This window comes from Mauremys reevesii, linkage group 4, assembly GCF_016161935.1.
Source record: "Mauremys reevesii isolate NIE-2019 linkage group 4, ASM1616193v1, whole genome shotgun sequence".
Taxonomy (NCBI): Eukaryota; Metazoa; Chordata; order Testudines; family Geoemydidae; genus Mauremys; species Mauremys reevesii.
The window spans coordinates 134,471,090-134,602,844 of record NC_052626.1 but is presented as its reverse complement, the minus strand read 5'-3'; the positions used below and the strand labels follow the sequence as shown (position 1 = coordinate 134,602,844).

General features: G+C 43.4%; 6 protein-coding genes and 2 long non-coding RNA genes across 23 annotated transcripts; 5 read left to right on the top strand and 3 right to left on the bottom strand.

Annotated features, from left to right (window-relative positions):
- Positions 1 to 8,828: 8,828 nt before the first annotated feature.
- C4H1orf116 (chromosome 4 C1orf116 homolog) lies at positions 8,829 to 18,836 on the top strand. 7 transcript variants are annotated; one of them, XM_039533134.1, is made up of 6 exons: positions 8,829 to 9,019; positions 9,196 to 9,216; positions 11,175 to 11,234; positions 13,439 to 13,590; positions 15,762 to 15,939; positions 16,517 to 18,836. In XM_039533134.1, exons 4-6 carry the CDS (start codon positions 13,498 to 13,500, stop codon positions 17,905 to 17,907), a joined length of 1,662 nt encoding a protein of 553 aa, XP_039389068.1. In that variant the 5' UTR covers positions 8,829 to 9,019; positions 9,196 to 9,216; positions 11,175 to 11,234; positions 13,439 to 13,497; the 3' UTR covers positions 17,908 to 18,836. The 7 variants fall into 7 exon arrangements, with proteins under 7 accessions (XP_039389068.1, XP_039389066.1, XP_039389070.1 ...); XM_039533132.1 differs by lacking the exon at positions 9,196 to 9,216; XM_039533136.1 differs by lacking the exon at positions 11,175 to 11,234.
- Positions 18,837 to 21,927: 3,091 nt separating this feature from the next.
- On the top strand, positions 21,928 to 23,321 carry LOC120403524. Its single transcript, XR_005597568.1, has 2 exons — positions 21,928 to 22,059; positions 23,265 to 23,321. It is a non-coding gene; the product is annotated as an uncharacterized LOC120403524 (long non-coding RNA).
- Positions 23,322 to 48,221: 24,900 nt separating this feature from the next.
- Positions 48,222 to 64,038, top strand: LOC120403622 (polymeric immunoglobulin receptor-like). Of its 3 annotated transcripts, none has more exons than XM_039534947.1 (13): positions 48,222 to 48,519; positions 53,754 to 53,907; positions 55,109 to 55,489; positions 55,830 to 56,159; positions 56,323 to 56,652; positions 57,544 to 57,633; positions 57,880 to 57,985; positions 58,109 to 58,231; positions 58,357 to 58,479; positions 60,649 to 60,767; positions 61,468 to 61,602; positions 62,639 to 62,704; positions 63,723 to 64,038. In XM_039534947.1, exons 2-12 carry the CDS (start codon positions 53,871 to 53,873, stop codon positions 62,698 to 62,700), a joined length of 1,836 nt encoding a protein of 611 aa, XP_039390881.1. In that variant the 5' UTR covers positions 48,222 to 48,519; positions 53,754 to 53,870; the 3' UTR covers positions 62,701 to 62,704; positions 63,723 to 64,038. The 3 variants fall into 3 exon arrangements, with proteins under 3 accessions (XP_039390881.1, XP_039390880.1, XP_039390879.1); XM_039534945.1 differs by having other exon boundaries at positions 48,224 to 48,519; positions 57,544 to 57,739; positions 57,863 to 57,985; XM_039534946.1 differs by lacking the exon at positions 58,357 to 58,479 and having other exon boundaries at positions 48,223 to 48,519; positions 57,544 to 57,739; positions 57,863 to 57,985.
- A 5,070-nt stretch (positions 64,039 to 69,108) lies between these two features.
- PIGR (polymeric immunoglobulin receptor) lies at positions 69,109 to 97,145 on the top strand. 3 transcript variants are annotated; one of them, XM_039534949.1, is made up of 12 exons: positions 69,109 to 69,282; positions 71,865 to 71,983; positions 84,107 to 84,204; positions 85,414 to 85,752; positions 86,438 to 86,767; positions 88,521 to 88,844; positions 89,408 to 89,722; positions 91,444 to 91,558; positions 92,346 to 92,464; positions 93,128 to 93,256; positions 94,746 to 94,804; positions 96,478 to 97,145. In XM_039534949.1, the coding sequence occupies exons 3-12, from the start codon at positions 84,147 to 84,149 to the stop codon at positions 96,553 to 96,555; spliced, it is 1,866 nt and encodes a 621-aa protein (XP_039390883.1). In that variant the 5' UTR covers positions 69,109 to 69,282; positions 71,865 to 71,983; positions 84,107 to 84,146; the 3' UTR covers positions 96,556 to 97,145. The 3 variants fall into 3 exon arrangements, with proteins under 3 accessions (XP_039390883.1, XP_039390884.1, XP_039390882.1); XM_039534950.1 differs by lacking the exon at positions 71,865 to 71,983 and having other exon boundaries at positions 69,109 to 69,276; XM_039534948.1 differs by lacking the exon at positions 71,865 to 71,983 and having other exon boundaries at positions 69,110 to 69,282.
- On the bottom strand, positions 69,675 to 94,877 carry LOC120403626. Of its 2 annotated transcripts, none has more exons than XR_005597621.1 (3): positions 94,829 to 94,877; positions 77,925 to 78,049; positions 69,675 to 73,854 (listed from the first exon to the last, which is right to left on the bottom strand). It is a non-coding gene; the product is annotated as an uncharacterized LOC120403626 (long non-coding RNA). The 2 variants fall into 2 exon arrangements; XR_005597622.1 differs by lacking the exon at positions 94,829 to 94,877 and adding an exon at positions 81,513 to 81,793.
- Positions 97,146 to 100,452: 3,307 nt separating the features above from the next.
- LOC120403625 (small nuclear ribonucleoprotein F-like) lies at positions 100,453 to 100,746 on the bottom strand. Its single transcript, XM_039534954.1, has one exon. The coding sequence runs from the start codon at positions 100,705 to 100,707 to the stop codon at positions 100,453 to 100,455; it is 255 nt and encodes an 84-aa protein (XP_039390888.1). The 5' UTR covers positions 100,708 to 100,746.
- A 332-nt stretch (positions 100,747 to 101,078) lies between these two features.
- Positions 101,079 to 119,499, top strand: LOC120403624 (fas apoptotic inhibitory molecule 3-like). Of its 5 annotated transcripts, none has more exons than XR_005597618.1 (8): positions 101,079 to 101,380; positions 103,242 to 103,574; positions 103,903 to 104,007; positions 106,687 to 106,894; positions 107,065 to 107,183; positions 108,665 to 108,826; positions 116,514 to 116,750; positions 117,461 to 119,499. XR_005597618.1 is itself a non-coding variant. In XM_039534951.1 (7 exons), the coding sequence occupies exons 1-7, from the start codon at positions 101,344 to 101,346 to the stop codon at positions 116,558 to 116,560; spliced, it is 1,011 nt and encodes a 336-aa protein (XP_039390885.1). In that variant the 5' UTR covers positions 101,079 to 101,343; the 3' UTR covers positions 116,561 to 117,452. The 5 variants fall into 5 exon arrangements, 3 of the variants coding, with proteins under 3 accessions (XP_039390885.1, XP_039390887.1, XP_039390886.1); XR_005597619.1 differs by lacking the exon at positions 117,461 to 119,499 and adding an exon at positions 114,044 to 114,146 and having other exon boundaries at positions 116,514 to 117,452; XM_039534951.1 differs by lacking the exon at positions 117,461 to 119,499 and having other exon boundaries at positions 116,514 to 117,452.
- A 55-nt stretch (positions 119,500 to 119,554) lies between these two features.
- Positions 119,555 to 128,539, bottom strand: LOC120404016 (interleukin-20-like). The gene is made up of 7 exons (XM_039536029.1): positions 128,458 to 128,539; positions 127,899 to 127,923; positions 123,165 to 123,357; positions 122,672 to 122,734; positions 121,161 to 121,313; positions 120,399 to 120,473; positions 119,555 to 119,635 (listed from the first exon to the last, which is right to left on the bottom strand). Exons 1-7 carry the CDS (start codon positions 128,537 to 128,539, stop codon positions 119,555 to 119,557), a joined length of 672 nt encoding a protein of 223 aa, XP_039391963.1.
- Positions 128,540 to 131,755: the final 3,216 nt, after the last annotated feature.

Below are 131,755 nucleotides of genomic sequence, written 5' to 3'. Positions count from 1 at the left end.
AAGTGTATAAGGCATTCCACAATGTAAAATAGTCTTTTCAGTGTACAAAAAAGAAAATCGCTTCTAAAGGGCAGTGCATTTAATATGGTCTCAACCAGGGGTTTGGAAGTGTAATTAGATCAACTTTTGAAACTTGAAATACTGCATTATGTTTTTTGTAATGTAAATTTAAAATGCGTCTAATTCACTAAGGAGCAATGTCGGTTAGTTGTTAGCACACAGTTAACAGAGGTGGGTGGGGTTTTTTTAGCACTTCAGTTCAAAAAGCACTTTGTGCAAAGTCACTGCATTCAGTCACAATCTTTAGTGTTCCAGTTAAACTACTAGCTTTGATACTTCAAAAGGAGGTTGTTTTGGACAATAAGAAAAGACATGCACAATAGAAGACTCCTCTAGAAGGCTGAAAAACTGATGCTACAGTGCAAAAACCATTGGGGTAAGGTCATACCTTCAGCGAAGGCAATGCAAGCTTTGTCTTTGACTTTAATGGAGGTGTGATTTCACCTACGGTTGCTATATTGTGCCGGACAAAGTAGTGTGAGGCATACTGTACACACGAACATGAAGCACAACACTGGAGCTTCAGTAATACACAAAGGACAAAGTTGTATAATTGTTTCCCACTCTTGATTGCAAGAGTAATATACAGTAGTTTAAATTAAAAAAAAAATACATCTTACCAGCCCGATTAGACAATGTAACCTTTAGCAAATAAATTCACAATACTGTAGAAGGAGGATATTGAACTGAAAGGACCATAAGATGTAGTTAAGGTAGAAGGCCATGGGTGTCAGAAGTTGGAGAGGAAACCTGTGCAAGATGGCAAGAGACAGAAAAGGAGGCTTTTGGGGTCTCAAAATATAGTGTTAGTAACTTGAGTTTATCTTCTATGCACACAAGTTCACATCAGAATCCTGTCATTACTTGTGGCATATTTTGTCCAATCGTATTTTCCAGCATTCTCATTCAGTAGGTCATTGCTGCAAGGACTATACAGAAGGCAACTTGTATGTCTTCTGAAGCCTTTTGAATTTGCCATGTTGAACAGTGCATCATTTTACTTTTAAATCTGTATGATTAAGTGATGATGTATATTCACTTTGCTGGGGGGGGAGGCGGAGTGAACAATGTGTCGGGTAAACCATTTGTCTTCTGCATAAGATTTTCACTGGTTGCTTGGTGTACAAAAACCCATGTAATGGTTCTACCGGGGTAGGCAACCTATGGCATGTGTGCCAAAGGCGGCACGCGAGCTGATTTTCAGTGGCACTCGCACTTCCCGGGTCCTGGCCACTGGTCGGGGGGGCTCTGCATTTTAATTTAATTTTAAATGAAGCTTCCTAAACATTTTAAAAACCTTATTTACTTTACATACAACTATAGTTTAGTTATATATTATAGACTTATAGAAAGTGACCTAAAACGTTAATGTATTACTGGCACGTGAAACCTTAAATGAGTGAATAAATGAAGACTTGGCACATCACTTCTGAAAGGTTGCTGATCTCTGGGCTACACAGTAGTCTATTCAATTTGAGGTCTATTTTCTAAAGGATCAGCATACTTGGTCAATCTCATACACTTGATGTATTTCTCATTTCTTAACACCAGAGGGGGGTGTTAACACATCTTCCCATTCAATTTGGGAATTTTATACATAAGACTGAGCACAGAGACTGTTTATCATTCAATCTGAAGTAATACATTTGCAAGATGGTTTACCCCAACTGAGTACAGTAGTTTGACAAGTAAAAATCTGCACACACACACACACACACCCCAAATCAGGATCTGAATGACTAGATACTGGGCTTAATAGGATTAGTTTTCATGGCCATTTTGCAAGGCTAAACAAGTACTAGAAAATATTAAATTTTGAACTGCAGCTATACATCTACCGTGATATAATGCTGTCCTCGGGATCCAAAAAAAATCTTACTTTATAGGTGAAACTGCGGTATATAGAACTTGCTTTGATCTGCCAGAGTGTGCAGCTCCCCTCCCCCCCGAGCACTGCTTTACTGCGTTATATCCAAATTTGTGTTATAGCGGGTCGTGTTATCAGGGTAGAGGTGTATATTAGGGCACCTATTCTCCCCTTGGTGCACAGGTGGTTTAACACTAATGAGCTTCCAAAACTACGTACGTTCTTATATGGCCTTGTCTTTAGTAGGAGAAAAGGTATGTTTAACCCGTGTTAACTAGCCACATATTACAAAGCTGGTGAAGACAAGCCAATTGCAGTTTTAACTCATTTCAGCAGGCTTTGGTAAACCCTATGGGGGAATCTGTCCATTGCCAGGGGTGATTTGTAAGCAGCCCTATTTTCCTTGGAGTAGAAATCAGTTAAGTGCAGTCTTTCATTTGTTGAAAGTGTTATTTGCACTAAAACCCATAATCTAGTCAAGAGTCTGTTACTATATTTCTCTAGTTGACTGCCTACATTGTCCTGAAAACAAAGTACATAGACAAAATGGGGTGTCTGGGGGGGAGTGGTATATAGCGATAGTGAAAACATTTCCTCATGCATTACTATATTTTTGCAGCAAGGATTGTATTGCCCACCAAAATTAAGTCTCCCTTTTGAACAAACATCCTAGGCAGTTAGCTGCCCCACAAAACATTGGGAACTAGCTGCTATTTCAAGTATAATTGTCATTCCGTGACTTAAATGTTTGTTTTCAGAAACATCCTTTTATTTTTGTACAATGTATTAATAAAAGCTGCATTGCCCTTTAACAGGACATAACTTGCTTTGAAAATTGTAGCTACACCTAAAATGTAAGCAATCTTTCATACTTTCGGTTTTAAATGAGATTGGGCCTCCAATTTTCACCATTACCTTCCTGTTCTGGCTTGGACTGAGTGAAGTAAAACTACAATAGAGAGGTGGGGCAAATCACTGCTTTTCTACTCTGACTCCTAGCACCATGAAGCTATTTGTAATGAATGACTGGCAACCAAGCAATTAATAAACATATCTTCCCAGCCTGACAATGGCTGCAGTGTCCTTTGTACTATGGGAAAATAAGAGGGGGAGAGATTGTACTGTAACTGTGCTGGATGTCAACCCTTGAGTTGTAACTGTGTCTCTAATACTCACTACACTTCTGACCTTCGGCAAATCACTTAAGATCTCTGCCTTCTTTTATTCCTTCTGTAAAATGGGGAACTTAACTATCTCACAGCTGTGTTACGGTTCAATATTGTAACGTATTTTGAAAATGTGATGTGCTATATAAATGCTATGTTAATTAGCATTTTGCCTAATTAATTGGTTTGTTGGTACTGAACTGTACACAGCTGACAGGAGAAAAGTGCCTGACAGTCCTACAGAGCCAAGTGGAAATAGCACTACAGATAGGTGACTAGCCCAGCCTGGTAAGATATCTTATCGACAAGTGCATTTTAGTTCTCCCCCCACCCCCGCAACACACCCTCAGTGTCTATACTGAATTATTTGTATTTATCAATAGGGTGAGGTACATTGAACTTAACACGTCCAAAGTCCTTTTGGGTTGGGAGTGGGATGTTTGCCTATATCATTGTGTGTGCTTGCTACTGTATATATAAAATCATGCACAGTTTAGATTACCCCTTCCTATGTTGGAAGGACATGAAAAACAACTCAGGTTCTCACTAATGCATTATCTCATGGATAGGGTCTTTAGTTTCTGTGCAGTCAAACGGGGTCTTTTTATAGGCCGACTCCTTAGAAGTGCTGCACCTTTGATACTTTAATGGGAGGTAAGAGTGCTATGCCCCTTGCAGATCAGGACTTAAATTAATAGATGCTATGACATGTTTAATTCACACAGAGGGTATCAGGCTGCGAGGGGTTCTATTTTCAAGTAGTTAGAACTATTCTGAGTCCTGCTAAATCAGTAGAGGTGCTGATAGCAGAACACATGGCTTGGAATATCTACAAAACAAAATTCTATTTGCACTTGCAATGGGTAAATACACTTTTCTGATTACTTAACTTGCCTGCATAGAGAGGAAAAATAGGCAAGAACCAGCCAGAAGCTTGTCATAGAGCAAATCACCTAAACGGAATGTCCTTTAACTTGTTTAGCCACATATTTTTGACTATATTATGGGAGTGCATATCAAGTGTTAAAATAGGTCATGTTTTTATTCAAAGGTAATTCATATCAAACATATTTATAGATTTAGTACGGTCAATGTTTGTGCCTCTCCTCCAAAAGGAACCTTTTTGTTAATTATTAAGCAAAGAGAATGTGCAGCTTGTGGAAAGCTGTTGTGCAGTCTATTTTATTACCAAACCCACAGTAATGGGAAGAAAAATATCAAGTAAAAGACAGAGGAATTGTAAGCAGTTTCTTTTTCCAAATGCTATTTTGCTCACAAGGAAACTGCCAAACTACTGAAAGGTAAAATTATTTGAAAAAGTTTTCCAAAATTTAAGAGAATTTCCATAAACCACTTTATAATTAAGAGGATTAGGAAGAAACTGTACCCAGGGACAGCTTATTCCATGACCATCACTACAGAGTTTTTTGCATCTTCCTCTAAAGCATCTGGTTCTGGCCGTTCTTTGAAACTGCAAACTGCCCTAAATGAGCACTTATCCAGCCTGGCAATCCCTATTTTCCTAACTAGAAAGTGACTATAAACAAGAGGGACATAAATCTCATTCATTCATTAGTGAAATGCAAATAAAATTGTAAATATAATTTGCTATCTGATATTAGACCTAGAGTAAAGGGATTTTTTTTTAAATAAATGACTTTAAAGCAAGTATGATATTGCAGATGGAACACTTGTATATGTCAGTAGAAGTTTCATGACCCAAGGACTACAGGATTGGACCACAATTAGTGTCTTTTGGCTGTAATGGTGTATAGGGAATAGTGTGGCCTTCAAGTGCCTGTGTATGGAACAACACTGCTGCAGACAATATGAATCCTGAGTGTGCATAATGTATATTTACAGCTGTGCTGCATACCACCAAGCACGTGTCCGCCTGAATTTGTTTATGCACTAACATTAAATGTTACATGGTAATAATTGTAAGAAAAATATCAACTCTGCTACAATCTTCTACTCAAGATGAGGCAAGATACTGTTTACAGCAAAATAAAATATGCAGCTCAGGACATTTTGAACAGAGACATATTGCCCTTAGTTTTAGGACAAGAGAGAAATGGTAAAATGTATAAACATTTTCAAAAGCACTCAGTGTTGGCTTAATTCTGCTCCCAGTGAAGGCAACGGGAAGTCTTATTTATTTCAATAGAAGCAGTGTTAGGTCAATGCTGAGTATTTTTCAAAATCCCACTCCATACTTTTAAAATTATATTAATTTTCAAGACCATGTTTATGAACTGAGCAATTGGTAGGTAGATGGGTGAAATCTTAGGTTTCTTAAATACAACCAACAATACAACTCTTTCCTCTATGGATCATCTTTATAGAACATGAATGCATAAAATGCCAATTATATACCAGGGAAGGAACATAAATGTCAAATCCACTCAATTATACAGGCTAGGGGTAAAACTGAGGACCAGCAACTCTGACATCCAGCCTGATTCTCTTCCCAGGGATAACCGCATGGCTCTCTCACCTGGTTTTAATGCTGAAATGGTATTAATTCCTGCAGGTAACTCTCTGCAACTGTCCCTGGGGTCTCGGGGGTGAGGGTGTGTGTGTGTGTGTCTCTTCTCTTTGGATCCATGGCTTTAGGAGACTGCTCCCCTTCCTTGCTCTCTGACCCCCCCATACCCTCTCCCATTTGATTGGAGGATGACCTGGAAATGCTGAGAGGTGAATCTCTGTGCCTCTTTGGTTCAGCTGCCTCTTTGCCTTAGTTTTTTCTACATGGCTCCATATGGCTAAACAACATTTCCACCTAACTATTCAGGGTAGTGCTAAGGCCGGGAATACATGTTGGAATAGGAGCAGCTCCTTTATTTGATAACTGAAGCTTGTAGCCCTGAGTGAGCCTGTCAGCTAGTGGATTTGAGTGATGGGAGTTTGCTGCTGGCGTTATTCTTGGATTTTTTTGGTGGCTGGCTGTGGCAAACCTCATGGAGCAGATGTGAGCAGCAGAAATAAGCCCCACACTGCTCACCCACCAGATGGGGTGTAACTTTAATAGTAGCCTCAGATCCTAAAGTCAGGGAAGCACAAAAGGACAAGTCATTTCTTATTCTTTTAACAGCTCCTTCTGCACAGCACAGAATCAGCTGAGTGATTCAAGGGATGCTTCAATCTGAAAATAATATCTGGACTCTATCTGCCTAATGGAGACAGACTGCAGAGGTGACATGCTTGTTCGGGGAGATGAAGATGCTACCAAAGGAGATGCCTTTTCACTTCAGATGACAAGTGGCTTTGAATGATACGTGGAAGGTGTTCGGGCAGGAGAGGGAGTGAAACCCTTGGAAATAGAGAGAGTATCATGGGTGGATGGAGCCAGGAGGATTGAGCTTTGCACAGGACCTATGGCTCAACATTCAGATCTTCCTTGTTAGGAAAAATATTTCCATGCTCATCACCATCTGTGGGTGCTGCGAGAGTGCTTTAATGGCATTTGTAAATAGTTTTTTTCCCCCCTTTTGCAGTCTGGGGCAAGTGCTAATGAAAACGGCAGAATCATGATGGAAGGTGTGTGTACTCACACTTACTCTTGTTTCCTCTCCTACAAAAATAAAACACTAACTCTCGGTATGCACTATGCCAGGGCTAACACTGGGCCTCAATCCTGCATGCGCTTTGCCTGTGAATTCCCACTGGGCCAAGGTCCCCCTTGACGTAACAGTTGCAAGTTACACTCGGGAGTTTTGTTAATGAATGGCTTGCACTTAGACTTGAGTCTGCAAGCCCTTATGCATGTGAGTAGCTGTTACTCAACAGCAGTGACACCACTGAGGTTAGGGCTACTCATATGAGCAAGAGTTGGCAGAATCAGACCCTCAGACTCTAATCCTGTTCCTGCTGCAGTCACTGGGAGTTGAAGGCACATGGCAGGGTCAATACACAAGGTCAAATTAAAGTCACTGATTTCAGTGGCATTACCAGCCTGAGTTGCTTGACTCCAGCAGCAGCTGAAAGCAGCTGTTACAATAGCTTGAGAGAAAGGTGCTATTGTCTAAGAGCAATCAGTTGCTTATATGGCTGAGGGAAAAGTTTCCCCTGCTTGATTGGTGTCGAGGTTCACAAAACAGTCAGGAAGCAGGAACGCATATTGCATGAACTCATTGCTGTGGGTGCTAGGTTTGCTACAAAGACTGTTAATGGAGATGCAGATGATTGAGATATTTGTAGGGGTGGTCCAGTCTGGGAAGCCTTTCATAGAATATCTGGGTTGGAAGGGACCTCAGGAGGTCATCTAGTCCAATCCCCTGCTCAAAGCAGGACCAATCCCCAACTAAATCATCCCAGCCAGGGCTTTGTCAAGATTGACCTTAAAAACCTCTAAGGAAGGAGATTCCACCACCTCCCTAGGTAACCCATTCCAGTGCTTAACCACACTCAGAGAAAAAGTTTTCCCTAATATCCAACCTAAACCTCCCCCACTGCAACTTGAGACCATTACTCCTTGTTCTGTCATCTGTTACCACTGAGAACAGCGGAGCTCCATCCTCTTTGGATCCCCCCGCCCTTCAGGTAGTTGAAAGCAGCTATCAAATCCCCCCTCAGTCTTCTCTTTAGTGATACCCAGACACAAGCTTGTTTCACTAGCAATGCACATTTTTATAGCTGAGGGGAAAAAAATCATCCTATTAAAGCTCTTCTGCACTGAGCTGTAAAATCTAAGCTACTTAACCACGTAAGAGAATAAACTTGCTGAGAACTAATATATTCACTGCCACACACTACTAGACACCTCATAAGAGAGCTAATTATTACGTACACACACATTTTGATCAAGGCTACGAGTTTGACTCCTCCAAACGTCACTAAATATGCAGAAGAACAGGATACCAGATTAAGGTGTCTCCTGCGAGCCCTATTTAAAATGTTTAAGACAGAGGCAGGAAGTTAGAGGGATGGGGGCAAGCAGAAATGAAAGGGTTGCTCAGTGACATGTAAGAAGTGAGTTGGTTGTCTCAGTCTAGCTGAGAGAGGACAGGTGATCTTACAATAAAAAACACCCCAGCAACTGGCATGCCTCTTCAGTCTCAGCAAAGGTTGGAAAGCAATGGGTCTATTCACAAAAGCCAAGGGGCAAAAAGCCAAGGAGTCAGGACTTCAGAGTTCTTTTCCTAGCTCTACCACGGAGTCACTTTACCTCATTTTCTCCAGCTATAAAAGAGTGATGCTAGTACCTTTCTCCCAGGAATAATTAGGGAATGGTCATAAAGCACTTTCCCTCGGATGAAAGTTGCTCTAGACATGCAAAGTATCAACATTCTGAAAGGATTACATCACCCTGCAACTGACCTCCTTAGGTCCAAGGAAGAGGCATTTTGTTAGCATCAAGAGATGGGGAGCTTGCCCCCCCTGTACCTGTTCTGTGGACAGAGGACTAAAGCATCCTGAGTTAGCCAGTCTGCACACCTCAGTTGCACTAAGCCATTGACAAAGGAAAAGGGAGAGAATGGCCCCACTTAGGAACAGTGAAGAAGCTTCTCGTGACAGTTGAGAAATCAGTTTAACTTACATTTGTTCACCTGTCTGTTTAGACTTCCCTCAACTGACTATCAGAGCCCTTTTTGCTTCACTCAGCCCCTCTCCAGCTGCCACAAAGTGTACCCCACCCTCTGATCTCATTGGCTGTCATGGTGTGAGGCCAAGAGCTTTGATTGGTGAAGAAGACTTCCACCCCACCCCACATCAAGCCCCTCCCTCCCTCCTTACTTTTGAGAACAGCTGGAGTGAGAAGTTGGGAGGAGGATTTGTGATTGGGTGGCAGTCATCAGCAGGGTGGGTGAGGCATACCTGTCCAGGTAAGTCAGTGATAGGTCATAAGCAGAACAGAATAGGAGGGGTTTCCTTTCTTTGCTTAGAGAAACAGAGACTTTTGATCCTTCGCTCCCTTCTAGTTAAGGTGAGTTAATCTCTAACTGAGCTATATTTGTTTAACATAAAGTGGAGGGATTCTGGGACAGTTGGGGAGGAGTGCAGTGGAATAGAAGTTTGGGAAAGAGCTTTTGAGTCTTACTCAGATTTCCTCCCTGCCATTTCAATATCTGCTGCTGCTGCTGCAATCTGCCTGCTCTGCAGGGGCTGAGGACCATATTTCAGGTAAAGCTTTCTAGATTTCTCACTGCTTCCTTATTAGTGCTGGGGAAAGGTTCCTCTGTAACCAGCTTTGGTGACAGAAATTAAAAGCTTCTAATGAGTGACAAGTAATAGTTTACTTTGCCTGGTTTCTAGGGAGAAGGCTGGTGAGAGTGGGAGATCAAACTCACAAGGGTGGAATGTAAATCCCATGGACTCTAAATCAGGATTTTACTCTGGGTCTTTAGCTTCTAGACCCTAAAAATTAAAATGGTTTTATGATCAGTAGTTTAGGGGGTGTCTTTAATTTCTTCTGATTTAGAAGAATGTGGTGTTCTTAATACAGTTTCCCATGCTAGTTAAAAGTTAACAAGAAAAACGTATCAATTAAATCTGTTTATGTAACCAAGAGGAACTGGTGTGACAGTAGCGCCCATCTTCTTTCAGCTTGAGCCTTGATACCTCTGATCCTGTTGTAGAACTACAAGGAGTTGCAATGTTAGCTGCCAAGAATTTTAGTTAAACTTTTTTGTGCCTGTGGAAGTGGCCTGTTGAACAGGATTTTGCCTCTTTGCACCTGTGTGTAAAGTGCATGTTTTTGTGTACTTGTTCTGCCCTAGCCAAAAAAAGCTTCACAAATGTGTTGCTCAAATAGCTGTGTTACTAATCCTTGTGTTAGTAGCTGCATTAAAAGCTGCCTTGATACACAGAATTAAGTGTTGCCTAGCCCAGTGATGATTGCTGGTCAAAGCTCTGAAGAGCAGTCATAGCAATGCAGCTAACTGCATTGATTTGTTTGGGGTTTTTTGGTTAAACTTGATTCTTGTTGGAAAAATGGCTTTTTTTTTCTCAAACAAAAAAGTAGAACAGCTGAGTATTGTTGAAATTTAGTTTCTCATAGTTTTTAAAAATCAAAATGGTTACTGAAATATAGTTTGCTGGCTTTTTTTTTTTTTTTTTTTTTGGTAAATGGGAAAGGTTTTTTTAATAACTGTTTTGAACCTTGCAAAAGGGGAAAAACTTCACTCAATTTTTCTTGTCACTTTTTGACCAGCTATAGTGGGTTGAAGTTCATGATGTAAGATCAGGAGTAGAGGGGGAGAGAACCTAGAAGGTAAACTCAAATTATTGTTCTTTCCATTTTTGGCACCTTTGATCTACCCCGTAAGTGTGTGTGCGTGTGTGTCTTGGTAGTTCAGAATGCTTTTCTTCCCCAGCTTTTCCATAAAGAACAAATGAGACAGTGTGCAGTAATCATGCAACTCTGCATGGTGGTTGGTTGTATATTTTTGTAAATGCCACATTTGAGGCTGTGATACAGATCCAGGTGAACTTTTTGTTCCTAATAATTAGATGAATTTAGGTCTCTTCACAAAGAGTGACTTCTACCTCTTTATATAGAACCTAAACTCTTGTGCTCAAATTTGGAGAGCCTGTATTTTGTTGTTTGTGATGTGTAACTGGTCACAGGGCATTGTTTCTGTTGTGTGGATGACAAATAATTGTAAACAGAAAGCTGGCTTGAACTAGCCACTTCAGGTTTCAGCCATCACACAAGTAGGTGTAAGACTTTGACTTCCCACAAACACCAATTCACTCCTAAATGTTTATGGGTGGGGAACTAATGAAGAAGTTACAAGTACCACTGAAGCAAACTTGTGGGTCTCATTAAAACTAATGTTAGCATCTGGCTTCTTGCATTGTTAGCATTACTAAGTCCTAGATCTCGTAATGTCCTAGGGTCCCTTACACTCAACCTGGTCCTCCTACTGCCAAACTGTTGGACAGCTGGCTGTAAACACTACCTGCTATCCTAGACCAAAGGGTGGTATTTTATTTCAAATAATACTTACTTTATCAAACATTAAATTGAGAATTTATTTCCTGAATAAAGATAGAGAATAAATTCCAATACACACCGTAGGAGATATGATCCCTCCATGCATACAGCAGTCTCAGTCTGACTAATCCTGTATTACTAGATGTGGCTTCCTGATGCTGTTAAAAGAAGCCAGCTGCCACATTGCTGAAGGCCACACCAGGTAACACTACAAAGAATTGCTTTGCGTTTCCTTCTGATGGGTAATACCGGCAGTGTTTTTAGTGGATTAAGTATTTGTGACCCTGCCCTTCTCCTCTCTCTGAAGAATAGGCAGCATGCATCTGGAAAATAAGTATCACTTTTTTTTAAAAAAATATGCAGTATCACTGAGCTGTGTTTCAGAATGTTAATACTTCATGTCTCAGATTTTATTACTATAAATAACTACACCTTTTTTAAGCTAAACTTTTAGCCTTTGTTAACCTGAGTTAATCACATCCCCCTAAATCCTTAGCAATGCATTCTAGTGTTAAGCCTAGGAAAGGCCCTCTCAACATTTGACCTCCATTTCAAACTTCATATCTTCACTCTTGCTGAAATGCTTAGTTTTTTCTCTGCCTCCATAAAGCGTTGTCACTGGATACTGTACATACAAACTTGTCTAAAAGCAACATGTTTAAAACAACCCACTCGTCTGAACTTGCCACCAGGTGTAAGGAGCTGAAAGTCTCTTGGGAGCTAATTACTGATAACAATACACTTGAGTTTAGCCTCTATCTTAAACATATTAGCCTAGAAACATTCAAATACCTGCTGGTATCAGGGGAAGAAGTGACCTCTAGAAAAGCAGCCATTGCATATGGGCTGTGCATCCATCAGTTACAATTTCCTAGCTATTTCTATTACCTGTGACAATGTCTCTGCAGCGGTCATTTTGGCATGTTGGACTTTGAGGGCTTGTCATACAATTATTCACAAAATAGGCAATATTTGTACCACATTGACTGTCATGGTCCTAACAAATGTGGGTTTGAGATCTGATTTTAGTCTCAAGACCAGTTGCCCATGACGGGCGGGAACGATATTGATCAGTGGCTGGATGACTTAGAATGTGTAGAGGGTGGGGTTGGCAATAAGCTTTATGATGCGGGGCTGGTCACAGATTTAATTATGGAGTTTGTGACAGTGTGGTCACAAGGCAGCATGGTCTAGTTGCTAGAGTAGGGAGAGAAACTAGTGTTCCATTCTCAGCTCTGCTACTGCCTTGCTGTGGGACTTGGGCAAGTTGCTTAGCCTCTGATCCTTTATGTGGGAAAATGGGGATAATTTATTCCCACTCTGCACAGTGCTTTAAATCCTAGGATGAAAGAGGAGTTCAATGTTTCGTACATAACTGGAATTTCACTGATTCAAGGAAAAAAGTACATCTGCATATGTCTCTGAATTTTAAAAAAAAATCAAAGCTCTCACTGCACCCACAGTCCCGTTAAATGAGTTACTACAGTTTATCTGGGCCTCCTAATCCAGTTTCACAGAGACCCTTAGCAATCTAGCACTGTCTGAAGCAAGACCCTTTCCTCTTGGCATTACAGTGAGAACAAGGAACCTCTGTGAGGTGCTCTTCTTCACACAGGCTATGCCATGAACACACCCACCTAAACTCATGACTTAGGTAAACAAGCACCTCTCCCTGTGGCAGCTGACAAACTTGCATCATTTAGAGGTGTTGGGTGGAAGAAAACAGCACCTTGCAAAGAGGAAGCTCATGGCAAAGCAATGTGCTAGCTAGTTCAGTTAGCAGGCTGGTAAGATTTAGCCTCACCTGCTAAACTCTCCAAAATACCTTGGCTATGTTTTTTTTTCCCAGTCTTGTCTATGCTACAAGTTTTACCCTCTTCTGCCAATGAATGCAGTTGAACCAGCACTGAAAAATGTTCAAACAGCAAGTGGAGACAAGGACAAAGTGGTCAGCACAATTTCAGAAATTGCTTCATCCCATCCTAGCACGTGGACTGAGCCTAGCGGAGCTGAGAACTAACCATGGCATTGCTTTCGCTCTCTGGCTTTCTTTTCCCTTGCCCGTTAATCACTACCTTACTCATGTTGCAGAGACCCCTAGACTGTCAGTGGATAGTGATAGCTTGTGATCACTACCAAAAATGGGCTTGATTTGAATTGGTGGCCTGTTGGTGGCATCTATTGAGCCCTCGAGTCTTCCAGGTGACTTCTATTTTTTGTTTTTAAGTCACTAACTTGTGAACAGTCTTTCAGAACAGAAGGATGGCCAAATCAAACAGATCTGAAGTCCTCATTGCTTCCTTAGAATTGAATGCTAATATAGCTGATGTGTCTGAATTGGTGCAACTGCAAGCGAGTTCCAGGCATAACTAATACAACACTTAACACGTCATGCTCTTTCTGCAGCTTGAGTTGGAACTACTCTACACCTGCTCCTGGAAGTTCTTGCCCCAGTGATTTGTGATATGCCGAAAGAGGATTTGTGGCTAGGGACAGCTGGTCAAGATTCTGGCAGTTGTGACAGCATGGTCAGCACTAACTCAAGCCACTCTGAATTTGTAAGTAAACATTAAGTAACCTTTATTCTCCATGGCTAGCAGCTGGGTGGCCCTGTAAGTTCTGAAGGAGGGATTCTAGGTAGGCAGAAAGTGCTCTGGTGTTGGGGTTTTTTTTTTTTTTTTTTAAATATGTATTTGTACTGGAGTAGTATGAAGAAGCCCCTGTCCTGGATCAGGACCCCATTGTATTAGTTACTGTATAAACATGGAACAAAAGGATAGTTCCTGCCCCAAAGAGTTAAGTTTTTTCACTCCATGCATCTGAAGTGGGGGTTTTTGTTGTTTTGACCCACGAAAGCTTATGCCCAAATAAATCTTAGTCTAAGGTGCCACCTGACTCCTCCGTTTTTTCATTGACTCTGCTGGATTATACCAGAGGGAATCAAACCATTGTGCAGCACAAACACAGGCGATCTCTTAGCCTAAGCAAAGGGAGTGAAGCACAGTCCTATAAAAGACTCATCGCCACAGGCATGAATCAATACAGCTGAATTGTGATGCCAAACTCCTTCTCTGGCTCCACAGCAATCTTAACACTTGGCAGTTGAGCTGTGGTGGTATTGCTTTAAGATCTGTATGTTATGGAGCTCCCAGATGGCCATACGATGGAAGTGTGTAGTGAGAGATCTATCAGTGGTAAACTTAAGTTTACAGAACAAGCTGATCACCTGCTCCCAACTGGTGTGCAGGTTGGCAAACTCAGATACAGCCAATGTGCTGAGCTTTGTGTAGCTCAGAATGGCTTGGCCAGTGGGGACTATCATTTTGCCTCTTCTGAATTGCTAGAGCCTTGAATCCAGACTGGGTTGTGTCAGGGCCCACACACTCTGTTCATTGGGTAGGAGGAGTCTAGCAGGCTAGATCTCATGAGAGGGACCAAAGTGTGACTAACTATAACAAATTGACGCCAAGTTAATCTAAAGGAGACGTGTATTAAACCACACTCCACTTTGATTTAATTCCAACTAAGTCAGTAATGAAACCAGTGATGAATTTGGCCCATTAGATGGTGAAAATCATGCATTTGCACCCATCCATTAGGGCTAGTTTGTATCAAACACATTCCAGGATTAGGGAGACTAATTACTCCTCTTGGACTTGGAGCATATTGCAATCAGGGGCGGCTCCAGGCCCCAGCACACCAAGCGCATGCTTGGGGCGGCATGCCGCGGGGGGCGCTCTGCCAGTCGCTGGGAGGGCGGCAGGTGGCTCCAGTGGACCTCCCGCAGACGTGCCTGCGGAGGGTCCGCTGGTCCCGCGGCTTCGGTGGAGCATCCGCAGGCATGCCTTCGGGACGTCCACCGGAGCCGCGGGACCGGCGACCGCCAGAGTGCCCCCCACGAAATGGCTAGAGCCGCCCCTGATTGCAATGAAGTCACTGCAGTTCTGTACTGAACAGGCCCTCCATGCTACTGCACACCAGAAATAGACCTGTTTATAACTAATAGGGATGGGCAAACTAGTTGCTCTATGATACCAGATCCACTTGATGCCTTTTTCTAAAATAAGGGAGTTTTTTCCAAGGTGGAGGTTTGTGTGTCATGCCTAATGCAGTTTTTCCCTTTCATGCCTTCAATTTTATAGGCCTCTAACAATGCATTACAGAGTCGAATAGCATCTTACATTGGCCCTGACACTAAGGCTTGATGTGACACGGAAGAAGAGTTGCTTACAGTCCAGTGATAACTGAGCCAGATCCTATAGTGCTTGTTTAAAAGGAGGTGGGGGGGGGGGTGTTACAGAGCATGGAGAGAAGCCATCACACTCCTAAGACCTGAATTTCTGGATGCTTAGCCAAGTTTCCAAAACTCAATATGGCTGATCCATACAAATGTGGCCTGTCCAGAGTACAACTAACCAGCCAAATGGCTACGGGATTAGCTTCAAAGGAAACTGAGTGGCTGCTGCCAGGGGCATGAGTCTAACTGCTTGATTGGGAATGCCAAATCCTCAGAGGCAGTTTGATTATACTGCCAAATGAGGTTGCCCTTAAGTAGTGCTTCTGGTGGTGAGTGGCTGAGTTGTCACTAGGCGGACTGGCAGTTTCTGGATATTCAACAGTTAGATCCTGCAGGAGAGAGCTGTCCTTGGCTTCATTTAAACTATAAATACTATTGTAAGTAGCATTATGCCTAATTTCCCCATTTGTGGTTTGTTTTTGTTTTTTAAAGAGCGATAACAGCTATGACTACTTATCTGTGGAGGAAAAGGAATGTTTGATGTTCCTAGAAGAAACTATTGATTCTCTGGATACGGAAGCAGACAGTGGGGTTTCTGCTGATGAGATCGATTATGCTGAACGTTCTAAGCTCCCCAGGACATGGCCGAAGAGAGACGTTGTTCCAAAAAGTAAGGTTAAAACTTGTGTTCTGAACCCCAGAGAACTCAGGGCCTGGACTGTGGCCAGGACTGAAAGCCCTGTGATGCAGGAAATCTTAGTGGGGGGACAGAACATTGTTCCAGCTTCCCTCACACAGTAAACACCTGGTAGTGCGCAATTGACTAGAAAAATCTGTGCTAGGGTAGGGAGAAGCGACTAAAGGTTTATCTCTCTCCAATGCACCCAGTGTAGGTTACCCTTGGAGAAGAGCCTGCTGGTTGTCCTGGTAAAGGTAAACAGCTAGTCTGCAAAACTGTAGGACAAAATATCTATATGCTGTTGACACTAGAAAATATTGAATGTTAATCTCTAGGACTCATCCGGCAATGTGCATGTCACTAACTGCAAACTTACTATCTTTGCAATAAGAAAATGTATTCGCCTCCCTATTGCTAACATGCCCCAGTAAGTCTTAAGTTGGGTATCTTGGCTCTGTTCCATTGGCAGCCCCATTTAAAAAGATTAGTTCTGTATGTAACTAGTGGGTGGTCTTGATGCACTGCTCTGCATATAGCTGCATACTTAGCACTTATTTTTTTTGTCTAGATTTGGACAGTGGGTCTCCCACTGAAAGTTTTGGTCAGCGACATGAAGTAGAACAAAAGGGTGATAAACATGGATCTCTTCTCTCAAGTTCTGCTCCAGTGGGGGTTACAAGCTCAGGCTACCGCAGTCTTCCAAGGAGTGTGAATGCAGGAAGTGCACAAACAACCACCAGGGTTTCTGTCAGCAAAGCAGCTGACCTCCCCGATGGTCCAAGTCGAACAGCTCAAGAACCAGGGAAGTCTTCATGGAAGATGCCCAAGAAAAGGGGGGTTGAGGACATGTCAAATCACCAGCCCAGCATGAGTACTCAGATGAAGCCATCAGACTTGGAGTCTGTAATTATCCGCCCCCCTGAACCCTTCCAGGATCCCAGAAGCAAGGGGCCTGGCAATGGCAGTGAAGATGAGCTGCTACTACCTAATAATTCGGAGACAAAGGGGAAAGCTGAGGAAGCAATGGGGAATGAAGCTGAAGTTGCATCACAGCATTCTGCTCCAGAGAATGCAAGGCTGCCACTGAAAGAGGAAAAGAAACATTATGAGAAGGGAAGAGAGAGAGCCCCTGATCTTCAAGGCAACCAAGAGAAATCACCCTCAAAAGAAGCTTCTCTGGATTCAAACATCAAGCTAGGGCCTCCCACAGCCCCAAAGCCAAGAAAACTGCCACCAAATATTATCCTGAAACCTAGCAAAATCAGCCCAGCACCACTCGTAGACCCCAATCACAATAGAAAAGTGCCTTCTCCATCTTCACCCAAGCACAAATCCAACACCAGTGACTCTTCCGTGGAAAAGCAGGAAAGGGCCAGGTGGGAGGCGTTGGAGAAGTTGGGACTCCTACATGATAAAGGAAGGGAATCTAAAGTCCATGTTGTCAGACCACCTACTGCTCCCAAACCAAACCCTGTCCTCATTCCTAGGGCTGGTAGTAGGGATAACTTAAACAGTGATGATGGAACGGATGATCCTGTGAATGGGAAACCTGACCACCAACATGCTTCAGGTTTAAATCCAGCAGAGAGCACTGCTCCTGGCTTGAGACAGACAATCAAATCCAACTCCTTGGAGCGTTCAGGCATAGGTCTGAGCAGCATGGACCAGAACATGGACAGCGGCTCACTTGGCAAAACATCAGCCCTTAAGATGGCAGCTCCCAGTGTTATCAGGAATAACCGAACACGCCCAGCTTCCCTCGGCACAAGGGAAGACTTTATCGAACTCAAAGCATCCAAAACTGATAACGAGGAGCTGGGGAAAAGTGAAAATCGCAAATCTTACCCGTTGCTGAAGTTTCCCCGGCCTACTTGTGTCAGTGTAAAAATCACCCCTAAAGGAGCTACAGATGAAAACCGGCGGGAGGCTCTGAAAAAACTTGGCCTACTGAAGGAATAAACAATCAAACACTTTGTGCAAATTCACTTATGGTTTTTATGCTATGAATACAGGAACTTCTGTCCTTCCTCTTAAGCAAAATGGGACAAACTGTGTGGGTGAATACAGCAAAGTCTTGTAACAGGGTTCTAGGCACACTTAGATTAATTCTGCACACTCTGAACTGGCAGTATGAAAAATGAGCGTCTTCACAGTTTGATTTCTACCCCTCCAGGGCTTCAGGAGGGCAGGCCTGAATCAATACGGCCATTAGAATTATTCAAAGCATCATGCTAAATAGACATCACATGTATATAGTGTATATAATTATTTATATGTAATGGGAATAAGTATATGGGTAGGAACATTCCCCTAAATGTTTTATTGCATTTGCTCCCCTAAATGTTCACTGTTTGCAAATCATGAACTCCTGGCATGTGGTGGCTGGGTGGGGTGGGGTGGGGGGAGCCAATCTGGGAAAGACAGGATGGCAGGATTTGGCTCAGGTAGGGGTGTGTTTCTTATTAATATAAAACATTTATTCAAAGCTTTCTGGGACCTGATCATCACATTGGGCACATGCACGTACCTCCTGAAGCCAAGGGGAGCGATGCATATGCAAATACCAGTGTGATCAGGACCTGGATATTTTTGCCTGGATAGCAGTGAGGAGTAAGTGTGCCTGATGCTTCTCTGCTTGAAAGATGACTGGCAAAGAACTTGTATAGGTATCCGATTCAGAACTGCTGCTCAATATGAGGAAAAATACAAGTGAGTAGAAGTTGATTTTTGTTGTTGGTTGCTTTCATGAACTCTTATCTGACATCTGGCTTATTATATCCAGCTGTATGAGCAAACTACTGATGCCTTGTCATCAGCTTTTATGTTATGCACCTTTTATCTTAGAGGTTTTTTATTTTGGTAATAAACTATTTTAAATGGCCAAATGACGACTGTATATTTGTGGATTTCCTCTTTAAAAGACAGTATGTTTCAACAGTAAAGTGTTTGGGAGAGTGGGAAGCACACGTTTTATTCTTAAATATCTTCTCAACCTGGAGCAGTGAACCAATAAGGAAACTGTTCCCTCTGCACTTGAGCGGCAGAACCTGAAAAGTTGCACTATTTTAATGTGATATTTACTTCCATTTCTATAATATGACAACAGTTACTGGTCTTGCTGTGATACTAAGTGCAACCCACTAAAGTAAGCAGGGTTGCATTGGATGGTAGCCAGAGCAAAACTTGATTCAACTTCTGAACTGACCTTGATATGGTCAGTTAGTTAGTCTAGCACATTAGACTCTAGAGAAGTGGTAGCTACCACTAAGGCTAAATCTTTCTCTGCTATGGGCTTGGCCTCCTCTCCAAGTTCATCACATACAATAGACTTTTTAAATTGTATAGGTTAATTGGATCTATTCATGAGCAATGAGCCTGAGCAATGAAGCCTTGCCCCGACTTGGCAAAACTTGCAATGATGCATGTATCCAGGAGCAACATAGTCAACTCTTTAATCATTGGGCACATTGCTGGCAGGATGCTATGTCCCATATGGTTATACATCAGTTATTATGGAAGACAATATTTTCCCTTCAGTGGATGTAGCTGCCTGAGGTTAGAGGAGTTGCTCATGCTTCTGGGTGATCACATCAGTGCTACAGAAAATCCTGAGAGGCCTGAGTTGGTGAGCATGACAACTACAGTTTAGGACTTTCAGATCTCCACTCTACAGCGCAAACCCTTTTGTACGATCAGAACCGTGTGTTTGTGTTGCACTCAGATGACCTTTGTGCTAGAGAGAGGAAACGTGTGTTACACAATGTCACAGTTGAGCCGAGAGCAATGCCTGCCTCTCCAAACTGACTCTAGGTACTGACAGGAGCACAGGTAGGGACCTGTCAGAACCCACATTCTCCTGTGAGGTGACTGGCCAGTGGCGGGATGCTATGCCACGCCTCCTTTAAGTTTCCTGCTCCTAGAAAGTGGAGGTGAAATTTCAACAAAAAGACAGCTGCAGATTCCCCCCTCCCCCAGCTCTTCTTCAGTTACTGGTCACTTTATTCTACACAACTAAACTAAATTCTCTGGTTATATAGTGCATCACCATTTTAACTCTGATTAACTTCTGTGCTCAGCGTAGGAGCCCAGAAACTTAAAAAAAAATCTGGAGCTCAGGACCTTAGACAACTTTTGAGCCATGACAGCAGTCATGCATAGCCCACATTATTAGAGTCGCAAGATCCAGGTACTGTGGCATAGAGATGAGACCCTTTAAAAAGCTGGTGGGCCCTGCCTGCTCCCCTTACCAATTCAGGATTGAACATGACTCTGTACACTTATTTTTTTTTATTTAGGAGGACCAGTCTGGACTGTCTGAGGAGGTTGCCTGCAATAGGAGGGAGCTGGACTTTAACCCAGGAGTTCCCATCCACTCCTCTAACTCATTAGTGCCAACCAATTCCTTGGAAGACTATTCCACATTTTAATGATGTCACCGGGGGAAGATTTTTCTCCCCTTGTCAGCCTTGAGTTAGTTTGTTATCTTTCCCTGAAGGGTTCGCTCTGATATCTTGCAGTATCTAGCCAGTGTCTGTATGTTCCTAGGGCTTGCCTCTATTTATTGTAAGCTCTTCCAATTGCTGTTGCTTGGCTTTTTGTACAGAACATTGCAACTCACTGTAAAAGAACTAAACAGAAATGGTTGTAGCAGCAATTAAAAAAAAATTGCTTCCGATTGTCAAGCTGATACCATCAATGGATATTTCAACTTTATTACATAAAAAGCATCCTTCTATCATGGTGTTCAAGTTATGGGAATTTGAGACTCCACCTCCCAGATGTAAAAGGGGTATTTACTCTACTTCTGGCTTTCCCTTGCTATCCTCCCCCTCCCCCAAGAAGTGTGGTACAGGGAGAGCATGGTAAACAGGTGTCAGACTACTCTTCAAGCCCCTGAGGCTAATACACATTTCCTCTCAGAGCTGAAAGTCATAAGCTGTACCTGTCACACTGATCCCCTTAGGCTTCCTGGGATCTTCCGCTGCTGTAATGTGAACACTTGTAAGCCTGAGAAGCTCTTCCCAGAGCCTTAGGCAGCCACATTCATTGGAGGGAAAATTGCATCTCCCATAGTAACTGATGAGTGACCTTACCAGTGCCAGAAATGCAATGTTAAAGAGTCCCTAGAGTAGAAGATAGCTGGAATGAGGCCTGCATGCCCCTCTATACCAGATACCACATCCTTGTCTTCAATGTGCATATCATTTCCTGTGTCCTTTCAGCCACCCACAGATGCTTTGTTGTTGTGTGCTGCAGACAGACATTTTGCCTATGTCCTCTCTCCTCCAACAAACAACGCTTTTCTCTCTCTGCTTTTTTTTTTCAGCCCCCTGCCTCCCTAAAAAAAACTTCATCTTGTTCTGTTTCACCCAGGCTCTGCTTTTTTTTTTTTTAGCCATTCTCAACCTCTGTTCTGTTCTGCCAATCATACTTTCTTGTATGAGTTTACGCCTCAGTCTAAGTGTAATTAATGAATTTATTAAAAGTATTGAACTAGAAGAACCAAAAAGGTACAGATAGCAAGAGTATCTCATCTCATTTTACCATATGCTTTGTTTGCTTTGCCCATGCTATTCTTGTTGAAAAGGAATTAAATTGTATGGCCCCTTTTCTCCTTTTTCATTTTGGTCCTTTTTTCCTTGATTTTCGGACCTGCATGTCTATTGGCTTCACCTGAAAAAAATCAGGCAAAAAGGCAGCACAGTTGGGCACTCACAATCCATGACCACTTTTGCAAAAATTTGTCCAGTAGGAGTCCTGCTGGGGGTGGTGCCCTCTCCTTCTAAAAAAAAAAAAAAACAAAAAAAAAAATGACCAGCCAAATATCATCTCATCCGGTGTTTGTGGGTGTGGTGTGCACCAGCATAGTGCAGTTCTGTTCAGTTTGCTCAAAGGGAAGTCTTGTTCTCACGTTTTTGCATTTTTAAGATTCAATTGGGTGAATAAATCAAGTGTCCTTATTCCCAGCAGGACATTTAACAGCTAAAAGTCATGCAGCCTACCACTACCTACGTCAACTGTCAACTGCGTGCAATATTTACCGAAAGTCACAGGCCAGAGATAAGACAGCTAACCTGGCAGTGAAATTAAGCAATCAACATTCCTTTTAAGGTCAGTATAATGCAAATAGGTCCAGATTTTTCAAAGGTATGTAGGCATTGATACTTAGGGCCTTAAGTCACAGACCATGCACTGCTGGTTAGAACATGCTTAAATATTGGTAAACAGCTGGGCCATGGTGTTTTAAAAACCTAGTGAAGGGTGCAGGCTACAATATTGAGAGCAAGATTTCTAATCACTCCAAAGTGTGTGTGTGTGTTGGGTGGGGGTGGGGGGGAATTAGGAGCTAGGATTTTGAATTGGGACCATCTTTCTTTTAAAAGCGGTTTTCCTGCAAACCCCACCAACGGGTCCAGCTCCCTACCCCTTTAAAAACCCTCCACAAAAAGAAAGCAAACAAAATAATATGAATAAATGAAAAGTACCACCCCTTGGAAAGAATCCAAACAATGTCAGAGAAAGATGCTTGGTAAACTTTGTTTTCATAAGCAGTAGTTTGTTTGCAGGTAAGCTATTATCTTAATTAGCTGTGGGCTGGTCAGCATTAATCCAAACCCACACACCATTGAGAGGAAATGAGGCAGGTGCGTTATACTGAACAGTGCCTAGCTGGAAACCCTTCTGGTTTGCCCACTATGAAATATCCTGCAGACATACTATATCCCACTGGAGGAGCTTGTGAATTTTCCTAAAGCTCTTTTGCCAGTGTGAAAATCCTGCTACTGAATATTGATCCTGGAGTCAGACCTACTATGGGCCCATTCCAGGCCTAGCAAGTCTAGGGGTCCACATTGCTGTTGCCTTGTGATGTGTTGGTCCACAGGGGCTGCAAAGCAGCCACTGAGCCTCCTGTTTGTAGCCCTCTGTGTCAGATGCAGATTGGAGGCAGGCACGGATTCTAAGTGGTAGGGCTGGGGCAGCTATTCTCCAGCGGTTACAAGGCTCGTAGGGGTCGTGGCACAAATTAAGACTGCTTTAACCTGCTGAACTGGCCCATCCCTTTCTCAGTCCCTGCGCCAGTACAGGGCTGAGTTTAGTCCCTGGATTCCATTTTCCTACTACAAGTGGGTCAGGTGACAAGTTATTTGTATTGGAGACCCACAATGCAACCTCCTAAACTGCCTGGTGATCTTGGCTTGGGGACATGCCTCTGGGCTCATCCTGAGCAGGGATCAAGGGAGGATGTGGTCTGTTTTTCTAAACCCTGTATTCACATCAGTCCCACCCCACCCCTGTCCTCCTCATGCCCCTCCTAGGAACAGATCGCACCCAGCCATGCTGGTCTGACGCCACGTGTTCTGTTCTGGAGGAGTCACACTGGATCAAACTAGAAGTAGAGGGGGCAGATTGGTCCTGGGGAGCCCTTCCTGGCTGTTGAAGTAACATCACCGGAGTGGCTCAGCTCTACTCTCCCTGTTAAAGAAGAATTCACTTATCAACACAGATTACATGCGAGGGCTTAACTCCAGGTGGCACCATGCAAGAATATGTGACCATTGTTCCAATGCCCCAGCTCTGGAAGCACTGGCACAGTGGGAACAGGATGACTTGTGGGGATAAATAATTTGGTTGCTAGTGACTCTATAAAATAAACTGGCCTCTGTGTTGCCCTACTTTGTTTGAAGGATAGAGGTAGCAGCTGCTGCCAGGCTGGATGTACAGAACACTCACAGCCATCCACCCATGATAAGAATCGGGATCTAATTTAGACCGTTGACGGCACAGACAGCTAGAGTTAGTGCAGAGGAGAAGCTGGGGCACCCCTTATGTTGGTGTTAAGCTGTCATGCTTTTACTTTATGCAGTTCCCTTTCAGTTTATGGGCCAGATCCACAGCTGTTGTAAATGGGCATCTCTGCACTCAAGTGTCAGCATAGTAGTGTAAACTTTGGACGTGCAATCTTTCTCTGGAAACTTAACCGATACTTCACCACACTGCATGACAGATATGATGCCATAATATCCCCCGGGAGTTAGATTAGACTGAACATTTTGCACCTAAGATCTTTCCTTTATCCAAGATCATTTTGGAACGGTGCCTCTGTTTCAAAATCATGCTGATAACCAAGCAAAGGTTTTGTTTGACACAAAAGCTCTTTGAGCAATACTGGCAGACTCCACCTTTTTGCTTAGATAAACAAGATCAGATTGCCCTTAGGTTAAAGCTGCTTACATATCCGTGTTAAAATATGTCTAATAAAACAACACTCTCTTTTTAAGATACATGACATACGAGTCATGGATGGGTACAAACTCCTTTACAGAACCCAAAACAATACTCAACTGTTTTACAGTGTTGGAGGAAGTCTGCATAAGAACTGGACTAACCAGAAAAAAGTTCAGGTCAGCCTCTTTTAGTACAAAGTGGGAGAAGCATAACGCTCAAGGCCTGAATCTCCATTGTCCTGCCCCTTGTGCGATCATTTTCACCGCTGCAGTGAGATGCTACCTTTCTGAGTGGAAGGTTTTTTTTACATCCTCTTTGCACAGGTGCAAATGGCTAGAGAAGGTGCATGGCAGGGGTGAATTAGGCCCAGAGTGATTAAAGAGGGGAGGTTGAGGTGTGTATCTTCTGAGCCCCTCTTAGAGCAGTGAGAATTCTTTTTTTCCTTTAGTAAGTTAGAGCAGGGGCCTGGGATTCCTGACGAAGTTTCTGCTCTTTCACTCATGCACTGTGTAATCTCCATCTAGCCACAGCAGCACCTCTGTGCACCTTAGTATGTCCATCGGTAAAGGGCATATCTTACTGGTTACCTGGTGTAGGGTGGAACTAATTAACATTAGTAACTGATTTGACACCCTGGGAGGAAGGATGTGGGAGAAATGCTGAGTGTTTTCACTCCATGGGGGAGGTATCAACAACGTTTCTGCTGGAGCCCATCAGCGCTGTCCCACAAATCTGCTGCTGTGTGTCACCAGAGAGCGGAGCAAAGCGCTATCGGGCCGTGTCTTATTTTAAGTGCCCTTTCTGGTTTACATCCATTGGGCCAGATCCACAGCTTGTGTAAATGGGTGCAGCTCCACTGCAGCATCAGCCCAATAGTGTAACCTTTGGATGTGAGATCTCTCAGCCCACTGGTAGCCAAGGGAACACCATGCTGATGATAAAACATTAAACCTGCCAGATTTCCCTTATTTACTGGGGTTTAAAAGGCAAACGAAAAGAACCATCCTGGTAAGTGCCCTCGTGTGATCAACCCATCAAGGTAGACAGAGCTCTGGGATAGAGAGCTGGATTCTATTCTGCCTTACATTTCCATCACCAAAGATGCCAGATAAATTCTGCCTGCTGAATCTCTATCACCGGTGATAATGTAAGAGACAGGCAGGACCAATCTTGATTTTTCAGATCCCAGGTGGGGAGGGAGCAGATAACATCTTCGAACTTGTAAAGTGAGGAAATTTGCCTGGACACATGGGGAGTCAATACAGATGGAGCCACCCTATATCATCTTGAGAGAGTCACATTTCAGAGCATAACTGTGTTTTAATACAGACTGACAAACGCACTCTGCACCGTCTTGAAATTTCTTCTCTCTCGGTTAACTCGCTGCCTTTTCAGTTAAGAAAACCATTTGCACTTCAAAGTATATGGCGTAAAGAGTTCATAACTGGGTGGAAACTTCTTTTGCTGCTATTTGTGCCCCAGACTAGTTTAAACCTGCTGGGTCAGAAGACAGTTTACACACAAAGCAACAGATATTCTTTCAATGATGTTTACTGTAGGGGCTGGGAAATTTAGCATCCGTCATGACATTCTTTCACTTACATGCATTGATGTAATTGTTCCATAAACACTGGCAGGATGAGTTGCTGGGAGCCAAAACAGTTTTTTTTTGTATATCCCTTATGCAACTCATAATCCTTAGATGTATAGAATGAATTTGCCTTTGCTCTAACCTATATATTTGCCTATCTGGGACACTCTTATTAACAAAGTTCATAAATTAATTATTTTAACTAGAATATTCTGATCAAATATTAATTCAAACCTTGTTTGATGCCACGGGGAAATAAATTGCAGGGTTATAAAGGATAAAGTGCCACTGGTATGAAAAACTACACACTATCATAGAGATATATTTATATCTATGTATTACAGATTAGATTAGATGATAATGAGCTGACATTCCTGTCTAAAAGTGTTTTGCAAACTAATGATTCTAGAAGCTACAGGAATCACCTCTATTGTCACTGAAATGCAGCCACTTCTGTGTTGAAATGCAGCAACACTGCGCCGCAGCTTAGGACAGAAAGTAAAAAGGGATACTGTTTCCTACTAATAAGAACAATACTTCACATTTCTACAGAACCTTTAGAGATCTCAAAACCCTTCCCAGATGTTCTGACAGTAGCTTCATAACCCCTCTGTGAGGTAGGTAAGTATTAGCCCCTTTTTATTGATGGGGAAACTGAGCCACAGAGAGGTTGATCGACTTGCTCAGGTACATTCATGAAATGGACAGCAGAGGCAGGAATACAAATCAGGAATGTCTCCTCATTCCTGGTTTTGTGTCTTAAGGACAAGACTGTGCTCAGAGCCAGAGTTGGAATTTGGCCAGGTTACCGGGGTAAAGGGAGAATGTAATGAAGGATCACCCAAAGGGTGATCAGAGGGAATGAACGTAACCTCAACAGCTTTAATATACTTGGACACAGTAGGGACAGCTCACGGTGGGCAGCAAGGTTCTCCCTATGAATTAGAATAAAGGCTGTTTTGATTTTAATGCCTTGCAGGGATTGTGCACTGTCCCATCAGGGCTATATTGGCTCAGACAGGTAGTTTCTGTTTCTTATGTGAACTTATCACCCAACCGAACAACCCAGCTCAAATCCAGGATAAGTGGTTTATTAAAGTTATCAAAGATGATGCCCTTGTATTGTTTAATCTGGAAGTTAAATCCTGGTTCCCTCTTGATTCCAGATTGTATTAATGGCTATTAGTCAGGATGGGCAGGGATGGTGTCCCTAGCCTCTGTTTGCCAGAAGCTGGGAATGGGAGATGGGATGGATCACTTGACGATTCCCTGTTCTGTTCATTCCCTCTGGGGCACCTGGCATTGGTCACTGTCAGAAGACAGGATACTGGCTAGATGGACCTTTGGTCTGACCCAGTATGGCCGTTCTTGTGTTCTTAAGGAATCTCATAAAGCAGCTGGCATCAATAAAAATGCATTGAAATCACCAACCTAGTTGTAACAAGGAGTCTGGTGGCACCTTAAAGACTAACAGATTTATTTCAGCACAAACTTTCGTGGGTAAAAAACCTCACTTCTTTGGATGCATCCATTGGGTTTATCCCAGCATAGCTGGCATCCTCCAGGGTAAAATGCCATCTGAAGAAGTGAGGTTTTACACCCACGAAAGCTTATGCCCAAATAAATCTGTTAGTCTTTAAGGTGCCACCAGACTCCTTGTTGTTTTTGTGGATTCAGATTAACATAGCTACCCCCTGATACTTGACAACTTGGTGTGCCACAATCTCAGTGGGAAACTGTTACAGCTTCTACTACTTTGCAGATACATAGCACCTTTTATCTGAGGACATGCTGTAGCTCAATCCCAAGATATGAGATAGATGCAGAAATCACTGGGTGGAATTCTCTGCCCTGTGCTATACATGAGGTCAGACTAGATGTTCTATTGGTCCCGTCTGGCCTGGGAATCTCTGACTCCCAAAGCTCAAGAGCAGAACAGCCCATCCTCAGGGTGAAAAGCAAACTTCAACCTTTTACATGAAATCATTTGAAAACAGACATTTCTCATTCTCGACACTAGACAACGTAATAAATCGGTCCTGTGGGAAACATGTTTTAGCTGGATTCTCTACAGCTGCTTGCTTTGAATCTGAGACATGGGATAAATGTCTGTGGCTTTTTAATGGGGCATATATTCCAGTATGTATTGAAATATTCTGGCTTAGACATGCTGTTAGTTTATCACACCATGGGGCAGTTCATCAGCTGTTGTGAATTGTTGCAGCTCCATTGACTTCACTGGAGCCATGACAATATACCAGCAGGGGTTCTGCCCCTTTATATACATGTATGTCAGAAACTGAAAACTGCAGGTCTGAGCCGAAATTATAGATAGGCTCCCCTAGCTTCACTTTCAGATCTGCCATGTCGTCTCAACCCAGACACTAAGAGCCAAGTGCCTGCTGGGTCATTCGGTTCACACAGCAGGGAAAGACGCCTACCATCCTCTTGCGTGTGTTAAAGCACTGATTATCTATTTCAAAGCTTGGCCACTTTTTAATTTCACTAAGTTCTTCTTTCTCACTGGCCAGGGACTGAGCCTGCAAATGACCTGGAGTTCAGCAAAAGACATAGTCCCTGGTAAGGAAGCCAGCCCCTGAACCCAAGTAGAAAGACACGCCCACACCCTTGCCTTAAGAGAGTGCATGTCAGCTGTGGAGTAGATCATGCTATTGGTAGTGTTAGCTAATACTTAGGAATCCAAGTCCTGATTCAGGAAGCACATGTAGAACTTTAAGCACCTGTGTAGTCTCATTTACTTCAATGGAGGTGACTTCAGTGTGACATTTTGCATGCTTTGAGCACCTTGCTGAATTACAGTCCTAAATTGCAGGACCCCCCCTGGAATCGTTTTCCCAGCACTGCTCATTATACAACCCTAGGCAAGTCACTCTTTGTGCCTTAACCTACCCCTCTGTAAAATAAGGATAATTATACCTTCCTCCTGGGATAATTGTGAGGCTTACTTAACGCCTTTAAAGAGCTTTGAGATCCTCTGCTGCAAGACGCTGTATAACTAGAGAGTATTATTATGATTAATAATCATTTCCCACTCTGATTGTAGCTCAGGATAGTCTAGGACTTCTTTGTATTTGGCCAGTATGGCAAACAGGTACCAGTCATATGCGATTCTTTGAGTGGCCACCATATAAACACAGTTTTGAACCAACATGAAATTAGACCTTTACTCCTCACTTAGCGAGCAGCAGGGTCTCATGTTTGATTCTAATAAGCCAGTTGTGCTGGATCTGAGCAAGGTAATACAAGGCCGATGTGGTATATTTTGTTGGGTGGTAAGTCCTACTAAACTCACACGGATAAAAAAGTTACACATCTACGACAGTATAGTCCTGATGGGGCAGTAGATAGTGCCTGTAAGGCACTGAGATTACATTTCCTTTCAGCCTGGCTGGTAACACAGAGGACTTTGCTGCCCAAAGTGAGATGGCCCCTCTAGCAATTTGTTCAAGTGTAACAAGGTGTTGGGGTTACATTTACCAATTCTTTGGGTGATTGACAAAAGTATGATGCTAGTTTAATGTCAGAGGGGAGGTTAAGGCACAAGCTATCATCTTTGTACAACCTCTAGCAGCACGGGAACACCATTTCAGTTGGAACATCTGCGTGGTACTGTCATACAAATGCTTAATGATTATATCCATGTTGTTGCTGTTTCAGCCTGCAACTTTCTTGTCAGCTTCCTTACACTAAGTAGGTTTTGCTGGGTCAGCCTTTGAATGAGAGAGCACCCAGGAAAACCCAGGTGGTGTAGGATGGTGATTCACAATGTCTGGGTCAGTGCTGGGCCAATGCCTTTTCAGAGTGCTAGGGCAGAGATGCCATGTTTTAGATTCAACATAAACCAAGGCCTGGGACAACTTGTGGTCATTAGGGACCCTATGGCATTTTTCAGAGGAAGGTGCAGCAAACTCTAAAGTGAGCAGGTATGGAATGACCGTCTCATAACCTAAGTTTCTTCCTATCCCTCTTCTAAATGCTCCTGCTTCAGGGGCTGACTGATTTCTTCCATCCTTTTCAAAAATGTAATGTAAACATGGATGTTCTAGCCACACATGTCTCCACACCTCTTCTAAATCCTGCTATGTTCCTGGTCCTGATAATGTCTCATGGTAGAGAGTTCCACATGCTAACTCAGCACAGGAGAGTGCATTGTGGAACTCAGCATAGGTTTGACATTTCTCTCAAACACTTTTTTTTTCTTGTTCTTTGTTCTAAGTGAGATTCAAAGGTACTAAAGAAAAACAGTCACTCTGAAGTTCCATTTCTGTTAGCACTGGGGCACTTGAAAAATGCAGCTGTCTTTAGGTGAGACTGTAAATGACAAGCTCCATGAAGGACATTGTGGATTTCAAGACAGACTGTTCCTGATCAAAGGCACTCAAGGTTACAAGTCAAGCCATGGTTTATCAGCCTGGAATCTTAATACCAAACTGGATTCCTTTGCCCTCATTTCTGGTAACAGAATCCATGTTCTGACCTGGCCCAACCCTTTAAGATTATGGCATCCAATTGGATTATGACATAAATTGTGGGTTAACCCTGGCAAGCAGAGAACCACATATATGTCAGTGTATGTTAACTAAATGCAGCTGCATTTGGCTTGTAATGCCCTATAGCTTTGCAGCTCAATAGAGACAGGAGGAGTAGCTGTGGTGCGTTATGCAGGAGACTTCGTAGAACAATAACTTATCTGGGTTGTTTTGCAAGACCATCTCTTTGGTTAGGATTTCATTTTTAACTCTTACTGATTTGCAAAACTGGTAGGAGGTTGCTTAAAAAGCTGCAGAGCACTGAAGATCGGAGGTGGGATGTGCTGATAACTTGGCCCTGACAACTACATATCGTTAGCAAGTGTTGGCTACAGTGTAATGCCCCGTGGTGATATTACGGGCCCCACATATTGTACATTGTGCCTTGTTGTTTCACTTCTGGTAAAAGAACAGATTCACTTGTCACCAGCTGCTCATTATATGAACGAAGGAAATTTCCATGATGAGGAAGGCCTGTTTGCGCAAATTGTTACTCACCTATAACATAGCTGTTCTATGATGCACACAGCAAGCTGCAACCAAGTAGTGATTACACCTCCTCACTCTCTAGGCATTGCACACCCATTAGTGTTGTTAGCCTGTCACCCCACCTAGCACTCCAACCTACTTGATTGTCTCATAGAAGGCTGGAAGAGACCATCATGATCAGGCCACAGAAACTTGCCCACCCACTTCTGTAATAGACCCATATGCTCTGGGTGAGTTACTGAAGTCCTTAAATCACAATTAAAATACTTCAAGTTACGGAGTCAACCATTGACACTCTCTTAAACCTGCAAGTGACCCAGGCCCTAGGCTGCAGAGGAAGGCAAAAAAAAACCTTATGGTCTCTACTAGTGGAAAATTCCTTCCAGCCCCCAAATATGGTGACTAGCTAGACCCTGAGTACGTGGGCAAGACCCAGCAGCCAGACACCCAGGAAAAAAATTTCGATAGAAATTCACAGCCATCTTCATCAAGAGTCCCATCACCAGCCTTTGGAGATATTTGCTACTAGCAGTCGCATGCCATTGTCTCATCTACCTGTTACATCTTATCTTGCAGATTGAACTATCTGGGCCAGGGACTGTCATTTACTATATGTCGGTGCAGTAGGGCCCCGATTTGGTTAACTTCTAGGCACTCGCGCTCTCTCTCACTGTAAATAGCTACATAGATGAATAGAGTTTAAGGCCAGAAGAAACCATTAGATCGTCTAGTCTGACCTCCTCTTGTTAATTAACAATTGCAATCTTCAGGAAAAAACAATATTTCTAAAATGTATGTTGCACCGTCCTCTGCAGGATGCTGAAGGCTCCCTAGGCAGTTCGTGGAGACTCACAGCCCATTACTGTATTAATAACCCTCATGGAAAATATTCTGTGGCACTGTGTCTGCATCATGCTTTTGTTGCCCCAACCATTCAGAATCTGACCTGACTGTTTTCACCAGCCCACTGCATGATGGAGCAGACAATAAAGGATTCATGATGTAACATTACGCCTGCCCTGTCGTACTTGACAACATAGGAACTGCCATCCTGCTAGCCTAATATTCTGTCTGCAATGGGGTAAGTCCCAGATTTTTCAGAGTGACATTTAACCCTGCCACAAGATACCTGGTTGTACTATATTATGCCATGGGGGCAGGTGTGCAGAATAGCGACTAGTATGGTTGACTACCGAATCTGTCTGCTGTTTACAGCCGTATGCTGCTGAGTGATCAAAATAAGGCAACAGAGGAAGCTGCTCTCTTTTTATTAGAGATGGGGTGAACCAAAGCCCCAGCGCTGCATGCCCACAGGGAAGCAGATCCGGATTTGAATTTTCTGCTTGGGCCCCATTTCTAACTTTTAACTTTCAAGACTAAGGAAAGAGCCCATTGAACCAATGCTAATTTTAGGGACAACTCTTGGCTACAAATAAATATGCTCAAGTCTGTTTGCGCCACATTCCTGTTAGCGCTGGAGTGGCTTTACAAACGTCACTGGGAACATGTCTCATGTTCCTCCCAGTGCTACTGCTGCTGCTGGGTTTTAAAGTATTTTAAATATTTGATCATCCTAATTTATACTCCAAAAGCAATCTGACTCCACCCTAAGGACCTGGCCATATCTACGCATTGGCACTGTGTTCTTTTTATGATCAGGCCCGACTGACTTTTGCTAGTCAAGCCAGTTTGACAGCAATCCTTAATGGCGATCTGTCAACACCTGTGGTCCTCTCCCACAGACAGAAAGAAAGTCATGTTGCAAAACACTGCTTTCAACTGATTCTGCTTCTGGGGGGTTGTACAACCAGGGGATGTGCCTGGAAGTCTGCACAGTACATACTTTGCAGTGAAATTAAACTAGATCCCAACACTCTGAACCTGTGGGAAGTTTGGCTTTAGATCCAGACCTATCCCTGTGTCGTGTTTCTTTTGTTGCTATTTCAGGGCTTTGGGTAGCACAAGCTGCTCTTCTTATCCCAGAGGCTACCATCTGTCTGGATTTCCCCCTCATTTTCCAATGAAGCTGCACTTCTCCCCCTATGTGCTCACTATAGAGGGGATGAGGGAGGGTAAGAGGTGCTGCTGAGTTTCAAGCCAACCAGCTCGGGAAGGCAGGATATTTGGCTGTGGATGTAGCACCTCAAGCTGTGCTCTCAGCAGATCTCGTATGCAAATCAGAGCTTGGCTAGGTCCCTACCTGAATGGGAAGCGTCTAGAGAAAACTCAGGAATTGGTGGGCCTGATGCTCTGTCTCCTTGCACCCAGTGTAGATCATTCACATGTGCAAAGATCAAAATGCAGTCACCCTGAGCTGGCAGTGTACAGGTGTAAACAATGATACAGCATCTGAGCCAGTAGCTAACCGGTGCTCCAGCATGGTGATCGTGCCACCTTTCGGTGGAGATGTAAATCCATATGTTGTCACTAAAGTTTCCACTGCACTATTTGCAGGACTAGGAGCATTCACCGCTGTGTCCTGGCCAATTTTCAGTAGCATTCTGCTACTCTCAATTCCCCCGTGCAGTTTGAGACAGATACATTATTCTTCACTTCTCCTAAACACGGTTGCTTACTGAGGATGGTGAAGAATCGCTGCTGGTGTCCAGGGGCAGCCGGTCCCGTGGATTCGGCGTACCGGCCGCTGAATTGCCACCGAATCTGCGGGACCGGCGGACCTCCCGCAGGCAAGCCGCCGAAGGCAGCCTGACTGCCACCCTCGCAGGGACCGGCAGGGCGCCCCCCGCGGCTTGCCACCCCAGGCACGCGCCTGGAGTGCTGGCGCCTGGAGCTGCCGCTGCTGGGAGTGGGTATATTTCAGCGGTGAAGTGTTCTGTCATAGCATGTTACTACTATTCTTTGAGATAGAAGGCTCTGCTCCGCCATCATGTGATTCAACACACACATTGCAGTGGAAACCCAGCTCTCTGTGTCTGATGCACAGGAAATGTTATTAATTTTGATTACCTTACCCAGTACCTTTACGCACTGAGAGAAGCAGTGTCGTGTCTATCGTGAGGGCAATTCAAATAAATGACGATAGCAAATTATTGACTGCATCCCTGCTAAGGCAGATGGCACTGTGCCTGCCAACTTTCCTCAAAGTGCCAGCACATAGTGGATGTACCTGGCACCACTCAATGAAGTCCACTAGGGACTTTGCTACTGTTATTGATTTTACACAGAAGGCACCCAGATATTACAGTAATGGGTGGCAGTATAAAATCCTACGTTTTTATAGATAGAACTTTCAACAGCAGGGCAGGTGGCTAATTTCTTGCGTGTTCCAGATAGGAAATATCTTGGATGTTTTATCATTCTTGCCTCCCACAAACTAAGCACTCCATTGTCAATGTGCAGGAGACACAGAGACAGAGCAAAGTCCAATGCCCCTGATCTGAACGCTCCTGAATTGGAGTGGTTTGGAATCTGGCTCTGAATTTTGCACCTCAACCTCACGTCTAAATACAAATCAATGAAACAATATTCTAGAAACAAGCACTGAATCTCAAATGCCTGATCCATGAAGAACGCAGTGTTGTTGTAGCCATGTCAGTCCCAGGACATTAGAAACACAAGGTGGGTGAGGTAATATCTTTTATTGGACCAACTTCTGTTGGTGAGAGAGGCAAGCTTTCAAACTTCAAACACAGAGCTCTGAAGAAGAAGTTGGTCCTTTAAAAATCTGCTCCCCATTATGGGTGCTGTACCCTTGGAAAAAAAATCTAGCTCCAGGTGTACTTATTCACTGCAAACAACTGCATCTTAGCCTCCTTTGTTCCGGGCCACATAGGCCAAAATTGTTTATTAACAGCTCAAGATGGAACTGAGTCAAAGCTTGGCTCCAGCCCCAGAGGTCACCAATGTGCGCGTGGGGAAGGGGTAGGCAGGACAGACTTTAGGAAGCGCGGGGCCTGATTCGAACAGTTTTGACAGGGCCCTGGCAGGGATGACTTAAAAAAAGAAAAAATGTAAAAAAAACATGTGGGGCTTGTACTCACAAAGACTCCTAGTCTTTGGCGGCGGGTCCTTCACTCGCTCTGGGTCTTCGGTGGCACTAAAGGCCAAAGTCCCGCCAAAGTGCTGCTGAAGACCTGGAGCGAGTGAAGGACCCGCCGGCGACAACCCAGAGCGCTGCCGGGTGAGTAAAAATTAAAAAGGAGCCTCTAGCCAGGGAAAGGATTCTCGACCACTTGCCCCACCCCACAGTAGCTCTGCCACTGGGCGTGGGGCCCTCTTAGGCGTAGGGCCCGATTCCGGGGAATTGGTGGAATTGGCCTAAAGCCAGACCTGGGGGTAGGGGCACCAAATCCAGTCCAGTCTACCTTTGTTAATATTTATTTCTTATTTTTACAAAGGCCCTTTCATCCTGAAGAACTCTGCAGTGCTTTACAATCTTTTATTATTCACTGAGCTCCTGCAATGTGTGGCCTCCACAGTCCATAAAAGAACATGACCTCTGCCCCCAAAGGCTTGCACCGCAGTCTAACATGCAGCACCGCAGGAACGAACCCACCTAGCCAAAGATATTCCCCTTGCAGTCAGAAGGAATTTTCAAGGGCCAGGACGCTCGTTGTTCTGAAGTTGGTCAGAGCATTGACATGGCCTCTCTGCAGTTTTTCACAGCTCTGTTCTGCCAGCTTTGGAGTGTGCCAGCAGGTGCAGATGAGCCCTCACTTCCCCAGGCAGAATTCAGTCAGGGGAAAAAATAGCAGCTTTGCTACTTAAAAGCAGCTCATTTCCATCACTGACCTAACAGGCCCCTCCTGTCAGAGTCAAGCTCTGACCCTAGAATCTCTTACTGTTCATTAGGTCTTTACCCCTGAGGGTGCGCTGAGTGTGTCACATACATCAAGAAGCATATTTATTGCACATGCCTAGGGGTAAGAGGCAGCATTAATAACCCTGTGCTTGGCTGCTGCTCCCTCCAGCTGCATTTCCAGCTCATTAGTAATGAAATGTGGCAGGGGGCATTTGCAGCAAGATTGGGTTAAGTTCAGCTTTTTCTTAGCCTAAAAAGTTTGCAAGGAAAATTGCATCTTTGCAGCTTATGGATACTTGGTGCTTAGAAACCCAGGTGATGGGCAAATCCTCCATGGGATGGAGGGACCCCACAAGAGGCCAAATACAGAGATACCATAAATGGTGATGTAAAGTACACACAGGTGGTGGAAGGGGATAGCAAGAAAAGCAGCCACAAAGGGGTGTGACAAAACAGGGAAAGACTCTGCTTTATAAGATCAGGGGCAGCTCTAGACATTTCTCCGCCCCAAGCACGGCGGCATGCCGCAGAGGGCGCTCTGCCGGTCGCCAGTCCCGCGGCTCCGGTGGACCTCCCACAGGCACGCCTGCGGGAGGTCCACCGGAGCCGCGGGACCAGCAGACCCTCCGCAGGCATGGCCTGCCTGCCGCCCTCCCAGCGACCGGCAGAGCGCCCCCTGTGGCATGCCGCCCCAAGCACGCGCTTGGTGTGCTGGGGCCTGGAGCCGCCCCTGTATAAGATACTCTCCTATGATTGTTTTCCTGCCACTTTCCTCTCTTTTGCCCCTTTGCTTGTCAGGTAAAGCAGTTTCCACCCTCGCTCTATGTTGGCCTCAGGTGTGGCTCTGATGTAGACTGTGCCCATGTGTCTTGAGTTTGCAAAACAAGGTTGGAGATTTCACCAGGCCAGGTTTGCTTGTGAAATTCCCAGTGCTACGGTCTGCTTCCTTCAAGATTAGCCTTGTGGTGAGTGGATGGCTCAGGAGAGCAGTAATGGGCTGTATAGACTATTTTCTTCTCCGTGCAGCTGTTTCACATCCAGCCCATGTTAACAGTGGCAAGTATTTGTCATCACCCGAGGTCTGTTTTGCTGGCCTGTGTGTCATGAGTTTGGTCAGTCTCAGTCCATCGCAGCAGCCAGGAGCCCACATCCCAGAAGTTACTGTTGCTCTGGGCACACTGGCTGGCAGCCTCAGCCCAGAGAGCAAGGACTGAAAGTACCAGAGAGACCAAACTGCCTTGTCACCCCATTGTGCCCAGGAGTCAGACTGGTGGAACAGCATAGGAGGAAGCTTGCCCTGCCTTTACCCAAGTTATACCTGTTCTGTAGATAAACATGGGAACTCCAGTACCCAAGCTGTCACTGCAGAACCTGTTACCTAAAATCACATGAAAGTTTAGCTCAGGGGTCAGCAACTTCTGGCACGCGGCTTGCCAGGGTAAGCACCCTGGTGGGCCGGGCCAGTTTGTTTATCTGCTGTGTCGGCAGGTTCGGCGGACTGCAGCTCCCACTGGCCATGGTTCGCCGCTCCAGGCCAATGGGGGTGGCGGGAAGCCACGGCCAGCACATTCCTCGGCCCACGGCACTTCCCGCTGCCCCCATTGGCCTGGGACGGCGAACCGCGGCCAGTGGGAGCCGCGGTCCGCTGAACCTGCCGATGCAGCAGGTAAACAAACTGTCCCAGCCCACTAGGGGGCTTACCCTGGTGAGCCGCGTGCCAGAGGTTGCTGACCCCTGGTTTAGCTGCAGCACCCTGCTTGTATGAGGAGAGATCTGGGGCACACACAGCTCTTGGTGCACCAGATTGCTATGTCAGGCACCATTTGTTGCATGACATAAATGACGGTGACTATCAATAGTAACAACATCCATCCTCCCATGCCCTTAGGCGTGCACAGATTCCCTTTGGTCTGAGGATGGTTTACTGGCACCGGCCAGGGAATATGGTGCAGTGAAGAGTTCTGGGAAGACGTGTCTCTTTCTTGGGCCAGAGGGTGGCAGTGTTGTTCCACAATTGAAACAGTGTCCAAAGGACAAGGCTATGTGCAGAGCATGGCTCAAGCAGCCACTTGCCTGCAACCCCACAGACCTGTACAGAACTAGCTTGCACTGATGGACTCCTACATGCGCCTGCAGACTGGTACACAAGTGCTGCATCTCTGGCTTGTTGTATTAGGGGTTTCTTGTGGACACAGGAAGGGAAGGCAAGTGGCCTTCAAACAGCCAATTCTGGGGTCTTGTCACTTCGTTTGAGAGACTATTCTGCACTCCACTAGATATGATTTTTTCTGCCCACAGTACAATTCAGCCTACATTTGCCTTTGTTCCCTTTATTTCTGCATTTGCTGGCTACACTGACCATGTTCCGTGTTGTGAGGACGGATCCTTAATTTCAAAGTTCCTGGTTTTGGTCTGTCTCATTCAGACCCAGGGTTACTTCTATGTATTTTTTTGGTATTGGTTACAGATAGTTGAAGCTTTGAATCACGCAGTAAATCTTAGTTAGGAATGTCCTCTAAACCGGCTGTTCGGCTTCTGACTGGATGTTTCCAGCTAAACCTTCAACTAAAGATAATCACAGCTAGAGAGAAAAGCGCAGCAAGAGCAGGTAGCCAGCAGAGGACACAAGTCTGCTTTCACCACGTCTTGCTTAGAAACTGCTACGTGATTAAACAAAATGGTGTTGTCTAATCTGAAGACTAAGACATAAAGGCTGATGAGACGGATGATATTTTTGAAGCCAGGGCCCCTGCCCTGTTTTGCATCCGTTGATCCAAGTTGCTTGTGCCGTGACCCTATTTCTTGGCTCAGGACAAATAAAGTAACCCGCTGGCTGAGGCCGCAAGGGTCCCCAGAATGGTGTCTTATATGAATGTAATAAAGCCCATGCTTGGAACACAGACAGGCCTAGGCTGACTTAGGGAGCACATCCCCAATGGAACACATACAGGGCTTACTTGCCTGCAGGGACTGGCAACAGACCTACACTAATGCTTGATGCTACAAAGACCAGCAAGGAGAAGAATCAGACAGAGAAGAGAGAATCCGGTGCTTTAAATGGTTAAATATTCTCCAACTCGAGTTGTGGGGTGTCAGCCACTCGGGAGGCTTGGAAACCCTAGCTGTGAAGAGGTCAGTTCTGCAAATGGAGTTGCTAGCAGGCCATTTCCAGTTAAACATACAGAGTGAGGGTGGCCTGGGGCTAAAAGGAAGGGGCAGTTGGATACTGGCAGTGTCAACCCTTGGAACTCCTGGCCTGAGGAGGTTGTGAAAGCTAGGACTATAATAGGGTTTAAAAGAGAACTAGGTAAATTCATGGAGGTTAAGTCCATTAATGGCTATTAGCCAGGATGGGTAAGGAATGGTGTCCCTAGCCTCTGTTTGTCAGAGGGTGGAGATGGATGTCAGGAGAGAGAGATCACTTGATCATTACCTGTTAGGTTCATTCCCTCTGGGGTACCTGGCATTGGCCACTGTCAGTAGACAGGATACTGGGCTGGATGGACCTTTGCTCTGACCCAGTATGGCCGTTCTTATGTTCTTATGTGAACAGGACTCTCTGCCTGTGCTAAAACCAGCTGCTCAGATGCAGGAGCAGAACCACCACCCAAACCCACCCAATTACTCACAAAGCTAATACCAGCCCAATCACCACATTGCGGAGGGCATTTCCTTTGTAGTTACACCACCAATGAGGACAATAGGCCATTAAGTGCAGGGATGGGAGAAGTGGGGGGTATTGCACCTTTTGAACAGAAACATCCCTATTTGCTTCACACAGCTGCAATGAAAAGCTTATGCCCACGTGGAGGCAGCCTGCTTTCCCCTGGCCCATGCTGCACCTGTTCAATGGATGGCTAAAGGACGTCACCCCAGCAGCGTTCCAGCTCTAAATTCAGTCCAATCATTTAAGAATGGAGAAGTGCTGGAATGGGAAGCCTGGCTGCTAGTTTGGCATCACAATGAAAGTGAACTATTAACAGTATCGAAGACATAATTAGGCTTTGCTTTATCGGAGGCAGTAAGATAATTATAGTAGCAACCTTTGAGCATATCCAATACTCTCCAAGAGGAGTAAATAATAAGGAAAAAGAACAAAGGAGTCCGGGTTGTCAGCAGGTCTCTATGATGTGTCATGGAGGCCAAAGGCTGTTAATTGTAACTCGGCACTTATCTGTGACACTTCCATGGCCCCTGTTTCCGTAATATCTTGCACCTCATGATGGTGAATGTATTCATCCTCCCAGCACCCCTGTGAGGTAGGGGAATGCTGTTTATTATGGCCACTTGCACAGGGGGAACTGAAGCACAGAGACGCTACGTGACTTGTCCAAGGTCATGCAGGCAGCCTGTGACAGCAAGGAACTGAACCCACGTCTCTGGCTAACACCCAGCTCACTGCACCATTCCCCCGCCCCCAGGGCAATTCGTTGGGGGCTCTGGTGAGAATAATGAATTGGTCACAAGTTACAGTCTGTTGAGGGAGCAAACTCACATGTGCTCTGCAGGACAGGCTGGAAACAACAGGATGGGACAAGGAAATTAGAAAGATTTCATTAGTGGCTCAGTGCTATACGAGGGGTACCATGGGAAGGCTGGAAATGGGACAAAACAAAGGGTGTCACAACATGACATCTCTCAGCAACACCAAACACCAGCTTTCAACTGACTGGGCCTTTGGACACCTCACTCCCTTCTCACCACGGGAGAAGGGAGCCCGTCCCCCCTAGGGGCTACGTTGATGCACATTAACAGACATGAGGTAAGCTCCCCCCGCTGCACCACTTGGGTGGATAAAGACCACAATTAGTGCAGGCACAGAGATGAGGAGCAAATTGTGGCTCCACTACCCTAGGGCCACACTTGGCTGCAAGATGCAGTCCTCAAGCATGCTCTACCCTGGCTGCAATGGCATCTGAGGGCCATCATGATCATTATTCCTCATATTGGTATTATCAGAGCTCCCAGGAACCCCAGCCATAGAACAGGATCCCATTGTGGTCAGTGCTGTACAAACAGAACAAAAAGACAATTTTGATCCACTGCAGAATAGCCAGGGCATAGGAACAACTTCACCCCCACACCAGCATGCCTCTGGTTCAGGACTGTCAGTCCATTCTTTGGGTTAAGAATTGCTAGGTGCACAAGACAACCATACTCCACCCCTCTCCCTGATTGCAAGGCCACGTTGTTAATTTTAGGCCCAAATTTCCCTCCATCCGTACCCAGAACTAGTATTATCTGTAAGTTATTGACACCAGAAATGCTAAGTCGTGAAACTGAAGTAAAAAGGAATCTTTGTGCATATTAAAGAAAGGAACCACATATTGTCCCCGGCTTCCTCTTCTGCATTCTGCTGTGGGGTCTCACTGGGAGGTTTAATCAAATATTTCAAGCTCAGCACTATGACTCCCAATGGCAAAATGCAGAAGTCATCCTCAGAATAAATGAAATCTTTGCATCACTCTTCACTGCAGAGGATATGAGGGAGAATCCCACACCTGAGCCATTTTTTTTAGGTGACAAATCTGAAGTACTGTTCCAGATTGAGGTGCCAGTAGAGGTGGTTTGGGAACAAACTGATAAACTTAATAGTTAAAAGTCACCAGGATCAGATGGTATTCACCCAAGAGTTATGAAGGAACTCAGATATGAAATTGCAGAACTGTAGTATGTAACCTATCATCACTTAAATCAGCCTCTGTAGCAGTTGACTAGTGGATATAGATAATATAACACTGATTTTTTTTAAAAGGCTCCAAAAGCATTCCTGGCAATTACAGGCCAGTAAGCCTAATTTCAGTATCAGGCAAATTAATCAAAACTATGGTAAAGAACAGAATTATTAGATGTAGATAAACACAATATGTTGGGGAAGAGTCAACACAGCTTTTGTAAAGGGAAATTGTGTCTCACTGATCTATTAGAATTCTTTGAGGGGATTAACCAACATGTGGACTAGGGTGAAACAGGGAATATACTGTGCTTGGACTTTCAGTAAGCCTTTGACAAGGTCCATCACCAAAGGCTCTTAACCAAAGTAGGCACAGGATAAGAGGGAAGATCATCTCATGGGTCAGTAACTGGTTAAAAGATGGGAAACAAAGGGTAGGAATAAATTATCAGTTTTCAGAATGGAAAGAGGTAAATAGCAGGGTCCCCCAAGGATCTGTACTGGGACCTGTGCTATACAACATATTCATAAATGAACTAGCAAAAGGGGTAAACAGTGAGGTGGCAAAGTTTGCAGATGATACAAAATTACTCAAGCTAGTTAAGTCCAAAGCTGACTGCAAAGAGTTACAAAGGGATCTCACAAAACTGGGTGACTGGGCAAGAAAATGGCAGATGAAATTCAATGTTGATAAGTACACAGTAATGCACATTGGAAAATATAATCCAAACTATACATCCAAAGCAATGGGCTCTAAATTAGCGGTTATCACTCAAGAAAGAGACCCTGGAGTCATTGTGGATAGTTCACTGAAAACATCAGCTCATTGTGCAGCATCAATCAAAAAAGCTAACAGAATGTTTGGAACCATTAGGAATGGGATAGATAATAAGACAGAAAATATCATAATGCCACTATATAAATCCATGGTATGCCCACACTGCATGAAAACTGCATGAAGTTCAAATCACTCCATCTAAAAAAAAAAAAAATAGGAGGGGAGGGGCAACAAAAATGATTAGGGGTATGGAACAGCTACGATATGAGGAGAGAATAAAAAGCCTGGGCCTGTTCAGGTTAGAAAGGAAATGGATAAGAGGAGATATGACAGAGATCTAGAAAATCACGTCACTGGGTTCATGCCACTCACTGTTGTGTCGCCTCCTGGGGATTAGCTCAGTGCTGGTTTGACGCCTCCTCGTGTGGTTTCGCAGCCCCTTGTCCCAGTCTCTCATTTGGCAGCCTCTCGCGCACACCACAAGCTGCAGCGCTTCCTCTTCAGAGCATGGCCCTTGGACCAGCTCCTTTGGGGGTATCAAAGTGTCTTTAAACAAACCACCTCAGGCAGTCTTCAAAGTTCACTTCCCTGTCTGTGCCACTTTCCCAGGCCCATCCTCTACACTGGGTTCCAGCCTGGAGACCCTGTACTCAGCAGCTAAGGTCCACACAGTCTCACCCTTGCTGCTGTTTTCTCTAGGTCTCTTCCTACTCCTTTTTTTCCCCCCAGCTCTGAGAATGACTGCAGACTCCCTCCCCCTGAACCCCCTTACTGCTCTTCTCTCCCTGGCTTTATAGAAGCCCTTCCTTCTCCTGCCCAGCTGGGCTTCAGGTGCAATTAGGGATGTATATCTAGCCTTCCCCTCACCCAGGTGCAGCCCATCCTATCAAGTAGCCCTTTCTGAGCCATTTTAACCCCTTCAGGGATGGTGTGGGGTGAACATCCCATCACAAATCGTGAATGGGGTGGAGAAAGTGAATAGGGAAGTGTTATTTACCCCTTCACACAACACAAGAACCAGGGGTCACCCAATTAAATTAACAGGCAGTAGGTTTAAAACAAACAAAAGGAAGTATCTCTTCACACAACACAGAGTTACCCTGTGGAATTCATTGCCAGGGGATGTTGTGAAGGCCAAAAATATAACTCGCTTCAGACAACAATTAGATAAGTTCATGGAGGATAGGGCCATCAATGGGTATTAGCCAAGATGGTCAGGAATGCAACCCCATGCTCTGGGTATCCCAAAACATCTGACTGCCAGCAGCTGGGACTGGATGACAGGAGATGGATCATGTGATAAATTGCCCTGTTCTGTTCATCTGACATCAGCCACTGTCAGAAGACAGGATCCTCGGGGAGATGCACCATTGATCTGATCCAATATGGCCAATCTTACATTCAGCTCCCAGCTGCTCTGTGTCTGTTTCACGGCATTGATAGCCCATGGAAAACCATCCACAGATTGTCGGCTAGTTCACCAATATCTCATGGGATTAGCCGGAACCCAAGAATTCCAAATTTCAGAAGTTACTACTGATTTTGGTAGCCCAACTTGAGACCTTAAAGCAGCTTCATTTTCAGAGGGTGGATGCTCCACACTGGGGAAAAGCAATCCCCTTTAAAGTGGGCACAGAAACAGACACATTCAGAATCAGTGGCCGCATTTGAAAATTTAGGCCTGTATATATGATAAGAGCTTCCACACGAAGGTATAAACCCCAAGGTGAGAGGGAACTGCTTATCATCCCAGAGGACAGAGCTAGGAGTAGTGGAGTGAAATTAAGAAAAAAAAAATCAAGCTGCATACTGGGACATAATCCCTAGAATTTGAGGAAATTCCCCAGCATGCAGAGAGCTAGCACAAAGCACAGGCCCCACTTAAACCCTCAAAATAGAGCTTAAATGTTGCTTACGTTCTTCTGCACGGGGCGAATCTTACTCTGAGAGATCTGTTAGACTGGGGAAGATATTCCTAAGGGAAGTGATAGAAGCCACAACTCAACAGCAATTTAAAACCAGATTGAGCAAAAATCAAAATAGCTATTACAAAGCACATCCTGCACTGCCCAGAGTGCGGGCGAGAAGTGAACCGAGCTCTTGTTTGCATCTCTAATTCCAGTGGGGGCAAACCGCTCAGCTGCTTACGCGCTCAGCCAAGGCTTCCATTGAAGATTCAGGAGTTTGCCAGTCAGGACCAAGGGAGAACTGAGGCACTGTCCCGAGGATTTGCCCCTTTGGTTCAATGTTTGATTATCCATTTAGCAAATCCCCTCCCCTCACAGATGGGTTACTTGCCTGTACTGCAACAGCTGCAGGGAGAGATAGGGAACTTCACCCTTTAGGGTTGTCAGCACTAATTTGAGAAGGGAACAGTCTGTGCTTGAGTCTCCTTTCAGATACACTGCTTTAATTCATTTAACTTCCAGTGACCTTAGCAGGACACTCCTTATTTACACTAGTGGAAGGCACCCCGGGCACATAATGAAATGGTAACTGTGGAGTGCTATGACTGGAAAGTATCACTGTAGAAAGAGAGCTGTTGGCCTGGGGAACTCAAAGACCTGCATGTTCCCCATCCAGCCGCCATGTTGGGTTCCCTACAGATGTGTTGGAAGAAGCTCCCAAAATGGATACAGTGACTAGGTGGGTCCTACAGAGTCCTGTCAAACTGCCGTGGTTTGTTCTGTGTGTATGCCACACTAAGGACTGTACTAGGGTTGCCAGTTATGGTTGGATATGTTCCTGGAGATTTAATCACGACATAATTCTTAATTAAAGATTAATCTTTAATTCCTGGGGACTCCAGGCCAATCCTGGAGGCTTGGCAACCCTAGACTGTACACGGAATGTGATGGGGAACAGTGGGGCAATCTCTATTGTCTCTTATTGCTCCACAATTTATGGAGCAATAAATTGTTTGAGGGTGAATAGTTGCTGAGCTGTTTAATCAATTTTGAAAGCTATTTATTGTGCAGATCCAGCACAGAGCAATAGAGATTATTGCTGTAGTAGAACTAATCATTACATGATAAAGGAGGCAGATCTGCTTAATGAAGATTTGCCTTCATCTCTCAGGGTTCCAAAGGGCCTCAGAAATGAGGAATGCAAGATCAGGACCTTTAAAACCCTTTTACCACTGGGGGAAAAAAAAAGACAGAACAAACCCTCTAATAGATAGATCATGTTAACTCTTCCACGTGTCTCATGAATTCTGGGCCATTTCTCACGTAACTGTTGCTACAAACCTCATGAAAATACAAAGTGTCAGGGCCACATTTTACTCTGGAGCAGTCTCAACAATAAGTCTGATTAACTTTTTCTATTCCCACATTTTCCCTTGAAGAAATCACAGATGAAAATCTCCAGGGAAAGAATCTCCTGTGCACACACACACACATCTTAGCTACTTTTCCCTTCTTAATTAAGGCAATTTATTTAGAGCTAATCTGAAATTATGTGGGTATGAATGACTCATTCTTAATTCTCTCTCCAATTCCCAGTAGGAAATTAGTATTATCATTACTCTAGCTGCAATCACACATTAAAATGTACCTGTCAAAACTAAATTGCAGTAGTAACCATGTTAACCCTGGCATTATAAATGTCTGAGCTTTGTCAGTGCAGAGCAGTCACATTCACCTTGGGTTTAATTTTTTAATTAAAAATAACTAAATACATTTTCTTTCCATGGCACCTTTTTACAATGTGAACCCATTCCACAAAACAACATTAAAGCCACCAAGCAAGCAACATATGAAACGCACCATGACAAAAATTACATGAATAATTCAAACTCAGTTACTGAGCCAGGCAAAAGATATTTTCAAATGAAGTCCATGGCACTTTGGGATTATGCTCTTTGCTTCTCTTATTTTTTAACCCTGTCTTCTGGCGATTGGTTCAGTTGGGCTATGTTGCAATGCTCTAATATGATTTTATTTCATTAGCATGTCTGTAACTGACTAGCTTGGAATGCACAAGTCTTCGCCACCTGCCATGGGATGGCTGCAGGCAATTGTCTCATGTTGTTGAGATTGTGTGGCTTGCACTTCCCATAATAAATAGAACTGATTGAAGAACGTTGATTGTCTCATATGATTCGCCATCAGTCTCTGTCCATCGCCAAACATTCCTGGGGCTTTCTTTGGTGGCTGGCTGGCTGAGTTAAATGGTTATTTTAACGCTGCTAGGATTTTATTGTATTATTAATGATGTGATAGGATACCTAGACCCTTGGATAGAGGTCTTTTAAAATTATTGTTTAAATCTGAACAAATCTGGAGGTGGGTTGTGTTCTCCCTGGAGATGCCCTTGGAATGCTGACTAAAAATCACAGAAATGAGATGGAAAAGACTTGCTACATCATCATTTTCATCCCTCTGACATTGCAGGATTGTTCCTTATAGCATTTTATCAATTATTTTATTTTAAATTACTCAAAGACTGGGACTTGCTTTGGGAGACTATTCTACAGTCTAACAGATCTCGCTGCTAGAAAAAATTTTGGTGACATATTGACTGAATTTTACTTTGCTTAATTTCATCCAATAATAAAAAAATAACACCTAGCTCTTCTATTTTGCTTTTCATCAGTAGCTCTCAAAGCACTTCATAGTCTTTAATGTATTTATCAAAGGTCCATCAATAGCTAATAGCCAGGATGGGCAGGAATGGTGTCCCTAGCCTCTGTTTGCCAGAAGCTGGGAATGAACAACAGGGGATGGGTCACTTGATGGTTACCTGTTCTGTTCACTCCCTCTGGGGCACCTGGCATTGGCCACTGTCACAGACAGGATACTGGGCTAGATGGACCTTTGGTCTGACCCAGTAGGGCCATTCTTATGTTCTTATCCCCACAACACCCTGGGGAGATAGGTCTAGTATCTCCATTTTTACAGATGAGGAACTGTTAGTCCCAAGGATGGCAGCTCTGCAGAGGGACTTGCAGCACAGGGGGAGGGGGAATGGTTTTTACCAGCAGTACAAACACTGGTTGTACATGAATCTAATAGTCAATACTTATACTACTGCATGGATTACAATGTCAAGGGGATGTCCCCTTGTTGGGTAAAACTGACATGCTAAACCAGGGGTCAGCAACCTTTCAGAAGTGCTGTGCCGAGTCTTCATTTATTCACTCTAATTTAAAGTTTCACGTGCCAGTAATACACTTTAACATTTTTAGAAGGTCTCTTTCTATAAGTCTATAATATATAACTAAACTATTGTTGTATGTAAAGTAAATAAGGTTTTTTAAATGTTTAAGAAGCTTCATTTAAAATTAAATTAAAATGCAGAGCCCCCCGGACCAGTGGCCAGGACCCGGGCAGTGTGAGTGCCACTGAAAATCAGCTCACGTGCTGCCTTCGGCACACGTGCCATAGGTTGCCTACCCCTGTGCTAACCCCTAATTGCTCATTGGTTTCAATTTAAGGATTTCACTCAATATTCTTCTGGGTGTGCATTAAAATTCCTTTAAAGATTACCCGCCAGGAGATCACATGAATTTAACAGGAATTTCAGTTTTGATCTGCAGGGCATTTGCATGTGGTTTAGATTGGAAACCTGCACTTGGATGCTAGACATGCTTAAAAATAGGCTCAAATTGCTCAGTGAAAGGGATTGTTTCCAGGTACTGGTGTTTGTTATGCAGCATCTGTGATATCAAGAGGCAATATTCATGCTGTGCTCTCAATGTAGTAGTCATTCTACTTAGATTGTGAGCTCTTTGGGGCAGGGACCATCTTTTTGTGCTGTGTTTGTACAGCACCTAGCACAGTGGAATCCTGGTTCATGACTAGGGCTCCTAAGTGCTACCACAATAACAATAATAATGGTGCACTTTAGGAAGTTAATATGTTCTCTTTCATTTGAACTGCAGATTTGGGGGTGGGGGCAGAGAAAAGATGCTGAAAGGTTCCATTAAAAGAAGTTAATGAATGAATTCACATTAGAATCTTGGGTTGGTAACATATGATCAGATCTAAAAGGATATTAGACTCTGTGCTATGGAGAAGAACAGGCTGCTTCGTGTTAAAACATCTGTCAGTCACCCAGACAGCAGGGGAATTCCTCTCCTTCATCCTAGCTGTTTCTTATCATAACTTCTCTTTTTTTTAAAAAAAAATTATTACCTCATTAACATTTGTGAACAAAGGATCCAAATACATAAGAAGAAGTTTGGGGTTCCATATCCCATGCGCTGATGGCACTTCTCGCATTCCTGTCAAGTTCTTCAATCACTTCTGATACCTTCTTGGTGGCAAATCTGTGATAGCAGCCTGGAAGGGAAACTATTCCAGGGGCCTGGATGTGAGAAGAAGAAAAGTTTAATAGGTCCATATGTAAGTTTTGGACATTTATAAAAAATTGGAATAAACATCAAGATCTGAACACATACTAACCAAGCTGCCAGGTGGGAGAGCCCTCAGGTGTCTAAATCCATCTTGGGATGTGGCATAGGAGAAAGTCTACAGTAAAGATTCACGGTAACTTAAGGTAGGTAAAATCATTTTGTTCTTGGAGAAAAGTGTTAATCTACTGCCAATCTGTGCAGAAGAGCGTTTCCTTAGGGTAGAATGGTAGGTGCGGTCTATTGTATTCAATGCACTATTTCTGGCTACCACTATAAATTGGCACTCCACATGTCACTTTCACCTACACACCTTTGGGTCTGACCAGCCATCACTAACTAATTGTAGTTATACAATATGAAATGGATATGAAACTAACGATGATACTGCAGTGATGTGTATAATATATAGACAGATATAGACAGATCATTGTAAACTCTAGTAATGGCACTGTCGTGATTTTTAATGCAGTTTGCTCCATTTTGCTAAAAATTACCCTGATACTGGAAGTTCTTGTGCAAAGCATCATTCAGAATTACTAACTGTCACTGGTGCTGTGCAATAAAAAGAAGAAATGGCTTATTTTGGATGGTAATGTGATACACATTTTTTCAGGAAGACTAAGTGGGGTGTGTCTCTCTACCTGTAAACTCATCCCTTTTCTTCCTCTCTTGGTAAAGGACCCTTACCCTTTCTGGACCCCAAGACTGGTGATCATCATGGCATGGGATAAAATTAATACTTTTAATTAATTAGCCGGCTACTCCTGTAGCAAGGGGTTTCTGACGATGATGATTTTTTCTTAGTCACCCATTTTGCTGAGCTATACTAGTTTAAACTTCGCAGAGCCAGTTCAGAAAAGAGCAACTAAAATGATTAGGGGTTTAGAGAGGGTCCCATATGAGGAAAGATTAAAGAGGCTAGGACTCTTCAGTTTGGAAAAGAGAAGACTAAGGGGGGACATGATAGAGGTATATAAAATCATGAGTGTTGTTGAGAAAGTGGATAAGGAAAAGTTATTTACTTATTCCCATAATACAAGAACTAGGGGTCACCAAATGAAATTAATAGGCAGCAGGTTTAAAACAAATAAAAGGAAGTTCTTCTTCACGCAGCGCACAGTCTACTTGTGGAACTCCTTACCTGAGGAGGTTGTGAAGGCTGGGACTATAACAATGTTTAAAAGGGGACTGGATAAATTCATGGTGGCTAAGTCCATAAATGGCTATTAGCCAGGATGGGTAAGAATGGTGTCTCTAGCCTCTGTTCGTCAGAGGATGGAGATGGATGGCAGGAGAGAGATCACTTGATCATTGCCTGTTAGGTTCACTCCCTCAGGGGCACCTGGCATTGGCCACTGTCGGTAGACAGATACTGGGCTAGATGGACCTTTGGTCTGACCCGGTACGGCCTTTCTTATGTTCTTATGTAAACTTGTTTATTTATAAGCCAGTTGTGAGGTGCCCAGCTGCCATGGCAATAGGCACCATATCTGAACTTTAACAAACAGACGATGCCAGTATGTGATAGCTTCATCAACATGAACAAAATACCAGTGGCTACTCTCATGAGATTTTGCAGCAAATCTCAACAGATTTGCAGTTGAGTCCAAACCAGAACCTTGCACCTGAACCTGCTGAACTTTGGGTGCCTTTGAAATCTGGATATGAATTGGGTGTCCTTGGTCTCTATTTGCAATACACTTTGTGCTAACTACCAAGTGACTCCTGCAGCGATGCTGGCAGACCAGATTTACAATGTCCATTGTTAGGGACCAAGAGCTAATGCCTGGTCCTGTTGAAATCAACGTGAGTTGACATCCGTTGGATCACAGTTTGGCCCATGGTGTTTTATACATGGCTCTGGCTTACTCACGAAACAGCCTTTTGATGCTGGTTGGTATCATAGATTTCAATATCAGAAGGCACCATTATCATCATCTGCTTTGACTTCCTGCTTAACGCAGGCCAAAGAACCTCACCCAGTTGGATTCATTTCTATTAAAATCGGTGCACCCTTCCCCCTCCCTCCCGGCTACTACGAACTTGGACCTTGAGGCTGTTGAATAACTCGGCAGCTCAGGTAGCCTCTTGGGCAGCCATGCAATTTTGTTTGGATGAAAATGAGGTTGATTTTGCCTCATGTACTGAAAGCTCCCTGGGGCTATTTACCTTTGTACTGAAGGCAGCATTGGCCCAGGGGAGAAACAGAGAGAGATGAGATGAAATGAAATGAAGAAGTAGGTGGCCAGTGGAGCTGTATTTGGTGTCCCATGAACTGCAAACAAGGGGTTAAGTGAGGATGATTCCTACTCCCTGTTCCCGCTGCCTCATCACAACCAATTCAGCATGTGGCCTAAAAAAGAGAAGAACACATTTCCCCAGCCCCATTGCACATGGTTCATTGGCTTATTACAGTGTAGCAAGAGCTAAGTTCACAGGACTGAGCAGGAGCAACATGCATGGCAAGCAGCACTTATTGCTTTTGGCAGTATAGCAGCTGCTTGGTTTGGTGGGGACATGCATCCTACCCTGTAGACCATGTGGCCTAGAATATGGCAACTGGTGCCTCAGACTGGCTCAGCCCCTTGCATTATCCTACAGACTAAGGACCCTGCGCCGCTGCTTTTGTGTGGGGTCAGACTCCCTATAGTATGTCCCTTCCCATGTCTTGTTGCCATTATAGGGAGGGAGTTGGATTGGGCCCGAGCACAGCAGAGGGCAGGACTGAGTCCACACCATCATAAGAGAAGAGAACAAGACACAAAAATCTCATCTGGGTTTCCAAGTTCAGTGGTGTTCAGACCCAGAGTTTTGGCTGAGTCCCATCTTTATCTGTAATACCCCTTCATCATCACCACCACCACCCCTTCCGCTCTCTTTTTGAACCTGTCTAAGGATCTCAGAAGAGGAAGAGGTTAATTTTGCTGTTGTATTATACCTGTATTTTTAGCTAAGTGACGCTAACTGATAAATATTTTTAATCTGCCTGCATTCTAACAACTTGCACCCTCCCTAACATTGGTTGTTGCAGGAAATTCCATGGGCAAAGAGGCAGCAAAGTCTAATGGTCAGAGCATAGACTTGGGAGTCAGAATTCCTGGGTTCTATTCTCCATTCTGCAAGAGGCTCTAGGCAAGTCACTTTACTTCTCTGTGCCTCAGTCTCCCCCTTCGTCAAGGGGCACGATAATACTTAGCCGCTTCACTGCTGTGTTCCAGTCCTGTACTGGAACATGTGGTGGAGTTCCTTTATGGCACTGATATTCTATTCATGTTTCAAAGAGACATGCCTAGAACACAAGCACATACCGGCCACGAACAATAAGAAGATCCATGAGCCTTTAGAACTTTTCATGGCAACTGCTTTACAGAAGTGGCCAAATACTCTTGCCGTAGCCCAAACCCATGGTTGGTTTCAACTATGGATTTAACAACCTTTTCATTTCCCTTTTCTTGCCTCCAGAAATGCTTTGAGGTGACCTAACTAACCTCACAACTACAAATGTTCACCTTCATTGTGTGCCTGTAGGAAGCGATGTTTTTAACCGCACTGATTGAGCAACTCCTGAGCCAAGAACTGTAACAAAGCCTGTTCAGAACGAAACATCAGCGAGGGAATTTTTAACTCAAGTGAGGAAGTAACTCCAAACACTGTCTGCCCCAAAGCGGGGAGTTGGATTCATGAACAGTGTCTTGATTCAGTGCTAAAAGTGGCAGCAAAGCTGTCCAAAAAATTCCAACAAGAAGTGAAGGGGAGGAAGAGAGTTATTTTTTTGCAGATCATAAATAAAAGACAATCTCCCCTTGGTACGGAACTTTTGGGGAATCCCAAAGCACCACCTGCTGTTTCTGCTGGAGTTTGCTGAGCTGATAATCTTTCATTTCTTCTCTACAGCTTTCGCTGGTCGCGGACCCAGAAAGGCCAGTTAGAGCCCTTATTTAGGCAGATTTGTGCTTCCCTGAGAAACTGAACATCACTCAATGCTAGGAACATACAAGTTAAACCTGTTTGCCTCTCACTGTTCTCTCTTCCTGTCCTAAAACAGCCTCCCATCCCAAGGTGGTCAAGTGGTTACACCACTGGACTGAGACTCATGAGATCTGGGGGCTAGTCCTGGCTCTACCACTGATCTGCTGGATAATGCCCCCTTGTGCCTCAGTATCCCCATCTGGAAAATGGGGATAATGATACTTTGGTCACTCTCTGGATGAAAAGCATTGTACACGAGCTAAGTATTATTATTGTTCAATATTCACCAGGCCTCAGCTCTCGTCTTCAGAACAATACTGAAAGCTCTCTGATTCTATACCGCTATGCTGCATTTGTTCAGTATGTGTGCTACTGTGAAAGGCAGTACCAGCTCTTACCCTCACTTTGTAAATCCTCCGCCATGGGTTTAGTTCCTGGTTGATGTTGTTTGCATATTGTCCACATCCATCACTGTACAAATAATAAAAGTTGTTTATTTTCTGAACTGAGCATGCAATAAGACAGCTGTAATCACTAGACCAGATTCTACTAGGGCACAGGTCAAGGCCAGGGCCTGGGTTGGAGAGGACTTGAGAATGGGGTCCAAATTCAGTCTAGAGGTTCAAGCCCAGACGCAGCAATACATATCAATTTCATGCCATAAAATCAGGTCTGAGTTGAGGTCGATGAGCTGGGTCAGAGCCATGTGAGCCTGCCGAAGCTGGGTTAGTGGAACAGGGAGACGGTGCGGGGTCAGGTGCAGAGCCAGGGACCGGGGACCGAGGCTAAGTATCAGGAGCCAGGAGCAAGGCAAGGGATCAGGAGCATGCAGTAAGGTCTGTTGCAGCTGCAAGCCAGGGAGCCCGCTAGCTGCACAGACAGACAGTCTCCAGGTGTTTTCCCTAAACCTAAAATAGTGTGTCTGGGCCAATCAGGGAACACAGTAGGCTCCACCAGTCATGACTGCCATGGGTGGGATAGCTGGTGGTGCTTGAAACTGTAGGACTCATAGGCTGCTGTTCCCTATTTCACTGCAGGTGGCAGTGTGGACACACAGCTGTCCAGGAGCTAGCAGACCCATGGAGCCTCAGAGACTGGCATGCAAGACACTTGAGTTCTAGTCCCAGCTCTGCAACTGGCTCACGATGTGACTTTGGGCAAGTTGCTTCTCTATGCAAAAAAGGCTCCGAGATCCTTGGATGCAAGCACAAAAGCAGTATTATCCTCAACAAACATCCACCCATTGGGTCTGTGACATTTCACACTGGCTCAGATTTTCAGAGCCCTGTTGGGGAGTTAGATGTCTGGCTCCCATTGAAATTCCAGTGCAGTTTGGGTGCCTCACTTCCATACAGTCCCTGGAAAATCCCAGTAACACTTATTTGTTTTTCCTTACGGTTGATGACAGGTAAAAGGAAAAAGTCAGGACTTCAGATTTCCACCTGAATCTGAAAGTGCATCTTGAGTTAAACATCCAGAGTCAAATTCAGATGTCTGCCTTGTGAACGCTTTTTGGAGATTAAACATGGCTGTCTTCATTGTTTTATTAACTTTGCTACAAGGTGAGTAGCTGGGAACTATATTCCTGATGCAAATCACCGTAATAAAAGTGAGCGAATGCCAGACTTGCAGGGGACAAAGGTAAATCTGGCTTTAAAATGAGGGAACATTAAGCCTTATGCAGGGCTGCTGGAGTCATATGTCCCCATTGCACAATGGATAAAAGACACACCTACCTGTTCAACAGGGGTGTTGTATGCAGTGTTGTTGTAGCTGTGTCAGTCCCAGGATATTAGGGAGACAAGGTGGGTGAGGTAATATCTTTTCCTGGACCAACTGCTGTTGGTGAGAGAGAGAGACAAGCTTTTGAGCTACACAGAGCTCTGGAGAAGAAGTTATCCAATACAAGATATTACCTCACCCACCTTGTCTCTCTAACAGGGGTGTTGTGAAAATTAGTGAATTGTAAAGTGCTTTCAGGATTAAATGCCTGATTCTCCACTGCCCTGCACCTGGTGCAGCCATTAATATCAGTGCAAAGTGAGTGCAAAGGGGTATGAAAAGATTTCAGATGAGGATAGTGTTTCCCACCCATGTTACACTGGTATAAATGACTACACAATATGTGGGGTAACCGGGCAGCAAGCCCTGTATCTCCATTTGAGGCCTGGTCAAAAGCCCACAAGCCAATGGCAAGATACATTTGCAAAGTAGGTGTAAGATGTTACTACTGCCATGAATGGAGAATTCAGATTTGGAAGCATTTTATACAGATGTCAATGACAACACAGGCTACAAGGCAGGGGCACAACAGGCCTTGTAAATACTAACTATTTATGATTATTTTGGGGTTTGCTCATTACTAAATATAGCCCATAATCTGTATGGCCAAAATACTGCATGCATCACTCAGCTTTTAACTCAGGCAAAATTCCTGTTGGCATTAATAGTTTTACCTGGCTAAAGACTGCAATATTTGAGTAGGAGCTCAGAGTTTTTGGCTATGTGCTGATACACAATGCCAACAAGGGGTTTTATCCAATCTTTTATCCTCTAAAGCAAAGTTTAATAAACAGGAGATTTGAGAGACCTGGATCTGATCTGCAGTAACATACATTATCCAGAATAACTATGACACTTTCTGGGCCAGATCTTCAGCTGGTGAAAATCAGTAAGACTCCACTGACTTTCGTGCTGTCTTACACCAGCTGAGGCTCTGGCCCTCTAATTGGCTAATGCATGTTCTACATTTTTTTACAACAGTTTCAAGTGCCTTATATGGGCCAAAGCTTTTGACAGGTGAGATTGGAGGATCAGTCACTATCAAATGTTTCTATCGACCGACTAAAGCCAACAGACATGACAGAAAGTATTGGTGTAAAATATCAAGAGCCAGGAGAGTTTGCAACACCATCATTTCTACCAGCCCTTTCATCTCTGAAGACTACAGAGACAGAGCATCCATCACTGACTTCCCTAAGAATGGCACGTTTGCAATACAAATAACACAGCTGGAGCAGAATGACGCTGGGGCTTACAGATGTGGCATCGGCAATAGCAACAAAGCCTTATTCTTCAGCATGAATCTAACAGTTTTGGAAAGTACAGTAACTGGGGATCTTCACAACAGGCTGATTGCAAAAGGTACAGACCCAAATCTCTCTTCGGAGTCTGCAACACCAGATTTGAAATATTCTGGTGCCACATTTACAGAGTCCTTTAGAACCACTGTCCTAAGTGTTGACTCATGAGTATTTCAACCTAAGACAGTGGTTGTTGCACCAACTTTGACTTCTTATTCATACCTTCCCATCCCCTTGCTAAGACCTTGTTATTTACCTGTAGGATTAGAACTTTTTTTTCTACAAAACACTCAGATTTTACTGAAACAGCTGTTAAGAAATTTAAGATGAAGAAAAAGGGAAATTGTTCCACATGAAATAGGAGTTGCATTAAGATGTTTTGGTATGTTCTATTCAAACAGGTTCTAATGTATCTGAATCACCAGAGCTTGTGCTTGGGAAGCTCAGAGGGTCAGTAACAATACAATGCCAACCTGAAAATGTCAAAGGCGGTGGAAAGAAATTCTGGTGCAAACTGGGAAAAACTGGCTGTTCTGTCATAGCGGACTCTGATGGTTATGTGGCCACAAATTATGAGGGAAGGATCTCTATTACCTCTGAAGAAAGCTCTGGTACTTTCAAAATCTTGATAAACAGACTAAAAAAAGAGGACTCTGGACTGTATAAGTGTGGGATGGCCATGCTTGGTGACTCTGGAAGTGCGAGAACCATAGCTCTACAAGTGACTGAAGGTAAGCCTAGAAAGAAAGATCAATTAATTTTTAGAAGGTGCTGTAGATAGAGATTTGCTAGCAGCACTGTATTTGCATTCATGGTCCCAAAAACCAACATGTGTTTGTTGGGAATTCAGTTAAAGAGTCTGTAAGGCTAACCCAGTATATTCTCAACCTGTAGAGTCAACCCTTCCCAGGGAACCCAGGCTCCTGAATGGATCTGAAGGAGGCTTGGTGTTTGCCAAGTGCCACTATGATCCACAACGGAATTATGAGATGAAATACTGGTGCAGCTGGAAGGAAGCTGGATGCTCCCTTGTGTCGAATACGAGTGGATTTGTACAGGATGCATTTGAAGGAAGAATTCAGATAATCAGTGATGACCCGGAAAATGGGACTTTCACGGTAGTGATGAGCCATCTGGAAGAAAAGGATGCAGGATGGTACTGGTGTGGGGCTAAAGATGGAGACATAGAACAAACATCCTCCATGAAGTTACACGTTCAAAAGGGTATGTGATTTGAGGGGCTTTGCCCATTGGGATTAATACCTCCTTCTTTCTCTCTCTTTTATTCTCACCTATCATACTCCATGTGTCCCTCCCAGCCACAGGTGATAAGAAAAGTTTGGTGCCCAATTCCCTCTGGCTTTCAATGGAAGTTGGATGTTTATCTATACTTTATGCCTTTGAAAAGCTCTCCCTAAAGAGAAATCATATTAAATATTGTTATTATTTACTTCTTATATTATTGTAGTACCCAGTCAGGATCAGGGTTCCACTGTTGTAGGTGCCAGACAAACACAGAGATAGACAGAGCTCTTGCTTTGAAGATCACCTGACAAACTTATTTCTCAACCTCCATTTTTAATAATCCCCCTATTGGGTCAGTGAGTTAGTTTTTTTCACCTTCACACCCCCAGTTTAAGGCACAAATAACACAAGTTTTGTCAGAAAAATACTTTTCAGTCTTTAGACCCTCAATGTAGAAAAAAGATAGAGACGTTTCCCAGCATTTGGATATTGGACCCTACAGTAAAAAAACCCTCAAACAACCAATAACTGAGGTCACTACTTCAGCAATAGGGATGCTGTATCCATTTTACATTTCTACATAACAAATGGTAGAAATAGTGACCTTTAGCAAAAGTGTCTGACTTGCCAAAAGTGATCATGGATTTCATTAATACTTATACGTAATATTCTGTACCGCCAAAGGCCACAGTGAAAAAGACATGGTCCCTTTTGTGCTGCATGTTTGTCCATGACACAGATTGCAAGGTGAAATGAAAAGGGTGGAAAAATGTTACCAGGAAGGATGCACTGTGCCTTTCACAGGTAAAAAATGTCAGACGCGCAAAGGATAAATATTCAAGCCCTGAAATTATTTATTTTCTTTGTTAGAATCATTCTCTTCACTAGCTCCAGTACCATCTGCATCTGTGAGCCCAGTATCACCAACATCTGCTCTCCACAGCATCCCCACTCATGTAAATGTCATAAGTCAGACATATCCCACCAGCAGAGTCATGGAGGGAATACTGGAAAAAACAACCCCTGAAGACATATTTGTAACTTTTAGCAATGCAGTTTATGAAAGGTAAGTTAACAAACATGTTTCTTACCCCAATCACCATTGACAATGTCAATTTACACCAAGTCTATTCAGATTATTTGGATTCACTTAATTTAAAATACTTTTGTCAACATCTGCTCTCCATAGCATCCCCACTCATGTAAATGTCATAAGTCAGACATATCCCACCAGCAGAGTCACGGAGGGAATATTGGAAAAAACAACCCCTGAAGACAGATTTGTAACTTTTAGCAATGCAGTTTATGAAAGGTAAGTTAACAAACATGTTTCTTACCCCAATCACCATTGACAATGTCAATTTACACCAAGTCTATTCAGATTATTTGGATTCACTTAATTTAAAATACTTTTGTCAACATCTGCTCTCCATAGCATCCCCACTCATGTAAATGTCATTAGTCAGACATATCCCACCAGCAGAGTCACGGAGGGAATATTGGAAAAAACAACCCCTGAAGACAGATTTGTAACCGTTAGCAATGCAGTTTATGAAAGGTAAGTTAACAAACATGATTCTTATCGCAATCACCATTGACAATGTCAACTTACACCAGATTCTTATTCAGATTCTTTGGATTCACTTAATTTAAAATACTTTTGTCAACATCTGCTCTCCATAGCATCCCCACTCATGTAAATGTCATAAATCAGACCTATCCCATGAGCAGAGTCACGGAGGGAATATTGGAAAAAACAACCCCTGAAGACAGATTTGTAACCTTTAGCAATCCAATCTATGAAAGGTAAGTTAACAAACATGTTTCTTACCCCAACCACCATTGACAATGTCAACTTACACCAAGTCTATTCAGATTATTTGGATTCACTTAATTTAAAATACTTTATATGAAGAAAATAGAAAAATACTTGATCCTGCAGCAATTCCACCTTGTGTTAGGAGATCTGATGGGATAAGAAACTAAGCCGGGCTGGACTGGAAAAGAAATGGCTAATAAGGGATATGATAAAAGTCTATAAAAACAACATATGTTCAGAGGAGAGAGATGGGGAGCTTCTATTCTCCTTGTCTCAGAACACAAGAACCAGGGGGCCTTCAATGAAACTAAGGGTAGGTCCATACTTACCCGCCGGGTCGACGCGGAGAGTTCGACTTCTCAGAGTTCGAACTATCGCGTCTAATCTAGACACGATAGTTCGAACTCCGGACGCGCTCCTGTAGACTCCGGAACTCCACCACCGCGAACGGCGGTGGCGGAGTCGACGGGGGAGCCGCGGACTTCGATCCCGCGGCGTCAGGACGGGTAAGTCAGTTGAACTAAGGTAGTTCGACTTCGGTTACGCTATTCACGTAGCTGAAGTCGCGTACCTTAGTTCGACCCCCCCCAGAGTGTAGACCAGGCCTAAAAGGTGGCAAATTCAAAACTGATAAAAGGAAAAACACATTGTGTGAAAAAGTAATTAGACTGTGGCACATCTCACCACAGGATGTTGTTAAGGCCAAATAAGTTAGCAAGATGTAAAAAAGGGATTGGACATTTATACAGATAATATAATATAATTAATGCAAACCAATTTTAAAAAGAGATATAAAACCTCATACTTGAGGGCCTAAGCCAATCTCTATAATGGATTAAGAGGAGACATAATATGGGAGGCTGATTATCCCATGTCCTCCTACTGCAAGGTTCTTGCATCTTCCTCTGAAACATCTGCAGAGGACCATAGACAGGAGAGTGGATTGGATGGACCACAGGTCAGATCCAGTCCGGCCATTCTTATGTTCCTATGATTAGTACCGGGAGAGGAAATCTGCAGGGAAACTTCAGTGCTGCAGGAAGTGATGTGGGTGATTCAGTAGGTGCCACACCTCCCTTTGAGTCAGTAGCCAATCAATTCCCCACTGGGGTGCTGGGGGAGGCTGTGCTTTGGCAAGCACTGGTTTTGGAGGAGGTGCCACTGTGGTCAGCAATGATTCCATGTCACTTTCTGCAGTTGCTAAGCCCAGTGTCCAGGCTAAGTTTCTGCTTCCTTATATCCTCCCAATAATTTTAACTGGGTGTAAATATTTTTCTTCACTTCCTGTCCCAAACTGTTTATGTAATGTTGCTGTGAGCAACTGTTACATTTCAGTGGTGGGTGAACGGATTTCCATTCTGTAGTTTGTTTACCTGTTTGTAAGGAGCTTTGGGGATTCGCCAGGGAGAAAATATATGGTAGCATTACGTACGCAGTACCCAAAAGGATTGAGGCAAGACCACATTGTATAATAAATCCCATAAAATGTAACACAGACAGAGCCTCTCACCACAGCTCCTGCTTCCCCTAGAGCTGAATACAAGCTGCACCATCTTCCAAAAGAACACTCTTGCCATTCCCACACCCCCTGTGTGATTGGGGGTTGTTCATTATAATCTATAGGCAAGATGTCATTCTGATGGATTGAAATCCCAGATTTCTATTTAGTGGCAAACATAATTTACTCTGTGCATGTGGCACTCTTGAGATTTCCAGTCTGACTGTACCTGTATAGATTCTGCACAGCGACAGTAGTCAGAGGGTCTCTGATACCATGGTGATGGGAACGGTGTAAGAACCTATACAGAGAGAGCCGTAATCAAACCTAGGAACTTGCAAAATGGGAGCAGTGAGATTTCGTTCTGCAGGGGGGAATTCAGCCAGCACTATAAATTCCACTGAGTGGGGCACAGCCACGAGTAGCTACAGACAGGACTTGCTCAGAATCGAACTCCAAATCTAATGGCTTATTCGCCACTTGGCTTTGTTAACTGTTCTCCTTTGATTCAGGTTGAGCATTTACCACTTTTTTGGTTCACGTTTCAGCCTGCAGCAAGCAACTGTGCTACATGCAAACCCAGCCAATGTTAAGGCACCTTAATGCGCACAATCCCTGTCACTAAATCACATTTAATCCTGGTGCTTTATCTTTCCAGCTCATCAACCAGTAAACTGCAACTGCTTCAAGTTGTGATACCAGCCATCATTGTGCTGCTGCTGCTTGTTGCTATTATTATTCTTATATTTATTAAAGTCAAGCTTCACAAGAAGAAGGGTAAGTCAGAGCAGCAACCCTCTGCTGATGGTTTTTGTGTTGTGTTTAGCCATGTGCCTTGGGTTTCTGTGTGCAACACCTCTAAATCTCTCAAAACTGCCCTTTGCAGAAACAGGCATTTTGTATTCAGCTCAATGCAGCCTGTCACAGCAGACACATACACAGTGAACTCTCCCAAGGAGACTTCGCTTTTGTTCTTTCTTGCTTTTAATCTAAAGTAAAGATCATTCAAACAGGAAGCAAAGCCTGATCTTCATGCAGGGAACAAGCATCACAGTTTTATCGTTCCATTGTGATTTGGAAAATTAGGAGTATAAAGGGCTCGATCCTTCGCTTATAGGAGTCAATGACAAAAGCTCCTATTGTCTTTAATGGTGCAGGATAAGAGGCACACCGCTTGCTCTTTGATACAAACCCACAGCACAGCAGCCCCTTTCCAAATGGTGCAAAGATTTACTAGAATAATCATTACCTGCAGATGTTCTGTGTTGGTATCCTTCACCAGGCCACGACAATGCTGTTAAATCTCACTGAAGAATGTATTGTCTTATAAGAGATAAATTTAGAAACTGAAAGAGAACTTTAATTACTGCAGTGTCTAGCAGCTATATCTTATTCGCTCCCAAGGAACACAACAAGAAACTATAGGCCTGAACATATGTCTACTGAAGTCAACAGGCATCTTTGTATCTCTTTTTAGAGATGAACAGAAGTGCTGTGAGAAACCTTGAAGCAACAGTAGCCTTGACTGATTTAAAGTGCTTAAAAGAGCAAATGATGGAGGAAAACATGGATGCAGCAAAGCAATGTGAACCTGCAAGGGGCCATGACAAAGGTAGACACACATTCTGGATTCTGTGCTCAGATAGCATCTCCTTGGTTAGAGGACAGTGAAAAACAAAACTAAAGTCTGTGCAAAAGTCATGGTCAGCGAGAACCAGGGAGAGCTGGTCAAAAAATGTAGAAACATTGTTACATACACACACTACATGTACACAAACACAAGACCACAAACCCACCCACAAAACTTTTCAGGAAATTTTTCATTGAATTTCAGGGTTTTTTTAAAATGTGAACCACTCCCTAAGTGAGTTGGGGAAAAAAATGAACTTTTTCTTGCAAAATTTTTTATTGAAATATCAAAAGCTTAACATTTTTTACCACCTTGAGTATCTTGGAATTTATTCTATTTTTTGCCTGATCATATTTGCCTGATTCCACTCCTGATTATTGATATATATTTTAATTTATCCCCACATTTACCGGTTAGGCTGAGGGTTTTTTTAAGGACCCTACAGGCACTCAAATCCCATTAATTTCAGTGGGAGCTAAATGAAGTCACTTGAACTCTTTCCCCCGACCTTAGTATCTGTCTAGCTATTTTAGGATTTTCTATAACACCGTGTATGTGGTGTCCCATACTATATTGTGAGTGTTTTGCCCAGTTTATAGACAAGAAATATATCTAAGGTTAAAATTCTCCTGGAAGAATAGGAGTAATGGGAGTTCCATGCTGAGGGTTTCCAGATTAGACCTTAATTGAATATCCTACATTCGTCCTCATACAGCAGGTAGAGTGCTGGTTAATGAATGTAATTTTGTATCCTGAATAGAACAAAAACAACTCCCTCATTTCTTTGCCTAATTATATGTCTTTAAGCCATTGACTTTACCAGGCTTTGGATCAGGCTGCTTGTTAAGATTATAAATGTATTGTTGGATTGCTTACTCAAAGCCAGTGAGTGCCCTCTTTTCCTGTTTGCAGTCAATTAAAAATATTTGATTGCTCGTGACCTATCACAGGGCTACACAGAAACCCTTTTTGTTCATTATGTTGCAATCATTTCAACTCCTCTGTTCCGTGTGCACAGAACATTCTTCACGGCTGTCGAAAGATCCGGGTGGCCCAGATGAAATCTCTAAGTTTTTCTAACAAGGTAACAAACAGTGGTGTTCTCTCAGAAAGTTAATGGTCTTGGGTGAGGAACTCCTGTAAGAAGCAGCTGGGATAATTGAAAAACCTTAAGAGATCCCCATTTTGTGGCATTTGATATCAGTAAAATTTACTCTTCTCCATTGGGGAATGGTTAAAACAGGAAGAAAGTTATAGTGATTTGATGACATTTTGTGAAAATACATAGGGCCCAATTCCATACTAGTGTAAATGGGTGAAACACCAAAATTGGTGTACCATTTATACAAGCAGAGAATTTGGCCCAGAGAGTGCAAAATTTCATTACACTGACCCAACCATAGACTTCAGGCAAACCATAGAGGCCTGTTCATGTTTGTGCTCCTAATGAAGCCAATAGCAAAACTTCCACTGACTTCAATAGAAGTAGGTAGCACATCTTGTATTGATGTATGCTGAGATTTTCAAAGCTGTTTAGGGAGTCTGGATACATAATTCCTGTTACTTTCAGTGGGAATTAGCCATCCAAATCCTTTGAAAATTGCTTTGGAAAATGTCAGTCATAATTACAATAGTTTGTGGGCCCTTATTTTAGAATGATATAGTTTTTACAAGGGATTTTTATTCAACCTAATGTTTGAGGTTTCTAATATCCAAGACAGAGAATTTATTTGCTTAAAATCTAGGGCTTTGGAGAGGGGGAAGCAATCAGTAGCAAAAGCAATGATGACATTTTACAGTTTGAGAGTCAAAAAAAGTATGACCAGAGGCCAAGAATTTCAAAAGTTCTCATTGATTTTGGGTGCCCATCTTGAAATAACTTAAAAGGGCCTGATTTTTAGAGGGGGGTGCTTAGCTCTTTCTGAAAAATCAGGCCCCATTAATAATAAATAAAATAATAATAATAATACCCAGCTCTTGTACAAGTGCTTTTTAAAAGGTATCGCAGGTTGGACACCCACAGATAGAAGCACCCAAAATCTTTTCTGAAAATATTAGCCAGAGACAATAGCAGCTAATATTTTTTCCTCTCTTTTTTGCAGGGATCCATCCAATGGAAAATGTTGCTCTCTCAATTACATCTGCCACCTACACACAATGAAGTACCAGTTGCTGAAGTCTCAAGGGAAATAGGGCAGGATTCCCTATCTCCAAATCATGGTGTTCACAAACTCAGTAGCTGACTTACAAGATAGACGTCGCTATAAATTGCAGATCGCACAGCTGAACTCTTAGCTTATTCCCATCCGCAACAGGATGCATTTCATTTAACTGCATGTTATATAAAGTGCAGAAGAACTACAGACTGCACATTTAGTTGGACTCTTTGCTAAACAGAGAATAAAATGTCTATTTTACAGCCAAGATATTTATGTAACTCTTATTGAGCAACGTGTCTCTTATATGTATACTACAGGCAAAACATTAATGACTGAAGGCTAGCTGTAGGGACTGCAAGGGGAACACAGAAGCATCCATGTGACACATTAGCCTGAATGAACGACAGACCGAAACACTGTTTATTTATCTTGGAGATGGGCAAAAACTGAGGAGTGGTTTTGGCTTTTGAAAATCCTCACCTGTCAGGTTTTGTTTTGCAAAACTAAAACCAGAGGCAGTTAAGATCTGAGACTCATTATATCTAAGCTACGCAAGTGCAGGGGATCTGGATAACTGGCCCTGGTTTTAATCCAGCTCTTCCTCAGAGCTACTCATTATCAAACCATTTTAGCCTAACTTTAGCTCAGACCTAAATAATGTCCTTGGCTCTAACGGGTGAACCAGGTGCTATGTTATACACCATACTTGGGACTGAGAAGTAACAGCTAAGGTTTGTTGTCTGAGAAACCAGAATGCATTGGAGCCTGTAGCTTGGCAGGAGGACACTTCCTTGTCAGTTAAAGCCATGTAAATATGCTCAGGTAATTCCAGCTCATTTAGAGTCACCGGGCCAGTTTCTGGGTTGATTTCCCAGCAACAACCCTTTCATACCCCCCGCTGTGTGCATTGCATTCATTTTGCACACTCTTCAAATGCCAACCTGGTGCCAGTTACAAACTATTCAGTCACAGAGGCTCTTAAAAACTCTATTCCTCAGGGCAAACGACGACGAGAAAGAAAGACAGCATAGGGCAGAAGCATGTAGACATCCAAAACAAAAGAGATTGATTGGAAATGGCTAATGGAAGGTGCTAATGAGGGCAGATGTAAACAAGTAAATTGTGGCCAAGTAGCTGCAACATTATTAATAATTTTTGTCCGAGGACAGAACAGAATAAACCTAAAGGCAACCTCTGTCCTGGCAACAGTGACATGGGGACGGGATGGCTGCTGTGAACGGTCACCAATCTGTTCCTGTTTTGATACTCAAATCCTGAACATTTTGCCTTTCTATGCTTAACTGGCCAATTTAGACACCCCTGGGTCTGGATAGCTGCTAATCCTGTGTAAGCTGTTGCATAGACCATATAGAATTACTTAACAAGGGCTTGAATGTTCCTTGCAAATGCAACCCTATTGCATGGAAGGTGGGTTGATACCCAATCCACAGTAAAAGAAATTTCATCCTTTCCCTACCTCTTTGGGGTTGGGAGACCTAACACCCCCTGCAAAACTCTTGCCTCCAACAGGGGACTCTAATGTCTGCTGCCAGGACAAACATGCTTGAAGTTGAGATACTACGAAAACAAATTATAAGCGGAGAACAAAATCCATCTGCTCCCCAACGGTCACCAAAGTGGTCTGCAGCATTTACAGCTGCCAGCCGTGGTTAGGGGTTCCATCAGAGCTCAGGGAGCAAAGTCTTCATGTGTCTTTTGCCCTCCATTAATACCTCTGGATCATTTCAGTGTCACAGGGAATTAATAGATTCATTGATTTTTTGGGGCCAGAAAGGACAATGATGACTGCCCCGTCTGACCTGCTGCATAACAAAGGCCAGAGAACCCCATTCAGTGATTCGTGGCTCAAGCCTGTAACTGTCGGGCTGAGCTATTTTGTTATCTTAAAGAGCCTCATATTTTCTAATAGCAACTCCAGCAAATTCTTATGTAAAAGACAAAACCACCTGAAAATCAAGAATTTTAGTGGAAATATGGATAGGCCTTTAACTATCACAAAGAACATGACAAATGGATTAAGACGTCTGTTAGTCTATAAGGTGCCACAGGACTCTTCGCTGCTTTTACAGATCCAGATTAACACGGCTACCCCTCTGATACTTGATAAGATGTTTTGAAATTCTTCCCTACACATGGTGCCCTCCAGCTCATAGCTGAGACACATTGGTAGGGCAGCATGGGTATAATCTACACTACTAAGGTGAGTCTGTTTTGGGCCACCTATAAATCATAGAATCGTATGACTGGAAGGGACCTCGAGAGGTCATCTAGTCCCGTCCCCTGAATGGGCAAATACTCTTAAGCTTGGTACTTTGCAGGAGGTTTTATCCACAGTTTGTGCCTCTTGTGGATAGCTCTTTGGAAACCTGAAATTTCCTTATGCTTTATGGATAAAAATAAGAAGCCAGCTGTTTATGCCTCTTGTACATTAACCTTCACACCATAGGAAAGCTTGGCCTGCAAAACTGAAACTAAAGTGCCACTGTAGACCACAGCCTGTAAAAATCCGGCAGTCTAGTTCATGGCCACAGAGAAATAATGAGCCCAGATTTTGGTAGGACTGAAACCAAACAAGATGGCCTAGATGTTGTTTAAAAATTAAACAGCGCTCCCATTGTGTGGTGACAATTCCTCTGCTACATCTGGGCAACTTTCTGCTCATAGCTCTCTGGAAAGGAATAGTGAAAGTTTAGGGTTGCATTTCAGCTTAAATGAAATCATGGTTTAAAAACAATTAGTCCATACCGAGAGCAAATTAATGATTGATCCCTCATAAAGGGATACTTTATCATTTTAGTTTGCCATGTGGTTGGGTTTCCGATAGCATCTTACTTAACCAGAGATCTTTGCCTAATCCCTCCCTCTCATAGAGGAACAGTAAAGACTCCATAGTTAAGATGGCAGCAGAGGTTTTGTTTATTTCTTTTCAGTTGTTAAGAGCTCACAAGTTGCTCAGCACTGTATAAGATGCAAGTAAGGGCAATCTCTGCCTGCTTACACGGTACAGCCCTACCAGGGCTATGTGGGTGGGTAGCCTTGCACCCCTGCAGAGCTTTGCTGATTTGGAAGGGCCATCTACATGGGTCTTCTTGGAAAAGACTGAAAGACATTGTTTTCTGAAGAGCTGAAAAACTTGATCCCTAGCAAATTTAGATCTCCTAATTTTCTCAGCACTGAGCAGTGAGGCTGGAAATGACCAAATGTGACTAAGCAGAATGAGCTCCATCAAGTGCACTTCATACAAACTGCAAGTAACTTGTCTTCATGAAAAAAATAACCTGCTGGCACAGGATAATTCCTCCCCTTCTCTTCTTCCCTGTCTCTCTCCCCTCTATTTCCATCTCATCTTGTTGTTCTTTGAGGCTGTTCTGTCACCATTGCTGAATGACAGCACCATGACTCCAAAGGTGAGTCATGAAGATCTCAGCTCTATGAGCTTCCACATAGTACACGAGGGCTGAGGTATGAGGGTGCAAGTTATTTAGATGCAGAGCGGGAAATGTATTTGATTGAACAGCTAGCAGCGTATCAGTTCAGGACTGCACCTCCCCCATCTCCAGATGGGCCTGTGTTGTGAAGATGTGTGACATTGCAAATACCAAGGCCCACCAGGAGGAGGGGACTGTCTGCTTCCCAAAATTGGAATAAAAGAGCACCGTACCATTGATCTAATCCAGCTCCATAGGAGTCTTTGGAAATCTCTGTACCTAGGATTTCAATTGAGCCTTTTAGGACCTGATCTAAAAATCAGGGAATCTCAAACTTTTTTCATAGCATGGGCCACTATGGAGAGACTGATCCCTGGACACATCCTATCCCATTCATGATGAGAAATCCACTTGCCTTCCCATGGCTAATCAATTAACAGGCCCCTGGGAACTTCAGCGGTTGCTTACATGTGACTGTAACGTTAGGAAAGTACATACATACTTTTTTAAAAGGCTCCAAAGGTGATCCTGGCAATTATAGGATGGTAAGCCTAATTTCTGTACCAGGCAAATTGGTTGAAACTGTAGTAAAGAACAGAATTTTCAGACACAGATGAACATAATTTGTTGGGAAAGAGTCAACATGGCTTTTGAAAAGGGAAATGTCTCACCAATCTGTTAGAACTCTCTGAGGGGAACAATAAATATGTGGACAAGGGTGATCCATTTGATATAGTGTCCTTGGACTTTCAGAAAGCCTTTGACAAGGTCCCTCACCAAAGGCTCTTAAGAAAAGTAAGCACTCATGGGGTGCTTGGGGAAGGAAGGTCCTTTCATGGGTCAGTAAAGAGTTAAAAGACAGAAAACAGAGGGTAGTAATAAATGGCCAGTTTTCAAAATGGAGAGATGTAAACAGCAGCATCCCCCAGGGACCTCTCTGGGTTTAAGGGCCTTGGAAAGGGATCTTGGAAAGTTCAGATGCTCAGGTTTTGAATATGGAAGGGGGATGGAAAGGTAGGTCCATCAATGGCTATTAGCCAAGATGGTCAGGGATGCAACCCCATGCTTGGAGTATCCCTAGCTCCTTATTGTCAGAAGCTGGGAATGGGCGACAGGGGATGGATCATCTGATGATGACCTGTTTTGCTCAGTCCCTCTCAAGCTCCAGGCATTGGCCACTGTCGGAACACAGGATACTGGGTTAGATGGACCATTGGTCTGACCTGCTATGGCCGCTCTTATGTTCTTAGTGTACTTTTAAGCTTCTTTTAATCCAGTTTAGCAGCTTGAAATGAGAAAGAGGAACCACACACACCATGTGATCAGTCAGCTCTCTGCAGACCACCAGCATGTGCTCCATGGGCCCCCATTTGGGAACTCCAGTGGCAGATGAAAGAAGGCAAGCCATTTTCCTGCAGCTGGCCCAGAAAAGCTTGCACCGTGGAAACCTATGGGGGAAAGAAGATGGCTGGACATTGTTATGTGGGTGGCCCAGTTAAGTCCACACTTTGGGAGCCTATCCAGCAAGCAGCCAGCAAGAGGAGAGGCCTAGGAATTTCTTTAAGTCTGGCTCAAAAACCGTTCCAAGATTTTTTTCCCCTAATCATGGGTGTCAAGAGAGGGCTGGTCACAAACATGCACTCTCCCACACCTGGAGTAATCACGTAGTCCAATAATAACTGCATTGCCACCAGAGTACTATTGCACCATTTAATCAAAAAGTAAACGACAATGTAAATAAACAAACACCACATCAGCAAAACTAAAATGAGACTCGAACAAACAGTCACATGGGATATTCCTACCTACCTGTATTTTTGGAGGCTATTCCTTTAAGAAGGCTCAACAGGTAGAAGTTCAGGGCTAGAGTTGAGAGGAGTATTTAAATCACTTTCAATTCTTACAGAATTCAGTGTCCTGCACAGAGGGAGGCAGAACATACCCACACACACAGGATCCTCAGAGGTCCGGTTGCTGAGATGGAAGCAGAGTTAAAGTGACCAGACTAACAGAGAAAAGAAGTCACCCGAATAGTCTGCAGAACAACAGTGAGTGTGAGTAATGGTTATTATTTGTCTCCCTAAAATATGAAATCCCTTGTAAGCTACATGTGGGGCATAGAGAAGCAGAATAATTTAAAGCATGATTTCCAGTGTGAATAAATTCAGGGAGCCTTATTCATATATAAACCTAGATAGCCAGACAGACACACTGTGGATTTCAATGGGGTTTTTTGGTTTGTTTTACAGAAGTCAGGACTGCAGGATTGGCCCCAAGATTTTTATTGTTTCTTGTCTGCAGGGAAATGTACAAAATACTTCTTTATTTAAAAAGTGCTACTGTATTCTACAGTAATGATCTAAAACACTGCAGATCATTCAGATTATTAAAGCATTTGGGATCATTAGTGTAGAAAGCTGTAGTATATTTTTTATAAGGGCCAAGATTTTAAAGCCAACTAGGGAGTTTAGTTACCCAGCTCTTGCTAATTACAGTGGGAGTTGTGTAGCTAATTCTCTTGGTGGACTCTAAAAAAACAATCATGTTTGCACAATAGACAGAGATATGGGAAGTCGTGGAAACAGTCAATGAATGGGTAATACATTATTATCCCTAAGCCATTAAATAGAAAGTTTATTGCACCCTCTACCATCATATATCCCATTTATACCACAACAGAGAAGGGCTTTTTCTGCACAACATTTTGACTTTGCCCAGCAAATATGCTAATAAAATTATTAGTCCGCGTTATCATGTAGAGTATGTAGAAACAACATCTACCTTTATTTAATCCTAAAATATAGGCACTGGTGCAATATCTACTTTTGTCAATCTTTATATTGTGCAATCAGCAGCAACAAAGCAAGTATTTTTGGATTAAAAGAACTTCTTGCTTGACATTTTAATGGCATTCAACTATCACTCTATTCCCTTTGCAAGTAAGGTGGCTCAAATACAACAAACAGAAAACTAGAGACATGTGAATTGTAAGAATCCCAAATATCTGAGACATGGCAAAATGGTATATTGCAGTGTGACACATTTTAGGTTAAACATGAGACCAAATCATCTGAGAGCTTGCCCTCCTGGTACTGTGAATTTCAGTCTTTGTCTGACGTTAGTCACTTGATATTCTATGGTGAAAATCTTCTGAGTGTAATTCCTAAAACATGCTATGATGATTATACATGTTACAATGATTCCAAATATTAGGATGTGTATTTTAGCACATAGTGTGTAGATACTAAGGTCCTGGGTGCTATAAAAAAAACCCAAGACAGGCAAATAGTCAATTTTTTCATAAATCCTGGGACACTTTGTTTAGCACATCACAATTTCATGATGATTATTTTCTACTTATTCAACACCATAAAGGGACATATTCAGAACCTGATGTATTTCCTCATTTCCAAAGATGCTCAGGATGGCTGTGATTGCTCAGGATGGCAATGATGAATGGCTCACTCAGAGTGCCATAAAATGCATTAGAAATGTTCTATCCCTGTGGACTTGCTGCGTTTCCTTTTCCAGCCAATAAAAGTTCATCATCCTAAATGCACATGGTCGTGGTCCCACTGAAATATCTGCTACATTAATATCTGTTTTACTTTAATACATTACATTAATACACTAATATCTGCTACATTAATATCTGAATATTGCCAATGCAGCCTATTGGCTGAATTCTCACAACCTAAGAATGTAACATTGCATGGGATGTGGTCTAGTAATTATAATCCAGAAACGGGAATCAAGCTTCTTGGATGATCTACCAGTGGCTTCCAATGTGACCATGAGAAAGTTACTACCACTTTGTGCTTCAGTTTTCCTATCTGTAAAATGGCTGTAATATTTACCTTCAGAGTGGTGCAGATATTCTTCATGTGTGCATAAGAAACCCGTTGAGATCCTCCGAAGAAAAGGCACTACCAAATACAGAAGTGCTAGATGTTGGTCACATTGTAAAAGGAGAAATGAAATGCAGCTGTTGCTTTAACGGGTTCTCATTGCCTTGTTTCTGCGTACAGCTTTACCGTCTCACCATCAGCAAACTTACCCTCCTACCCTCTTCATATTACTTATTCTCCTGACCCTGAGGTCCCTTCTTATTTAGTCAGTTTTTTCATTATCTCTTTTGTGAAGTGGCTCTGCTGGACTACTCTAATTCTTAGTAAATTCAGGGGAACCACTAAATCTTACAGTTGTTACTAAGGCAAAATCCCATTGACCTCAATGAATATTTTAGCTAAGTGAACTCTGCTAAGGAGTGACTAAGGCATTCAGCATTTAGTTCTGGGTTTTTAGCCCCTATTCTCTTGTAGGGCGGACAAATGTGAGTCTTAGATAGTCAGTTATTTGTTATAAATCCGTTGTAAGGGCAAAATTTTGTTTGCTAAATATAAAATTAAACGTGTGGTGAAGTCAATGCCTCTCTTGGAGGCTGATTTGGGTCAAGAATGCTCCCTTATTGCATTTCAATCTTCTTTTTAGTTTGCTTGCAAACAGACCAGTTGTATACACTGAATTTGGCTACCCACCCAAGTAAAATCTACTTGTGCTAGTAAAGATTTGCGGGGTCAGACCCTCGGCTTGGGTTTTCTTCCTTAATTATCCTACTTCCTTTTTTCTTTTGCAGCAAAAGGACTCTACAAGGCAGCTAAGTAATCAAAATCCTTCTGTACAGAAGAAAAGTCTAGATCTGACCACTTCTGGTGACTTTGCATGGGCAAAGTGAAGAGCAACTTTCAAAAAAGGGTAGGGAATGGCCCCTCGATATCCCTACTCATGACTAAGGTTACGATTTTGTTACGGAGGTTGTGGAAGTCACGGCATCTGTGATTTTCAGAGACCTCCGTGGCTCCCCATTGGATATTTTGAGTAAAAGTTAGGGACAGGTCACGGGCTTCTGTGAATTTTTCTTTATTGCCCGCGACTTTTCCTAAAAATACCCATGACAAAATCTTAGCCTTATTCATGATATAACAGGTTCTAACCTCTGAGGATGCATATAGACTATGGCTCAGCAAAAAAGGTCACTATCTGTGTCTGTACCAGGTAACTTCATTTCTGTGTCTTACTCATTGCTTTGTGGTACACATTGGTTTAAAAGGCGGCAGGGCGGGGCGGGGGGCGAGAGAGAACGGGACATTCATATTCTATTGTACCTGTTATCTCAACCATTTTGAGTTACGTTGAAGGAGCCTACAAACTCAAGAATGTCTAGAAGTAGCTTTATCCATTACGTTTATAAAATAACATTAGACTGACTTTGTCTGGTACAGGTCTTGCTTTGGAAAAAAAGAGTGAAAGACCAACGGCTGCTAATATTTTGTGATGCACCCAAAAATTCATTTTTTCCTCCTACTCTTTCAAGGTGCAATACAGCACAACTTCCATTTTCACCTGCTGCAAAAGTGAGGGAAAGGAAACAGTCTGATTTAGAAAATGCTCACAAAATTCAGCAAAACGCTATGAACTGTCCCACTAATAATTTTTAAAAACTCAGGAAAGTTGCCACCATCATCATTAGCTACTCAATGCTGGGAAGCTTTGCTGCAGCCATTAATGCCTCCTTCCAACTCATGCGCCTCAATGCTTTAGAGCTGATACAAAAAGTCCATTCCAAATGGACAATAAAGAAAACCCTTCGTCTACATGGAGGTGACTAATTCTGGTCATGTTCCTGGTGAATGTGACCAGCCTGACAGCAGCAATCTTTTTTTTAAAAAGTGCATTTGGTAAAATTACAAACTGTACACTGGATTTTTAATGCTTTAATGATCAAGTAATGTTCCCTTGACATTAGCCATTGTTAAGAGCAATAGTTAATGACTAATGGATTAGACTGCTGGCCCCAGGCTATCTGTACTGCTAGCATATACCAGTTCCTTAGGGTTCATTCACAGAGCTGAGTCAATGGAATTTGGAAGGGAGCTCTGGCACTTTCCTCTGCAGCAAGAGCAGCTGATTACCAGTTCTTATGAAATCCTGGGGCTAGATCTTTATCTCAGTTGCATCAGTGCAAATCCTGAGCATCTCCAATGGTGTCAACAGAGTAATAATGGTATAATTGAGATCAGGAGATCAGCCCTGGGAGCAACTTTTTAGAAAGGTTTCTTACTGTTTTACTTGAGCAAGAAGAAAAATACAAAGCTAGAAAGGACTACAAAGTTAAAATCAAAGAGATTCATATTCCCACTTCTACAGTATTTTTAAACTGAGAATCTGAAAGCACTTAAAAATATTAGTGAATTCAGACTTGCAACATCCCCTGAGTGAAGGCAGTCTATTCTTAGGAGCCCTTTCAGATTCTTATACTACCTACATCAAGTATGCATTACTGTTCCTCAGTTTCCTCATCTGTAACATGGGGACACAGATGTAGCTACAGTTGCACACAAAGGCAGTGGCAGAGCTGAGAAAAGACAGGAGTCCTGACACCCAATCCCTTGCTCTAAGCACAGAAACACACTCTTTCTAAATCTCTAATCAGATCTAGTGAGCAGGGCTATCTTCCATGCAGCTCTTCTTTCCAGTTAAAAGCTGCACTGCTGCTTTCCAGGTGCCGCCTTCACATTTTTCTTTCATCCAGTTTTCTCCACTGGCTCCATTTATTGTATTGTACCCTGGAAGAGGTGACATAAAAACATAAGAACGGCCACACTGGGTCAGACCAAAGGTCCATCCAGCCCAGTGTCCTGTCTTCCGACAGTGGCCGATGCCAGGTGCCAGAGAGGGAATGAACAGAACAGGTAATCATCAAGTGATCCACCCCCTGTCACCCATTCCCAGTTTCAGACACAACTATTTCTCATGTCCAGCAATCTGCCATGTAGGGGAAGTGGGCCTAAAACAATTGTAGCATTCTTGGAGTCATGGAGACCTCACTCGCCACAAAGATTCCAGGAATGGTGCAGCTGGACTGTGGGCAGTAGACCATCTTCAGTTGCTTTAAACACACCTGCAATTCAAAAGATACAAACTTGGGTGGGGGGAGGGAGTCTGAAAAGTGGCATCTCACACTCGGAGACATTGAGTCACACAACAATTGGTTGCAAGTAAATATTTATGTCCCATTGGTACTAAAAAAGCCTTGAAGATAGTGCTTCTAATAGCGCTGGTGATAGAACCTATAATTTTAGTGGCGCATATGGGCCACTAATGTTTCAATGAGGGAATTAGCCTTTTTTTGGCTAATAAATTAATGAGCAGTTTTAATGCAAACACATATCTAGAGGCTGTTCTCACAGGTGATCAGCATCTACAGGGATGGACACCCTACAAGAGCCTAGATAGATTAATTCTTTGTCAGCAGCAGTGGTGAAATCCCTGAGTTTTGCGCAAGGCTGGTTTAATATCGGGGGGGGGGGGCATGATTAGGTCCCAGGCCTACACAGGGATTTTCTTTTTGTGCCATGGTTTGTAGAGTGCCTAGCACAATGGGGAGCTGGTCCATGAATGGGCTCGGACGCACTAATGCAATATAAATAATAATTAACAACCAGAACATGGACAATAACCGGAAACAAAGATTTCCAGATGGTTAAGATATGTTTCATGCAAATGTAAATTCTGTTTTGGCTAAGGGGGAATTCAGTGACAGATTCTCCCAGGTGAACAATCACTGGAAGGTAGAAGCACACAGTGTGCAGGTACAAACGTACACCATGAGAACCCAGGGGAAGGTAGCAAAATCCTTCACAAAAACTGCTCTTGTATCTCCACGTACGTGGATAATGCACTTTTCAATATTAAGAAACTGTCTGGACTGGAGTCCAAATTCTTGCCCTTAACCAGGAAGAGATCAGAAAGTTTTGTATGCAAATATCTAATCGGCTTTTTGCCTTCTTGCAGAGTAGAATAAACTTCAGACTAATCCAAGTAAAACAGTGCAGAGAGGTATATTACAGGCCATTATAACCAAGGCTCACACCAATGGTCTAGTCTGTTTAACAAGAGTGACTCATTCTCCTTATTATAGCATTTAGGCGTCCTTGGTGATGTCTATATTGGCTGGCCATGGGAGTGAAGCTGTTAACATTCTTGTTTGCCTTTTTGCTTGATTTCCTCTGGAGATCTCAGGATGGTAACAATTAGAAGTCATCCCAGAGCATTAAGAAAAGGATAATGGAGGATGAATGTCAGAATAAATCTATTACCTTGTGGAACAGAGGCATATTAGAAGCCATTTCCAAAGGAGGCGGTGGAGAGGTCATTGCTTGGAGTGTTTAAAACTAGATTGGTCAAAGCAATAGAAAATACACTGTTCGGAACAATCCTGCACTGGCCAGTGGAGTGAGCTGGATGGACTAGATGACCTGGTTCTTAATATTACAATAATGTCCAGAAGCCTCAGTCAGGATCAGAGCCTCATTGTGTTGGGTGCTTTTTACACACACACACACACACACACACACACACACACACACACACACACACACACACACACACACGAAGAAATAGTGCCTGCCTCATCCTGTAGCATGAATCCAGAGCTTTGGTATTTTGGACTCGGAAAATGCACAGTTCTGGGGTGCTGCCATGGTTGCAATGCAATTAATTCATTAAAAGCACAATCAGAGTCCCCCTCCACCTGAATAGCAAAACACAAGCTGTATCCTTTAATAAAAAATTATGGGCCACATCTTTAGCTGATGTAAATGAGTAGATGATTTACTTCAATGAAGCTTTGTCAATTTAGATCAGCTGAGGATTTTGACCTTTGAATTTTGTAGAGGGGAATTTACAGACAGGGCCAGCACACACCTGTGCCTTGCTAGATAAAACCAGCCTACCCATATGTTTTTTCCCATGCCAGTTATTTGCTGAGAGGCAAAGAGTATCAGTTGGAACGGGCACAGCTTGTTTTTTCTTCAAACATTTTGCTTTCTGTTTAGAGAGAAAGAGAAAGAGAGAGAGAAGAAAGCAGCTTCAATCAGCTGCACATCCAGGCAGTGCAAACCAGAAGAAAACACTAGAGAATGCAGACAGACCTGCAGGAGAGTGGCCCCAGAGCTGACGCTTTCTGCGCCAGAGCTTCCTCCTGCCGCATTATGCATAAATTGATCACGTTTCCCTGCACAGTGGCAGCCCTGCTGTCTCCCACCACAGCGGGGATACAAGATCTTTTCATTTCATCCCTTCCTTACCAGCCTCTCACTCCCTCCATGCAGATCCTCTCTGTGATTTTAATATTTCTATTTTTAAGTGCATTTTGACAAGTGATTTTTAATGCTGGTGGAAGATTCTTGGATTGGCAGCCCTGGAGACCGATATCCTCAGTCCATATACATAGATACAGCACAAGCAGTGGCAGTCCAAGCTTCCCCGCAACATACCACCCCCCTGACATTTCTCACACCTGGCCTAGAGTGAGCCCATCAGTGGGAGACAGCACAGTCCAGCCTCCAGGGTCCATTCAATCCTGGGCCTCTTCACTGAAACAGTCCACAAAAGGGGGCAGATATGGCAGGTGGGCTGCATGCTTTTCTCCACCAATAACTGGACTGAGCCCCTCCCCCAGCTCATTGCACACGAGCCACCAAACTTTTGGCCAGTCCCAGCCTAAGATGTATTTGACCTGATGACCCATGGGTGAAGGGGTCTATCCCATTCACAATTCCTTGGGCCACCCTGGTCTGCCAAGCGGTGCTCTTCCTTATCTGAGAAGGATCAGAATCTCTCTGGAGAAGTGGTCTGTCTGGACAGGGGTGTTATCTCTAAGGAGGAGCTGGGGTAAGAATGAGAAAAATAAAGGAATATCCCATTTAATTACCCAGCACCGCTGGCAACCATCAGCCTATTGCAACTAAACTCACATGAAATGTAAATAGAAAAAATTGAAGTTTGCGGAGTGCCTTGAGACCTTTGGATCAAAGTGCAAAGCAGAGTTGTTAATTATATGTATAACCATTTCCAAATCTCAACACAATCAAGGGGTTAGGCAGAAACTTCCTCTGTGGGCAGGTGATCCCATCCCTGCCTACTGCAGGGTTTCTTGCCCCAGCCTCTGAAGCAGCTGGTGCTGGTGACTGTCAGAGACAGGATATTGGACTGGATGGGCCCTGGGTCTGATCCAGTCTGGCAATTCCTATGTTCACCGCAGAGGTGTAGATGACACTATTTTGGAGACTTGGTGTGAAATCCTGGCTCTAATGAAGTCAATGGGCTTTTTATTATTGACTTGAGTGGGGTCAAGATTTCATCCTGATACGTACTAACAAGGAAATGCTATTTTTCCCTCTTGTACTCCTGAAAACCCAAGATAAAAACTTTTACGAGATACCTATGCAAATGGGCTGTAGTGCACAGACTGGGCACAAACACGCACCTCACTAGACGGAAACCAGTCTCAATACTCTACCACCATGTTCATTAGGCTTAGTCGAGTGTGTGAGCTGGTGCACTTCTCAATAGATGTCAAATTTATGTAAGTGCTGTGGCAGCAGCAAGAACAAAAATGTAGAGCATACTCATTGTTCTAAACCAAACATGCACCATGGATGTTATAAACCCTCTTCATCACTGGTCAGAATGCAATATATATGGCATATCACTTTGCTTTTAGTCCTCTTAAGTCCCTTTGACAGTGCCCGGCAAACAGTAACTGATTGCCCCATCTTCTGACCCTCTCTCCCCTTCAAGGGCCTCTTGTCTGCACAAGCAATAAAGTTTAGTGAATTTCAATGGTACTTACTTGCGTTCTCCTTCACACCAGTACTATATTAATTTCCATTCTGCGGGTGGCCGGATATTCAGTCTCACACTGTACCTGCAAATCCAGCAGCAAATGCTCTTCGGAAGCAACATGAAGCAAGAGCCCTGTTAGCAACAAAGGGTTGATAAAATTATCTTCCAGCATCTTGGATAGTGCCTGGGTCTTGTAGACATAGCAGCAAAGCTTGTTTGTGCCATTTGTCTGTGCCTGGGAAATGGCATTCTTCCTGGGTGCAGTGCATAATACGCAGCAGGAGAAAAGGGGGTTTCCAGTGAGATTAATCCTCAGACCTATCTTCAGTCTCGCCATGGAGGTACCAGACAAAAAGCAATTTACGCAACAGCTGATTGTACTTGCTTGGGCTTGTTACTTGGGGGAAATTTTCTCCATAAATGCCATGTTTGCAGTGAAAGAATCGAACTAAGTCTCTAATAGGATCCGACTGCCCGTAACCCAGTGGATGGTTTCAGTGATCACAAATGTGTTTGCCTACACATGCGAATACAGTTGTGCTCACACGTGAACACACACATGTGCACTTGTGTTGATATGGACGCATGGATGCTTGCATGATCTTATCCACACACATGCAATTTAACACACATGCACAAACCAGAACATGCTCCTACATTCTAGCTCTCCTTGAACAAGGCTACAGCTGTGTTCCAAGGAGCTCACAGACCACAGTTGATGTTCCTTTGTTACCTAACAACAAATATCGACCAAAAAGAACCAAAGAATGATTGACTATTTGCAATGAAGTCAGCCTAACTGCTGACTCCACAGAGGTTTTTTTCACCTCTCCCACTACCTCTCCCTTGGGCTGTTTAATCTTCTTGTAAAAGGAGGAGGAGGAAGGGTGTGGGGTCCTGGCCTTTCCCCACCTCTCCTAGGCTGGCAAGGCAGAGACAAGCTGGTCCTTAGGCAACAAGGCCAGCTCCAATAAAACACAGCAACTGTTGCAAAAAGCAGGGCCCATTTTTGTGTTGATTTGGTTTTCTGCAGCTGAGTGGGTCATGTTTATCTTAACAGCTTCTTCTGGGGGTGGCTAGTTAAGGGCATTTTTCATGCTCCAGGAGTTAATTATTAGCTACAGACAAGTAGCCACTGAGCAATTAGATATCAAGGCAAGAGAAAGAAAGCACAACAGAACACCTTTTATCTGAAGGAGGAAATAAAACCCTCTCTTTGCTGGGAAAAACCCTTTATAAAAATAAAACCTGTCACCTGATGCCCAGAAAATAAACCAGTCTATCTATTTGCACAAACTTTTCTTGGCACCCATCATATTCTTGGTAACTGAACAATGAACCACCACCGCTCCCTGGATTAGTTGATGGGTCATTGATCATGCGTTGCGCACACACACACACACTCAAAATCCAGTGCACTCAATAATTCCGTGATAGGCAAGCAGGTTTGAAATATTAAGAACCCCAGTTCCCTCCAGCCCATCACTCAAAAGCCCATCCAAACCATTAAAGGTTTGGGACATCTAAAGGTTTGAGAAGGTTTCATTTTTGGGGCCCTACTCTGTCTTCCCCTGGCTGGCTGCTGTGTAGCAGTGAACACAGTAGGATAGATGGGGTGTGACAAGTACTCTGCATTTTAAACCTAATTCTCAGAAATGTTGAGCACCTGCATCTCCCATTGTCTTAGAAGTTGAGGAGGGAGGGGTGGGGGAAAAGAGGAAAACCTTTTTGTTTAGATCTGCACCTGTGATTGAAAAAGGAAGACGACCAATGGTCAGAAATCCAATATAATCTTATGGGAGCTATGGAAGCAGGTTTTTAAGGCATGGTTTTGGCAACCAACGTGATGCCAAGTGAACAATCTTTCTTCTGCTGGGTGAATAATGTTAAAAAGCAGAAGGGAGAAACTGAGGCACCAAACTCTTGAAAAGGGGCTTTGTTCCGAAATGGGCCCAAGTTGAAGAGTTTGGATCCAGATCCCAGTCTGGCTACCCTACTCTCACCTCCCCCTGCCTCTTCAAAGTTCAGAGGTGTTTGGATCTAGGTTTGCATTCAGCCCATAATAAGGCTAGGAGCCATCTGAAAAGTGTGGGTCCAGATTTTGCTTTGGATTTTTAAAACCTAAAACTTGAGGGGGCGGTTAGATCTGGCCCATTTCTCCTCTGGAGAAATCTGAGCCCTGGTATATCCCACAAACCGATGTCGGTATAAGTCCATCGGTGAGGGGTGTGGAAAATAGACATCCCTGAGCGATGCAGTTATCCTGACTCACCTCCTGCTCTGGTCAGTACTATGTGGACAGGAGGGCTTCTCCCGTTGATATAGCTACTGCCTCTCAGGGAGGTGGAATACTTGTGCTGATAGGAGAAGCTCTCCCATTGGTGTAGGTAACATCTTCTTCACTAAGTGCTACAGCTGTAACACTGTCGGTGTCGACAAGCCCTAATTCTTTGCTCTGAGCAGTGGTTTAGCATAACGATGTCTACACACACACACACACACACACACACACACACACACACACACAGGAGGTTTGAGGTGCTCTTCATAACAAAAGAACTAAGAGGGGCAGAAGGGAACATGAAGCAAGGTAATTCCATAGTGCAGGCTGCCATCCTGAATACAAGACTATGCCTTATACTGAACTGTTGTAGAAAAGTATTGGCTTTTACAGACTGTTCGGGGTTACAGAATCCAGGTGTCTCACTCATTCTCTGTACAGAGAGTGTCTCCAGAACAAAAAACACCACCAGATGAATCCATTCTCCAGACAAAAATTGTACCAAGAGTCAAAAATAATTAACATCGCATTGTGGAATGCTGTGGTCCAAGCCTTGTCCTCCGGAGTAAATTACCCATGGGAACCTTCAACTGGGAAGACATCTACAATACATTTATTCTCATAGAAACTCATGCGCTAACACTGCCCAGACTGGATTGTTTTAAGAATGCCATTGCACCGTAGATAGGAATATACACTAGATGGTACTTTCTGTATGATACCACTGCCCTCTAATGGATGGAAGTCAGACCTTTCAAGCAATCTTTCTTGTAGCAGGCCTACGAACTATAGAGACTTTTATGCAAAGATAATAAAGAATTTAAACATTAAATAATTTAGCATAGCAATACCTCACAGGAGGCAGGTAAATATGATTATCCCCACATGACTGTAAGAACATCCTGATGCCAGAATGCTAGAGGCCTAATGGCATCAGGCTAGGTGTTTCAGCTGACCTGATCAATTCAGTGTACCCCGACTCAACCATAGTTACAATCTGTATCTAAAAAGGTGTCAGGCAAGGTCTCATTGGAAAACCAATAACTCACTGAGCATTAATATTCTTGCATGATGTAGACACAGGGTTTGTGCAAAATGTTATGAACATGTGCTAAAATTATATTTTTAAAATGTGTGTGGCTAGCAATGCATAAGCACAGTGTACCTTAGACAAAGGAATGGCCACTCGAGTCTCTGACCAGCCCTGTTTTCAGGCAGAGACAATGAAGGCCCATTTTTACATATCAGTTTGTGATGGGGCACTCCACTCAGAGGTCTGGCACCTCCTCCTGGCTGTTCTGGGGAATAGCTCACCAGGTCAATGCCACTTCCTCAGTTGTATGCCATCACTCCCTCTCTCAATCTGGTCTGCAGCCCCTTTCTTGCTCTCCGTGTCTCGGCCCTCTAGCCAGCTCACTCGGTGTTCTCCCCTTCCAGGAGATAATTCTTCAAAGTCTCTGTCACTCGCACAGTGACCCAGGCAGTGTTCCATTCACTGCCTCACCAGTGCCACTTCCCCAGTGGTGAGTAAGGGAACCCAGGCCCACCCTCTACTCCGGGTCCCAGCCCAGGGACCCTACCACACACAACCAAGGTCAGTTCAGTCCCCTTGCTGCTTACTCACTAGGCTGCTTCCTACCCCAGCAGTCCCCCATCTCTGGGGCTTACCAGCCTCTCTAGTCCCTCCTCCTAGGGAGTCACCATGGGCTACTTGTCTCTATAGCCCCCAAATCCAAGGGACTGACTGCAGACTACCTCCCTACAGTCCCCTGCCTGCTCTCAGCTCCCTGGCTTTATAGAAGCCTCTCCTATTCCCGCACAGGTGAGCATCCCCTAATTAGAACTTTCCTCTCAGCCCTCAGCCTAATAGGTTAATTGGCCTATCTGGCCTCCATTAACCCATTCAGGGCACGTGTGTGTGGGAGACACCCCATCACACAAAAACAAAGCTATCAAGCGGGCAAGGAGACAGCAGAACATCTATGCCCACCCCCAGCAGGAGAGAGAAGCTTGGGCTGGGTTTTTACTTTCCAGAGACTACATTGTGAAGGTTCACTGGGCTATATGGGGGGAGGCTGAACCTCAAGTGATAAGCAACTGAATCAACTGATTGTATACAATATTATTGTTTTATTAAAGCATATCAAGTAGGTGTTTATGAAAACTAATGACACACTGGTGTTTAATATCATCATAAAATGTATGTATTAAAACCATATAACGGGTGGACAACCTATGGCATGCGTGCCGAAGGCAGCACGCGAGCTGATTTTCAGTGGCACTCACACTGCCCGGGTCCTGGCCACCGGTCCGGAGGGGCTCTGCATTTTAATTTAATTTTAAATGAAGCTTCTTAAACATTTTAAAAGTCTTATTTACTTTACATACAACAATAGTTTAGTTATATATTAAAGACATAGAAAGAGACCTTCTAAAAACGTTAACATGTATGACTGGCACGCAAAACCTTAAATTAGAGTGAATAAATGAAGATTCAGCACAGCACTTCTGAAAGATTGTCGACCCCTGCTTTATAAGGAATTATGAATACTCATTGATATAAGGCTTTACAGTCTATGTCCAAACAAAGGGAGAAACAGATCTCTCCTGGACAGGAGGGAACATAATAGCTATTTACCTGTTCCTATGTAAAGTACGCTTGGTGGAATCAAGACAATAGAAGTTCTGTTTACATACAGAGAGATGGAAAGCCCACAGGAAGGGAAGACTGAAGTCATCCTGCCTCTTGAAGCAAAAGTCACTAAATTTTGGGAGATATAAGTAGAGATATGCAGACAAAAGGGAACAGAACTCTTGCAAGCTGAGAAGGATGGGTCCTTCAACCGGGGGAGGTTGAAGTCTTTAGGAACTGAATTCCACTTAGGTAAAGATCTTTCACCTAGGAAGACAAGGGAAGCCAGCCTCTTGTACCTCTGTGGAAGGTCCTGATAGAGGGGAAATCAGCCTTGGCTGGGAAGGAGAATGATTGGTGAGACAAAACATTTTAAACAAAGCCTGTACCTCGATAGATTAAGTTTGTCTTTTAGATATGTGTTTTTTCACTTGTGTTTGTTGGTTAACCCTTTCTAACTTTATTCCTTTTACTTGGCATCACTTAACCTATGTCCTATTGTTAATACAGTTGGTTTTTTATACTATAAACTAACTCAGTGCTGTGTTTAAATGGAAGGGTGTATTTGCCCCGGTGAAGTTAATAAGCTATGATGTTCTTTTGTGACTTTAGAGGGAAAAAATAAACATTATTTTTTCTGAACTGCCCAGGAGAGGACTGGACATTACGGAGCACATGATTTTGGACAATTCAGGACTGGGAGTGTGCTGGGGTCACTCTACAAGTAGCAAGGCTGACAGAGACCAGGAGTGTGACTGGTGTGTTGCTGGCAGACTGCTGGGTTCAGAGTTGCTGGATCAGAGCTGCCATTAGAGAGACACTCAGGGTGTGATCTGCATGCTTGCTGCTGACTGTGGACATCCCAGGCAGGGAGTTACAGAGCATAGCATTTGAGGCACCTACGATTACAGGGCAGGTAGCAACTCAACCCCTCACTGGTCTGGATTGCACCCCACACAACCTGACACCCCATTTTACTAAGAAGGAAACTAGGGTCCAGGGATATTAGGTGACCTATTTCCAGTCACATAATGAGTCAACGGTAGAGCCAAGAACACAAGGACCCTGAGTTCCAGTAGCCTGCTGTGAACCCTAGATCATACTGTTTTTCCTTTAGTACAAATGGCTATAGGCCTACGTTTCTGGTAACACTCCATGCACGTGGCTTAACTCACGACTCAAAGTGTTTGTATCATGGATCAGTTCAATGGGTGGTTTAAAAAAAAATTAAATATCCAACTAAATAATGTGACCTTCTGAATGTGGTTATTTACAGATTTCAGGAGAGGTTGGGGAACCAGGCATTTGAAAGGAACATGACTTTCTTGGTGTTCATCTTCTTGCTCTCCTTCCTCCAAGCTGAGTCTGCAAGAAGTAAGTATCTAACCAAACAGTGACTAAGTTAAGAGTGTGAGACATGCCGACATTTAGCACAGTCAGTGTAAGGCTAATCTTACAAAGTAGATATCAGTGAAGACATAGTTATGACCAAATAGATGAATGTTCTTTATAGCCCTGGCTGATGTCTTGAGACCATTCAGATTAGAGGCAAGTCAGCTGATATATCAGATTTCCTGGCTTTCCCATTCCTTGGTCTCTCTCTTTGGTGAGGTATTTGGTCTGAAATCTCCTGGGAACAAGAGCTGTGTGATGCACTGCAGGTTTTGTCCATGGGGCTCACAGAAACCTTTCTACCATTTTGTTGTTTGTATTCCACACCCCGAGTTTCATTTTGAGTTTGGGGTTCAACTGGACCTAAAATTTCAATTTAAAGCTTAGCCCAATCAATTTGCCATGGCTTGGCCCAAAATAATATAATGCCCATCATGTTTAGCATTGTTTCTTTTAAAAGATAAAATCAGCCCCAGGTATCTCTGCAAATTCAGGGCCCCCCTGACCCCTCAAAGGTTCTTGAACCTCAGTGAAACTATGGGCAAAACCTGAGTTTTGGGTTTGCAATAAAACTATCAGATGAAACCATCATTAAGGAAGAGTTGCCCAGCTCTGACAGAGTCCCACTGCTTTCCAAGATTTCAGATATATGCAGCTTTGAGCCAAGATTCAATAATCAGAGCAGTGACTATTTTCACAATTATTTAGTATTTCTGCCTATGATTGAAACCCAGGATTGCAAGAAAATTAAAAGAATGTTAAAAAGCCAAGTGACCTAAAACAGTGAGGTTCACTTCAAGTTTGCGTGAAGATTTGAATTGGTTCTTACTTCATCCAAACCAGTTTAACCATCACGAGTAACTATCACACTATATTGCTACAGAAATTTCATAGCACTTTCAGAAACAAAGAGGGGGTTGTAGGTAAGGCAGTAGACTGGAACACAGGAGATTAATTTTTGGCTCGGCCATAGACTCCTTGTGTGACCTTGGGCAAGTCATTTAATTTTTCTTTTGTCTGTCCTGGCTATTTTGACTGAAAACTCTTTAGGACAAAGATTGTCTCTTACTTTGTGTTTGTGGCTATGTGCCTAGCTCAGTGAAGCCCTGATCTCCATTGGGGCCTGAAGGTGCTAGTGTAAAAATGACTTGACTTGTGGTGAATAACATGAAACGCATTTCCTCTTGCCAGTTTCAAGTTCAAACCCCATATTTGGACCAAGGCAGGTGACTGGGTTGCAAAACGGATCAGTTACTGTGAAATGCTTCTACCCTCGCACAAGTGTGAACCGACATGACAGAAAGTACTGGTGCAAGGAATCAAGATCGCAATGTGTGACCGTCATTTCTTCCAGTGGCTACACTGCTCAAGACTTCGCTGGCAGAGCAACAATCACAGACTTCCCAGAGCAAGGCATCTTCACCATTGAGATCTCGAAGCTAGTGGAAAAGGACACCAGCTTTTATAAATGTGGCATTGGGCTCAATGATAGAGGACTTTCCTTCAGAGTCAAGCTGGATGTTTCCAAGGGTAGCTCAGCCTGGAGGCTTCTTATATTATTATTTTTCTGTTGTAATAATGGTGTTTGGGAAATCTATCCATCAACAATATCCAAGAGAGCAAGATGATTGGTATCTTGAGTAATAACCAAGATCTCTTCATTTCTAGCACCCCCATTGCTGTAATGTAAAGGTACCATATAAAAAAGGAGATGTACACTAATTCTGTTCAAGACAGCCAAAATTCTCCACCGTTCCTTGTTTTATCTACTCTCCTGAGTGGAAAGTGTTAACTCAGCAAAAATAAAGGTTGTTTGTAATTTACACCACCATATGCGATCATGTGGTGCAGCATAATACAGGACATTACAGTATGGTCTACTGTAGTATGGGAGAGTAAACAGTGCCATATGATATAGTGTAGAAACATATAATATGGTGCACAGTAGCATGCTGCATTAAGATATCCTGCAATACAGTGCATATGGGGTGGCCTGGTACAAAATGATGCAGGGTTGAAAAGTATGGGAATGTGTATAGAGGTAGGGTACAGTAGGCTATACTATACTGGACTAGCAAGGGTACAGTCTGGGGTAGTATAGAGAAGTATAGAAGAGTAGGATTATTGCAGTGCAATCGGCCGTGGTATAGAAGAGTGTTTTAAACTGCAATACAGTCTGGGTTCTGGATACTGACTTGGACTATCATTCACACAGGTCCAAACGTGCCTGAAGAAGCCGAACTCTATTACATTGAGCTGGGAGGTTCTGTGACCATCAACTGCGTGTTTGGCCCGGAATATGGTGATGAGAGGAAGTACATGTGCAGAATGGGGAAAACAGGCTGCACTAATGTCATCGACACCTATGGGAATGTTAACGAAAGCTACAAAGGAAGAGTTTTGCTGAGCCCTCAGCAGACTGCTGGGTCATTCAGCCTCTATATGACCCAGCTGAGGAAGGAAGATTCGGGTGTATATTTGTGTGGGGCTGGGATTTACGGAGAGAAAGGAGAATCCAAGGAACTGGATATGCATGTCTACCAAGGTGAGCAATGGGCAGGGTGTGTAGATTTCAGCCATTCCAAGTCTGAAGAGATTAATATTTTATTTCCTAAGGGTCTGAGTTTCCCTTGAAAATCTTACTGATACAAGTCTTATTCTCTCTAGATAAAATTAATAGTACTTGTTATTCTTTTATGTTTTCATCTATTTAGCTACCAATGGTGTCCTATGTGTGTCACAGACAAATAAGACGACAAAAGTCCTTTTCCCAAAGACTCTATGTTGTAATCTCCACTGTGTGTTGACAGCAGGGGTTTAAACCTGAGCCTTCATCAGAAAAGCTATTGCTTGAGTTGAAGGAGTAACTCCATTGGTAGGCAGCAGCGATAGGCTGTAATCCTCTCTGTAAACCAGCCTTTAGAGAAGATCATGATGACACATGCAAAAGGCAAATTCTCTTTACAAATTTGGGATGAGCAAACTCCTACTTGACCCATTTAACTGTCTTATCTTAAATGCAGACTATAGAAGAAAAAAACCCAGACACTTTTTCCTGACCACTAGGCTGCCTGCCTAAGCAATTTTCAGAAATATTGATCCAATATGAAGAGAAAGAACTATAGGATTTAGAAAAGGTTAGAGCCTGTTAGAGCCCATACGGTTTAACCCCTCGGCCATCCCAGGATAGCTCCCGACAATCTAGTCTCCAGTCTAGTTTTAAATGTCTCCCACGATGGGGCTGCCACCACTTTCTTTGGGAGACTGCTGCACATTAGAATAGGTCTCCCTTTGCACAATCTGCAAATTAGCCTCATTGCTTCATTCTGGATTAGTTTCCGAAGCACAAGTGCAAAGAGCGGATGCTATAGGCAATAAGTCAAAGGTATTTTTATGCTCAGTTGGATGCACTAACAGTCTGAGGGCAGGTCTACATTACCGTTTAAGTCGATCTAACTTATGACGCTCAGAGGTGTGAAAAAGTCCCCCCACCCCACCCCCGAGTGACACTAGTTTCGCACTGTTTACATCAGGTATGTCTGCAGGAGACACTCTCCTGCCGACATAGTTTATGCCACTCGCCAAGGTGGAGTAATTATGCTGACAGGAGATTGTGTCTTCTGTCTTCACTTGACGCGCTACAGCGGCGCAGCTAAACCGATGCAGAGCTTGTGTAAACTTGCCTTTAGCGGCTGCTGCTCCTCTTGAGCTCTGTGTGGCTCTGATTGCTCCACTTGTGTTTGGATTCCTGGATGTTTGGAGAAGACATTGTTTGGCCTGATGCCAAGCCATTGTGCCCCAGATTTCTCCACAGGTTCCCAGTGAAGGGGACACCAAAACTTCTCATGTGCCATTCATGCTAAACCTTAATCAACAGGGGAAATGCCCATTATCTTTGGTGTCCTTTCTGGCTCTCTTGACAGAACGACAGGTCTGTGGAGGACTGAACTACTTTCTGGCTTCTAGAGGGGGTCCCTCCAGTTCAGAATTGAGGCACAAGGGCCAGATCCAAAGTCCACGGAAGTCAGGGGAAAGACTCCCATTATTCCACTGTGGGCTGGCAGGAGGCAGTGTGTGAAGGAAACTTGAGCTCTCACTGGCCAGGCTGTGACTGTTCCAGTCTGCAGTCACCAGCGTTGTCAGTCTGTTCTATTTCATCCCTGCAATTAACTTTACTTTAAAATGTTTTTTATAAGGAACAGACCCAACCAAACAACCACACGAGGCACATGCATGTTAGCCCAGCCTGAAATGTGTGAGAGGAGCCTAAGAGCACATGTTCCATTTTGTATCTCCAGAGACATCTGTCCCCCAGGGACCACACGTAATAAATGGAGTCATCGGAGGTTCAGTATCTGTCGAATGCCACTATGATCCACGAGGGAATTACACACTCAAGTACTGGTGCAAATGGAGGAAGAATGGGTGCAATCAGTTAATAACCAACCTTGCGGCTATGATAGATTCATATGAAGGAAGGATAGTCCTGCATGATAACCCGGAAAATGGAACATTCACAGTAATAATGAACCAGCTGACAGCAGGGGATGCAGGATATTACTGGTGTATGACAGATGGCGATACGGAAAGGAAATCTACAAAGGAGCTGAAGATTATAGATGGTATGAAAGCGCATGTAGTGATTAGTGTCTCAGCCAGCACAATCGATACGGGTATTTGATCTTTGTTCCTCCCAAAGCAGCATAAAAGAGCAGAGCCTTGTTTTCCTGAGGAGAACTATTTTCTAATTCTTAGCTTCATAATCTTGATTGGTAAAGCTTGACATTTCAAGGTACAAATTAGAGCTGGTGGAAATTTTTCAAAAAGTACAAGATTTCAACAAAAATGTTTTTTGGACAACATTTGAAATTTTTGTGCAAAAATTTCATTAATTTCCCACCAACCATTTTCACTATTTTTCAAGCTTTTCTGACACAAATGCTATTTAAATGCCATATATACACAATAAAGTACATAGGGATATATGTATCTATACACATATATAGTACATTTAAGTGTTATGAAAGCAATATAAGGTGTGTTTACCCTCATAGATATACTCTGTACCTTGTAGTTACATAGTAATTACATATTTCTGATAACACCTTGTTGATAACAGTACTTCTGCATATTAATTGTTCAAGTCATTAATATCAGCCTCACTGTTTTGTTTCCCTTCTAACAGGGCAACCTGGTTTAACAGGACCAAAAAAGATTGATGCAGTCATTGGTACACGGGTCACTATACCATGCTCTTATCCGTGCAAATATTATTCTTACCAGAAATATTGGTGCAAGTGGCATAATACTGGTTGCCAAAATCTCATCTCCTCTGAGCAAAACCAAACCGGCCTGGTTGTCAACTGTGACAAGGAGAAGAGGACACTCTACCTAACTTTCGACCAAGTAATACAGACAGACCAAGGGTGGTATTGGTGTGGAGTGAGCCATTCTGGTCACTATGGGGAAACCATGGCAGTGTACCTGACAGTAAACGGAGGTGAGCTTCAGGATTTATTGCAGGACAAAACAGGGAAGGTTTTTCCTGTAGCCATGATGGTGTCATTCCATTGAGAGGCACTATCTCAAAACAACAACCAAGTGGCGGCATTTCAGAACATCATAATGTCCTCTGTCTAGGACAGGCCCCACTTTCTGTTTCACTAAGGATCTCATGGTATTCACAATGTTTATCGCTGTAACTCTAATTCACACATTGGTTACAGAATTCTTCCTCTTTCCAGTCACTGTAACAAGTCTGGAAAAAGAATTGTGTCTGTACTACTTTTACATTTCATCCCCTATTATTTATTAATTATTTATATTACAGCAGGACTGAGAAGGCTTGGCCAAGACCAGGGACCCTTTGAGCTAATAAGAGAGACTTCCTGCCCCCCAAAACTGACAGTTTACATAGAGAAGAGCACAGGGAACAAGAAAATAAGGACTATTGTGCTATTTAATGGATGGGGAACTCGATTGCTCAACTCCATCTCAGTACATTTAAAATAAAGATGATTTTTTCTTGGGATAGAGGGTTGGAGGAAGTTGGGGACAAACACAACCATGTGGCATTGGAAACCCAAACCAAATATCCTTGTGTTAACTAATGCATGAGAACCAGGAAGAGCAACTGGCTAGAAACGAAAGGGAAGCAGTGTCCTTGCCGAGTGAAATGCAAAAAGTAACATGCCGTATAAATGGTGATACGCATCTCAAATATTTGAGTCGTATTCTGGAGCATACTAGTAACACAGCTAGGGATTAAAAACAATATTTTTAATACATGGTGTGGCAAAGTTCCTCCTCTCCTCTAGTAGGTCCTGCGCTTATTGGCAGATTTCTTCCCCTCAGTGGTTTTCCCCTTGGATGAAACCCATAGTCTGGATCAACTACTCCCATGTCTGATTAGGACTAGCGGGGCTAGGGGGGAACCCGGGCCCGCCCTCTACTCCGGGTTCCAGCCCAGGGCCCTGTGAATTGCAGCAGTCTCTATAGTTGTACTTATAACCGCTGCTTGACCGCTACAGCTCCCTGGGCTACTTCCCCATAGCCTCCTTCAAACACCTTCTTTATCCTCACCACAGGATCCTCCTGGTGTCTGATGCTGCTTGATTGTATGGTGTTTTCCTCAATCCTACAGTAGTACACCCTCTCAATTCTTAGTTCCTTGTGTCTCTGGCTCCCAGCTCCTCATGAACACTTCTTTCCTCTGGCTGCTCCCCCCTAGACTGGCGTGAGCTCCCCTTTTTATACCAGGTGCCTTGATTAGCCTGTCCTGATTGGCTGCAGGTGCTCCAATCAATGTAGCTCTCTCCGGTGCCTTCTAGAAAGTTCTTAATTGGCCCCAGGTGCCTTGATTAGCCTGGAGCAACTGCCATTTTGGTTCCCACGGTACTAGGGATTTGCTTAGCCTGGAGCTAACATACCTGCTCCTCAATACTTTCCTGTAGCCATCCGGCCTTGCTCCATCACAATGGCTAGGAAGACCACTCAAGATTTTCTTATGGAGTCATTTGGTAAAAGTGACTCCTGTTTTAAAAAGTCACTTAGGAATCAAAGTCTCGTTGAAAATCAATGGGAACATTTTGAAAATGATCTTATTTATGAATTAAGTGCTGACAATATATTGGTCTCTCTCTCTCTCTCTCTCTCTCTCTTTGTGGTGATGCTGGATGCAAATAACCCACCACTCCCATCTATTACTGTTTGAAACTAAAGGTGCAATCCTTCCCGATGCAAAATCTGAAGATGCTTCTATGTCCAACACAGGCTCTGAAAATAATATTGTTCCCCGAAACAAAGCCGGGGTCATAGATGACAACTCTTCACCAAGGTCAGTCCCTCAAAGACTTTGTTCCAAAGTGATTTGGAAAAGAATAAGAATTCCCCTGCCCCATCCAACCTGTCCATTTTTACAACCAAACTTTTTTTATAGTTGTCATGTATTCTGATATGTTCAATTCCAATGAGTATTAATTACTGTCAGAAATTGTCCATTCATGTTTCCCAGCAAAATTTGGCCCATATCAAAATTTTGGCTCAGCTTTGGGTAATCATCCAAACTCTGAATGTTTATCCACTCTGAACTCCAATTTTTTGACTTTTGTCCATCATTTCTCATAATGCCATTCGGCAAATACTCATTCTTCTAAGGCTTCTGTTGGTACAAAGGTTGCAACATGTTCTAGTAGCTAGAACAGCACACTGGGGTCCAGGAACCTTGAATGCTCATTCCCTTTGGGATCAGGAGAAGCCAATTCACCCATCAGTGTCTGAGCTACTCCGTCTGCAAAATGGGGGTAAAGATATTTATCTGCCTCATTGGGATGTCAAGATGCTTTATTAATTGTTTATTAATAGCTCTGAAATCTGTAGATGAATATCACTATGTGAATGCAATGATGATTTTGTTCTAAAAAAATCCCACTTGATTCTGAATTTTGAATTCGGCCATCCATGATTTTGCTATTGTGAAGCATTTCTGCGTATGTAACTGTGCACAAGCTTTCTATATAGATCTTCTAGGCTATGCTGGTTCATCTGTGTTATACAGTCCTGTATAGAGCAATATAAAGTCACAAGGATCACACATGTGTATTGCTCAATTGCTCCCTTTCCAGCTCTCAGGAACATGACAGCTCTAAGGTGATTCTCTCAGTCCTGCTCCCCATTGCTGCTGTATGTCTGCTCCTTGCTACAGTCTTTGTGGTTGTTAAATTTAGGCTCCTGAAGCGTACAGGTGAGTCCTAACTTTCTTTATTGGCCTCCCAGGGGGCATAGATAATACTGTAGATTTGGAGGTAGAGGGTGTATGACATGTACAACAGTCTCTGTACTGGTTTGGGCTGCTCCTATGAGCCTCGTATAGGAATGGTGGGAACAGCATCCCAGCCTTTTGCCCCAGAACAAAGCAACTCCATATAAAACATGGTTGGCAAAGTACAATATGTGTGGCCTGGACTCAATAATATTATTGTACTTCAGAGCACTTTACATCTAGCTGATTGACCCTCCTACCATCCCATTTTACAGACAGGGAAAACGAGGCTGCAATGGGAGCCGTGTTTTCCTGGCATTAGAGCTTCCGCTCCGCCAGCCCTGTGCTCAGATCTACTGCCTTCTCTCTCTGAAAATCAGGCAGTAGCAGGAAGCTTGAAGAAAGCCTGTCCTCCTGAGACATCTAGCCTGGTTTCCATACCAAAGAGACTCAGATAAATATCTAAGTGCTACTAGCACCAGAATGTTTTGCAGGTCATCCAGTACTAATAGATGTGTGCGTGGCTGGGGAGGAAGAGGGTATGGCTACTAGTGAGACATTTACCTTGAAAGTATAAAACAAAGGAGCTCGTTGTATTAAATAATGTTGTGTGCGTATGTCTGCTCCCTGCCTCCCTTTTAACAGATTTGGTTTCGGTTGGAAGCTACAGAACAAACATTAGCATGTCAGAATTTGAGAATGCTAGAGATTATGGAGCGAAGGACAACGTGGGCATAAATGATGCTCAGGAGACCCAGCTAGGAGGAGTGGATGGTAAGTTCCATATTAACCACCCATAACTTATCTTGAGGTAAATAAATGACTGGCCTAGGGGATAGTACATATAAAGAGGATTCTGCATTGAGGCTGCTGGCTACAGAAAAGATACTGGGATCTTTTCTCACTTTGTTGTGCAAAAGCAAAACTTTAAAAAAAATGTATCTAGCAAGCAACTGCAAACTGGATGGTTTCTACAATGGACTAAATGTATTACATATAAAACAGATTCTCCCAGAAGTGCTTATAACATTAAATGCAAAGTAATGCATATTGGAAAAAATAATCTCAACTACACACACAAAACTAGCTAAATTAGCTGCTAATACTCAAGAAAGATCTTGCATTCATCATGGATAGTTCTCTGAAAACATCTGCTTTTTTTTGACTGCAGTGGCAGTCAAAAAAGGCTAACAGACTGCTAGGAACCATTAGATAAGGAATAGATAGTAAAAAAGAAAATATCTTAATGCCACTATACAAATGCTTGGTACGTCCACACCTTGAATACCATGGGCAGTTCTGCTTGCATAAGGATGTGTTATTTACCCCTTCACATAACACACTAGAATTAAGGGTCACCCAATGAAATTAGTAGCAGGGTTACAACAAACCAAAAGAAGAACGTAGTCACACAATACATAGTCAACTGGGGGAACTTGTTGACATGGGATGTGGTGAAGGCCAAAAGTATAATTAGGTTCAAAAGATAATTAAATAAGTTCATGGAGGATAGGGCCATCAATGGCTATTAGCCAAGATGGTCAGAGATGCAACCTCGTGCTCCAGGTGTCCCTAAACCTCCAACGGCCAGAAGTTGGGACTGGATGACAGAGTGCATCACTTGAAATTACCCTGTTCTGTTCATTCGCTCTGAAGCATCTGGCACCAGCCACTGTCAGAAGACAGGATACTGGGCTAGATGGACTATTGATCTGACCCCCAATAGACATTCTTATATAAAAGCACAGATAGGAACAATAGAGATTTGGTCTCTGTTCTCAGCATCTTTCACAAGTACTAAAGTCACAAGAAATAGTTAAAATCTCTTTTATCTTTTTGGTAGTTGGGGTTATTGTTTGAATGACAAGCCTAAAAGTTCCAGTACCTAGACCATCAAACTCAGTGTGTGGGCAATAGAGTCACTGGTCATCTTTGGAAACAGAAAATAAAACCTTTTTAAAGAAACATCAAAGATGTTTGTTCTCCCCTAGAAATCTAGAGGCTTCCCTGGCTCAATACGCAGGGATGCTTAGCACGTAATGCAGGTGCAGCACAGTTGGTTCATGGGAAAGGTGGTGTCGTGGGTGCATTTGCAAAAGCTTTACAGTGCTAGTGCTTCAGCCTGACATTATCCCAGAGAAGAAGTTGTGCCCTGAACATCAGCAACAGTTTAGTGCATGTAGGAGCTACTGAATAAGTGGGGCTTGGCCTACACTGCATGATCTCCTATGCACAGGACCCTAACATCTCCTATGCTTTTCAGAATTTATAACTACCCCTGGCAATGCTGAACATGCAGAAGAACCACCGAAGATGAAAAGGGTAAGAACAGCTAGAATATATTACCCAAGGTGCTGCATGCAGCCTAGTCTTTCTTTCAGGCAGCAGAGCTTCAGCAACAAAAGCTCCTCTTTCCCCCTGTATGCCCTATTTATGGTCAACTATTTCTCAATTAGCAGCCTATTAAGAATCACACCTGCAGCCTCTCCACTGGAGTTTCTAACCCTTTACTGCACCTACATCATTAGAGCATAGAACTTAACAGCAGTCACTTAGCTTTGATTCACGGTTTCAGTTCAGCTGGAAATATTAGCAGGTGTTAATGTTCTGGAAGCCTGAGTCTAGGTGAGGAGACTGAGAAATCCCAAACTTTGCCAGATTTACTGGATCAATAGAAGCTGTGAGCCTGCCACAGTGATCCTGCTGCTTTCAAGTTCTTCCCTGTTAAACCAAGTAGTTCTCTAACGCCGGGAAGGAGTGCTGTATGGTGGTTTTAGTAGGAGAACGAGAAGCCTGGATTCCTGTATTTTATTGCAATGTCTACTGCTGACCAGGGGCGGCTCTAGGATTTGCGCCGCCCCAAGCAGGGCGGCACGCCGCGAGAGGCACTCTGGCGGGCGCCAGTCCCGCGGCTCCGGTGGACCTCCTGCAGATGTGCCTACGGAGGGTCTGCTGGTCCCGCCTGCGGGAGATCCACCGGAGCCGCCTGCCGCCCTCCCGCGGGACGCTGCCCCAAGCGCGCGCTTGGCGCGCTGGAGTCTGGAGCCGGCCCTGCTGCTGACTGTGTGTGTGATTGCAGGCAAGTCACTTTGACCAACTGTAAAATGAAATGAAGATACTCTCACATCCCGTAGGAGTGCTGTAAGGCTTCGTTACGGATTAGCGTTCCTCACGCTGTCAGCAACTAGCAAAACAAAGTCTACAACAAATAGTTCTAGGTGCCCTGACAATTAATGGTGCCAGGAGCCCAACCCATAAATCAAAACATCAGAAAAGCCCCTTATACCTTTAGGAACTTGCCCCCCAAGTCGTTAGAGAATAAATAGGCTTTTGCAGCATTGCCAGAAGGCCACGTTTGGGCTATTTTGGACCAAGAAGGTGAGAATAGGGAAGAAGTTCCAAAGTTCTCATGAAGAATGCCCTTCTAGTATCTTCGAATTAACTGGTTTGTAAGTTTCTTTGGGATCCTTAGCTGAAAGTCACTCGGGAAGTGCAAAGTGTCTTTGTGATATGAGACAATTTGGGAAATACAGCAGCTTATGACACTTCCTTTAGAACAGGCAAATCTTATGCCAGTTTCAACAGAACTAAAACAGGGATGGCAGTGAAGGGCACCTTGCAAAGAATTCCAGGTTTCCAAAACTTGGGACACTTCTCTGAAGTTGATCCAAAGGACCTGAAATTTTTGAGTAGGCAACAGTATGACAAAAGGATTCTCTCAGTGGTGGCAATGGGGGGGACCTTGTTTGCATTAGATACACTAATCTCTGTACACATTAGCTCTGCATAGCACCTTCAGTGTCTGTAGGGTGACCAGACAGCAAGTGTGAAAAATCAGGATGGGGGTGGGAGGTAATAGACATCTAGATAAGAAAAAGCCCCAAATTTTGGGACTGCCCCTATAAAATCAGGACATCTGATCACCCTAAGTGTCTGCTGCCTCATTGGTTCTTCTGGGGAAGTCTGAATAATGTAACTCCTCTCCTTTTATTCAGGGCTCCAAGGAGGAAGCGGATATTGCTTACAGCACATTCCTGCTTCAGGCCAACAAAGTAGCCCAGGGAGAGGCTTAGCAAGTTCCTCGACTGTCCCAGTACAATTGCTTCTGAAGATGGTACAAGTTAAAAACAATAATGATTGAAAATACTCCTGTGTTCTGAATCAGTGAACAACAGATCTGCAAGTTGCACTATTTCTTACTGTCAAACAAACGTTTTGCTGCATCTAGAGCTTTCAGTTCCTCAAAGATTTTTAATGAGGTTGTGAGTGGTGATATAATAAGAATCTTCTGGCCAAAAATAAGTTGCCTTGGGGAAGTTGAACCCTCAGAAGTTTGATTTTTTTCTTTTTTTAGGGCAAAGGATCTCATTTCAAGCATATTTGAGGTGAAATATCAATAAAGCTCTAATGCCTTTGCTTTCCTGCAGGCTGAGCTCACACCTTTTAGAGTTCACCAAGCCCCAAGGATGGCCATGACCTAAGGATGCATTTAAGATTCACCTCTCATTTGATTTTAAAGCACCAGGAAATATTTTAGAACAATGTGAGTCTCTCTTTTGATTCCTGTGACCTTTTTAATCTATAAGTCAGTACCTGTAGGGCAGACAAGTAGCCTGAAATTGTTTTTTCTTCACAGACAATAAAGAATCTGATTGTATTTTAGCAAATCATTAATTCTGTTCAATTTCTGATACCACATGGAGTGAATGCCATGGGGAGAGGCACATTTTTGCAGGGAGCTGGCCAGGGATAAAAAAAAAACCACTTGAAATTATCTCCTAATTTTTGTCACTCAAAACCAGAAACCTCTGGAGATATCAGGTACATTTATACCATACTGTAACACATACAGTTAGGGCTAGATTCTCTCCTGTGCTGGGATCTGCTCATTATAGTGGAGTAAGGATGTGGGTTGTCTGGGAGCCAGTCAAGATCTCAGTGTAAATTACAGCAGCACAGGGGGATTAGAAAGATTGGCATCTAACTCTTATATCTTGCTGGCCCATCTTCTAGGTGCCAAGAACGCTCAGATCAAGCCCTCCTATGTCCCTCCCAGGGGCTGCACTAACATAACTCAAAACCAGCTGGCTATGTTCCTCAAGGAACCGTACACCAACTGAGAACTGGTAGAGCACAACTGTGCTCAGCTGCCCATCCTCTCCTGTCCCCAGCACTTCCCCTACACCAGGGATGGGTGATTACTGGCACAAGAAATGGAGGTGCCTGGCTTTTCACCAAGGGGGTTCTCATCTGGCCCGGTTCTGGCTTCTTTATGCCCCTTGCGCAATGCAAAGGAGCTGGTTCGCGGAAGAAAATCTGACCCAGATTAAACCCTTATCTCTTGCGATCCTGACTTCTAGGTGCCAGGATCCCCTCTGGTTGGGCCTTCACATCTCCCGTCTGAGATCATCAGGGTAACAGGCCACCGGCACTCACTGTCAGTTGAACTCCAGTGGCTGTCTCAGATATGGAGGTGGGCTAAAGCAGAGGGAACAAACAGCTTCACACCCACTATCAGTAGAATCCTTCATCCACAGAACCGAAAGATCTGGTTAGGATCTTGAGGTAGGGATACTGACCTTCCTCATTCCATAGCGTCTGGTACAGAAAACACACCTCACCAGCCAGCAATCTATTGACACAGGCTCCCGTCTCATTTCAGTGAAGGGCAGCTGGGGTGGCAGCAAGTTTGGGCAAAAAGACCTTGTGTTTCAGACATTTTGAATTATTTCATGCTCACTGCAGCATCCGGGGCCCTGTCTGCTGGTTCCTGTGAGGCTTCTGAGACTTTGAAAAGCCACGGGAGAAATTAATAAAAAATAGAACAACACACAAACAGGGCTGAGTCCTTTGGTTAGTGCCAGATCCTTGTACTTCTATAACTGCCTTATTTGTGAACTATTAAAAGTTTTATACATTAACTATTATTTCTATGACAGTACTCCTAGGGACCACAGTGATGGGTCCCTTACGGTCTGAGTATAAGAGGAGACACAAGAGGGTGGAGACAGACAGGGGAACAAAGTAACAACGAGACAAAACTGGTCAGCATGAAAAGCAGGTGGTCTCAGCAAATCAGCTGCTTAAGTACTGTCCTTACACAGAGCGGTGAATAAACACATTGCACTTTGCTGAAGACATTAGATAGGGCCTTTGCCATAACGAGGTTCCAACCAAACATAGACAAATACAAAACATGGGACAGTGGTTCACATATGAGAGGGTACAAGGGAAAATGTTGGAAAGTTTCATGGAGGGTTTTCAGAAGGGGGGGTGGCTTGACACGTGAAAAGTGGGAGGCTGTTTCAGGAAGAGGAGGCATAAGAGATTGGGCGAAAAAGGAGAAGTGAAGAGTTTTAAACCCCACTCAGATGTTTAGAACATGGGTCCTGATCCAAAGTCCATTGGAGTCAATGGGAGTCTTTCCAATGGACTTTGATGGACTTTGATTCAGGTCTATTGGGTCTGACTCTCCTCTCAGTAACACCAGTATAAACAAGGGGACGTCACTGCCCTGAAGTCAGTGGCATTGCCATGATGTGAAACTAGTGTAAACAGGAAGAAAATCAGGCCCATAGTCTTTATGTTCAAGAAAATGTTCTGACGAGTTCTCGGTTCCACAGGGTTCCATGACGACACCCGCAGTGCAGGCAGTGTTATTTCCTGACCTCGCCATCTGCCTACTTCAAAGAAAGCCATTGTGGTTTGTCATCAGAGCTGGGAGGAAGCATGAGAGCTTTGCTCGGCTACTAGGAGGGGACGATGGTAGCGATAACACTGAAGCTAGCAAAAGGGGCAGACCCTGCCTCACACCACCTGCTCGGAGATGCATGAACGCTTCCTATATTACTGTACCACACACTATAAGCAAAAATAGGCTGGGTTTTTTTAAAGTAACACTGACTGGGTTCTCACAACCTATAAAAGGGATATAAATACATAGTGGCCAAAGGAAGGGTGTGCCTGCTATGGGCCATTCATGTATCACCCTATTATAAGGTGACCAGATAGCAAGGGTGAAAAATTGGGACAGGGGTTGGGGGTAATAGGCACCTCTATAAGACAAAGCCCCAAATATCAGGCCTGTCCCTATAAAATCGGGACATCTGGTCACCCTACCCTATTAATTCCTTCAGTGAAAGCACTGGTCGGAGGTCAGTGATGCTACATGTCTTTATTTTAATAATGTGCGGCTGAAAGGTACCAGGCGGACAGCCCTGGAGACCGGGAACCATGGAAGATTTCCAAGAAGGACAGCAGGAAAGTGAGACTGCCCCCCCTCCACAAGCCTTATGTACCTCAGCCCAAAGGACCAGGGGAAAGAGAGAGAGTTTGCTCTCTGTATCTAGGCGCCTTCCCTTTGTTTTTTCACCCTCCTTCACTCTCTTCCCCAGCTTTACTCATTATTTTTTCCCACCGGATTGTCTCTCTCATGTCCCCTTGGTGCTCCCTTTCCCACACTCTTGCTCAAGCAGAACATGAAAGCAGGAACATCCAAGGTCAGCCTGAACTCTGGGACTCCGGTAGTTCACATAGGGTTGAAATAACCGCATGCCATATTGGTTATGCTAAGCATAATTGGCCTGAGTCTACGGGCATGTCTACACTGCAGAGGTGTCACTGCAGCATGTGTAGACATACCCAAAATAGATATCTAGCTAGCTCCAAAAACAATAGCAGTGAAGCCATGGCAGCACAGGGTGCAGCTTGGGCTAGTCACGCAAATACATATCCAGAGTCCTGGATGGGCTTTCGCAGCCCATGCTGCCACTCGTGCTTTTGTGGGTGTTACTGGAGCTAGCTAGATCAAAACTAGCTCAGGTATGTCTACACATGCTGCAGCTTCCTTTGACTCAGAGTGCCTTTGTGTGCATTAGCTTAACTTTGGGCGTGCTGAGGGCACTGGGTTTTTTGGGATTTTGGGTTTTTTTTGTGAAAAACTGATTTTTATTTTCCAGAAATATACAAACTTATTCTCTTATTTCTCCATCTTCTTCTTCTACTCCTCTGATGTACAGGACGTTGTTACATCTTATCAAAACTTCACCAAAGTGTCCTGACAATGCACCATCTACATATTCTTCTGTGTTTGCAAGCTGCATGTTCATGTAGCCATCGACAGACACCAGGTAGCCCTTGTACTCCATCTCCCACTTCAGCTTCACCATCACCGGCTTCCCCATCAGCCCGTTCAGGAAAGGCTTGGGGTTCAGGGGCAAGCTCATGGTAACGCGGCCTGGCCCAAGGCAGCGGTAAAAACAAAAATTACTCTCAGCGCTGTTAGCAGGCAGGTAGAGCATCCACACAGAGTTAGCACAGAGTAGCTAGTGAACACTAGCTAGTGCACAGCAGCTACTCTGGGCTTTTCCCCAGTGTAGACAAGCCTGGGGTGTAAAGGAAGGTTTACGCTGCATTCATCACAGGACTGATGATCAGATGACATACATTAAGTGGAACAAGTGCTGCTGCTTTGGGTTGGGTTTTTACTTTGCATCTCCTGTGTTTTTAACCGTATGTCTGAAGCACCCAAAGCATTGGATGGTGGGGGCGGATGCCCTTTGATGTGGGGCTCACATAAGACAGAAATCTAAATAAAGAAAGCAAATCATTCAGTCCAGGTGCAACCTCACAACAGGGTTACACCTGGGATGAATTTGGTCCAATATGTTTTGAAGCCTCCTATAAAACTTCCTTTATGGTTTGCATACCATTTGTAGCACGAGAAAGGATCTGATAGAGGACCTCAAGCATAGCGAGTTCTTTTTGTTGCTTTCCTTCTTTCTGTTACTGGAAATACATGCCACAGGAAGCAAGCAGCCATCACTGAGTGTGCTCTAATTCCTGTTTTACAAAGGGAGAAGATGGAGTTCATCAGTATGTTACTTTTCTTGCTGCAAGGTAAGAGTTGTATAGATTTAAAAAGCGCATCAGAGAGTCCAAATGGAAATAGCAGGTAACAACAAAGAAGATGTTTGAGCTTTGTTTTTAGACTTGGGGCATCTACAGTTAAACAGTTTACTGGGCCTGTTTGCTTTTATCATAAAATTGCAGAGGGTTTTTACCCTCCAAGAACGTCCAATGTGATTTTTAAAACTCTGTACATTTCTTGAGGGAAAAAAATGAAGGGTCTGGCAGGGGGGTAAACCTGAAATGTCAGGAATTGTTTGACTCTGGACCATGAAATATTTCTGTGGCTTTCCAAGAACATTGAATAGCAGGAGATGCTTTAATTCTGCAGAACAAAAGAACATTTTCATTTTAGAGACGTTTATCATGTGAGCCTTGTTTCTAATGCAGAGTGATTTACAAACCTAAGTTAGTAAATTGGGCACACAACGTTAACTTAATATTAGCTAAGTTGGGATACTGGACACCTAAAAGCTTTCAAGTGAACTCATGTTTGTAAATTGGATCCAGTATGTTAAAGATATAGGGGTGAAATCCTGAATCCACTGAAGTCAGTGAGAGGATGGGTGAGATTCTGTGGCCTGCATTGTGCAGGCGGTCAGACTAGATGATCATAATGGTCCCTTCTGACCTTATAGTCTATGAGTCTATGAGTTTTGGCATTGACGTCAAAGGAGCCAGGATTTTACCCATAGGGTCAAGTCCAGCCAGCTATCCTTACTCAAGCCAAACTCATATTGCAATCAAGTTTTCTATCTGGAAGCAATTCTTTCCCATACTGCATCAGAGAGTGCTGGATTTTGTGCATAATCATAAGCACTCCTACAGCATGTTGTTTTGTGATTAGCAAGCCATTAGCTTCCTCGCTGTAGTAATGTATGGAATTTATCCCACTATTTTTACCAAGCGAGGCCCAGGAAAATAGATCACAGCAAGGGATTACTGCACAGATAGATGGATAGGGAACCCTGCCCATAGCCAGATCCTTTACTTTATTGAACGATTGATTGATTTATACACTGTGCCCTCCCTTACTTAGCTCAGGACACATGAATAACATGCAATAAAAACATGGAGCCTGATCTTACATGACGCCTGTTGGGATTTTGTGCTCCAGAAAATCAGTCTTTACTCCCAAAAAGCCAACAGAAAAGGGCATTACCAAACCAGAAAACAATCCCTGCCCATTCAGATCAACCCTCTCTCAGGCAAACATCAAACCGAAGGACACTGCGTTATATGCTGAAGGGCACTGTTACACTAGAGGGGGATTGAATTCCAGAGCTGGGAACCTTCATGTTTAAATACAAGGAGAATTCAAACAAGTGCCCTAGCAGAACTCAGACGCTGCAGTGACAGAGTGGAAGGATCAGGACTCTAGCCATTCAGAGACATATAACGTTGATCAAGTGAATGCTGCGAACCGCGGCCACTGGGAGCTGTGGGCGGCCATGCCTGTGGATGGTCAATGTAAACAAACTGTCTCGCAGCCCACCAGCGGATTACCCTGACGGGCCGCAGGTTGCCCACCACTCTTGTAGAGTCTCTGTCATTGGAGGTTTTTAAGAACAGCCTTTAGCCAAATACTTGTCAGGAATGGTCTGGTTATTTTGTAGTCCTGCCTTGAGCGCAGGGGACTGGACTAGCTGACCTACTGAGGTCCCTTCCAGTCCCACACGTCTATGATTCTATAAAGAGGCCTAAGGCTTTGTCTTCACTCATATTTTACCTTGTGTGAGTTATCACATGGTCAGGGCCCACCTTTTTGCCTAGTGAAGACAGCGCCTTGGTGTGACGCCCCTTTAGCATAAATGCGACTCAGGCCCCGTGACTTCTTTCTCTGTGTCATCAGTTTCAAGTGCAGCAAGACGACGCATTCAAGTGACTGGTGAGGTTGGAGGATCCATCACCATAAAGTGTCCTGTGAAGGACATTTCCAGTCGAAAATTCTGGTGCAGGGAGCTCGAGACAGGGGTCTGTGGCACCATCATCTCCACCTCACCATACATCAGTGAGAATTACAGGAATAGAATATCCATCACTGAGGAGCCTCAGGAAGGAATATTTCAAATTACAATCACAAGACTGGAAGAGGATGACACTGGGCTGTACACGTGTGGGACAGGATATAAAAATGACAAAGGCAGTGGAAGGACCCTCCAAGTGGAGCTGAAGGTTTCTAACGGTATGGGATCATGCCATAGTCACTCTGTACAGTATCTCTGTCTGCAGTGCAGTATCATGCAGGGGTACCATGTCACTGATGCTACAGTATCACTCTGATGGAACAGCGTCACTGCTAATCCAATATCACGCTGTACAGTATCACTGCAGAGACAGTGCCATTGAGGCTATGTGATCATTCTGTACAATATCATTCCGGTTGTACAGTGTTGTTGGTGATGCATCATCACTCTGCGCAGTGCCTCTTACAGTCTAGCTTTAGTAATGAAAATTGGATTGTGACTTTTTAGCATGAGCTCTAGGAACACATCTGGTTCTGTTCCATGCAGGGAATGTTCCACCCAGAATGGGCATGTTGTCGGCTGAACCCCTGAGACGTGACAGACCTATTGTGGTACCAGCAGAGTCTGGCAACAAAAGTGCTGACACTCAAGGTGAGGTTTGCTGCATCCCTTTCTATAGCCCCAGGGGAGGAGAGGGAAGGGAATTGGCACTAACTGGTCCCCATTTCTCCCTTAGGGTAGGGGAGGTCTCTCAAGTTCACACTAATGAGGTGATGCATGTGGGAATCATATGCCACAGCTGCCTGGGATGTGCCTGTTTGGTAGCTTTCAGGGCACCTTTCACCAGCACTGGATTCACTAATGTATAATTGTCTATCCAATCTAGGAATTTAGCTGCTTCCCCCTCATCATTGCAGTATCAGAGCGCCTCACGATTGTTAATGGGTTTTATCCTCACAGCCTCCCGGTGAGGTGGAAGTATCCTCCCTACTTGACAGATGAGGATCTGAGCCCCAAGTGACTTGCCCACATTCACACAGGAAGTCTGTGGCAGACTAAAATCTCCTGAGCCCCAGTGTGCTGATTTCCCTGAGAGATTTTCTTTCTTCTCTAAAAGAAAATCATCAACAAATCCTAAATACTGAGGAATTTATTTTTGAATGTTCCCATCAAGATTAAGCCTCTTAGGATTCAACAAGTTCTTGTAGTTTTTTGTTACTCTCTCTGACTAAATTTATAAACAGGTGGCAGTTGCCACTGCTAATATATTCAGAATACCAGGCTCCTGGATCATAGTTAATAGGGCTTTATATTTTCCCTTGTATGAGTGCACAGGCACGAAGGCCAGACAAAGCTGTGTAACACACATCCCTTCTTCTCGTTCTTTTAGGACTGGGACTTGTTTCCTCAATTCCTTTCCCTGGGGCTGACGACTTGTATTGCCAGAACTAGGACAATATGGACCTGGTTGTGCTGTAATGGTTAATATTCAGTGAGAGTCTTGATTTGGCTCTCAGTTAGACTGGCGTGTGGAGTGACTGCATTAAAATCAATGGAGTCATATTTGTGGACAAAGGGTGTAAAGGAGAGGCAGTGCGGCCTAATGAATAGGGCATTGGATTGGGGCTCTGGAAACCTGAGGCAGGTCTTCGGCTGGTGCATAATAATTTATGCCAGCTGTGGATCTGCCCCTCTAGTTCTCTTCCCAGCTCCACCACAGGCTTGCTGGGTGACTCTGGACAAGTCACTTCATCTGTGCCTCAACTTCCCCAGCTGTAAAATGGGGATAATAATGACTTCTTTTCTAAGATGTTCTCAGCTCTAAAGAATGTACATTTTTAATGAAAGGTAGGTATGTTAATTATTATTATTAATTATCCCTCCATATTAACAATGGAGATGGTTGGTTTTTTTAAACAAACAGCCTTCAAAAACATAAAAGCTCTTTAAGCTTAAAAGGGGAAAGCTGCTGTCTAAAATTTATCCTGACCACACACTGACTCTGTTGGCTTGAGTATCAGGAGTTTTGTTAAACTTTCTGCAGAATTCCTGCATTTTAGGTGCTCAGATGCACTGGTTCTCCTATGACTTGCCTTAAAATTCTCACAGTACCTAAGAGCGCTGACTTCTGGAGGTCACCGATCAGGATGTATTGCACTCCTAATATATTCCGGACCTGCTCATTCATACCCTTAGGAATTGCTCCAATAATCCATGGAAGCGTCTTTGTTCTAGATTCCCATAATCATTCCACTTCATGGGAAAGTTCTTCAAACCTCGCTATCTTCTCTTCTTGTTTCTTTTGCATGCTTTTTTTTTTTTTTTGCTGGTATGACTATATCAATTATCTTCGCCTTATTTGTCTTCTTTTTTACAACATCTATGTTCAGCCCGTTTGCCTGCTCTGGTCTGTCTGTTCCAATGGCCTGAGTCCATAAAATCTTAGCCTCTTCATTCTCTAGAGGGTTTTCAATTTGGTAGTCATAATACTGCACAGGGCATTTAAATCTGTACTTGCCACAGAGGCTCCAATGCAGACACTTGGCAAGGTCATTGTGTCTGTCCATATATTCTCTCCCAGCCAGTCTCCAGCCTATAATATTATTAATTAATGATGAATGATTAATTACTCTTATATGAGAGCAGAACCATGTCTGCTGTGTTCTAGAATCTAGATTTTTTTGCAGTAAATGTCTATTTATCATGGATCATCAGTAATATCCTTCTAAGATAGTGACTGGCTCCAGTCTCACAATTAGCATCTTTGATCCTCAAGGGCAAACAAAAACTAAACCCTAACCTCAGTTATGCCCACCTACCGAATACAGTATGAGGAAATGAGAGCAGAATATTGCTCAAGAGCTTTACAGTTTAAAAAACAGAAAGCCCATGCCAAATTTGGGTCTCACTCATATTGGTATAAATCAGTGATTCTCAAACTTCTGTACTGGTGACCCCTTTCACACAGCAAGTCTCTGAGTGCAACCCTCCTTTATGAATTAAAACTCCTTTTTTATATATTTAACACCATTATAAATGCTGGAGGCAAAGTGGGGTTTGGGGTGAAAGCTGACAGCTTGTGACCCCCCACATAACCACCTCATGAATCCCTGAGAGGTCCCGACCCCCAGTTTGAGAACCCCTGGTGTCAATCCACGTAACTCCACTGAAGTCAATGGAGTGTCTCCAGATTGATATAGGTGTGAGATCAGCATTTGCCCCTTGCATTCATCCCTAGTTTTGACTATGAAACTTGCTTTATTGAAAAAGATACAGGTGTTCAAGAATGGAAAATGTAGCAACAGTTCATTTTAATATGCTTTCCCCCAGGAGTCACACAACCACAGATGACTAATGGAGCATGGGCAAAATATACCTCCTATGCTGTGCCTGGCATCAAATTCCCCGGAAGTACGATAATCACACCTGCAGACATCATTGGCAGCACTGTTACCAATGCAGCGTCTGGAAGTACAACAAAGGGGATTCCAAAGAATTCCAGGACAATCGGCTATGCACATTCCAGGCATACAAAGCGGTGAGTTCCCCCATCTGTGATTTTCCAGCCTGAACTCTCCCCTAGATTATTTCATTTCCTCTCAAGCTTACAAATATTACTGGGTCAACCACGCTGTTTGTGTGAGGAGTGGATCTGCATGTCAGAACTGGCAGTAAAACCACTTCCCCCTTTGACTCAATATTTTCCAGCCTCTTGAGAAGCAATTATGGGAATGATGTCTTTCAAATCCTGATACCAGTTCTCCTGATAATGCTTCTGCTTCTGGCTTCTATGATAATTGTTAGAAAACAGCTACGAGGGAAGAAAGGTAAGAGAAAGGTCACCTACTTCTTATACCAGTCTGTGGTACCTGCCACTCTGTGGTCAAAAGAAAGGACAAGACAGTTTCCACAGTTGGAGAATTACAAGTTCTCTTTGAAAAGGATTGATTTCTGCTTGGGATAAAGTCACATAATTCCTTGCCTCTTGCAGAAAATGATGTTTTTATTTTTCACTATGAAAACTACAGGTAACTGCAAAAGCAAAATGGTAACGTGGATCAAATTCACAAATACTCATGAAAATAGCTGATGTTTGCGCAGATATTTTATTCTATTCTATTTTGGTTCTTGTACCATACCCACCACACTTGCACCTATCACATCAAGGGAAAAATTACCAGTCTACTGGCTTTATTTCTAGGGAAAAAACCATACAAACCAAACAGCTAGATAGTCAATAAAACAATTTCAGATAAAACATAAAACCTACGTTAAAAGCAGCAAAGAATCCTGTGGCACCTTATAGACTAACAGACGTTTTGCAGCACGAGCTTTCGTGGGTGAATAACCCACTTCGTCGGATGCAAGTAGTGGAAATTTCCAGGGGCAGGTATATATATTCAAGCAAGAAGCAAGCTAGAGATAACGAGGTTAGTTCAATCAGGGAGGATGAGGCCCTGTTCTAGCAGTTGTAGTGTGAAAACCAAGGGAGGAGAAACTGGTTCTGTAGTTGGCAAGCCATCAGATTAAACAAAGACTGTGAATGGCTTGCCAACTACAGAACCAGTTTCTTCTCCCTTGGTTTTCACACCACAACTGCTAGAACAGGGCCTCATCCTCCCTGATTGAACTAACCTCGTTATCTCTAGCTTGCTTCATGCTTGCTTATATATACCTGCCCCTGGAAATTTCCACTGCTTGCATCCGACGAAGTGGGTATTCACCCACGAAAGCTCGTGCTGCAAAACATCTGATAGTCTATAAGGTGCCACAGGATTCTTTGCTGCTTTTACAGATCCAGACTAACACGGCTACCCCTCTGATACTTAAAACCTACGTTGTGAACATCTATACTTGATGACTGAGTGTTAGTTGCCATGTCCCAGCCAAATTCTAATTTGACTAATTACATTCTGCCTGCATAAAATTGCCCTATAGTTTCAATTCACGATTTTTCATTTACTTAACCTACTTCATTTTCTCACCTGAATTGTTGTGTTATGTGGTTATACGCCTGCCTTCCATCCCAGAGGGGGCTGCATTTCAGTGAAGACAGTGTAAGCAACTTGTCATCCATTTTGGAAAGTCTGGGGAACAGAATCTTTGGCTGTAAGTTGCTATAGAAGCACCATTATTATAACTGCTTTAGAGTCTGATTGACAGAGGTGCTAACATGGCACGTTTCCACTGGTGGGAGGTGTATACGCTCTCAAAATCCAGCCGTTAGTTTATTTCAGGGTGACTATAACAAATCACGAATGCTAAATGTACTGAGCCTGTAGACCTGCTGACTGCCCTTGGTTTATAGCCATTACAATCTACATGTTTGGATGTTTTGGAGAAGCAGCTTCCAGTGAAACCTATGGAATAAACCTGAGGTTGGGTGCACTCGAACATGGCCAAGGGCACGTTCCAATGGAAAATATCTACAGCGTGTTACCCCGCCGGCTCCAGGGAGCGGACAGGAACAGTAAGTTCACCCACAACGATTCAATCCCTAATTCTCCATCTATGGTCTTTCCAATCTACGGCAGATGCTCACTAATGTCAGAGGGCAAGACTCTACTCTCATTTACGACAGTCTAATGTTAGCGTAAACCCACTGAAGTCCCTTGAGTTACTTTGGATTTTTACCAGGGCAACTATTCTATTCTATTCTATTCTATGCAGGTTCTTATACTGACTAACGTATCTGGGTGCCTCCCAGTAGTCCATTAAACATCCGACCAACATCTGTCACCTGTTGTTTGTTCTGTCATCCTCTCCCCAAGGGGAGAAGCCTATGCAGCGCAGTGTCTTGTTTTGGTAGGGTTTTAGGTTTGTTTGTTGTCTGTTTTTAAATATACACATTGCTGTGCATTTATGTTAGAGAAAGCGAGGTCAAAGAAACGCACTTCGCACTTGGAGTGAAAAGTGATGAGGTTTGTGATGGCCCTTAGTTCACAGAGGAGTTTGTTCCACAGTATTGGACCAGTCCCCAAGAAAGTCCCATCTCCCACACGGCCCAGCTTTACCCTTATCGTGCTGAAAGCAGAATTGGCCTCATGTCTAAGGTTAATCACATTACATGCACCACTGACTGAGGACAGTTCCGTAACTATATCCTGAAAGCTCTCAGCCCACACACCCATCAGACACCCCTGACAATCCCATTCCCTTTTACGTAACACACACCTCCATTGTGCTAGTAACGCACTTGGCCACAGTGCAAGATGCTCCCAGGCAGGGCTGGCTTTAAGCCAATTCACCCGATTCCCCGGAATCAGGTCCTGCGCTAAAGAGGGCCCCGTGCCCGCACCTAAGGGGGCCCCACTCCGGGGGTCTTCGGCAGTACTTCGGCGGCGGGGGGGGGGGTCTGCTCCGGGGGTCTTTGGTGGCATTCGGTGCCACGGAAAACCTGGAGTGGATCCCCCCGCCGCCAAAATGCTGCTGAAGACCCCCGGAGAGGGGCCCCCTTCCAATCGGGCCCCGTGGGTCATAAAGGTGGCCCTGCTCCCAGGTTCAGCATGAGCCTTGTGAATCCTGTCTTGCTCCTTCCCTTCCCTGCTATTTAAAAATAAAAAATAATAATAATAATAGGAGATATACCAATCTCCTAGAACTGGAAGGGACCTTAAAAGGTCATTGAGTCCAGCCCCCTGCCATCACTAGCAGGACCAAGTATTGATTTTTGCCCCAGATGGCCCCCTCAAGGGTTGAACTCACAACCCTGGGTTTAGCAGGCCAATGCTCAAACCACTGAGCTATCCCTCCTCCCCATTTGTTTGGGGGAGGGATTTACAAAAATTGCTGAAATGAAATTGCACAGCTGGACAAACAAACATCAGTGCTATGCTAAGGAAAAGGAAAGTGGCGAGTCTAGTGATACCACTGTGTTTATACAGACTGCAGGAACATCCAGATCCAGTGGTTCTCAAACGGTGGGTCGGGACCCCAAAGTGGGTCATGACCCTGTTTTAATGGGGTCACCAGGGCAGAAGTTAGACTTCCTGGGACCCGGGGATGAAGCCAAAGCCAAAGCCTGAGCCTCCCCATCCGGGGCCAAAGCCCAAGTGCTTCAGCACTGGGTGGCGGGGCTCAGGTTACAGGCTCCCCACCCAGGCTGGCTTTAGGACCTGCGGGGCCCGATTCCATGGTCCAGGTCTTCGGTGGCACTTTGGCGGCGGGGGCTCCACTCTGCATCTTCTGTGGCACCGAAGGACCCCCCCACCGCCAAAATGCCACCAAAGACCCCAGAACAGATCCCCCCGCCGCTGCCAAAATGCCACCGGAGCGGGTCGCCGCTGGGTGAGCCTAAGGCGCAGGGCCCTCTTACCCGCGGAGCCCGATTCCGGGGAATCAGAGGGCTCAGTCAGGCTCAGGCTTCGGTCCCCGCTCCTGGGGTCATGTAGTGATTTTTGTTGTCAGGAGGGGGTCGTGGCGACCCCCTGAGATAGGCTATAAAGGGCTAGATACCATAACCAGCTTACCCAGGCCGTGTAACCGTGCAGAGCACAAACCATTCGGACACAAGATCAGCCTCTGCAAAAGACTCAAATCCAAAAAGCCTCTGTGGGGTAATCCTGGGAAATGAAGCCCAGTCTCCCGCATGTTAGGGCAGAGCATTAACCAATAGGCTACTGCAGCCCAGGATGTTGATCTTAAATTAATTTAGGGGGCACATGTCTACACTGTTCACTAGCAATACACGTGCTAACAAACACAGACCCAGACTGACTTCTGCTCCTTCTTACATTATCTAATCACTTCCTTAGGCAAAGCCCTATGCAAACGGGCAAGCCTTGCATCAGGCTCTGAAGGGCAGCAAACTCAGGCTCTGTTTGATCAGCAGAGGGAATAAATTCCAGGACTCACCATTGAGAATTTCAGATCTAGGGGCTGACAGTAAAAGCAGCCCAGCTAATGTCACCCTGTCTGGATGACGCACAGGGAGGCAGGCTGTTAGGCAGGCAGGCAAACCATCTTCATAGATCAGTTACAGCAGTTGGAAACACACAGGAAGCCAGTGAAGTCTTTGTAGAGCTGGGCTAATGTGTTCCAATGGCACACTACTCTGGAACTTGATCTGCACCAGCTATGGCTTGTGTGCACAGGCTAGACATGTGTGAGCAAGAGACCATCCAGGGCCGGCCCTAGGGAAAACGGCACCTTGGTCAAACTTGTATTTTGGTGCCCCTGACCCTCTACCCATTGCTCCCAGGCCCAACTGCCTCCTCTCACACATTGCTCCAAGCTCCCTGCTGCAGTTTTGCACCCCAGGGCTGCCTCACTCCTTGCTCCTTGACCATGGCATTCCCCTAACCACAGCGTTCACCCATAAAACCAACCCTGAGACCATCAAATACTGAAAACATTCCTGATGTAACCCTATTGCTGCAGCAAGCTGGATGAGACAATCTTGTTGGTGATGGCCCAAACTATCATGTTTGGGCGTTCATGTTGACTGAAAGAGCTGCTGGTGGGGGTAAAAAGGGAAACAGAGTGAAATGTGTTAGCGGTCAGGTTGGACTCTCAACACAGCCATTACAGCATGGTTGCTTTGTTCAGCAGGACTTCAATACTGAGCCTCATACTTGAGCTGAGAACTATCACAAAAGGGCTATGAGCATGGGGTGCTAGGAAATCCAGTTTTTTAGATAGCTGAACTTAGATCACCAAGCCATTTCCCTTGACCGATCCACCCACCACAAGAAAGAAATAACATGGACACTGAAGGAGATGTATAAATAGGTGAGCCGTCTATTTTAAGGCCTTTCTCTCTCTACCACTCCCTCTCCTCTCAGTAGGAATTTCTCTCTGACATATAATTTGGCTGATTAGTCATCCACAATTACCTGAGTTGTCAGTTCCAGCTGCCTGATGATAGCCAGATGTTTTGGCCTTTCATCAAAGCCATCCTGTGTCTGAAGCTTTTCCAACAAGGTATGCAGCAGTTTCTGCATTGCATCACCCACACTGTTCCTTTAGATGAGAATGACATTTCATCACGAAGCTCAGAAGCTGCAGAGATGTCAGGAACCTGGCAATCCTTTCCACGCATAAAAGAGGTTGGAATGAAGGATGCTGCAGTCTGCTATCACTGCAGCAGCTATTCCATTCCATCCCATCCAGGGAGATGGAGATTAGAGCTACCATAGTTGCTGTGCATTATGGGACTTTGCATGGTGAATCAGACAGCAAATTCACAGAGAACAGAGTCCTGGCTTAATCAAGTGAAACTCCATTGATTCCAGTGACGTTATAGCCACTTATACTGGCTCTGGATTTGGCCCCAGATATCCAATTAACTGGGAGTCAACTTAACAAACAATTCACTGGGCTAAAAATGCAGCTCATCCGATTGACTATGTCCAGCCTCTCGTTAGCCAAAGCATATATTACATTTTTCATACTTTGGGCCCAATCCATCCCTGATGTAACTCCACTGAAGTTACACCAGAGGTGCGTTTGATCCAACAATGCTAAATGAACAATGAGTTTAAAAAGTTGGGTTAATTTTATTCCCCCACACCTCTCCCTTTAATTTTCATGACTTCTCCTGCCTCTGCACTGATTCCAACTGGAAGCAGCAATGGGTACAGCATGAGATTCTTGTGAGATTTCTAGCCCTGATTTTCAGACCCAAAAGGTTTGGCGACTTATCCAAATGGAATCTGCAAACATTTTGGGGTCCACCCAACAGTAGATGCAACTTAAATCCACGCCTATTAACTCCACCTTTTAATACTACTGTCAAGATTACGTCCACCTGCAGGAGACAATTAGTAACTCCTGAGGATGCCTTCTGAGGGCATGTCTGCTTAATAAAGGGGATAAACAATAACACTTTGCATTCATATATCCAGGACCCAGTGCTTTATAAAAGCCAGTTACACAAGGCTCCCCTCTGAGTGTGTGTTATTAGCCCCTTTTTGCAGCTGGAGAAACTGGAGCACAGAGAGGCAGAATGATTTGCCCAAGATCACACAGAGATCAATGGCAGCGTTCAGAATAGAATCTAGGGGTGAGATTTGGTGCTGTGCCGCTAAGAAGCACAGCACAGAACTCCCAGGCCAGAACGGAGTGGGACTAAAGAAGCTTTTGGCAGCTTTAGTACCTTCCCAGACTGCTCTGAGGGCTGGAGAGGCCTGTCTAGGTTACAACCTCCGCAGGCTGTCCTATGAGCTACAGCGCTGCCCCAAATCTCCAACTGCAACATACTTCTCCAGCCCTCTGCATGTCCCCTACAATAGGGCGTATGACAGGGTCTTCAGAAGGCAGGCTTACAGCTGTGTTCTGCAGTGCTGCCTGTCCCGGAGCAAACATATGTATGGGTATCAAGGCTTTTAGAACTGCTTTCCATTATACCTAACATGAAGGGGTTGGAGAAACAGGCTCTAATTCCAGATCTTTTGTTCCAAGCTCTAACCACCACATACGTTCCCTCTTGTTGAGGTGCTAGGGTTAATCTGTATTTCAGGCCCATGGAGAGGGTTCAAGAGAGGGAGAAACAGAGAGACAAAAACCCTCAACGGGCTTTTTCTTTCCTTTATTACTGCAAACGACCCATTAGTAATTCCAACTGCGCCTTCTCCTCACCAGCCTTCTTGATGCAACCAGCCCCACATATCTAAGACCTAACAAATCTCATCTCTCGGCAGTAACAGAAGGGAAGCCAGGTTCATGCTTATACCTCCTTCCTCTCTAGGGGATGACTAGTTCCATTATCTTCTTCTAGAGAAAAGTTCACCAGTCATCAACAACAACAAAAAAAGAGAGATAATTTTGGCATGATATATGGCTTCTCAGTGGTGAGTTCAGTTTACGCAATGGAAGTAACTTGCAAGACATGTGACTTAACTGACTGTTTATTTTTGTCTGACAGGTTTAACCTTTATAATGCTACCATTTTTCAGGCCGCTAGTCAGAGCAATGTCTGAATGAGTATAATACCTAACCCTTACATAGGGCTTTTCATCTGTAGATCTCAATGCACTTTACAAAGGAACTCGGCGGGGAAACTGAGGCACAGATCTGTATCATGGAAATTAGGGTTAGCTTGATTACCTAGTTCTGGCACAGGATGCTTATTGGCTAGCACAAGGTACATTTTTAAAGAATTTTGCTAGTCTTGTTTAAATATCCCCAATGGCAGGAATGTTACCTTTTCTTAGGCTATTCCACTGCCTAATAGATCTCCCAGTGAGGCCATTTTCCCATACTCAGACTCAGTTTCTCTTTTTAAATGTCATCCTCTTCATATAGCCCCTTGCAATGCCCAAAATAGGCATCCGTGTGTGGTTAACTATTAAATAACAAAGCTAGAAAATTGTAATAAAATAATGACCTCAATTAATATAACTGACCCATAAATACAGTAGTGCTACATTAGCGCTGAAAGACATAGTGGCATGGCTAGATAATGATCAACATAAAGCTTCTGACCATGGATATTTTCAGTGTTAGTTTACAGGAAGGGGTATAATAGTCCCTACTTAGCAGGGCAGGCTCTGTATTACACACCCTATTCCTTTATTCTTTTGTCCCAGTCAAGCTGGTTACATGTTCAGGTAGTGATGCTATGAGCAGACACAGCAGGAAATGCTTTCATTTGGGAAATGCACAGCCCTTGCATAATGTACAAGACTCAGCATTTTTTTGCTGGCAATAATTGAAAGAAGGTGCCAGATAACCGGATGTTCAACAAGGCTTTTTAGGCATCGATTAACCAGGTGAGAGACCTGCCTTTTCGGAAAATTGTGAGGCAAACTGGAAAAATGCAGTTAAATTTGCTTGGGGAGTTGTAATTTGTGTCGTCATTTTTTTTTTCTTTGCAGGCTTGGCTATTCAGACATTCAGTGGATATTTCCAAGTTTGCAAAAACCCTATAATAGTTACGTCATCTTGGCAGGGAGGCAACGTGCCTGTGGGTTAGAGCACTGGACTGGGATGCAGGAGACTTCTGTTCTATTCCCAGCTCTGTCACTGGTCTACTGGGTGACCTTGGGCAATTCACCTCCCCTCTCTGTGCCTCAGTTGCCCCAGCTGTAAAATAGGGCTAATGAGTGACCTCGTTTGTAAAGTGCTTTGAGCTCTACTGTATAAACATTATGATGCTCCTGCTGCTGCTGATTACGTGTTTCCAACTGCCAAGGCACACTACTGCCAGGAATCTTTACTGCGAGCCAAGAGTTGCTTCAGATGAACTCATTAGACTGTGTTCCCACTACAATACAAAGTTTTTCTGGCTGTCTTAGACCACTTTGAAAAACAACAACTAGGGAATAAGTTCAGGCTCCATCAACCCTAAAGGGAGGATTTTCAGAAGCACCTAGGTCACTTAGGCACACCGGTTCCGCTGGATGTCAGCGGGATTTTGTGAGGTAGATTTTTCAAAGCCACACATGGCAGTAAGATGTTGTGCTCCCTAGCAATGCCTTTTAAAAAAGTGTCAGTGGCCATTTCTGCCTGTGGTATTAAGGCCTGTGCTACACTTACACGTTTTATGACATAACTACATCGACGAGAGGTGTGATTTTTTTTTTTTTTGCCAAAATAGTTTTACCTCATAACCCCGCTCAGGGGCAGGGGAAACTGGCAGGGATCCATTCCTGCGTAAACTCACACCCAGAGTGGGGCACAGAGATCAGAGCAGGACCCAGAGGGGCTGGAGCAGCTGCCTTGGGGCCCGGGAAGAAGCTGTGGAGCAGAGAGTAGGATTTGGAGGGGGCTGGAGCAGCTGCCGTGGGGACTGGGACTGGGCTGGGACGAAGGGCGTGGGATCCAAAGAAGCTGGATCAGGTACCTTGGCACCTGGGATCAGTCCAGGGAGGAACCCTCAGGATTCTCCTGCCCATCCTGGAGCATCCCCTCCCCTGCCCCGCTGAATCTCAGTACCTCCCCTCACACCCCCTTCTGTCCATGCAACCCCTTTTGTGGGCAGTTATTTCAGTATAAGGTGACTTTACCAGTATAACCCTTTCCTGTTTATAGGCCTCTGCAGTGCAAAAGGCTGAGAATCTATTCCACTCCATCTAGTCATAACAGAGCTGCGTAGGTAGTCACAGTATTCCTCCCTGCCTCATACCACTGAATTACCCTAGACCCATTGCTAGATTTAATGTTTTATAAGAAGACACTTGTCTCATTACCACCTACTGTCTATGATTTTTTCCTAGGTTCTCATGTACCTTGTGACTCATATCACTGCAGAGTTGACTTATAAGAGCTACTGTGACGGCACATCGGTCACCAGGCACAGCTGAGGAAGGACTTGAGGCACACGCAAAGCCGCCTCCAATCAGCACCTGAACCCTACATATCAAAGCATTACTTTGATGCTGTGACCGCACTGCTCTGCAGAAGCTGGTCTACATGCTTTCTCCGCACAAAGGACTAATGCTAAGTTTACAAAGGTACAGTGGATTTGCTCTGGTTGTTTAAAGGTGATTTTTCTAGTTTGCTCTGCAGCTCTTGGTCTTGTTCTGCAGAGCTTGGTCTGTACAGATGGTTGCCAAAACATGCAGGTTCAGGTAAACAATTATAAGCAGAGGTAAACTTTTCCCCTCAATATTTATTGACTATGGATGAAGATTTCTCTTGTGCAGCTGGCCAGTGCAGGACCTAAGCACCACTTAAATCCTCAAATTAGGTTAATAGACTGAAGTGTTTGGATTTCACCCTATAAGTTCATTGGCATTATGATATAGCGTTAAAGTTCATCTTCATTGTCAGCTTGAACTAGGTGAATATAGCTGGCAATCCAGTGCCCAGAAAAAGAAGAAGGAGAATTGTTTTGCAAAAATTTCTCGCGTTTCATCAAATGCATTTTTGGTGCTAAATTTCTGATCAGCTATGAAACTGGACGGAAAACAGAGGTTTGTTTGTTTGTTTTTCCTTTCCAAATACTTCATACACGTTTTTCATTCAAATAAATAAAAATGTTTTGGAGAAATTTTTAGGCGAGTGCTTATTGTTATTGAGACTATGGGCCTGATCCCAATTTAACACTGATGTAAATCCATTGATATTAGTGAAGTTACATTTAATTCCAACGTGTTACCCTTTCTGCTTAACAATCTGTCCCAACTGATATTCAGTTCCAACACTCCACTTTCTTCCCCAGGTCTAAAGAAGAACTCGATGTAGCATGTCCCTTCTACCAGCAGAAATTGGTCCAATAGAAGATATTACCTCACTCAAGGTGTCTCACTTTTAATTTATAGCAGTATAAGTGAAATCAGATTCAGACCCTAAACTACTATCAGAGGCCTAGAGAGGTCCCTCCGTGTATACCCCTACTAGTGTGGTGGGGTGGGGGAGCTTATACTGCTACGCTCCAGGCAGAAGGTGTCATCCCAGACTACTTCACAGTGACCATCAGCCTGGTTCTGGATCCTGTTCTCTAGTCACCATTCCCTTCCATGACTTTGGATTCCTGGCCAGGACTTACTATGACCCCCACGTGGGTACACTGGAGAGAATGGGCTGTGTTAGTCTGGGAGTGAAAGACAACCACAGGCCCATCTGTGTCCAGTAGCTTCAATAAGGAATCCTCCTTATATTGCTCATGGCTAAGTCCTGTCTATTCTGCAGACAGGAGGACAATGCAGACCCTCTCCCCGTTCTCAGATGCTGCCCTTCCCCTAACATCTGTAAGAAAGAAATGATCTACATCTGTTTTGAAATGAACTATTAAACTTTTATTAGCTGCAAAAAAGTAAAGAACTTTGACCATACATCTTAAATACAGTTAGACATTTAAAATATTGTAAGAACAAATATTGTCATTACACCTGATGTCAGTTTCTCAAAGACATTATTCACTGCTAGTGGCTTGTACAATATGTACATACTGAATAATATATAATATGATCATGACATATTAGTTATATAAGAACAGATACACCTTAAATACATTTTACTATAAATACATCTTAAATAAAACAGATTATTTAAATAGAACTTATTTAGAATAAATAACATTTGGAACTTGCAAAGCACCTTTCATTAGAGATCTCAAATGAGTGTTATGATGGAAATGTAGTTTTAGTTCTAAGACATTTTACAAGTTAGTGTCTGATAAGCTCTTGTCACTTATACCTGTGCGTAATGTGATGTGGGAACCTCAAAAGGTTCCGCTTTGGGTGAATACTTATCTAAGTTTATCTAAACCTCTTGGGACTGATTCTCATCTCACTGACACCAGAAGTGAAGTCCTGGCCCCTTTCAAAGCCAATGGCAAAACTCCCATTTCACTTCAGTACAGCCAGGATTTCACCCCAGATATATAGCTACACATCTCCATCTACTACTGTGGGGTTTCTCCTGACCTACATGAATGTAAGTGAAAGGAGAATAAGACCACTTGAGCTGGAAAGTGTGGTGCCTGATCTTGTACTCAGAGAAACAGTCTCATTCAAGTTAACGGGACCATTCAGGGGAGTAAGGGTTACAGTTTTGAGGATGACCTTCGTATGGAAAGAAAAGGGGCCTTTGTGAGTTTTCTGGTACCTCCTCCTTCCAGATAAGCTGGAAATGCTTTTGGAAGAGTGTTTCTCACAGTATTCAGGTGCTTCCATTTCTAGCCCTGATTGGGACCAAGCAGAGGCAAAGAACAATTTAAATAAATTATCTATTGAAGCTGTGGGTGAAAATTCTGGCTTCTTAATGTAACTGGTACAACAATATGGCTGAAGGAGATGCTCCTGAACTGATTTAGATCCAGCATTTGGTTCAGGCCCATCATTAGTAGAAAGTACCAAACAAGTAGAGATATAATGTTGTTGGGCCCTGTGAAATGGAAACAACATCAGTGTGTTCCTGATGTGACATCTCCACTCCCATGGCCTGGGGCTGAAAATCAGTGAGTGCTCACAATTCCAGGATCAGGCAATCTGCTTTAGCTGTGCAGCTCCGTCAAATGAAAGTAGCTCACAGCCTACATCACCAGATCCCTTGAGATTCTAAAGAGCAGGATCTTGGGGAATTTCTCCTTGAGCCATGCAGACATCTGCCTCTTTCAGTAACAAACAATTAACATACACAGGACCATTGTCACCTAGTGTACCCTGTCAGACCTCTTTGGGCTTCCATGGAGCTACATCACTTTACACTGTATTACAGAAAACAAAAACAACCTGAAGATTTGTAAATAATTTTGAAATAAATAAGCTATTGAAATAAAAAATAGGCTGTGTTCTTAATTTTCTCCATGTTCTTAGTTCTTAATCCCTTCCATCCAGGTGAAGAGAACGTCCAGCTCGCCCAGTGCTTTGTTTGCTGCAGTGTTTCTATCCAGCTAAAGAAATAAAACCAAGTCATGCTGTTAGTGCCTTCACAAAAAGCTGTAGATAAAATTAAAGGTTGATCATAGTGATTTGGTTTTGCATATACCCATTTTACTTATGTAATCAATGTTATCTTGCAGGACTTTACTAAAGGAACTCATTTTAAATTTTTAAACTGATTTTCTCTTAATCTTATAAACTGAAGGATGGAGACTGAAATGGTAGCCACTGTAAAAATTCATGATTTAGCCAATAGGTACCATACAGTTGCCACAGTTAATTTCTAAGTAAAATCTGAGGGAAAACTGGTATCTTAGACATCAATATGTGGCAACTATTTCAAAATTCTTATTCTTAAAAACAATGGGCAAAATTTTCAAAAAAACCCTAAGTGTTGTAGGCGCCTAATTCCCATTTTCAAAAATGACTTGGGCAACAGTTGATGGGATTTAGACCCCTAAAGTGTCTAGATCCTTTTAAAAAATGAGATTTAGGCTCCTAAACCAGTTAGATGTTGCAACACTGAGTACAACACCACTTGAATACCTTTCAAAATCTGGGCCTACGCTCTTTGGGGCAAGGACTGTCTTGCTCTGTGTGTCTGTGTAACGTCAAGTACAATGGGGCCCCGATCTGGGTTGCAGCCTCCAGGTGCTACTATAATACAAATTAATAATAATGAGGCGGTGCGCTGTTTGTTCCCTCTCCCCCCTCCGCCCCCCCAGAGACAGAAATCAATTGTGCAATGGATGATGGGAGAATCCCCCAAGTTACCTTTTCATATTCCTCTCTGATGAGTTGAAATCTACTGTTTGACTCTTCCCCACAGGAACACTTCCTCTGCTCATGCTATGTAAAAGAAAATGTAAATAAATTGTTAGAACTACTGGGTAAAGCAAACAAATTTGCTTATTGCCTATTTTGGGGAACAGCTTAGCGGCAGTCCTGGAGACTGAAGTTCATGCTCTGGAGCTAAGCAGGCTACCCTATATTGCCCCCACCCTGGCTTGCAGAAGAGGAAGCTTGTTCAATCTCCACGGCCCAGTCAGTCCTTTCCTACTTTGCTTAGACTGCAAAAGAATGGGAACTAGCACCAGTTATGATGCTGTTTTTCTCAGCAATGTCCACTAGGAGCTAGGCAGAGATCCACCCACTCATTTCAGAAAAGCTGTCAAACCCCTGGTCAGTGTTTACCAACAGGTAGCCTAGAGGTGAAAAGCTTTATGGCCCAGATCCTTAAAGGTATTTAGGCACTTAACTCCTATTAAAATCAATGAGACTAAGTGCCTAAGTACCTTTGAGGATCTGGGCCTATGTCCCATTTCTAATTCCGGAGTCATTCAGTCATCCAGCAGGTAGGTGTTATTCGAACAGACAGCACAGGCTGTGCTAGCTTATTTTATTCAAGGTTTTATTTTTTAAACATATTTCACACACTGTTCTTATAACTATTGGACCCAAGTCTCCATCGTTTTGTGATGTTATTGGCCCCTACTTCATAGCATTAAAGAAACCTGATATAGGCTCCATGCTTACACAGTGTTTCAGTTTCCCCTTAATGCTGAGGAAGGAGTTAGACAGCCTACTGGTTCTTCTGCGAAGTAGGGAGCTTGTTGCTTCATGGTGCTTGAAAACACTTTCGACGTAGAACCTCAACAAATGGCGGAGTAAGCAGCAGCTCTCTGAAATCTAAGGCAAGAGGAGAGGACATGAGGCTTATCGCAGTGTCAAAATATCCTGCGTCTCTTATTCATTTGCATGCAAAGTCTCTTGTTATATGCATTCACTTAAATGAAAGACACACACATATATTTGCAAAGTAAATCTTAAAATCATAGGCAATTCAGCACAATGCTCAAGCAGTTTAACTCCATAAAGTGGTTCCTCTGTCCACATTGAGCCCTGGGTGCCATGCCTGTTTCCCGAGATTATTTTCCATTGTATTCACTCTCGTATTTCATCTAGCAAGCTCTCAGCAGGCTTTTGTCCATGAGATCATTGCAACGTAAGCTGGGCAAAATTCTTCTCTCTGAGCTCAGCTTTGGATCTATTGTGACGAGAGTGGTATCAGATCTGTAGTGCATGTCTGGCATGAGACACTCCAATGGAGGCCAATGGAAGTTCTGTACAAAGCAGGAGAGCAGAATAAGAAATAGATCCAGGAGCAGCTTGAAGAGGAGGATATCTGCTCTTTATACTGTATTCTTCATAGAATGCATTAAGGGGAAACACTCAGAAGGCTAAACTGCAGAGGCAGCTCTTAGAGTGAGATCTTTAAATTTCAAATGACACAGGGTCTTGGAGAGAAGGGCTTTAAGTGTAGACAGAGTTGCAGAAATGAAAAGACCACATTCAGCTGTGAAGAATCACAGGCACAGGGCAGGACATTCTGGAGGAAGAGGGAAAGCAGGTGTGGGGGGTGTCTTTTAGACACATGACCTGTGTAAGGGAGATGTTTGGGATGAAAAATGATTCCAAGATTTCTGGTCTTGAGGGCAAAGTAAGAGGCATGGGACAAGGAGAAGAGGCTGGTGGTGAAAGGAGTAGAGTGGTGATGGAACCTTGAAGGTCTCCTTCGGGGAAGGGACAAGAGGAAGATATGAAAAGTGGTACTAGAAATGAAAAAAAGCTTGTGTGTGTGAAGATGAATTTGAACCAGGAGGAGAGAGGGCAGGAAATTATTTGAGAGCTTCCCTACCCTGAGCCAGGGGCAGCTCCAGGCACATTGCACCAAGCCCGTGCCTGGGGCGGCAAGCCGCAGGAGGCAGCCTGCCGGTCGCCATGAGGGCGACAGTCAGGCTGCCTTTGGCGGCATGCCTGTGGGAGGTCCACCGGTCCTGCAGCTTCAGCAGCAATTCGACGGCAGGTACGCTGAAGGTGTGGGACCGGCGGACCTCCCACAGGCATGCCACCAAATCCACGTTACCAGCAGACCTCCTGCAGGTGCACCGCCGAAAGCCGCCTGACTGCTGTGTTTGGGGTGACAAAATACATAGAGCCGCCCCTGCTCTGAGCAACAGGATTTATTGACAAATGACAGCATTTACCGGGACTCCTTGCAGAGCAACTCTCTTCAGCAATACGACGTCAGTCATGCGGTCTTGGGTTTGCTGCAATTAGAAAAAGAAGATACATCATTTGAACTAAGGGATGAAAAAGGGAAATCAGTTTCCATTATTTTGGGCTTAAAATTATAGTCAGTCACCTGAGAGTTTTGCTCGAGGCTACTGTTTCTTTTTTACATTGGTTTCAAATGCCATTGAACTGGGTATCTATGGGCATTTGTTCCAAACTAATGACTGCTATAAATGGTAAAGAAAGCAGAACATTGGTTCCAAATTCCTTTCACTTTCTATAGAAATAATTCAATGTGGTGTTCATTTCATCTAAGTCTGCAGCTATTCTGCCTCTGAACTTGCTTCTAGATGTTATGTTAGCCAATGCTCTGATTGGTCATCTTTAATTCAGAATTCTCAATATGCACTTGTGATTTCCTGTGAACAGACTGGAAGCCAACAAGCATTTCCAGGTGGTACTTACAGTGGCTCCTCTGATTGCACCAAAGTAGTCCCTTAGTTCCTGGAAAGACACACCACTCAGTTCACAGTCACCAAAGCGGAGCCTTCCTCCTCCTGCCGTTAGAATCTCACCAAAGAAAAACGGAAGCAAAACCAGGCAGCAGAAATGATTCATGGTCATCATCATTCTATAAAACAGACAGGCCAAACTGCTCCTGTTAAAAAGAAATGAGGGTTGCAATGTTACATTCACATTCATGTTGAGCCTGATTTTCAGAGGGTTGAGCACCTGCTGCTCCCATTGACTTCAACTGGAGTTATGGGTGATTGGCACCTCTGAAACCAAGTCTTTTGTTAGCATAATTAGATGTTTATACAAGTATGATTCAATGTGTTCTCCACTTGATCCTTTCTCTCTGTAATACCTTCCAAATGTATCCCACTTTGCCATTTTCAATTGTCATTAGAAATGAATGACTCAATTTCTTTCAAGTATGCAGTGTTGTTGTAGCCTCACCCACCTGTCTCTCAATTTCTTTCCTTATCTTCTCATCTTTATTTTGACGGTTTTTTCAGCCTATTGACTCAGTGGAACAGAGCCTAATCTAGTAGAAGTCAGCATAGTAATATATAATATACTTAAACACCTGGCTGAATAGTGATGGAGTAATATATGTGCTTATGTGCCTTGTTGAATCACAGTCTTAAGTCAAGTGATGGGACTTCTATCAGTTCCCTGGAGCAACTGTGCCATTCATTTTGCTCACCATGTCTAAAACTCTTAAATGTTATTAAATGCCAGGTATGTTGTTTATGGAAAACATGAACAAAAGTGACCATGCTACCAACAAAAGTGAGCTTGTTTAATTTTAAGAGTAATGGGCCAAATTCACCCTTGACACCACCATTTTTATTCCATTTTACTTGGGTTCTGAAGCTTCCATAGTCCAGAGGGACATGAATTTATTCTGTAATAATACTTAGCCCTTCCTGAGCACTTTATATACCAGGATGTCAAAGCACTTTATAAACATAAATGAATGTGCCCTTAAAACACCTCTGAAAGGTACGTAAGAATTCTACATGTGGGGAAAGAGAGAGACACAGAGGTTTACTGAATTTTTGCGCAGGCTGTTTGTGGCAGAACTGGGAAATAGAACCAGAAGTTTCATAGATTTCAAGGCCAGAAGGGATCAGCTAGTCTATCGTCCTGTATATCACAGGCCATACAACTTCCCCAAAGTAATTCCTAGAGCAGAGCTTTTAGAAAAACATCCCATCTTGATTTTAAAATTGTCAGTGATGAAGACTCCACTCTGACCCTTGGTAAATTGTTCCAATGGTTAATTACTCTCCCTGTTAAAAATTTACACCTTATTTCCAGGCTGAGTTTGTCTAGCTTCAACTTCCAACTATTGAATCGTGTTAGACCTTTCTCTGCTAGATTGAAGAGACCGTTATTACATATTTGTCCCCATGTAGGTATTTACAGACTGTAATCAAGTCACCCCTTGAAGTTCTGATTCCCAGTCCCCTCACTTGACCACAAGATCATCCTTCCTACTTTCATATTAAATATAAGTGAATAATGGGATCTCATGCATAGTCCACATGAATAGCAAACCCTCCAAGTAGTCAGTGTCATTATTAATGACCTACTAATTATTCTAAAGGTTATTTAAAATAACCTTTCTAGGCTCTTTGTATGTGATTTTATATGGGAAAATAATATTTAGATGTCATTCTAATTCTTCCCTGGGTATAAATGGTCAACTGTAGAATCTAGATTGTGCTGGGGCAAAAATACACTCAGTCACAAAATTTGATTTCATGTTCAAGGCGGCGGGGGTTTTGCCTGTTTTTCAAGCATAGTTTAAAATTGTTTTTGTTGCTATAGAAAGTGTTCATAGGCTTAAGTGAAATAATTTAATTCCTCTAGAGCCTAGACTGTAGACAATCCATGTTCAATGTCTAAACCCGTTTAAAATAAACAACAAGAAATCTTCTGCTATTATATAGCTCTTTTCATCCAGATACCTCAAAGTACTTTACAACGGTACATCAGTAACATCACTATGTCACAGATGGGGAAATGGAGGCATAGAGAAATGGAAGGCACTTTCTCACCATCACGTGGAAGTCAACAGCAGTTGGAAATAAAACCCAGGTTTCTTGAATCTTTATCCCATACTCTAACCACTAGACCATCCTGGTTTTTAATATACAGTTCATTAAAAATATAGCATCATTATTTTTATGTTAGCATAAAGCAGAGTACTCAGTTCCATTTCTTACCTGAATTCCTTGGAGACCGTAGCTTGGTGTTTATGGATTTCTGCTTCTAACTACAGGTTTCTGGTCCTTTTTATACAAGTGAAAGGAAATTTCCTGCAAACCCTTTCAGCTGTTAGGTACACTAGCGTGGGAGTGGCTTCTCCTACCTTCCTGTCTAGGCTTCATTTGCATATTTCAACAGTTTCACAAAAGCACCCCCCAAAAAATACCCTAGTCATGAGTAATTAGAAAGTGACTTCATGCACTTGCAGATTTATAATGATTTTGAAATTGAATAGGAGGTGGGTTCAGGACCTACTTCCTTTGCAATAACGCAGTGCCTACATTTCACGCCATTGCTCCTTTTAACAAAAGACTGTAACTAAACAGATGTTTTACTAAGTTTTTATTAAAGATAAACAGAATTGCTGACAGTAGAAGTTAGTTTTGTATGTGGGCGCTGAAAGAGAGGGTGGAGATAAAAATGGACAACAGTAATTGACAAGAAAATTAACTTACTCCAGAGAAAAATAACTGGAAATGATCTTCAGAGTTCATTGGAAAGGTTCCTGCAACATCAGAAATTCAAAGTGAGCAAACCGATCTAAAACATCCACAGTGGTAAGAAGACAACAATAGACATGCTTAGGACACACTTTAAAGATGCCACCAACACCATTTTCACAGCAAGTGATAATATGGACACCGCTTGAAAAGAGGGTGACCTAGTGAAACATGATGCAGAACTAAAGAGAAAGAAGCCAAATATATCAACGTGTGTCTCAGAAGCATCAACAGACCAGCACAAGACCAAAATAAATGCTGGAAACTGGTGGATGCCCTGTACACCCGAGTATGCAGGAGGGTAAAGAAAGATAAAGACGAAATATTTGCCTTAGAAAGAGGTTCCAAGAGCATAGTATATAGTTTATACTGATGTGTAAATGGATTAGGTATAAGATGATTATCTCTATCTAAATGACACAGAGGCCAAGAAGGTGAGTTGGTTTGTTTCATTTTTAAAAATGTCTGCAGACCAAGACCTTGATTCAGAAAAGTACTTAAGAACATGCTTAAGTCCATCCCTATTAGAGAAACACTTACGCATGTACTTTAGTCATAATGAAGAAAATGTTGACCCAGGGCCCAAGCTAGGGAAAAAACCTACTAGTCCTTGTGCAGTACACAGAAAGGAACCACAATAAAAGTCAAAAGAATAACCAAAATTGCCATAAAGGCTTTAGTAAAGCTGCACAAAAAATGGATTTTTTGGTTCACTGGCAATCCTGAACACTAAAAAAAAAAAATTGTTTTGGGGTGAAATCAAAAATAATTTTTTCCAACATTTTCAGCAAATCAAAATGTACAAAAATTATTTTGTAATTTGACCCAAATCAAAATATTTCATTTCAATTTTGAGCAGTTTTTAACATTTTAAATGGTTTTTAACATTTCAACATTTCCAACTATACATATAAAATGATGGGGGTCTAAATTAGCTGTTACCACTCAAGAAAGAGATCTTGGAGTCATTGTGGATAGTATCAGAGGGGTAGCTGCATTAGTTTGGATCTAACAGACATATTGGAGCATAAGCTTTCGTGGGTGAAAACATCCATTCAATGTGCAGCGGCAGTCAAAAAATAGAACAGAATGCTGGGAATAATTAAGAAAGGGATAGATAATAGGACAGAAAATATCATGTTGCCTCTATATAAATCTATGGCATGCCCACATCTTGAATACTGTGTGCAGATGTGGTCACCCCATCTCAAAAACGATATATTGGAATTGGAAAAGGTTCATAAAAGGGCAACAAAAATGATTAGGGGTATGGAACGGCTTCCGTATGAGGAGAGATTAATAAGACTGGGACTTCTCAGCTTGGAAAAGAGATGGCTAAGGGGAGCTATGATTGAGGTCTATAAAATCATGACTGGTGTAGAGAAAGTAGATAAGGAAGTGTTGTTTACTACTTCTCATAACACAAAAACTAAAGGTCACCAAATGAAATTAATAGGCAGCAGGTTTAAAACAAACAAAAGGAAGTATTTTTTTCACACAGTGTACAGTCAATCTGTGGAACTCCTTGCCAGAGAATGTTGTTAAGGCCAAGACCATAACAGGGTTCAAAAAAGAACTAGATAAGTTCATGGAGGACAGGTCTATCAATGGCTATTAGCCAGGATGGGCAGGGATGGTGTCCTTAGCTTCTGTTTGCCAGAAGCTGGGAATGAGCGACAGAGAATGGATCACTTGATGATTATCTGTTCTGTTCATCCCCTCTGGGGAACCTGGCACTGGCCACTGTCGGAAGACAGGATACTGGGCTACATGGACCCAGTAGGGCCATTCTTATGTTCTTAAGCAATTAAATTTTGAAACAATAAGTTGTTTCAAATAAAAATATTGGAAACATTTGAGTTTTTCCCTATTTTCCCCCCAAAAATGATCAATTTGGCAAAAATCAACACAAACTCACAAAATTTGTTTCAGCGTGGCTGAACCTGCAATTTTCACAGAAAAAAGTTGTGGTCAAAAATTTTCACCCAGTTCTAGTCTTGAGCCGAGCAGCTGCATGAGCCTCACTAACTAATGCCTCCCTGAAGAGCTCCCCAGGCTAGCCTGACATTTTTGTAAGGTTTCTTATGTTCCAACAGTGTCCTACACGTTCTGAGTGATTCACAGTATGCTGCACCTGCAACTTAGTCAAGGAGGAACAAATCAGCTCCATTAGCAGCTGGGCAGCCACCAGCACCCAGCCTCCTTTATTTATTTATTTATTTAGACGTAAAATGATTAACAAAAATTGCCTCTCCAAGGCTCTAGGCACCTGAACATCTCCTTAATTATACTACATTATGAAATCCCAGCAGCAATGAAATAATCATTCCGCCAGGAACTCAGTCAGCCAGACACCTACAGAAACTCATTTCCACTCCGTTATCATTACAGGATATTACTCAGGAATATTTACTTACATATTAGTGCAAGATTTTCAGATGTGCTTAGCACCCTGTAGTTTCCCCTGTGACACTTACAGCCAGATTTTCGAAAGAGCTCAACTTCAGCACTTTGGGCGTTGAGTTCTTCTAAAAATCTGACCTTTAGTGTATCAAGCATGTGTTGCGTTAGTGCACAGGTAGTCAATCAGCAGTCTGTGGGCCAAATCCAGACCACCAGACACCTTTGAACAGACCGCAACATCTTTTTATTTACTTATTATTATTATAATTATTGTTATTGTTTTTGTATTATATTCTCTGGAGTCTGGACCTTGACAATACCTTGACCAAGAAACTTGGACTTTGACAAACAATAATTGATTAGCCCTGCTTTTGTGCAGTTCCACAATCTAATTTAGGGTAGTTCCACATTCTAATCTCTTTTCTTGATCCCAGGTGGTGCTGAAGTTCTGAGACACCAAAAACCATTAAAAATGCAAGTGATTCTCATAGCTCCTGTCCTGGCCTTACATCGAAAAAGGGTAGGGAGGCATGAAGAAGCAATTTATCAATGCTCGGGTTTAAAAATAACTGTGTTTACACTATTATCTTGTCAATGAGATGGTGGGGTAGATAGACAGAATGGTCTGTAGATAACGCAAGTTAGGAAATAGTCCTGATGAAATAGTTTCAACAAAGCTGGGACGTAAGTTTCTCTGGGATGCAAGTTTTTCAGTTTATGTTTCTAGAACAAGTGGGAGGTTGTGGACGCTGATCCACTGGTAACAGTTTGGTGGAGAAGTCAAACAAGGGGCAGAGGTGTTTGAACAGTAGGATAGACTGAAATTCATATTCCCATATCCTACTGGATTCACTCTGTCTTTATAATGTATACATCTGACAGACTATAATGGGGTAAACTAAAGAGAACAGGGTACATCTAGACTTATTCTCTGGAATTATTTTTAAAAATAATCTGTTAAGCATTTTACGTGACTGGTACCCCCACTAAGTGTATTATAAAATGTTATGGAAACTGTACGACTTTTAATTCTGTGTCTATTTGTGTGTGCGTATATATACAATATGTGTATAGATATCGACACAAACACTTATAAGCACATGCACATCGAGATATTATTAAAATAATAAGAAAGAAAGAAAGAAATTCATCCATGGATGATTTGTCTGCTGTTTTCTTCCAAAGAGTCGGGGTGGGGGGAGCAGGGGGATGAGGTAATATCTTGTACTGGACCAACTTGAGTTTGGTGAGAAAACAGAAGTTGGTCCAGTAAAAAATGTTACCTCACCCACCTTGTCTCTCTAATATCCTGGGACTGACATGGCTACAACAACACTGCATACAACAATGGAAGATATTTTTTTCTAAAGTCAGGGTTCTGGGATTTCAGCATTAAGACCCAGATGTAGAGCCTTCCTTGAGAGTGGAAGTCATAGAGCCAAATTAATTCCTGAGTTTACTCCACTGGCTTCACACCTGAGAGGAGTCTGGCCCATACTGAATAGGACTGTAGTGATTAAACTCTCTTCTTTGAAAATAATTTGAAATAATTGTTAATTGTGTGTTTTCCCTGTACTAGCCCTTCCCTTGTGGCCTCAGGGCAGCTTTACATCACAGTTGCGTTAGCTGTCCCCTAAGCTTATCAATAAAGCCATTTGTAAGGTCTAGTAACATCCAGGAATAAAGAATATAGGCCATACTTATAGGATGGGGGACTCTATCCTGGGTAGCATGATTCTAAAAAAGACTTTTGGAGTATTGGTGGATAATCTGCTGAACGTGAGCTCCCGTGCGATCCTGTGGCCAAAAGGGCTAATGCGATCCTTGGTAATATGAACGGGGGACTCTCAAGTAGGAAGAGGGAGGTTATATTACCTCTTTATTTGGCACTGGTGCAATTTCTACTGGAATACTGTATCCAGTTCTGGTAGAGTGACCAGACAGCAAATGTGAAAAATTGGGATGGGGGTGGGGCGTAAAGGAGCCTATGTAAGAAAAAGACCCCAAAATCGGGACTGTCCCTATAAAATCAGGACATCTGGTCACCCTAAGTTCTGGTGTCCACACTTCAAGAAGGATGTTGAAAAACTGGAGAGAGAGTTCAGGGAAGAGCCATAAGAATAAATAAAGGATTTGTAAACATGCTGACAGTAAAAGACTCAGGAAGCTCAATCTATTTAGCTTATCCAACAGGTTAAAAGAATTATACAGGGATGAATTTGTCCCAAGCTTTTGGAAAAATCCTATAGAATTTAACAAAACTTAAATCCCTTCTATAACGTTCCCCAAAACCTACAGAACGGTTAGCATTTTCTATTGAAATCTATAGGAGTTTAGAGTCATTTCTGTAAAACCCTGCTGGTTTCATCCCTATCGAATTAATATTAGATTAACTCTAATTTCTATAGAACTCTGTTGTTTTCACCCTATAAAATCCTATAGATCTGCCATGAAGCCAACCTCTTCAATTTCTATTAAATACTGCTGTTTCTGAATGTAGCTAAAAAAAAGTGACAATACTTAATCTTTTCAATAGAAAAATTATATATAAAATCTATATTCCCTATAGTTCTCCACAAGGGGAAACTGCAGTTTCTCTCGTATCACTATGTTTTCACTTGTTGTAAAAGGACCTAATGGACTATGTACTTAGATACAGAAAGGAATGAGTGGGGTGACAGGCCCAAGCCTGCAGAGAGTTGCTGGAAATGAGCAAATGGCTCTGGTGCAATGGAAAAAGGTGTGTACATGGAGAGTGTCCCCCGGGGAGTGGCAAGCAAGGAAGCTGGAGGGAAGTGCTTAAGGTTGGGGATTTCCTGAGAAGGAAAAAAAAGAGTCGGCTCCATCCTCAGCCCACCTGGAAGCATCTTCCTCTCTGCCCTCTTCTTGCCCACACTCCTGTGTTGTGTCACTCTGCAAAAAAGAGAGTGAATGCTGCCAATACACCTCATCCCTGACAAGCAGCATTAGAGTGACCAGACAGGAAGTGTGAAAAATCAGGACAGGGGGTGAGGGGAAATAGGAGCCTATATAAGAAAAAGCCCCAAATATTGGGACTGTCCCTGTAAAATCAGGACATCTGGTCACCCAAAGCAGCATGCTCTGCTAGTCCAGTCCTGAGTCTCCAACACACAGCTCAGCCGATGCAACAGTCCACATTAAATGATTGAAATCTCAGTTTGCCATCTCATCAGAAGCATGGCACATTACCTAGCCCTAAGTTTGGTCATTGGCTAAGCATGGACTCAAAAGAGAAAGTGCCAGCTTCTGAACCACTAGCAGAACTTCCTTGTAAGTCTTCATGAAATTACTCACCTTGCTTAACTATTGCCTAGCATTTGACATACAATGGGAGCAGAACACCAAAGAACC

Coding starts and splice junctions, on each gene's coding strand:
- C4H1orf116 (XM_039533137.1), top strand. CDS start 13,498: ATGCCGAAAGAGGATTTGTGGCTAGGGACAGCTGGTCAAGATTCTGGC. Junction 13,591..15,761: donor ACTCAAGCCACTCTGAATTT/GTAAGTAAACAT, acceptor TGTTTTTTAAAG/AGCGATAACAGCTATGACTA. Junction 15,940..16,516: donor GAGAGACGTTGTTCCAAAAA/GTAAGGTTAAAA, acceptor TTTTTTGTCTAG/ATTTGGACAGTGGGTCTCCC.
- LOC120403622 (XM_039534945.1), top strand. CDS start 53,871: ATGGCTGTCTTCATTGTTTTATTAACTTTGCTACAAG. Junction 58,232..58,356: donor AGCAATGCAGTTTATGAAAG/GTAAGTTAACAA, acceptor TGCTCTCCATAG/CATCCCCACTCATGTAAATG. Junction 61,603..62,638: donor TGCAAGGGGCCATGACAAAG/GTAGACACACAT, acceptor CCGTGTGCACAG/AACATTCTTCACGGCTGTCG.
- PIGR (XM_039534950.1), top strand. CDS start 84,147: ATGACTTTCTTGGTGTTCATCTTCTTGCTCTCCTTCCTCCAAGCTGAG. Junction 85,753..86,437: donor CAAGCTGGATGTTTCCAAGG/GTAGCTCAGCCT, acceptor TCATTCACACAG/GTCCAAACGTGCCTGAAGAA. Junction 94,805..96,477: donor AACCACCGAAGATGAAAAGG/GTAAGAACAGCT, acceptor CCTTTTATTCAG/GGCTCCAAGGAGGAAGCGGA.
- LOC120403625 (XM_039534954.1), bottom strand. CDS start 100,707: ATGAGCTTGCCCCTGAACCCCAAGCCTTTCCTGAACGGGCTGATGGGG.
- LOC120403624 (XM_039534951.1), top strand. CDS start 101,344: ATGGAGTTCATCAGTATGTTACTTTTCTTGCTGCAAG. Junction 103,575..103,902: donor GGAGCTGAAGGTTTCTAACG/GTATGGGATCAT, acceptor TGTTCCATGCAG/GGAATGTTCCACCCAGAATG. Junction 107,184..108,664: donor ACAGCTACGAGGGAAGAAAG/GTAAGAGAAAGG, acceptor CTTGGTTTATAG/CCATTACAATCTACATGTTT.
- LOC120404016 (XM_039536029.1), bottom strand. CDS start 128,539: ATGCTTGATACACTAAAGGTCAGATTTTTAGAAGAACTCAACGCCCAA. Junction 121,314..122,671: donor TTGCTCTGCAAGGAGTCCCG/GTAAATGCTGTC, acceptor CTCTTGCCTTAG/ATTTCAGAGAGCTGCTGCTT. Junction 119,636..120,398: donor TCAGAGAGGAATATGAAAAG/GTAACTTGGGGG, acceptor TTATTTCTTTAG/CTGGATAGAAACACTGCAGC.